This window comes from Apus apus, chromosome 26 (assembly GCF_020740795.1).
Source record: "Apus apus isolate bApuApu2 chromosome 26, bApuApu2.pri.cur, whole genome shotgun sequence".
In the NCBI taxonomy this organism is placed as follows: Eukaryota; Metazoa; Chordata; class Aves; order Apodiformes; family Apodidae; genus Apus; species Apus apus.
Window position 1 is genome coordinate 3120307 of NC_067307.1, and position 142993 is coordinate 3263299.

General features: G+C 48.2%; 1 long non-coding RNA gene across 1 annotated transcript; it reads left to right on the forward strand.

Annotated features, from left to right (window-relative positions):
• Window positions 1–11342: 11342 nt before the first annotated feature.
• LOC127394770 (uncharacterized) lies at window positions 11343–115693 on the forward strand. Its single transcript, XR_007891684.1, has 6 exons — window positions 11343–11437; window positions 59914–60088; window positions 108882–108988; window positions 109772–109952; window positions 111745–112368; window positions 115656–115693. It is a non-coding gene; the product is annotated as an uncharacterized LOC127394770 (long non-coding RNA).
• Window positions 115694–142993: the final 27300 nt, after the last annotated feature.

A 142993-nucleotide genomic window follows, 5' to 3' on the forward strand; every position in this document is an offset into this window, starting at 1 on the left:
CATTGTTCTTGCTGTCAGCTCCCCATTGAAAGGTGATTCCAGTAAGCAGCAACTGGCCTGATCTGTGAGCATTAGTCAGCAAGTGCGTGGATCAGATTTGCTACCAAGGAAAAGGAAAAGCAGGTCGGAGAGGGAAAAATCAGTGTTCAGCATCAAGACCATGTCAGAGTGTAAGTCTTACTCTTTGGGACGTGAGGGGCATGTTGTTAGTCTTGACTTCTCCTTCACACTGTAGAATAGACTCATTTTTGTCAGTGGTCTGGATGAACTGATCACACCCCTCTTCAGGACCCTCACCCAGACAGCTTGCAGGCTTCACTGCTGTGACAGGACTTGGCGCTGGCAAAACTGATGTTGAGACAGAATGAATCAGAATGAATCACTGCCAAAAAGTGGCCCTTGAGCCGGAGTAGGACTGCAGATCAGAATAGGGTGATGGGTGTGGAAGGGGCAGCTCTGGACTAGAATATTCATCAGTTAGTAAAGAGACAGAAAAGCAGATGTCCCAGTGATGCTGTTCCTGTTTCAGAAGGATTTCATAGACAACAGTGAAAGTTCAATTCTAGTTACGGCACATGGCTAAAAAAAAAAATAATCCCAAAATATTTGATGATGACTCTTCCTCTCCCCAGCTTTCCTCAGGCAGATACAGACTCTAAAGAAATGATAGGTTCTCCCAGCTCTGGGCAGCAGGTAGGCAGAAACCCTACTAATATGGTGCGAGTTATGATTCAAGCTCATCTATACTTGGCTTTTTACAGAGCACCAGAATTGCTCACAGTGTGAAAGTGTAGAGCAGATATGAGCCACAGAAATAGAGCAAATGATTAACACCAAGCACTCAGGCTGGAGCTGCAATTGCACCTGATTTTTATTTTGGTTTTTATTTTCTTTTCTTTTTTCCCCCAGCACATCTTGGCACTTTCTCCCCATTCCTTCATTTTCCCTCTCCCTCCACACAGCTAGAACTAGACCATTAGTGTGAATGATGCATGTCACTGCATGCTGATCTAGGACAGTGCTCAGTCTGCTCTTCAGAGCAAGTGCCTGGGAGCATTATTATACACTAGCCAAGATTCTCAGTGGTGATTTAAAGAGAATTTTGATTTTAAAGGTGCATCCTAAAAGCACCTGGTTTTCTAAAAATGTAAAAGCCACTCAGTCCTCACTATCTGCAAATCAGAAGCTCTCAAATTAGGTACATAAAAATAGAAGCATCCCATAGCACCAGTCTCTTCTGGAAATACTGTTAACACAGCCTGATTTTCTTCTAGTCTGCCATTCCTGCTTGCTACTCACTCTGTGAAGTGTCCAAGTATAAATTACTCCTGATGGGAGAACCAGACCCCTAGGATTGGTGCAAGTTGTGTTCACATTACTCTTTGCATGTCAATGTGTCAACCTGAAGTCACCACGTCCCCATGTGGAGGGGGTGCTCTCACAGCCCTGCTCTGCCAGGCACCAGAGCCTTGACTAGAGCTGCTCATGTCTTGCAGTCCTTGGGCTGAAGACCCAGGGCTGCTGTTGCACTTTAATCTGAACTCAGTTCCTGATGATCCTCTACGTATCTCTGTCCCAGGTGTCCAGTTTAAGTTCTCACACATCCCTGACCATTTCTGCATTGCCATGTCTCTGGTCTTGACCAGCTCCTTTAGCCCAGCTGTACTCTGAAGCTTTTAGATAGCTCAGCAAGTGTCAGTGCTGTTAAATACTTGAGCTGCTTTAGTAGTTTGAGTCTCCTCTGAGCCTTATGACTGCCACTTTCTTCATGGCATTCTTTGCAGAAAGGCTGATAACCATGGGGACTCTTCAGCTGCTCCATACATGACAAGACCAGAAATATTAAGTGTACTTTTTGCCTGAGAATTCAGTCATTAGAGTAATCTCTCTAAAGCTTGTAATGGCTACAGGTTGTTATGGGGAAAATGAAATTAATTTATCTGGACTAAAAGCCTTAGAAATACCAACCTGAGCAAAGTCACAGCTGCTCAGGGTCTTTCAGCATTTGTCCCTTCTTTTTGTTAATGCAGTTCAACAGGTTAAGCCTGAGCAACTGCATCTGACCCCACGGCTAGAGTAACATCTGTGGCTGTACTCTGTCATTTGCAGAATGGAATGGCTCTAATCTCTTGAGCACACTGCTCTGCAGTGACATTTCCAGGACATCCGCACTCCAAAAGGCATTCAGTAGCCTTGGATTAGAGTTTAAAATAGAAACATGTTTGCTTTTGTGTACAGCATGGGATTGCTAAGGAGAAATAGCAAAGGGAGCATGCAGTTGGATTGCGTGACCTACAGTAGTTGCATGGTTCAGAGGCTTTCATGCTGTGGGACCTGGTCTGCTTTTCAAATTACAGTGATACTCTGAGCAATTTATTCAGCTTAGACAGGGAAAGCTGTTACCTGCTCTTCCTAAGAAACTCTCTTTACCTCAGCAGAGAGTGCTAATTAACAGAGGTCTAAAGTAGAGCAGAACTAAGGCTGGTGCTTTTAAAAAACCGGGTGAACAAAGGTACTTGCAATCCAGTATAAAACCAGGGGAACGTAGCCTGGCTCTCACTGAGCAGCCTGGGACCTTGTAGGGAATGTGCTGGTGTTGCCCTTGCTGCAGCCTCCAGCCTGCTGAGCTCCTCTGTGCCGAGCAGCGGGGGGAAGCGAGGAGAGCGGGTCTGGTTGGGCCTACAGTGTGCCATGATTGTGTTGTGCTGTGTCATGGTCATGTTGTGCGGTGGTCGTGTCATGCCATGGTTGTGCTGTGTCATGGTTGAGCCATGTCATGTCTGTGCTCTCCATCCTTTGCCTTCGAGCTGAGGTGACAATGCCCCTCCTGGCTGTTTTGCAGGCTCAGCTGGTAGCAGCTCAGGCCCTTTCTACCCTTCTCTGTAATGCAAAGTAAAAGCCATTTAACTTGCATTTCTAAAGGTGCTTTCATAACTGTAAGCCTGTTAACTCTGGTTTTCTAACAAACAACAGCTGAAATTCTTTAGTTTGTTTGTTTTAGGTATGGTATTTTTTAAACACTGGCAGCAAGCTGTTGTTGTTCAGCTGTACGTTGGCAAATAGAAGCTGTCGCCTTTCACCTTGGGAGAGGCAGCGTCTGAGCAAGCAGTGAACTGCCTGGGGAGGGCAGGCTGAGACTAGGGTGTGCAGGGGAGCAGATCCAGGGCATCTGCCCAAAAGGCATTGTGTTTCCTAAAAGCTGTGGAATTGCCCAGGGCAGGGTGTTTGAGCATCATTCAGGCCTTCCTTTGGAGCCCTTCCTTCTGTAACTGGGATTCAAGGAGTGGGCTCTGCAGGTCCCGCCTCAGGACCCATGAGAGTTGGGTGCACAGCATCCTCCTTCCCCTGCCCTTCCTCCTCCTCCTTCCCCTCCTTCCAGCAGCCCACTGGTGCCCAGCACTGCTGTATGTGCTCTCTTATTCTGCTGTGCAGTGGCAGTTTTCTGCTGGTTTGTAGAGAGCATCCAACTGATTTATTGCTCCCAACATCTCTTAGTTTGTAATAAAGTTTTCAGCAGCTCTGCCGAGCCCGCTCCCCGCCCCCGCGCACACACACGTCCCTGCGCTTGCTTTGTTCTTCTCACACATAATGTCAACTCATAAACCTTTCATCAAGTCAACCAGGTGGAAAAAACCCATTACTGAAAGAAGTGTTCATTCAGGTTCAGGGGGAGGGGAGTTGGAGGGAAATGGAGAGGAAGGTGGAGGAGAAAGGAGAAAGGAAAAAAAAAAAAAAAAAGAAAAAAAGAAAAGGAAAGAAAGAAAAAAAAAAAGGGGGGTGGGGAAAGAGCTGTGTGTGCTGGTAGCTGCAGAGCCGGCTTTGCTGCACCCCAGGTGCCAGGCCCTGGAGGAGCCTGGCAGATCTGTCATCCCCATGACAGGAGATGGAAATCTGTGTACAGATTCAAAGAGGCAGCAACTTGGGCCTAATACCCACTGATGAAAGGGAGCTTCAACACAGCGGCCGCTGCCAGCTCCAGCAAAACCACTTGTGCTGTCATGTGGTAGAAAGGGCCCCCCCAGACACACACACAGTTCCTCCCACTCTCCTCAGCCTGATCCCTGCTTTCCCAATCCCTGTGTTCCTGACCTCTGTGTTCCCAACCCCTATGTTCCTGACCCCTGTGTTCCCCCTGGCTGAGGCCCATGTGCTGAAAGCCACTGCTGGCCACACCAAGCAGGAGACGTGCTGGTGGAGCAGGTGCTGAAGAAAGGTGGTGAGGAGATGTGTCTGGAGCACAGGGAGCAGGCTGGCATCTCCTGAGGGCAGCATCCAACTGAGGAGGCCCCACGCATGGTGCTCTCAAGGGGCCAGGGTCTGTGCTGGCAGGGACCTGTCAGCTGCTCCTGCTCTCAGGGACACCCCGGCACCCTGCTGGGCAGGCATCCCTGGGAACACAGCCCTGGAATGGGAGCAGGGCATGTGTCCTGGGCAAAGGTCTGTTCGGCTGTGCCGCAGTCTGCACACAGGGCAGGCGTGAATGTTCCCACCTCCCACCGAGTCACAACCACTCGGGATGCAAACTCTTCACAGGAGGTACTGCTGCTGGCAGAGTGCATTGATCCCTGTGGCCAGTAACGTTTGATTAATTTTGGATGGAATTTCAAAAAGGTCTGTAGGTGGAGTTCACTGAGAAATGGAATCTCCTTTACCTCAGGATCTTTGTGTTTGAGGCGCACATTTGGGTTTGATGGATTTATCTTTACACACAGACTTTGAATAAATTCTGCACTAAATTTTATTAAGTTTGTTAACAGTGTAGTCCAGAGTTACTGTTCTGGAGAAGGGGTACAAGGGCACTAGGGGATGGAAAAAGAATGGGAAGCAACAAAGGAGCACAGGGAGTGACATCTGTCGCTAGTATTTTAGAAGTTAAAAATTCAGCATAATCTACTGCCACCCTGTCCGCTATACTGAGTTCCAACAGTAACAGAATTGTCATGATTTCTAAATGAATTAATTCAAATTTCTTTTTGCATGATATGGCGTAAGAAAGGGGCCATCTGGTTTGTGTTCTAGGTGTCAGAACCACTCATACCAGCACAGTCTCATAGTGCAAGATGTAAGTTGACTGCACATATTAACGTCTCCTTACCCTCTGCCTCCCTGAGACCTGGTGCTGTTGTCCCATTATGGTGCTGCCATTTATACTGTCAATAGCAATAATAATAATGCTGCAATGTTTGGCATGCACATAGTACCTGCAATTACAACTGTGCCTGAGTGTTACTTGCCATTGCAAACATTTGCACTGGTTTCTGCACATGTATGAGGCTTAGGGACATTAAGTAGGATCATGCTGTGACTAAGTTAGGAGTGGCCAAGTACACAGAAGGTTGTCCAGCTTCCCCAAAATTAGTATCTAACTAGTGACCTAGTTTGTATACAAAGGTTATTGGCTTCCCCCAGACTACAGAAGTAATCATTAGCAGTGCAGCTGGGGAAAAGAATCAAGGTATGTGGAAACCTGCCCATTCCATTGGAGAATGACAGCTGGCTTGTTATGGTAAATATTTAAATACTGGCTATCAGACTTAGGATGCTGTGATAATAACTTAGATCATAGTAAAAAATATATTTAGAATGTCTGTAGGTGATAACATAGTACAGATTTACATTGTGTGATTTTCAGAGATGTAAGCAAACCTGAATATATTATTCCTCACAACACCCTAAACTAGTGTGGTACTTAGAATTCCTGAGGAAGTGCTAGGGGAAAAAAGGGATCAAGAAAATGAGTCTGACTTTTTGGGCTGTAGGCAAGGGCACCAGATTTCCATTCATTGTTATAGCAATTATTACTTTTTTTGTTTGCATTGCAGCTTGGTTCACTGTGATGTTTCCAGCAGTTTAGTTGAATGTATGAAATCCAAGTAGAATTGCTTTGCTAAGACTAGTCACCAAAGCCACAATTTCTGTTCTGATTGCTAGATGAAAGAGGCTCAGAAGAGTGGGGGCAAAGTCCTGAAGCAGAAAAGCCTCATCTAGTACAGATTTGCTCTGTTTATATTGCAAAGGCTCTGGCTCAAGTGAGGGTTTGGGGTTTTTTGCTTAGAAATATGTTTTTAGCATGAATTTGTCTTGAAATTAACTTTGGTGCATAGAATTTAAGCATGAGCTTAAATTTAAGGTCTTATTTAAGTGCTTTTCTACTTCATTTGCCAGCTAAGGATCTAGCTTGGGCTTTGAACATCTTTAGGGAGAAGAAACAGATTAATGAGATTAGAACATTTTTAAATCACTTTTGTACTTGTCTGGGCTGCATGATCTTTATAATACCTTGTCTCTATAGACTCTATAAAGTGTATTGGCTGGGTGCTAATAGACAGGGATGATGAAAATAAGGCTTGCTTGTGCCTTCTTTCAGATTTGGGGAACATACTCAATGGCCCATGGGTATGTTCAGTTTCATACATCAATGTGCATTTAATCTCTTTGTCTGCTTTATGAAATCCAGCATCCGAGCGCTTAACTCTCAATCTTATGGGCTTAATTTCCTTGCTGAGGTTTGCACCACATATTTTACAATCAGGCCAGTAAAATGAAAAATGTGGTCATAGAAGACAGTAAGGGGTGATCTGGGAACAGACAGGCTCTCACCCAGAACATTAAACTAGAGCAGGATCTGGACCGGTACCTTTTGGCAACCCCCTCCTAGTGTATCCACACTCCCCCCTAAATTTCATAAGCAAAAGGCAAATATATGCTCTTGAGCTTTGTAATTTTTTTCTTCCTAATTCAGAAATAAGCCGTCTCTACAGCCAGGGAATCAGTGGCCTGGTGAGCTCATATTTCACCTTCTGACACTGGGTCGTTTCCATTTACATGGTGATGTAATGGAAAGGAGCCCTGGGGGAGCAGCAGAATGTGGGGATTGTCAGCCTTAGGGAGCGAAGAGGCTTGTCAAGGGAAATTGTGCAATTGCAACAGACTGGAGTTTCCTGCAGCTGAAGTTCTCCAAAGTTAATCTGTTCCTCAAAGGCTTTATTTAGAGGAAGGTAGCAAGAAGCCCAAATCCCACAAAATATCAAAAGCTCTAGAATTTTTCTGCTCAGATTTTCATCAAGGCAGGTTTTCCTGAGAGTTTAATTGCATGTTCATCTCTTGCAGCCCTTGGCAGTTCAGGCTTTGAAAAGCCACGTGGGAAGAAGCAGAAGGAAAGTTAGGAGTGTGCAAAATCCTGCTGCTGGTTACTCCTTGTCAGCGTTCCCAACAGGTCCTCCCTCAGCCAGGAGCAGAGGGGCAGCAACGTGGAGACCTGACAGTGCAAGTATGTAGATGGGATGCCAAGAGGGGAGGGCAAAAGCACCAAGACAAAGCAAGTCTGGTTTATAAGTCATATGCATAGAGTGGAGGATAACTTTAATGCAGGATTTTCCAAAAATGCAGCCAGAGTAACTGACTTGTGCAGAACTTACACCTTGTCTGCAGGGTCTCCCATAGGGCAGGAAATGCAGACCCCAGTTACAGCTCAGTTTCATGCACTGAAATAGTGATTATCATTAAAAATAAATCACCATTGCTTTTCGTTTTATGAAATTATCACTTATATTAGGAGAAGCTTGAGCTGACTAAATCATTTTCTGCTGAGTGTCATGTTGGGGTTTAAAACATTTGACCAGTTAAAGAATGTGTTGTGCTGCAATGGGGAAAGAAAAGAGTGAAACGTGAGTCACACATGGGTTAGTGCAAGACATCCTGATACTCTCAGGTGCCTGAAGTCTATAAGAAATGAAATTAGCCCTTCTGAAGAAGGGTTGATTAATCCAAATATGCTCCAAACCACTCAATTTATCAGCTTAATCAGATGTGGGGGTCAGTTTTGACTCACTGGCCGAAAGAATGAGGAGAAGAAGTACAACTGCAAAAAACAAACTGGAATTCCTTGCTAAAAAGACATGAACTCAGATGACAGCCACAGCCTCATTCTTTTCCCTTTCTTTTACTTTATATCAGCTAGGTTGCTATTCAGAATTATTCGAGATAGAAGTTCAAAACAAATATATATATATTTTTAAAGCATTTCTGAAGTTGCATTCTGCATTGCAGTCGGGGTAGCTTAGGGGAAATGAGAGCTTGGACTCATAGGTTTTGAAAGCTTGGGTTTTACAATTCTGCAGATGGACTATTTGTTGAGTACAAGGCCTGATCTGGAAATGCATTTAAGACATGCATGACTTTGAGCATATAAATAGTTGCACAGAAGTCAATGGGACATAAATTTATGAATTTGCCTAAGTGCTTTGCTGGATCTTTGCCTAAGGAACTACTTACCATGAGTTTCAATAACAGAATCATAGCCTTGTTAATGAGCAAACCTCTGGACCAAGAGCACCAGTGAAATGTGAAATCCAGCTCCATGCTGTATCTGTGCTGCTCAGCTTGATTTCATCTCTACGTAAACTCATTCTGCTGTGCTGACATTTATGTCCCTTGCCTTTTCCAAAAAGTGATTTACAATTCCATTTTACACTTGTGAGTGCAAGAGGCCAGTGCACGATGGGAAGCAGCAGCCATAGCAACCTGGGAGTGGTGCAACTCAAGAGCTCAGTTCCAGAGGCAGGCACTAGAGCAGCTTTATTTTTTTTCTAGAAAAAGGTAGTTCCAGAACTGCACCAGTGAATTGTGGCTTTCACCTTCCACTTTGATGTTTTAAAGTTTTTTTTGGCAGCAGAGGAGACTGACCAGGAGAGAGAAACATGAATGACTGAGACCAATGTTGTCAGGTCTCTGTGTGCTTCATTACTGCTGGCAGGGAACAGGTCTTCTCTGGATGAGGAACAGAACACAACCAGAACAAAACTAGGGTCTATGCCTTCAGGGTATTACAGTGGAAATAAAAATAGGATCATGGCAAAGGGACAGGACTGTAAGACCTTTGATCCTCTATTGCAGGCAATTTTTGCATTAGGGTTTCTTTTAAAACAGAAACTATCAGCACCCTTGGGAGATCGTGGCACAAACAGTGAGTGTGAGGCAGAACACTCATTTGCTGAGTCTCACTTCAAGCTATTCAGCAGATTTGGGTATATTCAATAAATCCATGTCAGAATTCTTGCACTTAGAAAGAAAAGTGGTGTTACAAGTATTTTTATCTGATGTTCTGCACAGACATTTGTTCCAATCAAATATGAAATGCTGCTACCAAGACATAATAAAACTTCCCTAAAAATCTCCTTGTGTGACCCAGAAGTAGGCACTGCCACTCACCTGTCAGGAGGACCCCCTCTGTGTACTTTTAGCCGCACAGCACCCAGGGGTGGGAGCCCAGGGCTCACTGGCTGCTCAGGATGTGTCCTAGTGAGGCAGGAGCAGGGGTGAAGCTGGACAAACTCTTAAGGAGACATGGTAGACACTGAAGCAATATGTTGACCTAAGAATGTCAAGGAAGCAAATGCCTGGAAGGTTTAATTTATGGAGATTAGCATGTCAGATGTGTTTTGAGGAAACTGGGGTTGTTTTCCAAAGTAAACTCTAAAAATTTTCCAGGATTCTCAGATACTTTGCGGGTTAAAGGACCTTCATTCCTTCCTATTCTCACAGCATCCTCTGCTGTGGTTTACACACAACTGTGCTAACATGAGTCTGGAATATCTCAGCACATAATTATTTATCCTTCAATAAAACAAAGAAAACCATGTCTAAATCTGACTAATATCCCCTCCTCAGCTTGCCAAGTGGGGCCTTGTGTTTTCAGTATTGAAAACCAAGCCTGACTTGCTGCATATTTTGTGTTGCCATGGTTTATGTCCAAATGCAAGGATTTAATTCGGTCCGTCATCAAGCCCTGGTTTCCATATGACACCAAGACATCTCTTCCCTCTGCCTGCTGTTCAGACAGACGACAGAATAGAATTAAACATTCCAACTACCATGCTTAAAACACAGGAGCTTATGTTCCTTTGGCTTTGGAGATCAAGGGGTATAAATTGTCTTCACTGGAGCTATGAACATTTACACCGTTTGCCCCAGCTGAGGTACAGCCTCGGATGTCTTTATTTCACAGTACAATTCCAAGAAGATAGATACAGCAGGACTAACAAATAAGATAGACTCTTCTTCTGTGCCTAGCTATTATGAGTGATTATTATTGTGTTTGCTTCTGGAGCAGTTACTGACCAGCCCAACTTATGCCTCTGAAAGCCAGTAAAAAGAAACCCCCCCACATATTTCTCCTCTAACTGCAGCCTGCCCTGCATCCCAGCCAATTTCAGTTTAATGGTATCAGCATTTTTAAAAAGCTAGTCCAGTCTCTACCATACTGAGACTGGGAGAAGAAAAATGACCAGGTTCTTCTCAAAACACTGGCTGGGGCTTCAAAGGATCCTGGGGGAATCACACACACATCTTACTTTGAAATTTAAGCCCTGGATCTTGAAAGAATAGGTTTATTCCACAACTTCACACCCTGAAGGGATAGCTCATTGCTGTGATGTCATCTCTTTAGGGAATCTTTTCAGATTAAGTCAGTGCACAGTCCTAGGCCTTCTGGTGACCTCCATCTCAATCAGAGCTGTGGGCTGGTGGGTGTTTAAAATGCTCACAAGGAACAGCAGTTCCCTGCCTGTCCATCCATAGCGATCAGTCAATGTGCTGGAGATAGGGAGTTGCTTGTGAGTGTTGTAATGAGGCCGAGCTGAAAAATCCCAGTGGATAGGAAGAGGAGATACTCTATCCTCAGGAAGGAAAAAAGAGTCCAAGAGGATGATAGTAACAATCCAGCTGAGCCTGCAAGTCAGCACCGTTCCTGGATTTAGCCAGAAACTGGCAGGTTTTGAAGTGCTTGGGATTTTGCCCTGGATCTGCAGTCGCAGGAGTGGAGGCTGTCAAGATTTGCTGGGTGTGGTAGGGTGACTGCTGCTCATGCCAGTAGTCCAGGAGAGGGGAAATGAAACCTGCTGAGACTTGGGAATGAAACAAATTTGTATTAATTAGAAGCAAATGCTGTGTGTTGGCTAATGGGTCCAAAGCAGATGTTTGTCAAAATAGCCAAGAGATGGGTCATCTGAAAGCAGTAGTTATAAATAACAGGAGCTATGTTTCTTGTTATTTCATGTTTTCTCAGGTCAATACTATTTGTCCTCAGTGTGGGGAATACCCCCGAGTGAAACATGGTTGTGCTGCAGAGAGCCCTGTGCCATCCTGTCTGACCCAGAAATCCCTGGGCATGGCAGCCTGGGCATGGCACTGCAGGGGCAGCCATAGCCTGTGGAACAGACACGTGCAGGGGAGAAGGGTTTGCAGGTACAGGCTGGTAGCCTTGCCCCACTTGTGACCAAATCTCTCTCCAACGTTACAGCCACGCAGCTGCACGTGTGTGACTGGCACGGACACCTCTGCCAACCTCCATCCTGCACTGCAGCTCAGCAGGGCACGGGCAGTTCCCTTCCTTCAGTCCTGGATACATCAGAAGGTGATGAAGAAAGAGTTTTTCCAGGTAAGATTCTTGGTTTTAATATATGTTCACACATAAATTCAGGATGTCTTATTCATGTAACGTCCTTTAATAATTCAACTATGGTCTTCAGCTCAGGTGAATCTCAACTGTTCATTGTGAACTTGGAACAGCAGGTCCTGAGAGGCTCTTCCCATCACCAGGGCCACAGGAACATAAATACGTGCAGAGCCCAATTCACTGCTAGCAGAAATCCACATGATCCACACTTTTTAGGAAAATGTACTTGTTTGCTCTTGATGTGACCATGACCTGCTTATTTCTTCTTGTTCCACGATGTGTCACATCCCCCACACACACCCTGGCTGTTGTGCTGTTCCTGCACAGTGTGCTGCATGCTGTGTACACACATTGCTCAGTTGTCAGCATATCAGTCAGCACAGTTAAACAGAGAGATGGATTTACATTCCTTGCAATTCTGCCTTTATAAAAGGGTCATTATGAGGCAGCTCTTCAGCCTGGCACTTCACCTGCAATTCCCAGCCTTTCTGCAGGCAGGAGATGGGACAGATGGAAGGGTGGGCATCTAAATGGAGGGTTTCTTGTGTTGAACAGTCAACTAGCCTGTGTGTGGATAAATAGAAAGAAAAAGACACAAAACGACACAAAACTAGAGTAACAGTCAAACTTCCTTTTCCAGATGAAGTTCAAAACAATTATTTCCCAAAAAGACTTTAAGGAAGATACTTCATATCATACTGTTCTTTGTACTTAAATTTACTTGCAAATGGCATAGTAAGTAAACAGTTTTTACAAGGCAGAAATTAAAAATAGGGATGCGTTGTTCCTCTTGGGATGTATCCATGTGACTGTCTTCGTGTGTGTGTAGATACTAAGATATGTGGTTTGTATCCTGAAGATGGATATGCTAGAACAAAGCCCTTTATTTGAAACTAATTTGTGTAAATACGTGCATGTAAAGACACCCTGTTGTATGCACACATTTAGTCACAGATATATGTGCATATATAATAATATTTGTGTACACAAACACACACAGATTATGTACAGAAAATTAGGCATATGCCTGTCTCACCCTGAGATGGTGCATCCTCCAAGGAACATCAAACTTCTTTGTGTCAACAAACAGACCTCTCCAACCCAGGGAGATCCTAATGTAGATGCAGAGTGGAAAATAGAAATCTGTATACCTGTAAGGGCATTTACTCATTTATGCATCATTTCTACACCTCTTCCAGTTAGTCCCTCCCACCGTAATCTCTGTCCCTCCCAGGCAGCACTCCCTAGCCAGAATCCTACGATCTTTGCCCTCTTTTCCTTCCAATTAAATTTCAACTTTCTTCAGAGCTCTGGAAGAGTGACAAGGCAGTGCCAGAACTGTCTTTTAATACACAAAAGCATAAATAATGCCATCCATCAGAGCTGTCACTCAGAAAGATAGATTGCTACTTGTCCAGACACTGGAATGACACAAAAGTGAAAGTTAGAAACTGTCTCTTTTCTTTGCTTGCTTTCTTTTTCTTCTTCTGCTCTCTCTCTTTTTTTTTTTATTTGCTGGACTGCTTGATTCTGATTAATGGTGCTGTCAGGGAGGGATTCCGCTTGCCCGGATAATGAGTCAGGAATGTATTCCCTGTCACAAACACAGCAGATGTCAGGGGCAGAAGGGCCCGGGAATGCCAGAAACAATATACAGTTTCTTCCTAGTCCCCTGACAGGCCAATATGCTGCACAAGGTCTAATTTATGTAGACAAAATGCAGGCAAGGGGCTGTAGCAGCAGAGAAACTGTGCTGGGAAGTCTGAACTACAATGCAGCAGGGGAGAGAGCTGAAGGGAGGTAATGAACGCCAGCAGTGGGACTCAATAGCACTGCATCAAATGGCCTTAACAAGAATGGCCCAGGACCACTTTGACTCCATTAAAGTGCACTTTACATCATTATAGAGAGAAATCAAACAGGGCAGAGGGCTTCTGTTTCTTTTAATGGCTCGATTAGGTTATTCACTCATCGGGGTTTGCAGCTGTCATAGTAATGCAGCAACTGCCAGGAGAGGTACAATAGTCCTCGTGGCCATGTGGGGCCACAGGCCCTCCAACTGGAGTGCATCCACTGGCTCTGCACATTCCCCATGTGTGCACAACCTCTCATGCAAAAGCAGATTTAGAGGGGATTTGCCAGTCCTAGTGAAAGAATTTCAGTGATTTGTTTGGAGATGCCTTCGCTTTTGGGGTTGGCCACCTGGAAGCGCTGGAAAGGGGCCAGGTCTTTGCTCAGAGCTGAGCACCTGCCTTTGGCTATCTGGGACCCTGGCTTGGCATGCCAACAAGAGGAACCCACAGTCACTTCAGAGAATGCTGACCTTCCCTACACTGGAGAGAAACCCATAGCTTTTCAGTTAACAAATTCTCATATCATAAAACTGACTGACATATTGGGAAAATAAATTAGCATTTTGAAGTGCATGCAACTGCACTGGTCTGTTGCACTTTCTGGTCAGCATTCTGGGGCAGTCTGGTTTGCCAGTGCTTGTTCAGCATTTGGAGTAATGAGGTCCTGGTCCAGGAGGACTAACACTGAGGGCTGCGTGATGGTGTGTTTCAGTCCCATAAAGTTTCCCTGAAGGTGTTGCCAGGCTGCCTGTAGCTATCACAGAATGACTAGTGAATATATTAATGACAACAGAAGCATGACTTAGGGAAAGAGAAGTGTTTGATTCAGAGTCCTCTGATGTCTGCCAAAGTTTTTGTATTGACATCAGAGCCAGGCAGCAAACCCCCAAGCACTTGGGAAACACCCCTCTCTTGAAAGTGTCGCATCATCTGTCTAGCATCTGCTTAATGAAGTCATGATAAACTGAAAAATATCAAGTGAGAAAGATTTTGACACTGGTGGTGCCAGAGGCAGGTTTTTAAGGCCATGGCTAGCAGCACGTTGCAGAACCACATGTGGATTGGCAGCCCTGGGGGAAACAGCCTCTCTTCTGCCACATTGAGCTGGTAGCACAGTGGGGCCCTGGTCTGTAGGAGAACTCCTTCCCACTCATAATAATATAATAGCAGCTATTACCAGAACAGACTTAGTCACTTAAAAGGGATCAATTCCCATACTGGGTACATCAACCTCAATTTGGTTCTCAGACTTGTTACTGTGATCAGTCTTTTCAGTCCTGAAAGGTAGTCTTAAGGTTTTTGTAAGTTCTCATCGTTGAGCATTTAGCCTAAGTCCCAGTACAGCCATTTCACCCTCTGTCTATAACCAGGGTAAAAATAATGAATAAAAAGAAAACCATAGAAGGCATTTTGGTGCATTCAAAACACTTCCTGCTGTTCTCAGCAAACTTGAAGTCCAGCCACCTGTATTGCACTACAGCAGCTGTCCGTGGACTCCTCCACCAGAGCCTGCTTTGACTTTTTCTCCTTTTCAACCTAACCTGAACCCTGACCAGGGAAAGGACCCAGTAACTCCTTCCTGAGGAGCAGAAGCTCAGCTCTGACATGGTTTTGGCACTGGATGGTGAAGGACCTTGAGGTCATAGGATCTGGGGGAGTAGGGGGAGAGTGCACAGATCCAAAGAGGTGTAAAAATCAAGAATGACAGATGAAAATGAAGATAAGGTTCTGCTACCCAGAGTAGGCAGGAGCTGCTTTGAAGGGGAAAGTGTAGTCAGGGTGCTGGGGCTGGCAGATTTCATGCCCAAATTGGATAGGGTTAAATGGTTGGTTCTGAGTTTTCACCACAGAGCCACGTGTATGCAGCACATGCCTCCTGTGTGTGACATCTAGGCAGCTTGTTGAAAAGTGACACTGTTGTAGTGAAGTCTGTGCACACTGGTCACGGAGCTGTGCTAGCAGGATCAGGTTTGCCTCTGAAGGCATGATGGTGGTTTTACTTACACCAGGGTAAATCCAGCCATTGGGCCATATTTGATTTTGTTTTCAGCAGCAGCCGTCCAGAGCAGCTCTTCTGCAAGCGTGGTTGTTCAGCAGCACAGGTTACTGTCCCTGTATCAGCCTGTCCCAGTGCAGCAACTTAGGCTTTACCCAGGGTATGAGGGACATACTCAGTTGTACCCCATTGAAATCAAGGTAGTGTCTTCATATTTACCCAAGTGAAGTCTAAGTGAAATCTCCTTTTAATTTTTTGAGGCTCAGAAGTAAGTAAGAAGTTATCTCTAAATGTGCTTCTGAAACTGCATTTCCTGAAAAGGCTTGGAGACTTGTCCTCTCAAATCCCATGGTGAAGTCCAGTCACTCTACCCACAGTGAAGGTCCTTCTGATCTCTAAACCAGGAAAGCAGGAAAGGTTGCTTCCCAAGTCACCTGGCTTAACACAGCCTTGTCCACAAGACTGCTTGAAAAGACATTTTTTCTAAATTGATAAGGTCATGCTTTTCCCCCCCCCTAAAGCTGAACATGTTTTTTATTTAAGATAAATAGCTTTATGCCTGCTCAGAATGTCCCTAATCAGAACCAGCACCTAACAGCCTGGAAATAAAGGAAATAAAATTAAGGATTGCAATTGCTTTGGTTTTACAAGCCCAAGGCCTGGCGAGGTTTGCTTCAGGAAAGGGAAGGGGCTCATTTTTGCTGGTTCTGCTTGTGTTACACTGATCAAAGCAGCATATATTGTTAAGTAAGCACAAGTGTGGATGTAGAAAGTTAGCACATTAAAATAGCTGTGATTGACATCAGGTTGCAAGAGTCAGTAGTTGAAGGGAGTGCAGAGCACAGAGATGAGCCGTGGCAGGTCCTCAGAAGCTGCTGGCAAGGGCTGAGCAGGACAGGGTGCAGGGACTGAAGGAAGGGGCAGCTGGGTGCTCTGGGGTAGCTATGGAGCAGGACAGGAATGCAGGAAAACACTAAGCAGCAAAGCAAAATTAAATTTACCTCATGTGGCTGGTGCAGAAGTGCAGTCCCAAAGCCTTTTGCTTTAATTGCTCTTCTGTCCCCTTTGGTGATATCCCCCCTAACTGAAACCCTGTCAAGCATACCCCTCTTGTAATTCAGAGAGAGAGCTGGGCCTCACATCTTGGAGCTGGGGGAAAACAGGCTGGGATGAGCTCCTGGCACCTTCTGCACACTGTGAGCCCTGGGTGTAATGGAAATCCTGTGGCAGCAGTTGTGACATGGACGCTAATAACAATAGCAGAAACCCTTGCTGTGCTGGGCCGTGTATTCCCAGTGGTGCTTAGAAGAAGGAGTTGAACAGCACAGCCTGGACTGGGAGCTGTTGTGAAGAAGGGAGCATGCATGAGGTGGAAGAGGTAGAGATAGGGCTGTTCCACCAGTTATCTTCTTATGCCATCCTGTGTACTGAAAATGCAGCCCTGGGGAGCAGAGGTGAAGCGGTGGCTGTGGCACGGGCAGAGCTGCCTGTTTGCAGCAGCATTGCAAGGTAACCCCATCCATGGAGGCCAGGGAAGTCAGAACTTGGCTGATGCTGGAGCCTGGAGGGGACGCAGGGCTTTGGGAAGTCGTGGTTAGTGTCTGTAATCAGCAGAAGCCTCTCAGCCCACAAAAAGCATGCTGTGCCACCCCACAGCCACCTGCCGCAGCTGGGCAGAGGGCAGGAGCATGATGTTGGGAATGGAGAACGACCATGGTGGGGAAGGTGGACTGTCCTAGCCACCCTTCAGCCTGTGTTGCCCCCTCTGTCTGTCACCATTGGTAGGCAGCAGCTGAGCAGTAAGTGATTTAAGCTGTCACCTGCTGAACTTTGCAGAAGTTGCAGCCCAGAAGATTTATGCTTATCAAAGCCAGCACAGCGTTTTGTGTAACCTGAGTCCTTGTAAGACCAGGTCAAAACCTGGTCAGTGTTCAGGCATCTCCCTGATTTCCCATCCCCACAGCCCCAGGAGAAGGGGTTGGATTTCAAACGTACTCTGTGTGTCGTCCTTGAAAGACATAATACAAATAAGTGACACCCCAGGACCCGGCGTCTGTATCAAGGGGCAAAGGGAAGGGAGCAAAGCCCATCTGATCAAAGATGCCTCCAGCCGCCTCGCTGAGGCACGTTCCCTCAGGAGGGAGGCTGAAAAGACCAATTTTCACAGATCTCAGCACCAGGAAATAGGCATTTCATCATGAGTTGAGTCATGGAGAGGAGGATTCGGCCAGGCTGCTGCTGCTAAGGCAGAGACAAATGTAATTTATTACCCTGAGGCCTGCTGAGGCTTGGGGAACTCAGGAGGAACATGCAGCATTAAGGAGGCCTGGCCCCTTAGGAGGCTTTTTGGAGAGTGACTAATTGAGATGGGATATTCTCATCTGTCTGAGCACATTCAGTCCTTTCACACATTTGGATCGTAAAATAAACAGCGTGTAGGTGCTGGGAGAAGGGACAGCCTTGCAGTTGAAGTGCTGACCTGAAATTCAGGACGCCTGGGTTCACTCAACAGCTCTTGTAGGTGGCTGATACAATTCAGCAAGTCATTTAATCTTTCCCTCTATCAGTTCCCCACCTGCAAGATCTGATGACAGCAGCACAGTGCAGCCAGGTGCTGGGAAGTACCCGTGTTCTGTATACACCAGCCCAGTGAGCAGGAGGGAGGTGGCAGGGAGGCTCTGTCAGGACAGGGACCTGAAGGCCATGCCCATAGGCAGTTGTGTGTCAGCTGGGGACAGCAGCAGAGCACCAACAGCTCCCTGCTGTCTGCACTGCACCAACAGCACCTTTAGGATAGGTGCAGATGGATGATCAAGAGGTGACACTGTGGGTGTTTCATGGCACTAAAAATCCCTCACAGGCAGCTGATCTCACCAAAGAGTGCAATGAAGTGGTGTCAGCTCCTGTGTCTGTGGAATTTTCCTAGGGACTCTCCACCTCTGCACTCTCTTCCATGACCTTGCTCAGGCTGGTGTGTGTTTGGGATGAACAGGGCAAGGAGGTTTTGCTCAGGGAAGACTGTGTGAGCTTGCAGGAGTGATTTCACATTTATGTACGGTAGTTAAGGCAGGACTACAGCTGGGTGTCCTGGGACTGCACTGCTGGGGAGTCACTAATATTTCTGAAATGTATTTAAGAATGTTTAGGTGAATGGGGGCCTTTTGTAGCTGTTCAAGGTATTGGGTGTTGTTCGTGTGTGTAGTGATTAACTGATAGAATGAAAAGCTGAAGCCCACCACTTCCATATGTGCAAGTGTGTGTGTGTGTGTAGCAGGGCCAGGCAAATGACTAATGCAAACCTGAGGAGAGACAGCAGAGCATATTGTAAAGATCAACCCTATTTCAGCTTATGTTCAAATCGGAAATGCCAGAGATTGTTTCATAGTCTTCTGCAATGTTCATTATAAAAGTCCCCAGATGGCAGATGGCTATTAGCTCACTGTGACCTATATAAATGTCAAACGTAAAGCTATTGCCCCAGTGAAAATCTCAAAATAAATAACAACAGGAGGGATGCTGTTCTGCTGCCTCCAGGATTTATGGATTATGGATTCATGCTAATTCATCCCAAAGCTGGCAAAAGAATGAATCTTGTCCTTTTGGAGGAATTCACTTAGCACCTGCTTACAGATGAACTCCGGTCCCCCATGCTTGATTCTTTCCTGATCTTTTCTCAGCTCTGTCCCCCTCCAGTTCCATGCAGTATCCCCTGGAGGCACAGCTGGTTGCTGGGAAGAACAGGGCATGTGTGGGGTGGTATTGATCAACAGGAGACAATGCCAGTGTCACTCACTGCTGACAGTGGAGACTTGCCATTGTTTGCCCAAATTGTTTAACAGCAATTTGAGCAGTGATTTCAGATTGTTTTCTTTGCCCTTATTGATCACCGTGGCACCTGTCAATCAGAAACAGTGTGATTTCTCCCTGGGTTTCTAGGTAGTGCTTGTATGTCTGTAAAAGTCAACCTGTGCTCATAAGCACAGTCCACCTGCTTCCATTGGATTGTAAGCAAGAAGGGCTGGAGGAAGGGGGCCTTTGTTTGCTCAGTTGTTCAGTTGTGATGTTCTCATAAATAATAAAAAGATTAATAACACACACCACAAGTAATTGTGGTTTCTGTAGCAAAACTTCCCAAGTCCTACTTCCTACTATCAGAAAAGCATGATGGAACAGATGCACTTTGTAGAAAGCCCAGAAAATTATCTGCTGTTCCTCACTTGGGTCTCACTGGCAGCACCATCATCTGGGGTAGCTGGAGCTGCTGTGAAACAGAGGAACAGCCCCAGGTCCTGCTGCAGCAGCAGCAAGGGGACAGTTGGATCCCACATTCCTGTCTTGAGGCCTGAGGGCAGTGAATTGAGGGCACTGTCCTGGGCAGCTCAGGTGCCTGGAGCAGCTCCCAGTGACCTGAAGTGGCACAGAAACAACTCATGCAGCCCATGAGCTCCTGAGTGTGCTTAGGGCCTGTCTAGGTGGGGAGCCATGAGGAGTCACTAATTGTATGAGATTGCAAACAGAAGTTCAAGGCTATTAAACCCTCATGTGGTTCCTCTGCTTCAGAATAACATGTCTGAGTTTGCTGCAGTTCCATCTGACCACAGAACTTTGATGTATGCACATTAACTTCATACTTTGGCTTCATTTTTCTCAACTTTCCTCAACGTTCCCTGTAGACAAGACCTTTGGAAGGAAAGGAATTGCATTCCTGAGCTTCAAGGATCTGTCGCAAATGGCCATTTCAGGATGATGGGCTAGACAAGCTGGCAATCCCCGTTTAGTATGTTCATTTATATTTATGTTTCTACACTGTTCAGATGCCTCAGATGGCATCAAGGACACACAGAGTTCAGCAGTGAGCAAACATAGAAGCAGGTTGTTTTAAATATTAAATTGTGGAATTTTAAAGAGTTGCTTTTTTTCCCTCAAAAACAGTTTTTGCAAAACAAGTTGTTGCTGCTGTCAAAATTCTTTAAGTTTCACCAACACAAATTATGTTTTGTTCTTTTAAAATATTGCTTGGTGAAAAACACAAATGAGCAGATTTTAGAAATATTTCATCTCCATAAAAGCCAGTTTTGGTAAACAAATACAAGTGAATATTTTATTAATGTTTTTGATAAATATATGAACAAGTGGTGATATTGTGCAGTGAATGAATCAGCTTATTAAAAAATTAAGAGGAAAGTAGGAATGTGGGTCATTTTTATCCATGCAGGAACAACTTCATCTGTGTTTTTCTCACAAATAGGAGATTGCATTTTTGAACTGTTGCAATAATAAGCATTCTCAAGACTCATACACTCACTTTCATTTCTTAGCACACTGATTTATATTGGCTGAAAGCTTGTAAGTCTCTGAATCTGAGAATCTCTCTTAAAAAATAACACACCTAGAGATGGACTGCTGGTCAGTGGTGATATCAAAATGAAGAAAGGGGTATATGTGATATATACAGAGTGTATGTTGTAGGAGAGGCAACACTGATGAGGCTGCTGCAACATCCTCCCAAAGCCAAGTGAGGCCTTGGAGCACTTCATAGTAAATCCATGGCTGAAATCTGTCGTGTAGTTAATGACCAGAGCTCTAAAAATGTGCACTAAGCATCACATTAAAGTGACAGTACTAAGTACTTCATACTAAATGCAGCTCTTCCTGATATAAATTAGGAGTAATGAAAACTATCCCAAAATAGAACTGTACAGCAGTTGTGACCAGAGTGCACTGGAGTGACCATGCGTGTGGCCAGAAGGGACAGTCCCGTGTCCCCATGGGTCAGCCAGGCCAGGCTGGCCGGGGCTGTGTTCAGCCCCACAGGCAGCAGAGCCCTCTGAGGGCTGCATGGCCACCTCCAGCCATGGTGGCTCCTGGAGTGGCAAGGGAAAATGCTCTCTGGCTGTTGGTGACAGATGCTGTCATTTTTATGGTAATCCGAGTAACTTAATCTTGGTGACTTCTTGCTGCTTTAACCCTCCTGTTCCACGTGGCCACTCCTCAGAACAGAGGGTCGTGTTTCCTCTGGGTATAAAATGAGATTACTCCTCCAAAGTCCATGAAACTGTGTTCATTGGCAGGAACTGACACACCATCCTAGCACAGAAAAACGTTCCAAAAAAGGTAACATTTCTTAGATACATTTTTATTTTGTAGTAGGCTACATCTTTGCTGTGGAAAGCACGCAGTGAGGAAACTTCCCATTTGATCCATTCCCACTGTTCCGCAGCATCAGATCAACAGGCTCCTGAAATTGCACTTGAAAATGAATTTCCCACCGTGCTTTTGCCCACAGCTGACAGGTGACAGATTGCTGCATGGGTTGTATATATATTGTTTGTGCCCTAACGTGAAATGGAGGTCTTTCAGCAACGTCTTTTTGTTTTTCTTTCCTTTCATTAAGCCTGCAATTCCACTGTGACAAAAATTCCAGCCATCGGCTGGTGCCATGCACAGGCACCAAAGTGATGTTGAGGCCACAACTCCAGCATTGGCACAGTTGTGCCCAAGCTCATCAGCTGGGCAAGAAGGGCTAATAACAAGCTCAGGGCCCTCACTGTGTATCTGCAGTGCTCTTGGGTTCAAGGCTGATGTCTCTGACTGGCATTTCGGGGTCATTGCTGGAGAGTGAAGTTCTGCTGAAAGGAGAGACAAAGAGATTCTCTTCATCCTCTTATGTCACACTGATCTTTGGTCAGAAGAAAAAATAGGTGAAAGGTAGCAATGATAAGGAACAAACTATTTGGTTCTTGTGGAGTTTGGACCCCAGTGGTTGATTTGCTGCCCTGTGCTGGCAGTGCTGGGACTCAGGAGACTCCTCAAGGGATGCAGAACTGCGAGGAATAGTGGCAGAATGAGGCTTGTTGTTATGCCAGGCCTGCAGAGAGAGAAAAAGACAGCTTGGCTGAAAGCAGATCTTTTCTCAGAGGCCCGGCTCCAGCTGCCCATGGAAGCCAAGTAAATCTGTGCAGGATGGTGGTATTTGAGGAGCTGCCATCACAGAAGATGAGGGTGTGGGTTGAAACCCCAGCACCCCTTGTCACAGCATGGCAGAGTTGGGGTTAACAAGACTTAGAAGCAGAAACAAAGAAGGCTTTCCTCCTTCATTCTTTGGCATGCCTGTTTCTTGCCTCTCTGCGTATTTGCATGACCATAAATTCAGAGCTCTGGAGGATACTTTCAGCCAAAGCCTACATGTGCAGGATACCCTAATGTAAACTGCACATGTCGGGAGAAGTTGTTAAATGGAACCAGCAGATGATAATGTGCCCAGCGTTGCTGCTAACATCACTTGATTTCCTCCCACCATAGATGAAACAAGACCTCTTCTCAATCGATTCTAACTTTCTGACAGGCCTATAAATTAAAATGAAGAAGAGAATGTTTTTTGGCTACCAGAGCTCCACTGGAGACCAAGGAGCTGGCCCTGTTTCGGAGCTCAGCCCTGGTGCTGAGCAGGCTCAGGCATCTTGAGGCACAAGCGTTTCACACTCCTGCACTCGGCCTCACAGACAGTGAGACACATTGGAAAATGTCTGGCACAGCCAGCACATCTGCCACCTTTCCCAGTCTCCTTCCCACTGCTTTTCCATTGCAAATAGCTGTTCCCCCTTTCTGTGTGGATTCAGCAACCATGGGAGCTGCCGTGTTTCCTCCTTGCTTGAGAATGTGCAGCTGTTAAAGCCACGTGGTGCACAGAGCAAATCCGTTTGGTGAGGGGCTCTTGCACTCAGCTGCAGCAAGAGTCAGGACTGAAGTGGACAGAAAACTCCCATCTCTCCCAGTCAAAATAACTGGAGTTGTTTCTGTATCAGGAAAATAATCTGGATGCTTCTCTTGCAGTGAAATCCTAGTGGACACTGTTACCCACTCTCAGGCAAAATCCAAAGTTGAGGGAAAAGGGTTATTTTTTACCATATTGACAATTTTAGATGTATTGAGCTGTTAGTATTTGGTTGGGTTGAAAGACTAATATTGTACATCAAGTAGCAAAGATGACTGGGAGATTTTCTTAGGAAACAACTGTGCAATGTCATAACACTCTTGGCAAATACCTTTTGGTACGGAGCGAGCACAAGGCTCCTGCACAGAGGGAAAACCATCTTCAGTATCTCTTCCTGCTATCAGCTCCTACACAGAATCCCAGCCTGAAAAAAAATCAGTTTCTTTCTGATAGCCCTGAGTACAAATATTAACATTGGCTTCAACGTCAATGAAATTCACCCTTGGACAATGATTTCAGAGGTAGCCAATGATTTCCTTCCTCAGTGCTTAGCCAGGAAGTTTATTTACTTTTCTGTACATGAATCAAAGGGAAATCAAATATTTATCTAAATAACATTAGTATGTAGCAGTCTAACACCAAACAGTAATCAAACGTGTATGACTCAAAAGGAGATTGTCTGTTTACCTAAATAATGTCAGTATGTAGCAGACTGACACTAGCCAGCAACCGAATGCAAAAACATATGATCAGGGGTTGTTTTTGTTTATAACTTGAAGTGGTCAGGAAGAGGTTGCCAGGTGGGCTGTGTGATTCTCATCTTTGTGGAGTTCTTTTGTTTCTTTAACATCCTGCTATGAAGTTTCTTCATCCTTTTGCTGAGGCACTGGGTGCAGGTCACTGTAGAAGGCCAGATGATGGACATGATCCACCCTGGAAGTTGCTTCTTTTCTCCAGTTTAGAAAGGAGCTACTTTTTAAAATTGTTTATAACTGCAATTGACAAAAATGAGTTTTTGTTTTGAAGCTCATCTGCTTGGAATCTATTTATCCATCATTTACTTGCCAAGTCTCTTGTCAAATTAAGAGGTTTTCCCTGTGAGCTCCCAGGGTATTGCAGGCACCTCAGGCAGCCCAGGCTGAAGCAAAAAGCTCTGCTAGAGGTGTCTGAGATGTCACGAACTGTTGCTGAGAAAAGACAGAACCCTAAACTCCAGACTAGCAAAGTAAAGCAGGGGCAGTATTTGACTGTCCATGCAGTTTCAGCATCCAGTTTGCCTTGGGGTTAATTTTGTTTAATTTCCTTTGCCATTTCTGGCTTTAAAAGTTAATCTGTGTACTTACCATTTTGTTATCGTTTGTCACAAAAGCTTCTGAATTACTCTTTAATTGGGTCAAATGTTGTCTGGGGGGTGGAAAGAATTTCCAGTCCCAATCATGGCAAGACAATTACATTAAATCCTCGGGGTGAGGAAGGCTCTTGCTGTTGTCTGCAGCTGTGCAGCTGCAGGAGCTCAGAGTCCAGCCACGGGGAGAAATCAGCAATGGGTTTTACACCGGGGGCCTAAAGTGCAGCTTTGCAATCCCCTTGGCAGGGTGCTGGTGCACTGGGCACACAAACCCCCTCTGCAAATGCTAAATAGGATTCCCTGACACTTTCCCACAAGGAGACAGTATACGTGGCATGCAATGTAGCAGCACCTTTTGTAGGGAGGTATAAAAACTTTAGGGAACAGTTATCCTAATAAAGAGAGGATTAGTTAAGAGGATGCTCTGTCCTCCTGAAATCAAGTTCTTACCTGGCAAAGACTGGAAGGAAGAATTCCTGGAAATGCAGCATGATTTAGATCGTGTCCTTTCCCAAGGGAGCTTGGGTGCTTGCTTCTAACACAATGAGCACCAGGACTCTCATGGGGCAAGAAATCCTTCCACTTTCTTCCTTCTTGCTGGAGTGGGCCCTTTTCATTCCACACTGCCAGTTCCCAGTGATTGAAATTTGAAAGCATGTAGCTGTTAATCTGGGAGTGATTAAAGAGCCTCATTTCTTGGAAGAGTCAGTACTCATCATCTGCCGTGCTGAATGAGCCTCTAACATCCCCTGATCCCATTATATTGTGATTAATTGTGCCAGTTTGAGTCAATAATTCATTTGTTAAAAATAGGCCTGCAAAGTATCATTTGTCTCAGGGGAGATATCAGAATAAAAAAAAATCATTTGATACTTCTCATTAAATTAGTGTTGGGAGTTCTATTGAAGGGTTCTGTTCATGAAACATTTATTGCAGGCTTATTTGATAAGAAGTTGTATTTGTCTAAAATTATGTCTGCTAACAGATGTAAGGGCCTGCATTTTTCCATTGTTAATGAAAGTATGAAGAGTCTAAATAAGTGTATGACTGGGGAGAGAATCTGTGCTGACAATAAGGGGAATTTCTGAGCATGTGTTTTGCACAACAGGCGGAAATGATGCCCTCATCTTTCACCACAAAGTGGGGTGCTCTTCTGCCCACTCCCTCTCCAGTGTGACAGGGTGGTAATGGGAGGTTCTGTGCCTGCAATGAAAGATGGATGTGCCCCAAAGTCTCATATGTGTAAATGGTTATAAATGTTGCATTCATATTCATCGAGCCATTAAAAATGTTTCAGCTGTAAACGGTTCTAAAAGGAATATATAGGGAATAGTAGCTAGTCTGCTAATGATAATGGCCATAACTGACAAAGACACATGCTTAATATCTTCATCTCTCTAGTCAGCCATACTTTGTGTCTCAGTAATAATCCTGAAGGTGTGCAGAAGGGTGTATGCAATGTGAGAGCTCATCAAAGCTCTGCAGAGCATCCCTGCAGGGGACAGTCTGGGCTGAAGGGCTGGGCAGCCTCTGAGGGCTGGGTCACTGCTTTGAACCTGGGTCATCCCTTTGAACCCAGGTCACCCAGGGCCAAACCCCCTCACTCAGTAATAGCTGTTCAGTGGCCTGCACGACTGAAGCCAAAGGTGGTTTCAATTGCTCTGACCTATCCCTGTCTTCCCCACTGGACCACAAACCAAGTGGTGTAGGGCTCCTGTGCTCCCTGGTGCTGGAGAAGGCAGGAGGAGAAGTGGGTGACACTTTACCCTTACAGGGTGTGCAGCAGATACCAGCCTGGACTGGGATCCCATCCTGGCAGATCTCTGCCAGGACTGCCCAGATCCAGGCTCATGCCTGCCTGTGCTCTCCCTGGCACAAGGCAGGGCCCTGCTTGTCTCCTGCACTTCTGTGTCCTGAAGCAAGATCCAGCCTCCACAACAGTAGGATAATTTTAACACAGGCTTGGCATCCCTGGATGAATTTCCTGCAGTGCCCCCAGTGCTGCTGGCCCAGCCATGGCAGCATGTGCTGCCCAGGCACTCCTCACCAGTGCTGTCACAGCCACTGGCTTTTCTAGAGGCTCTGGAAGAAATAAAACCTTTTGGGGTCCCTTACCAGGCGAGTTGCTAGAGTGAGTTGGGGTTACAGTTGGGTGCACAGTTTTCTTTCTCCTTCTGTCCTTTCTCCTTACACTATTTCTTGATCTTTTTTTTTGCTTAGCAGTGATTTATAGCAAAGACTCATCACAATTACTAACTCCAACCCCAGGTTCTCATTACTCATCACCCAGAGCACTGAAGGCCTCTACTGGGAAAGGTCTCGGGCACATCCCCACGGGGGCTGGTGCAGGTGTGTGCCCTGTGCTCACCCTGCCTCCGTTGCAAAGTGCAGGCTCTCCCAGAAGCTGCTCTGCTGTTCCTTCTGGGGCTCAACCCCAGCAGCAGCAATGTCAGGCAGGACAGAGCCTTTTTTGGTTTATGGTACAGAGTGCCAGTGAGCAAAAGCCTGCTTCAGCACAGGTTACACTGCCACATGGGGTGTTTTAAATGCTTTCACTCATTCGTTGAGGCCAGCTGAACTTGGCCCATAATTTGTTTCAAGTAATGAAATGAAGGATGAGGAGTACGTGCTGGGGAAGGAGACACTGGAGAAGACAAGGAAACCCTGCACTGCTGAAGAATTGTGCATGTTAAACTCAAGCTAGGTTTGGAAACCCAGTCCAGTCCAATGCCAGGGTCTGTTCCAGAATTTATACTAAAAAAAAAAAATCCCTACAAACCACAAGTCTCTCTGCAAAACTAGGCTCTGTGTTTCTTGCTTGTGTCTTTGAGATATTTTATAGCTCTTGCATCACATTACCTGGTGATCTGCCCATCAGCCATGTACAATCCTTCCATTGTTTGAAAGCCTCCTTGTTTGACAGCAAGTTCTATTAATGTGATGTGCTTGGCCAAAAATGTGTCACTGCTGAGAAAGGGTGAGCGAAAAGAGCCTTTGATGTCTGAGTGACAAGTTTCATGTGTCTGCGTGGGGTAGGGAGAACATGAGCTGGAGCAGCGGGAGGTGCGGGCGCTGCTTGGTGTCTGTGGACACTGTCAGTGCTCCTGGCAGCAGGATATCCATTTTGCCCTATTTCTGACATAATTCAGGGTTTACAACCTCAGCTTTTTAATGCGCTCGTGCTACCTCTGCTGGTGTCCATAGAGGAGCAGGATGGATCTTGTCTGTGCTTCGCACAGCTCGGTCCGGGAAGTCGATGAAGCTGAATCAAGGACAGTTCCTGTTTGATGGAGCTGTAAGTCTCCCCATAACAACAGTGCAGGTTGTGTCTATCTCTGACAGATGGCTCAAGGAAGGTAGGGAAGTGCTGTCATTTTCTCACACTTTGGCAACATTTTTGTAGCTTCTCCTGTCAATAAAATCTCATTTGAATTGACCTGAATTGACAGATATCTATTGACCTGAACAAGAGATGGATCCAGTCAATAAGCTCTCACGCCTCGGGGCATAAGCTAGTCACTAACTCAGAAGAGGTTAGAAGAAAATATCCCTGATGTGTTGATTATTCCATAAGCTTGTCCACTAGGAGGATTTATGGACATTCAGTTGCTCACAAATGCAGCATACAGGGCTGTAGGGACCATTAACCTGTTCTAGTCCAACAGTTCTGAGATTCTGCAGCTCTGAGTCTCTTTGTAAGAACTGTAGTAGAAAGATTTGAGTGTTGGTGCTGCTTAAAAGCATGGAAAGAAGAATAATTTTGTTGTTGAATCTTAATCTGGATCCCAGAACCTGAGATCTCCACCTCCCCTGTCCTTACAGGACCCTCTGTGCAGCCTGACAATGAGCACTCATGCAGACCTTCTGGTGGTTTGTGCTCAGGACATGCAGGTGTTTGTGTCTCTGATGGCTGAGCTGCTCATGCTCTCTCTGGATCTTCAGCACCTGTGACTTTGTCCCTTGGCTCTCAGGGTAGATCAGTGCTGCAGTAGTTTATGCAGTTCATTCTCTCTGTTTTAAGCAAAGGTGCATTAATTTGAAACAATTGCAATATTAATACAGCACTTCCGTCTTCTTGGCCTTAATAACTTCCTAATTTTTCTAATGACTGTCAATCACGATCCTGTAGGGTGAATAGTCATTACTATAGCTGGAGAAGGACCATGGCATGGAAAGGTCTGATCAGTTCCCAGGGACAACACTCAAAGCTCCAGTTCAAGGCCAGAAGTCATTTATTCTCATGTTTCTCAACTTTACAAAGAATAACTAGGGGAGTTATCATGGTAAGCAGACACTTTGTGGGTTAACTCTTCACGTTAACAGTCACAAACTGATGCTATCAAAAATCCAAAGAATCTACAGCCCCATGGTGTAAGAAAAGTTGCTAGTTTACAGAGAATTGAGGACACCATCCCCTGTCCCATTAGGTGTGAAGGAGAACCAGGTCTCTGCTGCATGGCCAGTGAGCTTCCCAAGCTCTCATGCATTGCACACTGACCAGTGACCACAAGGGCCAACACTGCAGTTCCACATCAGGGTAGGATTGCTCTGCAAGGAAGGCCAGTGGAAAGGGCCCCTGGTCCTGGTCTGCCTTTCCTGCCCTAAACCCAGAATTATGGGCCACATCAGCAGAATTGCTGTCAAAATAGCACAAAGGGAGAATGAGACACTTGGAGGTTACAGACTGAAATTTGGGGCTACATTTTGCTGGAGATCTGCTTCTGTTTTTCTCTGAGGGCTTCAGTGAAACTTGAGCCACAGGATATGTTTTCTGCTGTCTGGCTGCACTACTGGAGGGCAGAGTTTGACAGCACATGGAGCCAGGCTTCCCCCAGGTTCCCAAAGCATTGCATCCCTGCTTTGTTAAAGGCTGTCCCATTCGTAACTGCCAGGGAGCTGAGAACAACTGAAACTCCTGCCACAACTGTGTATCCTTCATGCTTTGAAATCCAGTCCTATGGCCCATGGGATGGGGGGGAGGAAAACACCCTTGTCTTGGTTTTACTGGTTTTTTCTGATTCCAAGCTCAAACAGAAGAGGGAAAGGTCACAGTTTTAATTCATCAGCAGTTTATGTAAAAGTGTTTGTACATTTAAATCACAGCAGAAGGTGTGTCCCAGCTGGGCCAGGAATAAAGCAATTGTGCAGCCCCCAGCAGTGCCAGGGACTGCCTGCTCTGACCCACCAGCAAACACAGGCAGCCCTGCCCTGCCTGTGCTACTGGCACTGGAGTCATCCCACTCGGAAAGCTGGTTTTGTGACTCCTTGTGTTGTGTGCCCTGGAGCACCTGAGGGTAGGAGGAGCAAACTGCTTGGTTTCAAAAGGTACTGGCTGCAAAATAGGCTTGGTCTTGTGGTCCCACCTTTGTGCTGTGTTTGCTGTCTGGAAGTGTTATTGGGGCTGTTTGAGAGTCCTGCACTGGCCCCTCAGGGCTTGAGAACTCAGCTGGATGGGCAGGAGTGTTCAGCAGGAGGAACAGGCTTCAGCCAGGAGGTCATTATCAAAGTTAGGTCTTAACCACCCCCAGGATCTGAACTACAGAAACTCCCCGATCAGGCATGTCCCTCAGACCCTGCAGACTGTTGGCACTGGATGCAGGACCCAGGGGGCCGTGGTGGCCCAGAGCCTGCCCCAAGCTTGGGTAGAGGCCCTGGGTGAGCAGTGACATCAGCAGCCTCTCCTGGGTGACTTTTGGAAAAGCTGGAGTTGGTGACATGTGAACGCTGGTGTGTGAGATGCAGGGTTAACCTCTCGCATTCCCCACAGCCAGTGGTTAGGGACAACTTTTACTTGCAGTTGTGGGTTGGATTTGAGCTGATTTGCTAGAGGTCAGAAGCTGTCACTGCTGTCCCTTTAAGCCAGCCTCTGTCCCTCTGTTCCCAGCCGTGGTGAGGCTGCCTGTCAGCAGGGAGCATAAAACAGATTGTGACACAGGGCAGTGATTTTTTTAACAATCCTATTATGAAAGACAGAGTGCTCCCATTTCCTTTGCAGCTTTTATCAAGACTTAAATTGCTGCCAAGGGAGAAAGGAGGGGGGAAAAAACCCCTCACTGCTTTTATTTTATTTTTAATTTTTTTAAGAAAAGGTTTGGCTTAGTTACTACATTCCTCCCCAAGTCTCCTCCAAGTAGAGATCCAACAGTATCCCTATTAAATTATATAGAGCGAGTCCAGTCCTTGGCTGTCAGCGGGACCCATCAGTCCTAATTTATCGCCCCAGGAAACACAGTACAATTATGGTAATAAATAATAATAGGATTCAGTACATGACAACATGAATGATGGAGCCTCTCAGAACTCATTTACATTGCTTTGTGTTGCAATCACCCTGCTTCTAATGTAATGCCAAGCAAATGAGCCTTTTTGAATATTGTGCAATCTATTGCAAGTCAACTGGCACAAAACTCACTCAATAAATCATGTTCAAACACATGCCTCTAATGACAGGTAAATCAACAATGAAGTAATTGCATTTAATGTATTGAAATACTGGACAAAAACAGTGACCTCAAAGTGACTTTTTACAGAAGGTTTGATATAGTTGCAATGGCAAATGGGCCTTTTTTTGTCAGGCACTTCTTGCTCAGATGCACGTGTGAGGATTAATGGTACTTTCCCTCGCACACCTTGAAGCACGGGTTGCTTTCTGTCCCAGCCTGAGCCTGGGGCTGGCAGCTCTGGCTGCTGGAGCCTGCTGAGACAACCAGGTCTGGGCACTCCATCCTGGGCCAGGTTACCTGCTCTCTGAGGATCACTATCCTTGATGATCAGTGATGCAGTTGGTTCTCTGGTGCTGCAGTGGTGGGACTCCATCCCAGGCAGCTCAGCTCTGCCTGCCTGCGGGGCTGGGTTCTGCTCTGCTGCTTCTCATGGACTTGTTCAGTTTCTCCAGTTTCCGTGTTCTATTTATTTCAATAGAAAAGGAAAAAGGCAGGTTGGACTGTGGAGCAAAGGCTTCCGTGGTACCTCTGTCAGTCTCTCGTGTGGTTTCATACGTGGTGGGGTGTGGTTTTGTTGGGTTTGGGTTTGGGTTTTGCTTTATTTTCTGGCTGGCTGAAAGATGGAGGATTATGTGATTTTGGATTCTGCTTAAACCAGAAGATAGTTTTTGCTCTGGTGGCAAGACCATCATTGGACTTAGTTTTCTGATTCTTAACGAGATGTTTCAGGAAAGAACTTCAGCCTGATTCCCCAGTGCCTCATGCAGACATTTACACCTCTTCAGACCTTGTTGGGACTGTTTTCTACCATGCTCTGCCTAGGGAAATGTGAGGGAATTTTCTGCTTCTCTGCAAGGTTGTAACTGACTGTAAGGATCATGTCAGAGATCAGTCAGGCTCTAAGGGTGTTTGTCCATGTGCAACTAGAAGTACTCTGATGAAATAATGCTGTCTCAGAGGACAGCTCCAGAAAGCAATCAGTGCTGTAGCAGAGGTGTTTCTGGGCTTGCTGCCCTTCCCACACCACATTCCCTTCTCACATCCAGCAGCTGACCTGGAGACTGCAACAGATCCTGAACTTCCCAGGTCTGGTTCTCCAGCTGCCCCCCATGAACAAGCTGTGGGGCCAGGTGGCCAGGCCAGACTGCAGGTGATGAGTGTGCAAGCAACAGGGCCAACAGGAGGAGCAAAAGTGGTCTTAGCGGAACAGTTCCTCAGTTGTTGTTGCCCCATAAAAACATGGTATCAGCAGAGGAAAGTTTTGAGATGATATCTGAAGGCTAACGAAGAAATAACTTTGCAGATTTTGGCTCTGACTTTATTCCCTTACCCCTTCCCTTGCAAGGGAATTTGGCAAGTGTCAAAGGTCTCCTTGGATTTTCCAGGCAGTGGAAAGGTTTTACATATCCCCAGGCTTGACTGTCTCTGCTGATAGCTCCCATATGATATAAACTGATTAGCAAAATGTCTAGAGTCAGGACAAAAAGAACTATTAACAAAGAAAAAAAGAAAAGAACAAGAAATTTCTGCAATTTTAGCAAATTGTTACCAGTTGTACTTACCATCCAGTTTGTTCCTTGGCAGTAGGAATGTCAGGATGCAATCACCCCCTTTTCCTAGACACAAGGACTCTAGGATCTCAGTTATAAATACTTCCAGTGTTGATCTAGTTGTGTGGGGCTTTGTTTTGTTTTCTCCAACTGTTCGGCTGGGTTCCTGTCACCCCTCGCAGCACGGCAGGTGTTTGGAACCAAGGCTTTCTGCAGCCATTGCTGGCTGCCCAGAGAAGCAAAGCCCCCACACTGGGGTAGGCTGCAATCAGAAGGGTGTGGGGGTAGTTATTTTGTTTGGGGTTTTCTTAGATGGGGCTTCAGGCTGGGAGTCTGAGCTAAAGATGTAGTCTAAACTTGTAGAAGTATTGACCTCAATTTCTTGCTGGTTTTAAGGGCTACCACTGAGAAAATCTGAGTTTTTTAGACATAGTAGTGTGACTATCAGTCTAGGTAAAGCAAGCAGCTGCAGACCAGATCTGGACCTCTGAAGTAACAGAGGATCAAGAGTTGGATCCTGATTGTGGTCCAAGGTTTTGCCTGGTATTTTATAAAACTGTATTTTTCTCTGCTACATAGGCCAGTGAGTGCACACGTGAGCACGTCGGTGCTGTTCCACGCCTGCTCACACACGCACACGGCAGCTGGGGAGCGGTGAGCAGATCCTGTTCACTGGCACAGACAGATCCTCTTTCCCAGCTCTCCCCCTCCTGCTGCCTTCCCCAAGCCCCCCAGTGTGAATTAATGTCAGCAGTTTGGCGGCAGGAAATAGACTCACTCCCCTTGTCATTTTATTACGCAGCTCCCAAGAGCCAATAATCAGGCTCTGGCTGTGAAAAGGCCCCAGCTCAGGCAGCTTGATTAATGACTGGGGGTCACTGCGCAGCACCTTTCCCACTGGATCTCTGAAGCACACATACAGCCCAGCTGGAAATGAACAAGAGTCTGAAAGTGAGGAATAAAGAGTCGGAACAATCAGGAACTGAAAACAGCTCCAGCCGAGACAAAAGGGAGGAAATGCTGCTCTTGCAGGCGTCCTGCATCCAAGAGCTGGGTTTTTTGGTTGGGTTTTTTTTCCCCTTGCAGTGAATTCAGTGGAGTTGCTGCATTAACTGCTCTGGATACAGGGAAGGGTGCAGCCCACAAGGATTTGGGAGATTCGGGATTTTGGCATAGGATTTGGGAAGTGTGAAAGCTGCTTTTCCTTTGCTGTCCCTCTACCAGCCGTTCTGCCCACTCCTGCTGCTGAAAGGAACTCTGTGCAGCCCCAGAAGTGAAGTCAGGGGCTTATGAAATACTGGGAAACAGGGAGGACTAAAATGAAATTGTGAAAGGAATGAATGCTGTGAGCAGTTGTCTCTTCTGTACCTCCAGACTCAGGTCCAGCCCACGCTGCCCTCCCTGGCTTCTGGGAAAGGACAGGGTGGGATGCTTGGATCCACAGCTCATTTTCCAGGAGCAGAGAGACATTCCTCCAAGGTCCCACTGTCACCTTGGAGAAAGGCTTCCCCCTGCAGTGCTTCCATAGCAGTGGCTGTTCAAGCCAAGGTGGTCAGATAGTGGTGCTCAGGAGGGGCTCCATCTGGTAAATAACCTTTTGGGGTGGACCCAAGGTTGGGGCTTTTTACTCTCTTGCTTTCACAAACTTCATCCTCCTTTGTTAGCTCTAGTGACTTCGAGCAGCTCTGCTCACAGTGAGGGTGTCTCTTGCATTGCATTAAAGTCTTTGCAAGAGATGTGAAATGTTGTCGTTGCCCTACTTTGCAGCATGAGGAGATACAGTGGAAGTGGGAGGAATCAGTCCAATAGCACTCAAGAAACTGGCAATAAAGAAGGCATGTCAGTCACTTGTAGGAACAGAGGGAGATTTTGGATGTAATTCACCTCAAATTTCAGTTGATTCTGCACAAGTGAGTAGTGATTTTTGATTCACTGCAGACATGAAAAAATGCTGATTTTGCTGGCTGAGTCAGCTCTAGGAATCTGATTTGGGTATGGCAAGTTTTATTCTTTGGCTGTTAAAATAACAGAAGGATGTTCATCAGAAGAAAAGGTGAAATTTTGCCCTTGACTGAACTGACTGTTCTATTTTGTGGGGATGTAACTTCCCCCTGTGATAGGCACCTCTGTGTATAAAAAGCTGGCTTTCAGCTCGCACAGGAGAGGAAAGGAGACTTGCACTGATACAGGTAAAGTTTCCAAGACCTTATGGACCAGTAACAGTAGTTCTGCTCCTATGAGCTAACGTTGTTGACACTCCCTCCCCTTCCCCAAGTGCTGCCTGTCCCAGCTCTCTGTGCTGCAGTGCTTGGTCCAGCCAGCTTTAGGTGACTCCAGCAGTGTGGTTTGCACTGCTCCCCCTGAGAGAGCCTTGTGCAGCCTGGCAGAGCTCCCCGGTAGGAAACATTTCCTGGTAATCAAACTTCAATTTTCCTTTGCTCACTTTCATCCATTGCTAATTAGCTATATAGCCCCTTGGCCCATTTCTCCTCAGTGAAATGGCCTTAGAAGCCTCCTTCCAGCATCTCAGTTTCCCATTTCCTTGCCAGTTGCCCATCCCTGTGTCTCCCCATCACTCACCATTTCCCTGGGTATGCTGGGCCCGTGTGTCCTTGGTGTTATCCAGCTGGGACAAAACACGTCCTGATTTCCAAAGCCAGCACCCATGGAGCACAGAGGTCAGGCTCAGAATTTGCTGGAGCTTCAAAGAACTCGGGTCAAGATCCAGCAAACTCAATACCCAAGGAAATTAGGTTGCTAGGATCCCAAGATTGTTTATTATGCTCTCAACTTTAATTAGCTGTAAGTAACATCATGTCAGTGTTCTGCCACAAATGCTAAAGCTGTCAAGGCAATTTTACTGAGTCTGGCAGCTTAAATCAGAAACAAGAAAGTCAACATGTCAATAATGAATCTAGACATGATGGATATATTAAAGGGGAAACCTAAAAGTTCTGGACTTCATTATACAGACTTCAGCTCTGAAAATGTATGCCAGAGAAATCTGCACCTCATTGGAAAAACCCCTTGGAGATATTGTTCTCAATTATGGGGCACTTCTCCTCACCTTTATGCAGTTGGTTTCTGCAGGATATACCTTACAAAATAAATTAAGAAGGGCAAGGGTGGAAATAACCCATTCAGGTTCAGTTTCCACAAGTGATTCTATGGTGAATCTAAGGGTGGGACTGCTACTCCACTGTAAGAAGGAACTTTTAAACCCCCAAGGAAAATGCAACCACCCGTAACATCAGGCATGTTCAGAGACAGGAGGAATTGCTCCTGGTGCACAAAGCTCCTTTCCCCCATTCTGACATGGGAAGGAGCTTTAGGGTGAGCCTGGGCTCCAGTCCCCCCCATTTAAGCTTCCTTAGCATAACTAGCACAAGCACCACAACTGGAAATCAGGCCTTTTCCTATCTCCTCCAGCCCTGGTGCCCAGGTTGGTTCTCTACTGTCCCTGAGCCAGAACTGTTCTGTGTTTTGGTGAGGCTCATTTTTTTGTGCTTTTTTTCACTCTGTGACTGTCCTGCTTTTTTTGAAGCTTCCTTAGAAAGGGACTCACACAACTTGCCTTGCTCTGCCCTCCCTCCCTTGCTCTCAGCACACTCAGAAGAGGTGTCTTTATTTTTCTGTACTGGTTGTTGGGTGTGAGGCTGCAGTGGGGAGTCACGAGGAGATGACTGAGCTGTGGCTGCAGGGGATGTGTGTGGGAGAGAGGGAAAGTGCAGGAACTAACTTCCTTTATATTTCATTAGTTAATAGTTGTTTATTTTCTGACATGTTCCATTTTAAGTGTATTTTGGCTTGTGTATTATACATACGTCTATTAAAATTAAGCAGATTTGCCACAGTCTGACAATGTTAATACTGCTCTGAAAATATAAACAGATGTTTGAGGAGCTCTCAGGTTGTGGGTTAACCACAGCTGGTGTGTGTGTGTCAGGGAGCCTGTGCTCCCCAGTACCTGGTGGGAAAGTGTCCGTGCGTCTTTAGGTGAGGCTGTCCACAGAGGAGCAGGGAATGTCTTATTTTACACGAGTAGTGGTAACAGTTGATTCAATGTTTGTTTTAAAATCTGGAAGTGTATAATTCTGTAGAAGAACAGGACTAAAGAAATCTGCAGCTTTTAGTAAAGCTGACCTGGCCTCAGTTCAGGAAAATCCGTGTGCACCTGCCAAGCTGTGAGGAGCTGGATGACCTGTTTGTTGAATAATGACCATAACTCCTTTCCACACCACGTGCTGGTGTCAGGCACCTGAGCTCAGGGCTCTCCGAGCAGACCAGTGCTGTGTGGCTGCTGCCACCTTGGGCAGGGGGACAAGGGATAGGCCCAGACTGGTTACAGGAGCAGAGGTGGCAGTGTAAGAAACCAGTGAGGCTGCTCCCCTGATGACACGACTCCTGGAGGCTCACTGATGCTTTAAACTCCGTTCACAAGTCCTCTTCCCATGCAGCTGCAAACCAAGGTGCACACCTCTGTGTGTTACCTAGCACAGGCTCAGTGGCTTTTCATCAGCCTTCTGTGGACTCTTGGTTTATTTTGTTCCAGTTCCAAACTGGTAACCACACTTCATTAAGCTTTCTGGACCTCATTACAGAGCTGCCTGTTGTACCTTCCCATCACTAGGTCTCTTTTCACATACTTTACATTTCCAAGATCTGTTTTGCTTTTTGATCTTTCATTGGAACACTGTGCCATTGTGTCATGGTGGATTTCTGCTCTTGCTCACTGCGTTTGGTTTGGGGTTTGGTCTGAGGTTCTCTTTCTATGGCCTGTTTACCATCACTTATTTCCAGCACATTAATGCTGTGTCACTGCAGAGAACTGCTTGTTTCTGCTGGGATTTGCTGGGATCTACTGGCCAACTTGGCTGTGTGTGCATGGGGACATGAATTTAGTGCTGCATGGGGAGACTGGTTGAGACCCTCGAGGTGACATAGCTCCAGCCTGACTTCAGCAGGCACCAGTTTTGTGAGGCTCAGTGTTGTCTTGTACAGGCTCAGTGGCTTGTGTTGTACTCCATGTGTGGTGCAGGCCTGGGCTGTCCCTTGCTCCACACTGTTCTCCATGTGTGGCACAGAATTGCTGCTTGTGGTGCAACCAGCTCTTGCTCTGTTAGCCCTGCCCTGCCAGACCTCTCTGCTGCCTTGCCGAGGCTGCTCAGCCTGACCTTGCAGCTGCTTTTCCTGAAGTTTAGCAGTACTCTAAGGCCATCATGGAATAAAAAATTTGGCCCCTTTGCTCAAGCTTTCTTTCTCTTCCACGTTTGTCTCTCCCAGATGTTGTTGGTCATTTCCGGGTAGTAATTAATAACAGTAAATCAGTGGGGTCCATCAGGGCTGGCTATTTCCTGCCACCACTTGGATTAGAGGGCTCTGTTTTTCTCCAGATTTTCCAACTGTTGGTCAAGGGAAGCTGTCATTTGGGGACTGCTGGTTAATAATAAACCCCCACATTTCCTCCCTGGGAAAGTAACATCTTCACATCTGCTTTTGGGTGGAAACATCTGTTCTATCCAAGCCTTGTCTGTCTTGAGAAGAGACAGGCATTCTGGGAAAGTGTTCCAGCTGGGCGGGTCTTTCCCCCCCAAAAAAAAATCTTTCTGACATGGATATGCACCAAGCAGCCAGCAGGATCCAAACATTTGCCAGGCATTTGTCTCTTACACAAAACTGTGTGAGCAACCCAGGGAAAATCGTGAAAGATGCAGTAAGGCTGGGGAAAAAAAGAAAAGGAAAGGAAAGGAAAGGAAAGGAAAGGAAAGGAAAGGAAAGGAAAGGAAAGGAAAGGAAAGGAAAGGAAAGGAAAGGAAAGGAAAGGAAAGGAAAGGAAAGGAAAGGAAAGGAAAGGAAAGAAAAGAAAAGAAAAGAAAAGAAAAGAAAAGAAAAGAAAAGAAAAGAAAAGAAAAGAGGAGGCTGCTTCTTAAGGATGCAGGTATTTAAGAAAGGTCCAAAGCAATTAGAGCTAATGGAGGCTTCCCTCAGCCTGTAACACAGAGTGATAATGAGTCCTGTTCTGTAAGTGAGTTTCTGTTAACACAGAAGCAAAATGAGGCAAGGAAGGAGAAACTCCACGATGCTTCTGAGCAAACCCAACTTCCGTAAAGAAATGGCTGTCAGATGGTAATGGCAGACATTGTGGAGCTGCTGTGCACAGGCAGGTGACTGCAGCAAGTGTTTTGCTTTATCTTAGGAGCAGCCAGTGACTTTCTCATGGCACCATTCCTGAGGCAGCTCTAGAGCACATTATGCACTGCAGGAAGGGGGAGTGATGCTCCATCTAAGCCTGGTGGCTGTACCACCCCTCAAGACACTAGCAACCCATTTATTTGAAATGCATAAATCAGAAGTAATTCTCTCTACTTCAGCGGTTTGACCCCATATCCTGAAGTAGTCACAACAGAATTTGCCCCTGAAGCATCTAACCAAAGAATAAAAATTGCCATTGCCAGTGTTTGCCACCTGCTGTGAACTTCAGGTTCTTCAGGAAAAGCAATGTGGTTGCCCTGTGGTTGTAGAGAGTCCACCCTAGTGGAGTCTCCAGCAAAGCCAAAGCTCTGTGTGCCACACCAATGCAGCCAGGCAAGGTTTGACAGTGATTTTGCCACAGCTGCATCTTCACTCTTTATCTTCTCAGTCCAGAAACAGCACCTCTGGTGAGATGAGACAAGGAGCCCTACTAGCTGGCTGGGGCCCAGCTCACTGTCTGTCAGGTTCTGCTCTGCCTGTGCTCCCACTTCTGGTGTCACTTCACACCCACTTCTACTTCCAAGCTCCTCTTTTACAACTTAGGTTGGAAATCTCACTTGCACGTGCTACTGTCCCATTTGGGAGGCTTTCAGGTCACGACTAGAGCTATCAGGACTGTGCAGAGCTTCTCCCTGCGGCCTGATGCTCTGCCCAGATCTTGCATTCCTTATCATCCTGGGAGGCCCTTGGGCTGTCAGCAGCAAAGCCCATCTGTCCTTTCTCTCACTGGTGTCAGGGCAAGCCAGGGTGATGGTGGAGGAGAGGAACCTTTGGTGAGCCAAGACACTGTCCCTGGCTGCTGCTATCTGGTCCTCTTACCCTGCTTGGAGCAGGAAGAAGCCAGTGGTGAAAGCAGGCAGTTACAGAGGTTTTCAGTAAGCCTCAGGCTCCCCATCCTAGCCCATGGGTGCTTCCTGTGTTGCTTGAACATTTGTTCCTTGTCGCTTGAGGGGACGAGCACAGTGTGCATCCAAGCCAACAGTGCTCCAGCAGTGAGAGTGTGAGGAGAGATGCTGAACAGCTCAGGGAAGGACTGCAACCCTCAGAGTGATGAAGCAGAGAACCACAGCAGTGTGGCTGCAGAGGATCTAGGCCAAGTATTTATTTTTTTGTGGTCACTGTCACCCCTAAAAAAGCCAGCAGCAGGCTTGTCTGTGCCCCCAGTGCCACCCTGACTGCCTGGCCCGATCCTGAGTCTGTGTCAGCTCTGCCTTTGCTGGGAGAAATGTCACTGGAAGCTCCATGCCCTGAAGCCTGGTGCAAAGTGTGAGAAGTCAGCAGAAGCCCCGCCAGGTGATTGCCTGACTCTTTATTTTCTTTTGTTGCCTTTTTTTTTTCCTGTTTGGATTGCAGAGGATTCTGGGTGACAGTTTTTGTGCAAAGAAGAAAGAGCATAAATTGGGCAAGACTGGCTGTGTTTTCCACCCCTCCTCATGCATATACTTGCTGGATCTGGCCCAGCTGATGCTGGTCAAAAAGTCCTGCCAGCACAGATCCAGGGTCAGAGCAGAGGTGCTGCTGTACTTGTAATTATCAGGGGCTGGGGATGATGGGAAAGGAGAGCAGGGAGTAGCTGCTGTGCTGGGTCAGCCACGCAACAGCAGCAGAGCAAGTGATTGCCCAGGACAGCAAAATAGCAAAGCAGTGTCTGACTCATGGCAGGGATTTTTGTTTGTACCACGTTTCACTTGAGCTGGCAGCCTGTGCTGCTCTTAGGATGTAAGACACAAAAGTAACGAGGGCAGGTAAAGATAATCACTTACCCTGAGAGGAGGGAGGGATGTACAGGATTTTAAGAAATGAATCCTGAAAGCTGTTGGGGAGAAACACCCTTGGTGCATCTCTGCAAGGTATACAATTCTCTCACTTTTTTCCTTTGCGTATCGCAGGATGTTCCCCAACCACAGCAGATTAAAATTGGTATAATCACCTGCCCTGCAGACCAAGGGAAGCTTAGGCATGTCATGATGATCTGTGTTGCAGCCATCCTGTGTCTCAGAGGCTCTGCTGGAGGAGCAGAGCTTGAGCACCTTTCGCCCTGGTCCTCCTTCATTCCCAGCTCAAGCCATCACGGGGGTGCTGTGAAAAGGCTCACAGACTGTTGCTGTTGGTCAGGTTATCTTTGAGGCTGCAGAAAACTCAGAGGTTTTGGTGACATTCTGTGCTTGGCATCAGTGTAAAGCCCTTTCTGGGAGCTCTAAAGGCCACTCTGACCCTTGCAGGTTTTGTACATAATTTCTTTGAAATTTTTGCAATCAGATGAATTGTTCTTCCAGCATGGAGCTCTGGGATTCCATTTGTAGCCAGCCCCTCTGGTGGGACCTACCACTGCTTATGGAGCAGCAAAGCTGAGGGAGCTGACCCCTGTGCTGGCCTGCACCGCAGGAGGTGGAGGGGGTAGCAGAATTGCCCTCCTGACCTCATCCTGTCCAGGGAACAGGTTCTTCCTATGTGCACGGCCAGGAGCTGTAGATCTCACCACCTGCTGCCTCCTCCAGGGCAGCCCAGCAGGGCCTGGGCAGAGTGACCCAACTGTGCCACTCTTCACCCCTGTCCCTGCTCATGGCTTCCAGAGGGTGCTTGAGGGTCCCGTGGAGCCCAGCCTGGTGGTGGGGGATGCAGCTGGGTGGGTGCCACAGCAGCGAGCACTGCCCCAGCCCAAGCTGCTGCCAGGGCTGCAAACCTCCTTGAGGTGGAAGACGGAAGAAGTGGTTTTGCCAGCTGGAGAGGATTTATGACTGCAGCAGCACTTTCCTCCTGCACTCTCCCCTCCTGTGCTCAGGCAGGATTAGTCAAGCCACGCGCACCCACTGCCAGGCCTTGTATGGATGAATTCCCACATTAGAGAGGATTTGTCTCCCTCGCTGCCCCTCCAGCGTCCTGCTGCCTCCAGCCCCGCTCTCGTGTTCAGAGGAGCCAGCCCCGTGCTGGAGCCTGTCGTGGGCCCAGCTCTCCCAGCCATGTGCTGTGCCCCATGAGCTGGCTGGTGCCATTTATTAGCAGGAGCAGAAAAGTGCTTGCCTCATCACCCAGAGCAGCTGGAGACAGAAAGGTTTTCAAAGGCATGTGACTGACCTCTACCTCAGCTGCTGGGGGCCTGGGTATTGCCGACTCAGTGGAAATTTTTTCTTCTTCTCTCCGTCTCTCTCTCCCTCTCTCGTTCCTTTCTGCAGTGTCCTGACCTTGTGAGGCCTTGGTCTCCCCCCTATCCATCTCCCAGCGTTCAGTCTCTCCTGTGAACTCATGCTGGGAGATTAATTGCCACTATCGCCCCTAATCCATCACACTTCTGAAAGATTGTTTTGACATCTAGTTAATTTTTGGCTGATGATTTATCAAATTCTTATTACCGTGCTCTGAAGGGGCTCATTTATTGTGTTGATTCATGGTAATGATAAAGGGGAACCTTTTTGAATTTTAACTACATTCCCTCATGTTCTTCCCAGCACAGCTAAAGAGGAAAAAGGGAAAAAATATAGCTGGGGACTCTTAATTCAGAGAGTGAAAAGGGGGGGAGGGGGGAACCCTCTATCCTCCGTTATTTGTTTGAGAGCCAAAAGTCCTAGAAGAGGTTAATATATATTAAGACATATTTTTAGAGTTCTGGTCTGGACTGTGTTTCAAGAGCATCCCCCCAAGGCTCTTTAAAACATTTATTGCCCTGTAATATTACCTAAATGTCTACTACCATTTTATTCAAATAGAAGTTAATGCTAAATGATGTCAGTCATGTACCAGTGGAAATGTAAAACATGTCTCTCTGCCAGTCCATATGGCAATTCCAGCTTTTAAAAGTACACAGAGAATTTTCTGCAACCCTTTATGTCATTCCCCCATCTTTGTTCCCACCTATTTTTAATTTGCTGCGCAGTTTTTAATAAGCCCAGATGGTAAAAGGAAACACAGTAAATGGCCATTCTCCCTCTTTCTTTCCAGGCAGCTCGGGGGGTTAGAGCCCTTACATGGAGGGAAAGAACCATAGCAGGGAATGTATGTGGGTTTGGGGAAGGGAGATGCCCAGCTGTTGCAGTGGGCAGCAAGACCAGGAGCTGCAGTGATCCTAGCAGGATGTGTGCTAACATGGGATTCGTGCAGTTCAGGGCTGAGGACAGACACAGAAAGGGTCACTTGGAAGACACTCCATGGCCCCAGCAAATACCCATTTCTACTTGCCTTGGAGTAGCCTCCTGCAGAGCCCAGCTGAAGTGTTGGAGATTCAAGAGGGGAAGGATGCTCTTGTCTTAAAGCCCCGAGAGCCTGAGGCTTAGCTCCTGGTCCTGCTCTGGCCTTTCCCTTGTGACCACAAGCAGTGATGTCTGCTCTTTGTGCTTTCCTTCCCTACTCCTGAGCAGCAGCAATCATCTTGCCTGCCATCCATCTGTCTTCACTATTACGCTTGCAAGTTCCTTGGGGTGGAGACTGTCTGTACAGACACACTGGCTGACAACAGTCCTGGGCACTAATCCAGGATAACTGAAACAATGAACGAGAGATAAGGAAAGTAAAATCAAAATAGCAGGGAGAGAGCAGCCAGTCCCTTTTTATCAATTCAGTTTGCAACTTCAGCAGATCATTTTATTTAACCTTTAGGGACCCTGCAGGATTCATTACCAAAGCACAGAATTCATCACAGCAGAGGCAGTGAGCATCCAGCTAAGGGCTGAGGGAAGGGAGGTGGCTGATCTGCTTGTCATCAGGTTTAGCTGCAGGCCAGGGCTGTGCTGTGTGTGGCAGGGCAGGCTTGCTGGGCTCTGCCATCAATTTCCTGAGACAAATCAGTTTAGAGCTCTTGGGTATGTTGCTTTATCAGTCTGGGTATCTTTCTTACCAACAAATGAATAGAGTAGTTTCCATCAGAAAGTGGTATCGCTAGATGTGAAAATACAACAAAATGCCATAAAAATACCTGTGTTTCTATTTTCCTTAAAGAAATTCCTGGAAGTTTAAAAAACAAATAAAAAAATCCCTCCAGGTTAGGCCCAGTGATGTAGCTGCAATAGCCTTCCCAAACAGGCAGGGGCCTCTGACCAGAGTTTTAACAGTCCTTCCCAGTCATCCTGAGAGAAAGCAAAATACTGTTCCAGCTCTGCCCAGAGAGGCACATTTTCCTTCCCTCTTTCTCCGTCCTGGTGTGCACTGAGCAAGCCCTAGCCCTGTTCTGTGCAGGTCAGCAGGTGCTCTGGCTTCCATCAGTCCTGGGGAGCTTGGCTGGGTGGCTGTGACTGTCATTTAAGGTCCCTTCCAACCCCAGCCATTCTGTGAATCTGATTCTGGAACGTGTTTGACAGCCCTGTGTGCTGGGCTTTGCAGCCAAGTTCGAATGCTGCTCTGAAAACCAAGTCTGATCCATTTCTGAAGGACATGGTGGGGTTCTGTTTTAATTTGTTTCCATTTTTGTAGAGCTACTGCCATTTATTAATTTTGCTCCCATGTGCATATTTTACATTTAATGCACATGTGGGATTTTTCAGGCTTTCTGCTTTGCTTCCTCAGTGTTCCTGCCTCTGCCTGGGAGAGGAGGGTGGTGGCTGAGTATCAGAGGGAGGGAAGGACAGGTGGAGGGAGAGTTGCTGAAGAGGAGATGGGGATTCCAGTGCAAAGGTGGAGTGTCTTACTGGGGGGACCAGACAGCCACTCTGTGAATCTGTTTATCACCTATTTGCATGCAGCGAGGAATCAGGGCTGCCACCAGACCGTGGTATGAGTTTGGAGTTGTCCTGTTGCCCTTGACTGGAAACTGCTGACGGCCAGGGGCTCTTTCACAGCCCATCCTAGCTCTGGGGACAGTTTCTGGCAGAGGCCAGATGGGTACCTTGCAGCAGTAGCTGCTGCACCCACAACAGGTTATGGGAGACATGCGGGTGCTGCAGGGCCAGCACTGGAGCCAGGAGTCACACACCTCCTCATGGGACACCAGGTCTGCTGGCCCAGTCCCATGAGCTCTGCAAGCCTGAGCAAGGCTGAGACTTGCCCCAAAAGGGCCTTACTGTGCTCTCAGAAGCACTTGTGTAAATCAGGAGTCGTCATGTCCCAACTAGGAGCAGGATCCTGACTGGTGCAGAGCAGAATCAGTCCCATAACAACCAGTGCCACTGCAGTGCTGGAGCGAGCCTGAAGCTCATGAGAGATTGTTCGTTTACATCACTCCCTCTCCTTATCTTTTATTTTCTCATTCTCTCTTTTTCTCCTCCCCTCTCTCCCCCTTCCTCCCTCCCCCTCGCACTCCTCTCCTTTTCCATCCCCCTAAATGAGGTCACCCTGACGGACTGAAGGACGGGGGGACAGGAGAGGTCAGGCATTAGCACTGCTCGAGCTGCGCTGCTGCTGCAGCCAGCCAGCCATCCATCACGGCCTCCACCACTCCATTAGGCCCCGCATGAAATATGCCCTGCTCGGGCTCGCAGGGCCATACATCTCCCAGTCTAGACACCTTCCTGTTGTGTGAAGATCAATGCCGCGCGGTCATGCATCATGTGTCATCCAGTAGCCCTCACTCTAATAATCGTGTCTATTCTCTAGTCTGCAGTATAAATTATGGGCACTGGGAAAGTACTATATTATTCAGCAACCTTGGTCACTAATGGATTATTGGTTTATTGGCTGATAATGTGAGCTCCTTTTTTGGCTGGTTCCTGCCTTTATTTATTTATCTTTTTTCATTATTATTACTTTGAGTGAGAACTGATTTGGATTCTTATCCACAGGCTTTCACCCTTTCAAAGCAATTACAATAATAAAGCCCTTTGACCACGGGCCTATTGCCCTGGCTCTCGCTTAACAGAGATGGCTTTTGCTAAAATAAAGCCAGATATCTGTCTCTTTACCAGCTTTGGTCTGCTCTTCCTGTCTTCTTTTAGCTGCTGAGCCCTTTTCCCGGGATAGGGCCTCAAGCCAGGGGCTAGGAGTAAAGACCCCAGGATCTTTATCACCCTGCTGATCGTGCAATAAACCGGTTTCTGGAAGAGAACTAATGCAGAGAGCCTTCTCTGCCAGATGCTGCAGTCCTTCCTCCCAGGCTCAGGCACTTTCCCATTTGGAGAATAAAAGCAATCCCATAGGGTGAAGCCAAGGGTCCCACCAGCTCCATGTCCTGTCTCTGATGGCAGCCCAGGCAGATGCTCAGGGAAGTGGGAACATGCCGCGTGCCCTCCAGCTCCCCGCACTCAGCAGCCACGATATTGAGGTCATTTTTCCCAGTTGCACCAGTAGCTTCTTGCATTGCACCTGATCGTACCCTGTGTGGCACCCAGTTGCCGACGGGGCTCTCAGATGGCAGGGGAGGAAGAAACCCCCCGAGGAGAAGGCAGATGGAGAACGGGCAGCGAGGGGCCGGGAGCGCGGCCCAGCCCGGCTGGCGCAGGCAGCATTAATTGCCTGTAAAGACGCCGCATGTTGCTGAGCTGTGGCTTCCTCACGTGTCAGCTGCTAATTTGTTGCTGTTTGTTTGTACATGACAGTAATGTGTTTACCTCATTAGGGGATGTCAAAGTTCCCCAAATCTGTAGCTGGGAGATTACGGATTTCCTTTGCTGCTACACGGAGGAAGCGCAGCAGACAGAGCAAGGTTTTGGCAGTGGGACTGAGGCAAAGCAAAGCGGAGGATGGTTTAACCCTTCAGAGCACTTGCTCCATCAGAAAAAGCACCCCCTTCCTGGGGAAGGGTACACTGCTGTTTGTTCCCACATCCAGAGCCTATGTATCACACTGTGGCAGTTAAATACCCTTGGATACCATAGCAAGGACCGTGATGTAAAACCTGTAAAACCTCTTAAAGCAAGGACATGAGAAAGAATGGGCATATAAAGGCAGGGGATTAGAAAACAACCACTATACATCACACTCGGCTGCTCGAACCACAACCAGGCCCACATGCAGCTGCTCGTTGAACAGTGTCTTCCCATTAATTATGATTAAACTACCCTACAGTTAGTTCTTCCTTCATTTGTAAAATGCTCCTGTTTTCCAACCAGTTCTAATCTTGGCTGTAATTATCCTGACGGTAGAGGAGTCCCTGCAGGGAGCCTTTTCTTCTCTCTCTGCTGTATTTGAATCTAGAGAGGATTGGTAGCTCTGTAGCTGTGTGCTGTGGTTCTGCCACTCCAAGGAGGTGCAGGTGGGCTTGACCACCTCCAGTGGTGCAGGCACCAGCTGAGGCTCTGGATCGCCAGCAGCTCAGCCTCCCCTGCACAGCGGCGTTCACACCAATCTGAGGTACAGGATGGCTCTGAGAATTAATTAGTTAAATCTTGCAGATTATTCTGAAAGTGCTAGTGGTTACTGCTGCCTGTAGTTTCTGCCAATGCGTCACATTTACCACCTTCCATGTGAAGGAGTTCCTAGGATGCTGTCCAAACTGACAAGAGGAGCAGGAAATGCCTCCTGCGAGGGCAGAAGGAAGGTGTTAGGAAATTAAAGGAGCAGTTCAAGAGCTGCAGCTTTTTCTTTCACTGGAAGAGAAGGTATTAGTCATGTCCCCCTCACCAAGACAAGCCAGGCTGTGCTTTCCCAGGCCCTGGCACGCTGCAAAAGCCCAGCAGGTACCTGGGCTGTCCCCCTGCCTGCAGTGCAGCTCCAGCCCCAGAGCAGCCTGAGGGCTGGGGATGAGAGGGGGGCTGCTTTCTGGGCTGGGGTCAGCACACGCTGGGAATTCCTCAGCAGCTGGTATCTCTGACAGACAGAAGGAATATCTCAGGGAAGATCTCAGCAATCAGCTTGACGGGGGTGGCTGGTTCCACTTCCATGAGACAGAACTGCGGCACCACACTTGACTCTGCTGATCAGATAGGAGCTGCATTACAAGGCAATATTGTGGTTTCCCTTAATGTCCTGCCAAACTGCATTTATCTTCTCATTCCTTCCCCACCCTCCCTGAGAAACCCTGCTCAGGTCACAGCGTGGAGAGAAAGCCTTCCTTGTGAGGAGGAGGATGGAGACATAATGCAGAATTGGGGTTGATAAGCATGTTTTATATTAGTCAGGAATGAGGCAGAATAACTTAATTAGAGGTACTCTAGCTGGTTCACTGTACGGAGGTCTTGACCTACAAGGATGCATGTAAGAACACTAAAAGGCTGAAGCAGTGGTTGTAAAATCCTGGAAGGCTTCTGACTAGTATTTCCAAAAACATCAAAAATGTGGCTTACAAAATGTAGTCTTTTGAATATGTAAATCCTTAGTGAGGAGCAGGGCAGTGTGACTGAGTTGGCTGAGTATTGTGTTCGAGTGTTGGAACAACATTTTCATTCCAGCTCTGCTGACAGAGGATTCTCCAGCAGCTCACAGCTGGGGAGCTGGGCTAGGTGAGTAGTGCAAGATGGAGCGGAAGACTCTTAGGCTCATCCTTGCTGGTGACATGAGAAAGGAGAGCTTCCATCAGCTTGTGAGCTAGAGAAATAGTTGTGCTCAGGACTTGGCACTGCAAGGAACAGCCCTGTGCAGGCAAAGGACATGAGAGGAATAGCTGAGACTCTCTTTTTTATCTCTTAAAATCAGTGAGGAATTGCAGCAATTTGTTCAAGTGCCTAAGTACTGCTAGGAAGGTCTGCTCACAGTCATCCTGAATCATCTTGGTGTAGAGGAGAAACTAAGTAAACAGCAACAGCCACATCAGACCCTGAGCAGCACCAGCCAAAAAATATTGCTGTGGCAGTTCCAAATGCCATCAAGCATATGGCTAGTGAGGGCACTTTGTCATCTCTGCCTAGCAGGACTGAAATACTGTGCCGTCAGCTTCCATCTGCATCTCTGTCAATGGAGGAAGGCTTCCATCATACCACCTCTAGGTACCAAGGGGAGAAAGGTCCTCCTTCTCTCTAAAAATTGGTTAAAAAGCTGGGCTGTGATTTTGATCAAATCATTAAGCTGCAATTAGTAACAGCAGGTTTATCATGCACTTGCAGCCAGAAAGTGTTGTGACCATGGAGAGGTGGACTTGGCTCTGAAGGATTACACACAGGCTTATGCTGATTTTACTTATACATAAAATCAGGTACAAACACGCTCATACATCTGGATATGTGGAGGCACAAACACAGAGTCATCATTAGCACTGGATTCCTTTATATAGCTGCATGGATGCTAATAACTTTTGTCAGGCATATTCCTGGGTATACATCGTGCCAGTACAGGAGTGTGTGGAGAGGGGAAAAAGCCAAGAAAAGGAGATACATTGACACGTCCCAGCTTTCCTCTGTCTGCTGCTCCAGAGATCTCTTTCTCTTGAAATTACTTCTTGCCACAGTGATGTAGGGCTTGCAGGGCTTCTTGGGATCCTCTGCCCATCTTCAGGAGGCCATGGTCAGAGAGAGAGAAAAAGAGGGAACCCCAAAATTCCTAAGCATGTTTTTTCATTCGGTTGATCCCCAGCCAAGGCCCTCCACCTGCAGAAATCCTCAACTATCACTTTTCTACTGCTCTGGCTGATAACGAAGATAATTGTTTCATCCACTTTGTCAAGCTGAAATGAAAAGAGGGCAAAGCAAAATGATGCCATCATAAATCATCAGGCTGAGACAGCAAAAAAAGGACAAGATAGTGACTTCATTAAGGGTTATGTATTGTGTCATTAAGTTGGCAGGGGTCACCTTTCATGTCACGCAGCAGCCCCATGATGCATTGCTGGCTCCTCTTTCCAATAAAATTAAATGTAGATGTAAAACTGATTAGGCCATGTTTGCTTCAGCCCAAGGCAAGGAACTGCACGGGCAATAATTGATACAGGAGCGCGGCTGATTTGTAATGGCAGCGATTTCTCTTCCTGGTCATTTCTTTGCTGACCTTGCCCATTAAAATAAGCCCAGCTGCCTTGAAAAGAGAGAGGCTCATTCCACCCCTTCCCTCCCCCTGCCCGAGCCGCTTGCCTGGAATTCATTTCCTCTCTTGCTTTCCTGGGGCTTTCTCCTCAGCCGTACTGCAGGCTGATGGCCGCAGGCTGCCTCTGGCTCGGTGTGAGAGCAGGGAGAGCTCTTGTGTCTTCTTGGTGTTGGTGACATCTGCTGTCCTGGCTTTGCCCCCCTTGCTGACAGCAGATCATTGCCTGCCTGGAGCATCTTCTCCCCTTTCCATGTCATGCCACAGGGCAGGCCAGGTTCTCCTGAGAGCTTGGTGATCTAGAAGTCCCAGGCTATTGGGGTGTTTTGTGGGAAGATCTTGTTAGGGCTATCAAAACATCTTACAGACAGGATGGTGTTAGCTTCTGAAGGCCTGAAATATGAGACCCAAGTGTCTTCTGATGGCACCAAAGAGCAGTTCTGCAGTGCCCTGCCGTCCCTCCTTGCTGTGTGCCGTGCCCTGGGTGTGCTGCACAGCTCAGGACCAGGGGATGTCAGACTGGGGAGACAGGAGGGGGAATGTGGGCTGCTGTAAATTCTTGTTAAAGGTTATTGCAGAGCACAGGGCTGCTTCCTTCTGAGATGGGTGCATTTGAGTCACCCCTGTGCTGGGTAGCAATAGTGTGTAAATATGTCCCCTCTGAAACTCTTGTGCAGTGTCTCAGAGATGTTGGGATTCTGGAGAGGTGCAGAGACCAGTGCTGACTCCATCACGCAGCTGGTTGGTCTTTGGATGCCCTTTATTTCTCCTTTCCTTCTCCTGCAGCATCTATCTAATAACATGGGCCCACAAAGGTGCTCTGTGTTTCAGAGAAGGTCTCCCTGGTGCACCATATATTTTTTTGCCCGAGTAACCTCAGCAGATTTACACTCCTGCTGTTTACAGCACTTTCCCAGGTAAGGCGAGAGAATATGAGATGAGGCCAGGGATGAAAGTGAAGGCGGTCGCTGGGATTTTAACTTCTGCTTGCACTTCCCTTCAGGGAGTTTGAAAGAGGGAAAAATATGATGCTCCCCAAAACACAGTGCCAGATTTGGAAAAGTGTTCAGGGTAGGTGGCTTTCTGGGGGATTATTTATCCACTTAGAGCTAAATATGTGTTTACATAATCTGATGGAGTGGAATTCCGACTTGAAACAACTGTTCCTCATTCTTAGTGCCTTTTGGCCAAGACTTTCTTAAGTGGCTTCTGGCTTTGGGGCACTGCCTAAGGGCCTGAGTTTCTGACCACAGTCACTGAACTTTGCTGGAAAACTGAGTGGCTGCTGATATGCCTCAAGGTAGAAGACTGAGAGAGAGGGTGGTCACAGAGGGACTCCTGGAGCAGGATAACCCTTAGCCTGTGAGGCCATGTCCTCAGCTGCGTAAAGCCGGGTGGGCCTGACCCAGAGCACAGAGAAGTGTGTGAGTTTTCAAGAGCTGGGCCTCTCCAGACATCTCCAAGAGATGCCAGAGCTTTCCCTGCTTCTGTTTCCTTCACACTCAGATAGGTCAGGGAACGTCACAGCTATCAGGCGATTGGATTGATTGAACCCGGTGCTCGCAGTAATGGCCCTGGAAGAAAGCAGAGTAAATAACCAACGTTGGGTCCCTTTTGCAATGAAAAGCTGTTAGAGAGACAGAACCAGTAAAACAAACACAATTCCATGTGTCAATCCGAGATATATGGACTAAAAATACATATAGGGAGAGAGCAAACGTGCACAAGAGAGAGAATGCAAAAGCCTTATAAATGGCAAAGTCAAAACCACTCATTTCCCATGCAGTAACTAATATGATGTGGAACAAAGAGCTGGGACCTTCTCACCATAAACAACCAATGAAAGTACAAACATTTTCTGGGGCGCAGATGGCTGATGCTTTGATTTTATTTTTCTTTTCTATACATTTGACAGCTAAATTCAGTCATTTGTGAACAACGTGGCCATAAAAATGAGTAATAATGATTGGAGGTATCTTACTTTTGTTTTAATGGGCTCCAGAGTGATTCTGAGGAGCTGCTCCAACCCTTGGGGGGAGAGAGGGTAAGATGCTATGGCCAGATCCTCAGTTGCTGTTCACAGCTGAGGAACTGCGCCAGTTTACACCAGTTGTGGATGGGGCCTGCAGGTTTCTGCAGTCCTGGCTGCAAACTCTAAATTAATGCTGTCCTCAGCTGCACTGTTTGAGATGTGATTGCAAAACCCTGTTGCTGACACAGCCAGCTCTCAGTGTAACATTCCCCAGAACAGGCAGAGGGGTGGGCTCCAGAGATTTTATCGGCTTCTCAACTTTTTTCCCTCATTAATTATTGCGGTTATGTCAAACTTGAGCAGAGGATTTTTTCAGCAACCAGAGTTAGGCACTCCTTGCCAACCTTAATTATTGGTATGAAACTCTTACTGAGAGGTTTTCAGAGAGGTAAAACTACATCTACAGGGAGAAACTGCCAGTAACTGGAAGGGGCTCCAGCTGTCTCTGCAACAGAGTTTCAGTCTGTTTTCTTCCACAGACTCGCTATAAAACCTGGGTAAATCCAACAAATTCCCTGTACTTCACTTTCCCTTCTTGTAGAAGCTACTTACATTACCTGCATGAGCTGCTTTGAGATCCTCAGATTAAAGACACACAAGGTGATGTTGCTTGTTTTCAGATCTTTTACACACCCAGCAAAATATGTGTGCGTCTGTTTTCACACACACCTCGTTATTGTTGGGGATACTAATTCTGGACATAGAGGAGCTGAGTGGCAACAGCAACGTGGGATCTAAATATAGGGTCCATAGAAATACAAACTCCATTCTCAGCAATGTAAATTTTAATGAGGTTATGTGTAATCCTTCTGTTGACATGACTGTCAGGGTAGCACAAAAGAATGAGGTTGGTTCTGTATCCATATAGCTGAACATTTTGGCCTCACACTCAGGAATCTCCCCAAAATCACCTGGCCAAGTGCTCTATGTGGAGGAGAGTGGATCCAAGGGATGACTTTGTCTGCTGTGGAAGGATTAGTTGGTTCAGAACTTGTATAGGGACACATTCTAAAACAGATAGGCCAGGGCTGCACAGCAGCTATTCAGTGACATGGGATTAGGTGGTATTTCAAACTAGAGCTGGCTCTGCCAGGGAGATTTACCAGGCTGGAAAAGTGAGTAAAGCACCACGAACAGGAGTTTCAGCTGCCTTGCTGGAGATGGAAATTGAATGCTTTGCAACGAGGGAAAGAAACCCAGCCATACAAAGAGTGTCAGAAGTCCAGTAGTGAGGACTGAGCTGCTCCCAGGCTCGGAGCAGGCTCTGCCAGGATGGGTGCCTAGTCCTGCCCCTCACTCCACGTTTTGGCTGGGGCCTTTGCTTCATGCAACAGGAGGGTCTTGTGCTGCATCCTCAGACAGGATCTCTGCCCCCCTCAGAGTGTTCAAAGCTACCAGAGCCCATGGCTCCCCAGCGGTAAGGCCTTGACCCACACTGCTGCCATCCTTCCCACTGGCCTCAGGGAGCCAGGCCAGGGCTTTGTACAGTCCTTGCAGAAAGCTCTCTCCACCACTAAGTGCTCCTTCGACTGAGCCAGGCACACTGATGCACAGAATTATGTTCCATCCACACCTCTGACCTTCCAGCATTTAGAAAAGACATCTTCGTAGATGAATACAAGCCCGGAGGGAGGCCAGAAACAGTGAGAAAGAGCAAAGTACATTTCTGCCACGTTCTCACTAGTGTTCTCTTTGTGGTCCCTCCTGCCGGTCATACTCTTTAACTGCCATTTGTAACAGAGCCAGAAGACAAGGAGAAGAAAAAATGGGGGGCTTATTAAGTAGATCAAATGTTAAGGCAACATTATATGCTACACTATGTTCTGCAAGCTGGTGAGGATGAGGTATTATTTGAGTGGTAGCAAGAGATGGCTTTGATGAGTTCAATTACTGCCTTTTTCCATGGGCCTGTAAGATCCAGGTCTCTGTGGTTCAGGAGAGGTTGTTGCAACAGGCTTTTCTACCATCCTTCCCTAGGCAAGTGAAATGAAAGACAAATGCTCCATCTCTGAGTCTTGATAAGATTTTCCTAGTCCAGAAAGGCTGTCAGCTCCTCTTCTCTGCCTCTTTGGGATGTGAGAATCTTCAGGTGCTATGACATGATGGGATGTGACATTTTTGCTAGCAGCACATTCCTCTCGTTTACTGCCCAGCTGTAACCTAACTGCAGTTAGAGAAATATCTCCAACATCCCCTGCTTCCCAGCTGGGCTGCACTGCCCTTCTCCCCCCATCTCCCTGCACGCCCTCCTGACTGACCTTACAGGATGTTTGGAGTGATGGGCTCTGCTGAAGATGCCCTTCCTGAAGGCAGTTTGGCCACATGCTGCTGGGAGCTGGGCAGAGCTTGACAGTCCCTACCTTGTGTGCTCAGCACACCCAGGTTTTCTTCCCAGCCCTCTCCTTTGCATCTCTTTCCTTCTCACACTTACGGCATCTGGGTGTTTGTCTGCACCATATTCTGGGTATTTAACTGTAAAGGTGCCAGGGAGCACTAGGCACCAGCTTATCAAAAAGCAGGAGGGAAAGATTAAGTGATCTGTGCTCCCCATGTCAGGAGGTAGATATCCCCACAGAGAGGTCCACTGGATGCCACAACTCCTCCATTTACTTCTCTCCAGTTCATGCCACAGAGTCAGGCTGGTGAGCTCTGATCCCGGAGTGATTTTTCTTAATGTCTTTATATAGATGAGTTAACTCAAAACCCTTCCAACATAAGCATGTTTTTCTGTTCCTTCATCCTGACCTTGGCATTTTCTTTCTCCACTCCAAGTTCTCTGCTGTCCTCTGGCCAGCTTTGCCTCTCATTTGTCAATGTTATTATTGAATTTTCAAATGCCAGTAGTGCACATAAATCAATGGCTGGCTTCTCCCCAGTGGCATATCCCTGCCACATGTGGTCATTCATTTTTTTTAATAAGTCCTCCTCTCCTTTCACCCATTTATAAAAATGCATCTTGTTCGCCTGCTGCCGTCCATCATCCAGTGAGTCCAGCTATTTGTTGCCCCTGAGTGCTTATTCATCAACGTTTTCAAAAGCAAAATCACTCTTCGCCTCCTGCTCTTATTGTGCCATCAATCTCGACTGGGGATCAATAAAACTCGCTTTTGCAATTTTTCCCCCCATCGTCCTGTGCTGGCTTTCCCCAAGTCTAGCCTTTGTATTTACATTTTTAACTGATCATCAGAAGTAGGACAATGACAGTGTCAAGGAGCAGGATGCTTTCATTTGCTGCCAGAGTGGCAATAACTGGCCCAGCATCACTCATCTCACTTGGGGACCCCGGGAATTGAATACTAATCTCTTTCTCTTTTTGCTTTGGCCCCAGGAGTTGTAAATGGGGAGAAGATGACCCCTGGCCACACAGTTCTTGCCGACATTATCTCTGGGGACTAGAACTGGGTGAATATTTTTCTTCTAAACACCATTTGAATGAAAAATAGCTTTTCACTGAGAACTGAAATTTCCATTGAAAAGTCTTTTTTGTTGTTGTTTTTCAATAACAACAAACAAACCAAAAAAACTCCTTTTAAAAAAACTATCCTCTTTCAAATGTGCACTTAAAGGGCTGGCATTTATTTCTGAAACTGTTGGCAAGAAAACAGACTATTTTATTTTCTGATCAGAAATGTTTTCCAAAGCTGAATATTTTCACGACTTTTGAAAAAGCTCAAAGTTTCAGTTATCAGTTTTATCTTGTCTTCAAAATTCTAAAAAAAAACCCTCTCTGAAGCTGGAAAGACTTCCAGCAAAACCAATCAGCTTCTAAAATTCTCCAAGTTATCCTGTGCAAATAATGGGACTTTCTGAGTTGCTGTAGTTGTACAGCCCACATGGAGCACAGAGGGACTTAGGACTCAGGCTCAGGCATCACAGAGTGGTGGAGGCTGGAAGAGGCTTCTGGGGGTCACCTTGTCCAAGCCCCTGCTCAAGCAAGGCCACCTAGAGCTGGTTGCACAGCCTCTGTCCACGTGGCTTTTGAGTGTCACCAAGGAGGGACACTCCAGAACCTCTGAGGACAACCTGTGCCAGTGCTGTCCAGGGTACCATGAGCTGCCTTTATTGCAGGAGCTCATAGCTGGTTCAGCCCGGTGTCCACCAGGACTCCCAGGTCCTTTCCTGCCAGGCTGCTTGCCACCTGGGTGTCCCTTGCCCTATCCTGGTGCATGGGGTTGTTCCTCCCTAGGTGCAGAACTTTGCATTTCCAGCCCATTTCTTCCTGGGGCAGTGGAGCCTGGCCTTGGTAGCCTAATGACAGCGGCAAAGCGCCGGCCCCAGAGTTTCCCAACAGTAGAACCTGAGTAAAGGAGAGAGGCAGCAGATGGAAACGTGTGCCAAGGCAATAAATTCAGGCCACAATCACTAACATTTTGTGGTTTGACACTTAATTGATTAACTAATTTGAGGCAACAAGATTTAGTGTAGCTGTAGATTAGCGTCGAAGGGATAATTAGGGCTGAGCTCCCGGTTCCAAGTGGGGTGTGAGCCGCAGTTCCCAGCCGGCAGGGCCAGGGGGGAGGCTCTGGCAGCCCCTGGCCAGGGTTCCTGGAAGAGCTGCTCAGCACCCAGGGATTGCAATGGAAAGGTCAGGCACTGACTTATCAGCATAGACAAAATCCCTTCCTATAATGTATGTGTTTATTCTCAAATTAAATATATTAATGTATTATTTGTTCTTCAAATGTCATTCAATAGATAGTAGGCTTAGGTTTCCTGGCAGACCTTTGAAGCTTAAAGAGTAATGTAATAATAGTACATTAATCCATAAGCTACACAGTCTTCTCCCAGCAGACCCCAAACTCCAGGACTGGCTCTGAAGCACTGAATTTGCTGCATCTGTTTCTAGGAATTTCTGTCTAACAGTAGTGGACTTGTTGGAGTCTTCTCTGCCATTTCCAGCATGAAATGCTGCTTTTCTCCCCCCCATCTGTTCAGCATTAAGATTTGGGCACCTGTAAGTGGTGGTTTTGGGGCAAAGGCAGGTGTCCATTCCTCTAAAGCTGCACATCTCAGCTCAGCTAACACAGGGGTGGGCTAAAGGCACTGAATCCTGTTCTCTGTGTCCCTGCTGAGAGCAGGTCTTTGGAGCCAAAGTTTGGTTTGGGCCAAGCCCCAGTTTAAACTAGAGGAAATGCTACATTTGGACTTTTCCCCAGGCTGAATTCTTGGCACAAGCAAACCATCTTGGAAAAAAAAGTCTTGAAAGAATGTCTCCATCTTTTTCTCCAAATCATCCATCCATCTATCTGTTTGTCTGTCTAGAGATGATAGCTTGATAGCTATCTAAATGCCAAACCTGATGTTTTGGAGAGCTTGGAATCCATCTCTGAACTGTTCTGATTTTAATTCTGCAAGTCTTAATACTTGATTGACAAATACAGCTAAACAATCCATCACAGTTGCCTTATCTAAAAAATGTAACCTTTTTTCTGTTTATGGAACATGCACATGTGGAACATGTTTTTCTTTTACTGTCTATTTATTCCAGTTTATTCAGTGCACTTTTATTTTTTATTTTGTACTGGTTTTGCTGGCTGTTCCCACCTCCACTTGACACACCTTTCACCTCTGATTCCTGGAAGACACGGCTTGCCTGCAAGCAAACTGTGACTGGGGGTGAAAGCAGGTGTGAGAAAAGAGATTTTGGAAATAGCCCAGCTGAAGGAAAGGTTGCACCTTCTGCCCACATCTCCCTGAGCAGCAGAGCCTGCCTGTGGGGCCAGGCACCAACCACACCAAAGGCGTGTTTGAAAGCCTGAGTACAGCCAAGGCACCAGGGTTGGAGAAGCTGAGCCCCTCATCCTCAGGGGGTTGTAGTGGTTTCTATTTCTGCCATTCCGCTCGTCTTCTACCCTGCTAAGATAAATGGGAATCTGCTGTTGTTTCAAGCAACCTTGGTGCTCTGCCAAGACTGCAAAAATATCCAGCAAAAATGGATGTTGAGATATGCTCTCCACTGTGGATGTTAACACTGACAGTTTTGGCAATTATTAAATTATAGTTATTGCTATAATGATAGTAAAAGTAATGTTTGTTAATTGCTAAGGCAAATTAACAGCTTTGGCAATTTCACTTTTGGGGAGAAGCTTTAACAGGCTGGTGATGCTGAAAGAGTTATTGGCACCACAGGGAGGAGAGCTGGGAGGGATCCATGAAATTTCCCTCCACTGCAACCCTGTTTTCATCCCAATCCCACCCAAAACAACTCCTCTGCTCCTTAGAGGAGGGCTTCAGCTCTGCTTGCAAATGGCAACTCTGAAAATAAATAACTGCATAAAGGAGTGAGTTGGGCAGGAGGGAAATTCCTCCCTCCTCAGCTTCCCAGAACTTCGCTTTCCCTCCCCTGGTGCAGGGAGGCAGAGCAGAGCCAGGGCTGGTGGCAGGCAGGAGCCTCCCCGGGAGGGAAGGAGGCAGCATTCCCCTCTGGGAGCAGGGGAGGCTTTCCTGGTGTAACCCTGGATCACAGAGCCATAAAGGTCACTGAGGGAACATGCTGGGATCCTTTTCTTCAGCTCTTGTAATGGTATTAGCAATGACTGTTTCTTACTCAATCATACTCCCAAAGGATTTTCAATAAACTTTTTATGTGCCATAACTGTTACATTAAATAAAGCTGAAAGTATTGAGTAAACTGACTGTAAATCACTTTAGATGCCTTGGAATTACATTAAGTGTGAGAATTATGGATCTTTTGCTGCTTGCAGAAACAGAGAGACGACAGAGCCAGAAATTTTTATGCTGCCAACCCTTTGGAAGGTTTTTTTAATTATTTTTTTACACCGTACAACAGGCTTCTCCTCCTGTAAATGGCTTGTTCAGGGACATGTTGGGACCAAGTACCATCCCTGTGGTGTAGGATCCTATGGTGCTGGTGGATATTTTCCCTTCCTATCAAGCTGGGTTGGTTTTCTCAGCCTGGAAATTGTAATGAGATGCTGGAGTAGGGTTACTGTTAGCAGGGCTGAACAGGCTGCGAGTTTTATTGCATCAAGAGTGATTTTCTGTCGGTAGCCTGACAGCCAATACTTCATCAATACAAATATATGTTTTGATATAAATAAATGCTGAGGAAAGATCTTCTGTCTGTACTCTTTAGGCACCCCAGAGTTAGCTTAAGTGTATGTTACATTTAATACCCTACCGAGAGACACAGAATTTAATAACGGCAGCCGCAAGTGTCTGTGTTCTGCAGTGCACTGCAGCGCAGATGAACTTCTCTCCTCCTTCCCCGTGGTTCCCCTGACACACAATGTCCCTCTTATGTTTCACCATCAATTACTGGGACCTAAGTCAAGCTCTGGAACGTGCACCAGATACTTTGGACCAAAGGTGGAACTGAAGAGAGAGAGCAGTCAGCCAAGTCTCAGCAGCTTCTCCTTGGCCGGACCTGGATCTCCCTTGCTCCTGCTGTCAGGGGACACTGGCTGTGATCTCTGAAGGTGAGAAGGCCTTGTTGAGGAGATTTCTCCACTGCTCTGTGGTTTGGACACCACTGGAGGTGTGACAAGGACCTGGAGGAGAGCAGCCCCTCAGGAGCTCTGTCCCACCAGCCCAGGCTGCAGCAGTGTGGGGGACAAAGGACACTTTGTCCACCCCAGCAGTTCTGAGCACCCCCTGGGTTTGGGGGCAGCAAATGCAGCTCCTCTGGTGAGAAACAAAGCCGGAAGGAAGTTGACTGGGCCATCAACTCAGCAGAGGCTGGACCAAGAACTTGAACTCTACTGACACTGCATTTATGGATAAGGACTATGGGAAAGCTCTGGAATTCTGCAGGTCTTCCAGATTTTGTAACAGCCTTCACTTTCCCCCAGCAATGTTTCCCCCATTGCTGGGCCTGGTGGTGAGAACATAAATATGAACCCAGGGGCTCAACCTTGTCGAGAAAAAGGTGCTTTTCCTGGCTTGGGACTGTGTTATGCAGCAGAGGAGCAGGTTTGTGCTCAAGGAGCTGAAGCACATGGCAACTTGGAGGCTCCTGCACGCCAGCATCCTGAGGAGGAAACAGTTAGAAAAAGGCTCCCAGTGGGAAAACCTTCTGTTTTGCTGATCTTGTAAATCAGCTGAATTCAGCATGTCACAAGCACGTCTTACAATACACAAGACAATGCCCAGATTTTTGTAGTGCAAAAGCATATTAACCTTTGTGTACTCTTGCAGGGCTGGACAAAAGCTGTCTGTTAGGAGCTGCAGGGCTCTCTGTAATTGCTTGCCATGTGGGTAAATGATCCGGAGCTGTGTGAAGATAAGAAGAAATTGCTAAAGGCAAATCACCTGGGTTTTATTATGCTTGCCCTAAAAATAATTAGCATGGCCTGTGAAATCGTACTGTGAGGGGGTTTGTTTTAGCAGGAAACAGTAACCTATATATTGTAGCCCTCTTTCTGGAGGGCTGATCTTTGTAGTTGTGTTGATGTGTCTTTTTTTTTTTTTCCTTCTTTTTTATTTTCCTTTTTAACTACAGTGAAATACAAATGAACAAGCTCCTACTGCTCTGAACAGCAACAAGGTGACTGGTTGCTAGCCTGTAAAATCTGGTGTTGTCCCTCCTGGAGTCAGAGTTTGACCTTAAGAAAATTCCTGCCAGTTTCTCCGAGGGAACATGTCCCTGTGCTGCTGCAGAAGCCTGTTTGCCACAGGTAATGCTTTTTACTTGGGATTATGGGTTGTGTGTTTGCCACCAGGCATAAAAATTCACCATCTCTTCTGAAATGAAACAGCTTTGCATGGGAGCAAAGTGGTGTTTTTTTCCATTTGCTGGATCTATCTGGGACCACAAAAATATCAAGGTCAGAACAGAGAGCAGGAAATAAAGCAGCAGCTGCATATAAAATTATAGGCTTGCTGTTTTAAGTGCTAGCTACCCACTATTTGGTGTGACTTGCAGGTGAGCTGAACTTCTGAAAAGTGTTTGTGCACAAATAGTGTTGGCAACCCCAGGCATGGAAAGCCCTGAGTCAGCTTTCTTAATATCATGTGTTTTGACTTAAATAATGTAGTACTACAGAAGTGGTGCTGTGGGGCTGCCTTCCCTTGAAGCCTTTAGAGATATTTCTTTAAGCTTTGTTCTGCCAGTTTCTTCTCTGTGAAGTTCCTCAGTTTCTTTTTACCTGAGTGCATTGGAGGTGTGTGTGGCTGCAGCTTCCCAGGCTCTCCTGCAGCCCAGGCAGGGAGAGGGTTCTCCCCAGTCTGCTGTGGTTCCTTGGGTCATTCTCCAGAAAGAGAACCTCTCCCACCACCAGCAGCCTGTACCAGCACAGCTTCATTTCCCAGTGTTTGCTGTAATCCTGGTGTAATTTTGAGAAGATGCTTTTTTTATGGCTCAGCTGACAATCTGTCTGGTTTTGCTGTGTGTGTCCTGTGCAGGAGAGGTAGGGAAGAACGGCTGCTGCCTTGGGAGAGGTGGTTCACAAAGGTTCTGCTGTATCCCTCCTTGCAGGCTGAATGTTTAAGTAGAGACCTTTTGTGCTCTTAAGCAACTTTCCCAGCTAAAATGTAATAATGCTCAGAGTCCTGGGAACTGCAACTTGATATTTCTTTGTGATGCCATGTGCAGACATTGAGGCTGGTTTTCCCTTCTGGTCATGTGTTGGAAGGCTGGATAGTCCAAGTACTGTTCCTCACTTGATTCTTCTTAGCACTGAAGGTGAAGGAAATAAAAGCCCACATGGATGTGTTCTCTCAGTGGCTCTCCACAACAGCATTTAGTGGTTTTCACACGGGGTGGTTAGTACCACTTTGCAATGTGACAACCATTTTTTCTTTGTTTTGTTTGCTTTTGCTGAGCTGTGGCAGTGAGCACCCAGCTGGCTGTCAGGCAGCATCAGCTTCTTCTGGGAGGGAAGTTCATCCCTAAAGCAAACATGAAGTGCAAGGATCTCTGTGCTGGTGCTGGAGGATTCATGTCAGAGTTGTGCCTAAGCCTTGTGTTCGTTTTACCAGCTGCAAGTTGGCTGACTCCTGTGGCCCAGGGCTCCAGTCCCTGACACTGAAGCTCTGGTACCTCAAAGGCAGCTGGAAACCCCAGCAGTTGCTGCTATGCTTTTGGGGAGGAACAGACTGATCTGAGGACTCATGTCAGGGCTGAGATGGTAGATTGTGACCCAGGATGTTCACTGGTGTCACACTGGCTTTGTGAGAACAGAGTCTTGCTTGCAGGAGTCTTCAAATTCCCCATGAGTCCCTGGCAGTGTTAGTGGCAGGGCGGTGGCTCTGGAGCATGGGGGGTCCCTGCCCTTCATCCTGAGCAATCACAAAAAGCTTCTGAGGAGCAGGGGACACGTGTCTGTTGCCAGCACTGGGTGTGAACAGGTGTAACTGTAATGATATTTGTATTCTCTGGTTTATTCCCACTGAGCTGTGTGCCATTCCTGGCCTTGGCCTTGCTCTGCAGAGGGCAGCAGGATCTCTGAGGTAGGTGCCCTGGTGGCTCCTGGCAACTGAGACATGTTGGTAGGCTCAAGAGGGCTGGTGTGGGGACCTTGTCCAAAGGACAGCACCCCCCATGACCACCGGACTCAAATGGGTGGCTGTTCTTGTGCCTTGGGTGCTCTTTGCTGAGGCAGGCATCTCTAACTTCTGTGTCAGCTGCAGTCTGGTTGCCTAATCAGGCTATGCGGGTGCGGTGTGAATTACTGGGGTTGTTGGGTGCTCAGAAGTCTTAAATGTCTGCTGGCTTGTAAGGCTGTGGACTCCTGCTGCAGGTGGCACTTGTTCTCCCCCAGAGTAACATGGGCTCCTCTGTTGGGCTGCTTCCTACTGACAGGATGGGTTAAGGAAATGAAACTGAATCCATCATTTCTTCTCCAAAACAATGTGAAATCATATTTATTTGGGTGTTCTTAATTGTGTATTAAATTTGTAGTTAAACCAGAGCAACCAGTGACCACACTTGGCTCTGAAATGGCCAGTCCTCCCTCTGACCCCACGGGGGTGCTTCCCGTGGAGTGAACGTGAGAGGCTCTACCTGAGCTTAAAAAGCTCCATCTCATAGGGAAGACACCCACTGCAGACAGCTTCTTCCTAGGAATCCTCTGTTTGCTTTGTCCAGCTGCTTTCTGAGCTTCCTTTTAAAGGTCATGGAGAGTCATAAAAACCCCTTTTCCCAATTTAACAGTTTAAAACAATAGATTCCTCTCTGCATTCACTCAGGCTGGGTTTATTAGACTAAGAGGTGAATTCCTGTAGCAGTTGGTCATCACAGCAGTATTAGCTTGAAAAACAGAAATACGGCTACTCTGATTTGTTTGTGTTTAGAATAAAATACAAAAAGTCTCCTAACCACAGAGAAAAGCAGGCAGCAGCCCACGAGGCATGAACTTGGGCTGTTGTTTCACATTTGCCTAATCCCAGAGTAACCTGAAATAAAGCCTTTGCCTGGGTCTGGGGCAGAACATACTCTTCTCAGCAAATGTTGAGGGAGAGACTGCAATAAACACCCAATATGATGATTTAACCTTAAATCCCCACTCCTTAGTTCCACAAAATCAGGCAAAAGAAAAGCCCAAATCTCTTCTGCTGAACTCCTGACCATCAGTTCTGAGTCTTTCTGCAGTGGAAGCTCAGTGTTGTCACTCTTCCTGAGTGGGATGCAGTGAGGATTGTGCATAACTGGGCATCTCCTTGTCCATCCCGTGCCAGCCCATGTGCTGGGGAGATGCTGCCACGTGGTGAGAAAATACTTAGTGCCATTGACTTGAGTCAGATTTACTCCAAAACTGAGAAGTTTCGGAGATGCAATTTCTGACACAGAGATGAAGGGTTGATGTGGAGCTGGGAGGCTTCCTCTCACCTAAGTTCCCCTGTGCTATTCAATGCATCTCTGAGCTCCAAAGTTTCAGAAACAATACTAGCCTAGGAACTAGCAGGGAAATCCCTTTCCTTGCTGATCATGTGTTCTTCTACAGTAAAACATTGTGTGAAAGGCATTGAATTATAGAAACCACAACAGAGCTTCATCCTTGCAGCCCTCAGTGACTTGGAGGCACTAGAGACAATGTGATGCAGCAGGATTGTAGTTTCCACACTCTGGATTTGTATTATTAAATACCAGAATAAATAATCATTTCCAACCCACATCATTTGTCAGCTCTTGAGTTATGGCTGCTTTGGTAACTCAGACACCCTCTCCTTCTGCCAAGTTCCCATGCTCTTTGTTTTGAATGTGTAATTTTATGTGTTTGGACTTAAATAACTTCTGCTGTTTCTCCTGTGCTAGAACCTGCCAGAGCCCTTCTGGGGAGACACAGAGGCACTTCCAAACAGGACAGAAAGGAAGGGGGGACTTTTCTTGAGAAACACATTGTTCATTTCTTTCTTTAAAGAGTTGGAAAGTTGTGCTGAAATTGAATCAACTTTGCTGTTAACTTTGGTTGTGCATCTTGAAAATCTCTTTCCCCTGAAATCCCGGTGGCTTTCTGGAGTTTAGCACCCACAGGCCATGGTTACATAGCAGCTGTGGACAGAAGAGGTGACCGGATGCTAGAGGGCCACACAGAAACTCCAAAACACATTATGCATCTGATTTCCATTTACAACCAGCTCATGCTGAGTGCCTGCATCACCTCGATGCTTTTGCAAAATCCCTCTACAAGTCTGGAAGGTTTGAGTGCCAGTGTCTGTCTAGACATGCAGGAGTTTGGCAACATCACTTGATTAAGTTCATTGTATAAATGGATGCAAAAAAAAAGTAGTCTCAAAAGACTTGAACATTCTGTCAGTGCTCAAGGCAGGTCTCTAGGAGTCTCTGCTAGATACTGAGCTAGCATAAATCAGCACCTTCTCTACCTGCAGCTCTGCTGGGTCATACCAGGGGGGACCTGAAACAATGTCTGCTCTGCTTAGAGCAGGGCCTGGAAGGGCTGGATGAGAAGTGATTTCCCTCATGCCCTTTGAGACTAGTGTGGTTTGTCTCACAAGTGGAGTGAGTTTGGCATGTCTTAACTAGCATTCATCAGTTCCTAAACACATGACAGAAAGGTCATGGACATGTGGAGATAACAAGGGATGCTATGAATTAAGAGTAACAAAAAAACCCAGTATTTAGGGCTGGCTGGAGACTTAAATGTTTAAAAATCAGACTTGGGGAAAAGTAGAAGTGATATTTCCTTTTGACCTTTCAGAAGCACTCTGAAAGACTCCAGACTGCACAGAGGCTGGAAGGGCCTTGGGGGCTGCTTGTGCTGACAGACCCTGGTCTGGGGGTGTCACCTTGCTGGGAGACCTTGGAGCCAGGCTGGAGAGCTGGCAGGCTCTGCTCAGCCCCTGCCTGCTGCTGTGCCAGCTCTGCTCAGGGAGCAGTGCAGTGTGCCAGGCTGGCATGTTCCTGCCGAGGAGTGGTGATGTCTGGGAAACCTTCAAGCTGGTTTGATGGCCGAGCTGCACAGTGGAGATGGTGCTGCTGGTGGCAGAGCAGCAGGGCAAGGCTGGGTGCTGGGGCAGAACTGGAGGGCAACCTGGTCCAGATGGATTTTGTCTCAGGAGAGCTGGAGAAATGCTGCTCTTGCTGAGTAGCAATTTGCGGGGTGTCTATCCAGCCTGGGCACAGGAGGTGTGCCTGGGTGAGGTGCTTTGCTGCCTCACTTCAATGCCGCCATCCTGGAGTCCTGATTTTGAACAGCTCTTCCAAAGGCTGAATGCTAAATAAGAGGGCCAGCTGTAGTTAGGTTTACAAAGTAACTCAGTCCTTAAAATGAGCTCAGCCTGTGGGCATGTCTTGGAAATTGAGCACTTGGGCTGTCTAGCAGGAGGTGTTGAAAGTCCTGGATCCTCTGGAGAACAAATGCTGTCCCACTGGAGCAGCTCATGTGTGAGGGAGCACAGCAGACAAAGGCCATCTCCCAGCCACAGGAGGGGCTGTAGGAACCTTTGCTGCTTCTGTGTGAAGTCTGGTGTAAAACAACTATTGCTCTGGATGAGAAATGAGAAAAAAAAAAAAAAAATTGTCGACTTTTCTGTTGGTCAGGGGGTTTTGGAGGTTTTGCAGGCTTTATCTGAACCTTTTGCATTGACTGGGGCTCTTTTTGTTGTTTCTTAATACACAGGGTCACGCTACTACCCTTTCTGGCAGTACATTCATTCCTTGTCTGTCTTCTCCTCATCTGTTACTTTCCTTAGAACTTAATAATATTTTAGGCCTGTAGCTCTGCCCACCTCCTACATTTCAAATATTGAAGTTAATCCTAACTTCCCAAAAGTTGCAGAAGTCCCAGTAGGTTTACCCCTCCCTGCCCCAAGCATGACCAAGTAAAGCCTCTCCTTTTTCAGGGAACAAGAGTGAGGGGAAGGTTTTTTGGTGCCTAAAAGAGTTGCATATTAAGTTTTCTGCTCTGGAAAGCCTGACATGGCTCTGGTGACAGTGGTGAGAGATGTGCTGCATCCCAAACTGGATGCTGAAGTTAGACAACTTCCCACCACAGCCCTGGAGGGGCTGTTCATCCTGGCCTTAGTCTCTGCTTGGGGTAAGCAGTCTCCTTTGGGCATCCAAAGCTTCTATTATTTGCTGTTATTGTTTAAGTACCTATTTATTGGGAAAACACTGAAGACAGATGGATAATGGAAAGGTTAAGCAGCAAATTGCTGTGCTGCTGCCTGGTCAGAGAACACGGGGCACAGCCTTCCCAACCTGTAATGCAAGTCCTAATGGGCAAGGGAAATTATTTTCCTTTCCACTAAAGGGCAATTTTCTGATCAGCTCTCACTTTGAAGCATGTAGAGAAGAGAGAGCAAAAGGAGAGAAATATATATTTATATATGTATAAAAAAAAGCAGAAAGGGAGGAAGAAAGAAAGAAACACTTAGGCTTTAATGGAAGCTCATTTTTGTAAAGTACCCTCATGGCCCCTGTGGGCCCTGAGAATTAAATGCTGTCATTCATAGCTTGAAAGCGGAGCCATCCAGTTTGCAGACACCTGTCATAATTAAACTAATGGCTCTGAAAATGTGCCTTGATATTAAATCTATCTTCCACCGAGGAGCAGGGCTGATTAAAACCGCTGCCTGACAGTTAATGATGAACCTCTCGCTTGCTGAGCTCCGTAACTGGAACAGACCGGTTCATCCCTCCCTTCCCTGGTCGAGCCCTTTCCCGTATCCCTCCCTCCTTCCACCCTGAGCTGTGTGGCTTCTCCCCAGGGCCTGTCCTGCTGCTGGTGGGAGATGGAGAGTCCTAAAGCTCTTGGTGAGTTCCTGGGATGGTCGATGTTTGGCTCAGGCTTGGGCTGTGTTTGGCTCAGGCTTGGGCTGTGACTCCGGCACAGCCGGTGGCAGGACAGCAGGCATCTGCAGGGCTTCTGGATCTGCAAGGCTTGACTTGCCGTAGTCCTTGTGCTACTGTAGAGCTGATGATGATGGGGAAAATGCTGAATCACATTTTTCTGCCCAGAAACTATGTCCTGTCTGAGGCTGTGCATCTGGGAGAGCTCAGAGAGCTCTCTTTCCACTGCTGCTACTAGGTAGTTGGAATCAAAATGTGAATCTTTCTTGCTCTGGTGTTCATCAGCTGCTCCTGCTTGTTCCCCTGAAGATGTCAGAACCAGCTTCTCCTGACATCACAGCTAGTTGCCAGGACAGTGGGTTTGCTGTTGCAAAACCAGGATTATGATTAAACAGAGAGAAAAAAAGAGTCCTTAAGGAATAAAATTGGTGTTTACTTGGAGATGTTTGCAATAACTGTGGTTCCTCTAAATATAGATCTCTGAACAGACTGGTCCAGCCACTTCTCTGAAACCCACCAAGCTAGTTGTCTCTTCCTCTTCCACTTGCTGCTGCCCTCGCCAAGGACAAAAAGCAGAAAGCCATGAGGATTGAAGTTCCCCTTCCTCCCCGGGTGGTGGGCTCTGACACTCAAACCACAGCAGTGAGCTGGGTGGGATGCCCAGATAGGCACAGAAATCCTCAAGTGCATGCAGAGCTAATCAGACACAGCCCCAGTAATTAGTGTGACACAAACTCTGCAAAGTTCAGATAAGCATCAGCAGTTCCAAGTAGCATTTATTATTATTTGCTGGGTCTCTTAGTCTCTAGGTACTCCAGTCCCCCAGCTCCACAGTGGAGATGATAAAGCTTCCATGTCTGCTTTGTTTTAATTGAGAATGAGCTCCATGGAGCAGGGTCTGTCTCCCTCTGCGTACAGTGCCTGGCACCAGGACCTGTGTTTGGGCCACTGCTCTGTGGCCACTGTACACATAACTAACTGTCCATGGGTGAGGATGCTGCTGAAATGGTGAGGGCTCCTTTGGTAAACATAGAGAAGAAGACCCACTTGTTGGAGCTGCTTGATGCCAGGAGCCTGCTCTCCACCCTGACACCCAGCCAGGCTCCTCTCTGACTGTCATTAGCTTTCTTACCCAGCTCCAATGCCATCCACTGCCACAGCAGTAATTACCAGGAGATTAGGCAGCATTAAGCACTCTTTAATTTGACACATTGCAATGATCTCCATTCAGCCTTTCTGCTCGAATAACTCTCCATAAATATTTTGTGAGGCTACCAAAATAAACAGAGGCTGGGCTGTTTGCACAGCTGAGATCTTTGCAGCTCTTTGAGAACCCAGGTAGCAAAGCCCAGGGTGGCACCAGTGTGGGTGGCAACTGAGGGGTCAGTTGGGCATGTGAGAGCATCAGGGAGTGGGAAAATATCCCTGTATAGTGAAAGTAAAAATAATGATAATATATGACTTGCACCAATGGTGATTTAATAGGAAACATTTTTTAAACAACAACCCAATAAAGAGAGATGGGTATTTATGTAAGAAGTGGCTGCATTAGAAGAAATAATAATTATGCTGGAGTTGTGTTCTCTTTTTTTTTTTCTTGGTGTGCTATTAGCCCAGGCATTATTCATTAAGTAATGCAATGGAAAACCACTGTTAATACAGCAATAAATCCCACAGGGCCCCATTGCTTCTGAGATAGGATCATTTGGTAATTACAGTGCATTAGAAGTTCAATATTCTTTCATTTTTTCCCCTTGGCTCCTTTCCTGAATGAGTGGTGGGCTGTGAAGGCCCATGCTGGGAGGACTTACTGTAAACACCCCTGTGCTGCTCCACGTGGGGCTCCTGCAGCTGCCCCTGGCACCTGATGGGCAGAGCACAGGGGAGCTGGGGGGTCCTGGTGTCTCCTGAGGGGTCAGCCTGTCTGCTGAGTGGAAGAGCAGCCCAGGACAGTGATGCTTTGAGGGTGGTTCCTTGGTTGTCTGCAGGAGATGGTGGGAATCTGAGCTCTCAGGCTTGTGTCCTGCTCTGTGGGCAGTGTCTGCTCTTCCTGCATGAGGAACAAAGGTTTGGGGGTGAAGGAGAGGGGGCTTGGCCAGAGCAGGGATGAGCCAGGGATAGAGCAGGAGAATGATCTTGGCAGGTTATTGACAAGAACTAGTCAAAAACACTTGCAGCTTCAGGAACATGTTGCAGAGCCCCATGACCAGAGTCAGGAGGGCACTGCCCATCTCCACTCCCCAGGAGGCCCTGCTCACCCTCACCCCGGGAGCTGCTGGGGGTGATGCTGCTGCCTTGCAGAGGGACCTTGTGGCCTCCCTGAGGAGCTGCTGCTCAACAACAGGCAAATCTACTGGCTGCTTCTCAGCCACATCTTCCCTGCGTGCTCTGTAAACTGGCTGCATTTATGGTGCCAATAGTGGCTGGAGTGGTCCCTGCTCCTGGCACAGCCCTTGGCAGCGTGGCCTGTGCCCAGCGCCCTGCACGGGGGGAGCTGTCAATGGACCTGCTGATAGATACTGGGGACTCTTGATCAGCACAGGCGTTTAGGGGTCACTGGTCGATGGGAACTCTCATCAGGAGATGTAGGAAATGAGTGCTTTCAAATACAGGCAGCAAAGTGAGACTCCCCAAGGGAGAATGAGACAACTCAATTTTCCCTGTCCTGTTGCTTTGTCGATTTGCCCAAGTCTGGTGAAGATGGTGGCTGCAGGAGCAATGGGGAGCAGAGGGAACAAGGCATGCAAGTGTTTGCCTGAAAACACCTCAGATGCTGAAAACCAACCAGCCACAGGGCAACCACAGGCCAGTGCTGGGCTGGGGCAGGGAGACCAGCAGGCTCGGGGCTCAAGGCTGGATCTGTGCTGGTGGATCCCAACTACACCCCTGTGTGCTTCACTTAAACGTAGTGAGCTGATGGTCAGGATGTTGAGTCCCAGGGTGTTCTGAGCCCTCAAACAGTTAGTTTCTCTTTGCTGGCCCACCAAGAGCTCCCCTCATGTTTCTTCTGCTCTCTCTCACTTGGGCTTTGAAGGACCCACTCCAAGCTCTGATCCTGGACCATGCTGGAATGTGGGAATCCCCATCCCTGTCTGTGCTGCAGGCAAGAAGGGTTTGCTGCTGTTGCTCAGTTTCTGTGGATACAGTAGGAGAGCTGCTGACAGCAGGAGCCAGACCGAGCTGGGGATGGTGGGTAGCAGGAACTTCTAACAGTCTGTGCTCCAAGATCTTTAATTCTGATTTGGTTCATGATGTCTTACAAAGTTTTATTTTGAAACAGAAGACAAGTCCATGCATGTTTCCATCTGGAAACAGCAGTGTGAAGCCACCCTGCAGACTGTAGAAGCTCTTGCTGGGCTTGTCATTTGCTTTGAGGCCAGTTCATCCATTGGATTTGGTGCAGCCTCTGCAGCCTGGCCAGGCAAGGGTGAGATGCAGCACAGGGGAGTCCCTTACACCCCATGCTTGTGTTGTGGTGGCACTGCCATCAGGTCACACAAGTGTTGTTTACCATCTCACGTGGCAGTATTCCAGCTTCCAGCACACAGTTATGGTACCTGATGGGGGAAACTGCAGCTACTCAGTGTTACTCCCAGTAACTCAGTGGTCTGAGGTTTTCCTGAAGTGCCACTGGGTTGCATGCATTGTAAAAAAAAAAAAGTCATCTTCCCTGTACCTTGCCCCTTGGCATTATTTTTCATCTTGTGGTGGTGTTTTCCCCTTTCCAGTCAGTTGCCCAGCTCCACATACCTCTCTGACTTGCTTGATTGTGGTATTTTTTCAGGGTTTGGGGTTTTATTTTTCTCCTGTTCTCAATTGCTCAGGGCCAGTGCTTGAAATTAAACTGTCTCTCTACGTGATGCAAATCAGATAAGAGAAAGCAAATGAGCCCCATGTGTTCATCTGCAGAATCCCATTCTGCTAAAACTCGTTCCGTTTCATTCTGATCTTAGACAGATGTAAATCAAGAGGAACTTATTTTAAACCAATGTCAGCGGGAGAGAGCTCAGTAGAAATAACAAAGCCACCAGGCCTGGGTGTTTATCCCTCTTCAAGGTAGGATAAACTTTTAGCCCAAGTAAAATGTTGTGCGGGCTGTGGGGCAGCTTCCAGGAGCACATTTGCACCAGGGACAGGGGTGTGATGCAAGCCAGGAGGAAAGGGATGCAAGGCACTCAGGAATTTAAGGAAGGGGATACACCAAGCATTAAAAAATGCAACTGTGGGCAGATTTCAGAACTGTGGCTCAGAGCTCAGCAAATACATGTCATCCAAGGCAGTGTGGGAGGCCTCTTGCCACCTTTGCCATGGAGGACTGGCTGCCAGCCTGTGGCTCTGCCAGCCCCACTGGGCTGAGCCCAGCTCTTGGCACAAAGTAGGGCCCAAGGACAGGACCCAGACAGGTCCTCACTGCTGGAAATGTTGGCCTGTCCTAGCTTAGGGAGGCCAGATCACAGGCCAACTCTAAAAAGGGAAACTGGGGAGTAGAACCTCGTTATGGAGCAATGAAAATGAAAGCTGCAGCCAGCACTAGCCAGTGAGCTGTGTGGTGAGGTCCCATCCTGCCCCAGGGGTTTGGTGGACATGAACACTTGGGCATCCTGCAGGCATGGAGATGTGGTCATGGCAGCGTTCCACAGCACGAGTGCACCAGCACAAAGGAGAAGGAAAAAAATTGCAAGTAAATAAAAAGAAGTCCATTTGCAAATATTGTAAGGAATGCATGTTCTCCTACGTGCTGCTATTAAGTCCGTTCGTATCTTATCAGCAAACATCATGTCAGCTTGGAGAGGTTCCTACTTATTTCTTTTTCCCTGTGAAATGTTTTTCAATGCCTGAGCGAATCAAAATGAATGTAAATTAGGTTTATTAAGTCAACCCCACACGGTGCTGTATTGTCAGTGTTTGTAGGCTGTGACAGGTTAGCTATTGCAGTCTGAAAGGAATGTCACCAGCACAGCAGTCCTCAGAAGTAACTTTTTAAAAGAATAATAATAATAACACAAAAACCACCAACACCTCAGGACTATCTGTGATTTTCTGAGAAGTTGTTTTTCAGAAGGGGGGGTGTCTAGAGGGCATTTCCAGGCAGCCCCTGGAGTTGGCAGAGGCAATGTGCTCTGTGTGTGCAGTCTGTGCTGGGGCCAGAGCTGGGCTCCCAAGTTATTTCCTCTCTTCTCCTTGGCTGTGTACACCACCAGTCACCCTGACATCTGGGAGATAACCCTTTGGAAATATAACCTGGTTGGGCTGTCTCACCAGTCTTGCTGCCCTTCAGTGAGATGGTCTCATTATTTTTATTAAATTACTTCAGCCTTGGCTGTGCTGCAAAAAATAACTAGTAAGGGTAGCATTAATTTGGTTATTTATTTAGATTTAAAAGAACAGAGACACTCATCTAAGGCTCTAGGTGCCTTAACATTGTTAATTGTACAATAAATATAATTCAGTTACAAACTCTGCTTCATTAATATCCTCATTTCCATAGGCACTCAGCCAGCAAGCCACCACCCTGCTGTCATCTAGCAGCTCATTCTCCAGCCTCTCTAAACATTCCCCAGTCTTTCACAGCTTATTTGACAAGCCACTAAATCCAGGTACTTTCTGACCAAGTAGAAAATAGCCTTCAGGAGCATGGAGGCCTCATGGGAAATACCCAGGGATCTGCGCCTGGAATTCCACCTGAATGATCTTGCCAAGAATGGCTGGTCACAACAGTATGGGGAGAGGTGGCACCTGAGGGGAGGTTGGTCCCGAGTCATGGGGTCCTTTGGTGGGACCGGGGATCTCCGGCTTGTCTTCTGCTGCTCTTACCTCATGAACCCCTCACTACATGGGCTGGAAGACTCTAATCTTGACTCCTAAACATCTGAAAATGGCCTTTTTTAGAAACGTGCAGTTTTTTTGCCATCTGCAGCTAAGTTGGCAGGAGTCGGAGGTACTTTCTGAGTAAACTGTTCCTACACTGTTTCTCTTATCCCTGTAGACTGGATTCTCCATAGTTAGATAATCCTCTCTTTATTTTGCAGGAAGATCCTTTCCCTTAGATCAGCAAGGAGAGTGGGATGTTTTACCCAGCTTTTAAGATGTATAGGTGAGACTTATGAGTCAGTCTGGACGTGTGCCACTGTGGTCGTTCCTTAGCTGTCTGTATAAACTGAAAAATAGTAGCAGAAATGAAGACACCTTTGTTCTTGAAGGCAGCAGGCAGAATCCTACCCTCCCCTCTCTGGGTTTCCAGAAGCACTGGCCTAAAATTGATCTCACCCACAACACTTAATATACTTTGGTTAGCTTAGTGTTAGATCAGAAATGCTCTGAGGATGTCACACAAGCTAGACAAAATTATTTGTCCCCAGGAGGTATCGATCTGTGCAAGGTGCTTCACAGTCCATCTGCAGGGAGAGGAGTTGCAGCCTGACAGAACCTGCTCTGCTTTTGCATATTTATTCCTCCTTTAAGTCATTTCCAAACCACTAAACCATTTTACAAGGACGAAGGAAAACATCAATTACAATTACAGTGAAAAACTCTTTCAAGGCAGAGCCTGGTAGACAGAAAATTTAGCCATCCATTTGTAGTTTTTTTTTCACCAGGTGCGTTGGAATATTATGGTCTGTTTCCTCCCCACCCATCATCTCTTTCCCCATCCCACCATGTCTCCAAGATCTTGCTGTTTCCTGGCAGCAGGTGGAGTGAAGGAGGCTGAAACCTCCTGACCCATCTTGGATGCTCACTGGGCACATCCCCAGCCCCACATTAGGTACCATCAGATTCAAACCTTAACAGAAAATGTATTTTCTGGGAAATGTGTGAAATGGCTTGCACACCAATACCTGTATATCCCTGTCCAGCCTGTATTACTCAGAAAGAAAAAGCCCGAGTGTTTCTTTTTTCCCCTTATATTGAAAAGGGCAGCAGCTAGAACTTGTATAAAATACAGTTAAATAATTTAATATGCCTAAAAAATGGAATTAACAATTTTTATCATACTTATAGGAAATGTTTTATCACTGTGCAAGATTAAATGAAAAACTCAGATGATGCCACTTCAGCTCTCTTTAAAAAAAGCCAAAAGAGCCATCCCTCAGCCCCCGTCAGGTTTTGTTACTTAATGGGCACTTGTGAGTTGTTGCTGCTTCCAGCATTTCCCTGAGCAAGGGGGGCTGGAAGGGGTGGATTTGGAGGCAGGTGCCTTGTCTGTGATCTGATGCGAGTGTTTGAGACTTCAGGGGAGGACGTGGAAGGTGGTTGGAATTTGGGTTGTGTCGCTTTTGGACGTGACCCACTTGCCATGTGTGGCCGCAGCAGCAGGACTCGGTGCTGGCCCTTGGCAAGCAGAGCCAGCGTTGCTGTGTGCATCCACCACGGCACTCAGTGGACTGCAGTCTGGGTAGAGCAAATTAAATTAGCTACTAATTGGTTAATTGGTGAGGGGTTCTGTAAAGCAGCTAGGAGCAAATTAAGCAGGAAGGAGAGAAGTGCACATTTGTGAGCTGTGATTGCTCTCTCCTAGGGCTGCCAGTCAGTAACGTCACGGGCTGGAAAGCAAACAGGGAGAAGTGGCTCCTGCCTGTGCCAAGGGCTGGGCCACCTGCCTGGGGACCTGGGTGGGCATCACCCTCAGTGCTGGGCCTGGGGAGCCCTGGCTCACCATGAGCCCCTGAGATGTGCGGGAAACCAAGGGTGTGTGGAGCATTCCAGCATGCTGGAAAATCCCTGTGCTTCACTGGTGAGCTGGGTGGCAGTGATGCAAGGAGGCCTGGCCATGACAGCCCAGCAGGCACCCATCTGTGTCCACACACAGAGGTGTACAGCCTGCCCTGTGTCCTCACACCTGTCCATGTGCCACCTGTGTCTGGCTGGGGACAAAGGCTGCCTCTGTAGGGATGGGACTGCACGGAGGCTGCCAGGACACAGGGCTTGTGTTTGGCAGTACTTGTGTCCTGGCGCAGCCCTGGAGCAACACTGGCTGTGCTGAGCTGTGTCCTGCCCATGGGGCAGCCACTCTGGGGCTGCACCCGAGTGGGGCCTCCCAGTGTCACCCACCTCCTTCCCCATCACCCATCTCCTTCCCCGTGTCCGCTCGCACTCTCGAGCCTGGTGGCATCCCCAGATGGTGCCCCCAGATGGAGCTCTAGTCAGCAAGCTTCAGCCTCCAAAAGATGAGGATTTACTGTTCATCTTCCTTGTCAAAAACAGAATGGGGAGGGGGAAGGAGAAGCCTTTCAGAAGTAAATACCAGGACTTCTACCTGCAAAACCCCACCTCCCTGCCCTGTTTCAGCAGAAGTGCCCTGGCTGGGGGCAAGGCCAGCAGGGCAGGCAGGGTTGTCCAAGAGCAGAGGTGGGTTTGGGTTTGCCAGCCTCGTGCATTTGCCTTTAAGTTCCAGCCAGATGCCACACTAACTTGCATGACTTCTTGTCTGTAACCAGCACATAATGCAGCTCGAATGATGTAACTCAATGTGATGCCAAAATTTATAGGAAAAGACACTGCTTTCTGAGGTCAGGCTGGTATCTGATTGAAGCTGGCAGAGGGAGCATCAGTGTTGCTGCAGACCTGTACTGTGGCTCTCCAGCAAATCACATTACTCTGAAAGACTTTGGCGGGCCCCTCATCTAGACAGCTCTTCAAAAGGGGGGACATCAATTAGGCTGGAGTGCATCAAACCCACGCAGGGCTTTTTGGGATCTGACTCAGACAAACTCCTAAAAGCACTTTCAATAAGAGATTATATTTTTTTTTGTGGTGGTGTGTTGTGTTGTGGGGTGGTTTTTTTCCCTTTTAAATGAGCAGAAGGATTCTAGATAAACTCGATAAGGGCTGGAATCAAAACAGGATCCTAGAGCCAAAACTGGAGTGACAGCTATTCCGGGTAGCGAAAACGATGACAGATTCTGAGCAGACAGAAAGGAACATGATAAAACAAGCAGGGCTCTCATCCCTCCCTGTGTGTTGCCACAGCACGTACAGGTCCTTTCTTGGCTGAGGGACTGTGGTTGTGCCAGGCACTGGGAAAGACACACCAAGAGCCAGTCCTGGAGGGAGCAGGGAGCTCAGCATCTCCCTAGACAGGTGAGCTACAGAGCTGGGGAAAGGCTGCACAGTGGGGACTGTTAAGAGTTCATCCAAGTTCTGCACCAGGTTGCTGCTTCTGGTGCAAAATGACTCCTGAGATGACATGGGGAAAGTCATTAAGCCAAACAAGTCTGGTTTTGGAGAAAAAGATCAGAAGTCTCTAATGGGAGTGAAAAATTTCCTGAGAATGGGGACATTGAGGCACTGGAAGAGTAAAAGCCCCATTCTCAAAGCTGAGCATAGCTTTGCCTCTCTGACTGCCCTGCTCACAGCTGGGTTCTCAGCAGACAGGTATTGCCTCTGGTCTTCTTGGGAGTTAAGAACTTCAAAAATCTGGTTGCAAGGTACTTGCCCAAGGCAAGCAGCACTGCAGGATGGCAGCAGATGCAGAAGTTTCAGAGATTCTAGATTTCAGAGCCCTTGTCTAGTGCTTGCCCTCATCCTCCATTCCCCTAGAAGCTGTCACCACTTAGCAGCAGGGCCTTCCAGAAGGGAGATGAGGCTTGAGTTAAGCAAAGCCTTTGGGTGAGCTTCTAGGTACTGCTTAGGGCAATGTGATCAGGAGCTAAAAATTGCTCTCTGGAAGAAAAGTGTGTGCTGTGGTCTGAGCTTCAGTCAGTCTCTGAAAGCAGCAGTGGAGCCTCCCAGCTTGATGCACCTTTAGCTCTTGAAGCCATTTGCAAAATGTTACCTTTAAATAACTGCTCATTTCTAAGCAGTGGTTAAAGTCTCACCAAAGAGTTTAAAATAGTAATTTATGGCAATAATATGCCAGGACATGAAATAAAGCTGCTGATGGCAACATAAATAATGTATAGAATAATAAAAAGGGCTGCTGTTGTTGCAGTCCTGCGGTCAGGTCGCAGCGTGGAGCGTGTCCCAGCCGGAGCGCTGGTGGCTGTCGGCAGGGCAGGAGAAGCAGGAAGGAGTGAGAAGCCTTGTGAAGGTTTTCCAATCACTCCAGCCACCATCTCTAATTCTTTTCTTAAAGTATAAAATCATTCTTCCTCTGATCTCACTTGTGGTCAGAGCTCAGTACAGGCCCATCAGTCACGGCGGTGATTTGGTTCAGCAGGTGTTGGTTGTGCAATCGTTCATTTCGGGCTAATCTGCGCGCGGCTGTCAGGGGTTATGGAGTATTTATTGAGTTTGTGTCAGGTCCAGATGACCAATAGCCAGCAGTGCTGGATCCCCATTGACACTGATGATATTGCTGAATTAAACTAGGTGATGTATACAGAACTTGCTTAGAGCTAGTAATGAAGCTGGGAACCATTTGAAACACAGTACAGAGCGCCCCAGTGCTCGGGGCTTTGCTCTCTACCTTTTAAATAAAAAATTATTATTATTTTCTTTTAATGCCAAAGGAGCAGCCATGAATCGAGCTCCCCTGAAATATTTAGAGAGAAAAATAGAGTAGCCCAATGGAAATGAAAATCATCTTTATATTCTGCAGATTTACTGCCTGCTAGTTGGCCAGTGACTGAGGAATTTCTCAGCTGCTCTTTAGAAAGGCATCATGGGGGAAAGAGAAGGAGGGAGGACGATGAACTGATTATTGATTATGCTTCAAGGACCTGATCCTTTAAAAGGCTTTGCTGAGCACCTTCAAATCTCATTGACTTCAGCTCAGCACAAGACAGGATCTGGGTGTATTTGTGTCTGGGCTGTTCTGTTGTGTGTGTTGCTCTGTGAATTGCACTTTACAGAGGCTGCATCTCCCAGTACCCAGGAGCTCAGTCATCCTCCCTGGGAGACAGAATCTTAGGAGAGAAACTGAGGTGTGAGGGAAAAGGCAGGATGAGCCCAGGGTGACAGTCCCTGTTGCTGGCAGTAGTGGCATTGCTCTGCTCCTTCTTGTGGAGGCTGGAAGGGTGTCCTGCCACAACCCTGGAGGCTGAAGACCTCTGAGCAACCACAGCTTTCCCGGGAAACTCTCCTTCTGCTGTGAGGATGGAGACAGGTTCCAGGGTGGTGATTAGACCATGTTGCTACTGAATTATTCTGCACAGAGCATCAGAGTTAATTTGGGGGACAATCAGCTTGTCTGAGGCTGTCACTGCTGCTGGCTGAAACCTGCAGTGCTGGAGAGAGAGCAATCAGAGCTGTGACCTTGGCAAGGACTGGGGTTAGATTACAGGCATGATTAAATGCCACAGAGAAGGCTCTGAAGCTGCTATTTGAATACCTGTTTACATGTAGGATAATAGATGGGCACCCGCTGCCTGCAAGGCTGTAATTCACCCTGGGGACTCTGGGGCTGGGCTGACACCATAAAGCAGGGAGGCAGAGTGCAGGGTGCTGGCAGAGCAGCACCGAGGCCCTGCCACTGATTTACAGCCACAGGCTCACTCTTTGGCTATCTAATCTATTGTATTTTTATTGCAGACACTGCACAGAGAAATTATTATTGTAAAAATTTGTTTAAAGGAGCTCTGTAAACTCACTTTGATCTGACAATTTCACCTTAAAATCCTTCTGTTTCTCTGGCTGGAGAAGAGGATGTTTGGCATCTAAATTACCTGTGGGTACAACTCCTTCCAAGTTGGCAGTGCAATGGCAGGAGAGAGTTGTCACTTAGGGTTTGGCTTTGGGGTGTGTGTCTCAGGGTAGAGAGAAGCAAGGGACAGAGCTGAGTAACCCCCTGTGCCCTGGGGAGCCCTGGGGGATGTGGTCACCCTGTCAGGCTCAGACTGGGCTCGTGTCATGCCCAACTCCAGCCCAGCCTGTGCCTGCCCTGGCACCCCTTGCTGGGCCAGCAAAGGGCCCTGGCTCTCCTGTAAGCACTTGAACCCACACCAGCAATCTCTGAGTCCCCCAGAAACCTTCCTGCCCACTCACAAGGGAAGGTGGCACAGCTGCTGGCCCTCTGAGCAAGCTGGTATGAATAAAATGCACTGCAGAAGGGGAAGGTTTGGCAGAGATGGGGAGGAGGGGTTCTGGGAAGGAGGCAGGAGCTAGCTGAGCTGTAGAGCAGTTCACCTCTCTTTTCCTCTATCAAAAGAATAGGTGTTAATGACTTCTCTGAGCTGCTGCTCCTCTTGATGAAAAATCTTTTTGCAGTCTTTTGTGAAAAGCATGGTTTAAGATTGGGACTGAAAGCTCAATTTGATTAAAGAGAGTCAAGTGCAAATTAGGAGGCGTTTGATGCTTAGTCTCACTGCTTCTTATACCAGGGCCCTAGATGAAAATATTTCAATTACTATTTACTCTTCTTTAGTGTCTTCCATCAAGGGACTGTCAGGAACAGTCCCAGCCCCGCTCAGGCACTCGCTGCTGTCCCTGTGCTTCAGCCTCCACTGGTGACCTTGGCCAGGGCACATCTCAGCTCACCGTGGTAAACAGGAGATAATATTTCTCTGTTTCCTGCAGTGCAATGTGAGAATAAATCAAGTGAAAACGGGAGGCTGTTCAGAGAGGTCTGGGAGCCAATGCCCTCCTGAGGTTTGTCTCCAGACCCGCTCTCATTGCACTCCCCTGCACAGCCTGCTTTCGTGCTCCATGCTGCTCATTGGTGTCCAACTTGCCTCTGAAGGTGCTATTGTGCTGTTGTCAGAGTCCTGACAATCTCTAACTGCTTTTTATGCAGGTGTCCCCAGGACTCTGCAACAAATAACTGGTGTTGTTTTATACAAATGGTCAGTGCCTGTCTCCCACCTTACAGTTTGCCATCCATTGTTGCATGATTGGCATCCAGACCTGAAAACTCCTGATTACCTGCATGCTTTCCCCTTGCTGAAAACCATGAGGATTCTCCTTAGCTTGTGACTAATTGTCCAAAGCCATTTGACACAGGGATAATCTATAAATGCTTCATCTATCCGTGTCTGTGGCAAGCAAGGAAAAAGGTGGTTTAGAAGATCAATCATCTCAAATCATCACAAAAGGCATTGGCACCCAGGTCCCTGCCCATCCTCGGCTGAGAAAATGATGCTTCTGAGAGATTAAGGCTTGAGAAGAGCTATTCTGTGTCTCCATAGCTTTTTGATCCTAAGATAGATTACCCAGAGAGCACTAACTGCTCCCTGCCTGTGCTAAACAAAGATAATAGCATTTGGAGTCACCTCCACGTAATGATGCAGCCACCAAATAAATTATCCTTTCTCCCTTCCCAGCACAGAGCAGGGAGGGTGGCTTGGGCACCATGATGGCTGAGAGGGGAGGGGGGAGGCTAGGACTTGTACCCTGCTCTCTTGGGACTGCCTCAAAAAAAGCAAGTTCCTAAACAGCTGAAGAAACATAATGCTCCATATACTCTCTATAAACAAGCAGTTAGAGAAATCCAGGCTGGAAAACACTTGGTGGAATAAGGTCAAGCTTCTCATATGAATCAAATTAGTGGCCGCTCAACTAGCACCACAGTACATTAGGCTGAAGGGACTGGGGAAATGCAGCTATTTTCAAGGTTATGCCTTTGTTTCCTCTGAGCTGCTCACTGCCAGGGGATCTTGGCCTCTCCAAGTCACTCTGGGGGGACATTTTCTGTCCCCTTTCCAACATCTGTTCTGAAGGTGATAGAGACAATCCCAGTTTGCTGTAAGGGAGATGGTGTTACAAACCAGCATCGGGTCTTTCAGGTACCCTTTCTATTACTGGCTTGGGAAAGCTCCTTGGAAATAGCAAGGAAACAGTAGAGGAGATGAAACCCTGAAGGAACTAGACAGGAACTGCAGGAGGAAATTGCCTGGAGTGGTTCCCATTGTTCTGGGTTGGAAGTGTGGCACAGGAAGCTGACCATGGTGGAGCCCAGGCAAATGTGCTCACACCTGGGCTGCTGCATCCCCGGTAGGGGCTGTGGGATCCCTCTGCTCCCTGTGACACCCCTCAGATGTGGTTTTGTGTCCTGAAAACCTTCCCCAGCCCAGCCATGCTCTGTGAAGGAGGCAGGGATCTGTTCAGCCATGCCCTGTGGTTGTGTTCCCAAGATGTCTCCTGCCAGGTGTCGGGGGCAGGCAGGGTCCCAGCTGGCATCCTGCTCTGCCTGGCTCAGGCAGCAGGGCCTGGTGTTCACTGCTCACAGTAGCAGCAAGACTGAGCATTGCTCTGCATGCAGGGAGAGTTTCTTGAAACTGAAGTGTTCAATTTTACTCCACTGAGCATCCAGTATAATCCATTGAAAGGGCACTGTCCTTCAGGCCTTTCAGCGGGGCTGACAGCTGCCCACTGATTAATTGACAGGTTAAAAAGATTGATTCCACATGTCAGAGCTGTAACCCTGCCAGAACAATACGGCTGTCAATTGGGCTGTAAAACAGACGCTTACATTAACAGCCCTGACAGCAGCAGCACATGAACACATGCACCTGCCTTTATGGAGAGCCTAAACACACAGCCGGGCAAAGATTAATCATCTTGAAAGCAATGTTGTAGGATCAAATAAATGTTTCTGCAGTGGAGAAGTGGTGCAGGGCCGACTTGGCATGTAGTCCAACTGCAGATGGTGCCCACAGGCAGCCATGGAGGGCACGGGGACCTTAGGGTCTTGCAGTTGTCTTCAATGCTTGACTTATTACCTTGGCCGTGTGTCCTCCCTTTCTCAGCCTCCTCAAAGCCTCGCACAGACACACGGGGCAGAGCTGCCCCCAGCCTTGCTTGGCCTCCCCTCACGTGGGCACAAAGCAAGACACTGAAGCAAATCGCCTCTTCCTTTCTCTCTCGCTTCCCTTATCAGCAAAATGTAACTCGTTAATATCTATCATGCAGGGCTGTTTCCAAAGATCCTCAGCTGGAGCACCCTTCAGTAATCTAGAAGACTATTTATTTTTCTGACATCCTTTGAAGCTGGGCAAATGGCAGCGAGTTAGGCATGGTCACAGGCTCTGGGGGTTGGGGCTGGGTGAAGGCAGGAGTGGGGCTGAGTCTCCATCCGAGGGTGAATGATCCCAGCCCAGAGCACCCCAGGATGGGAAATGCTGACACTGGCCTGTGTGCTCCCCACCCAGTATGCTGAGGAATGAAAAAACCCTCTGCAATCTCAAGAGATAAGGAGAGGTTGAGTCACAAGTGAGCTCGGCTTTGCCAGAAGACGTTTCAAAGCTTTTATGGTGAGATTCAATACAGATATACAGAGATCAATTATCTTAAAAGCAGCAAGGAGGTTCAGCAAATATTTCCAGCTTTAAACAGGTTTATTTCCATCTGCACTTATCTGTGCTATTTAAACTCCATTGCTTGCAGTTAATCTTTTGTAATGCAGCATAAGAGGGCTTATTTACTTTCTAATGACATCAATTGGCCATAAATATTAGACATCTAAGGTTTGCTGAGGCTGTAGGGACAGTTTTCCATTCCTACTTGACATTTGACTATTTGCAGTGCTTCCTTTCTGTTTGTTCTTGTGTGACTCACTTATCGGCTGTCATAGGCCCCTGTTCGATTTATTTAAATGGAATGAATAAGTACATTAGGCAAAGCTGTCAGGAGGAGAGAGAATGGGAACTCAGGGGGATGAGTGATAAGTCAACAAGCTGCAAGGGAGATTCTTAGCAGAGCTGCACAAATCAAAGTGCTAAATAGAAGGAACAAAGACAGCAGGGTGACACGGTTCTGGTATGAGTGAAACGATAGATCTCAGAGTAAACAGGACCTGCTGCCCGTGATCTGTAGGACACAGAGACATCTGCTCTGCACAGCAGATCCCGGGGCAGGCACTGCCCCCAGCCACAGCCCTGCAGCGTTTGAGCAGTTCTGATAGTTCTAAGAGTTATTAGAGGATCAAAGACTCCAGACTATTATCTGCCATTAAGGTGGGAGTTGTGCAAATACCCAGATATCTCTGTACTTGGGAAGATAGTTTTTCTTTTTAATTTTCTTCATTGCTTGGTACTCAGCTGGACTAATTAATTGTGGAAAGCTCATATCACAGCTCTACTGGAACTATTTGCATTGAATATATTAGTGAGGAACTGAAAGGGAGAAAGATACCTCGAGTTATTTTGTAATTTGGAGATCATGGAAGCTATTTGCTTTGTGGGAGAGTGACAAAGTTTAAAGGCATCTTTTTCAGGGGAACCATTGTGGCTGGCTGGTCACTAGTCCTGGTGCTGCAACAAACTGGTTCTGAAGGAACCTTTCAGGTGCACCACGAGGGTCGTGCTCCTTCTGCATCCTCTGTCCTTGAACGCTGTGTCCAATTAATCACAGCAAGTCTTAAATTTCTCCGTTTCTTGGTGAGTCTGATTCAACACCAATAGTTTATCTCAGGGAAGGGATTGCAGAGCTCCATTCCTGTTCATACTTCAATCTTCCTCTCCTCCAACAACGTGCTTTTGTTTTTCACCTCCTGACCTTTGAACCCCCCGAAAAACCGTAATTGGCTGAACACAGTAAATCAGAGCTGACAGTAGTTGAATAGCAGCTGATCAAAATCATTTGTTTTCAAACTCAGCCAGCTGCAGACTCTTGCCTACATGACTTTTGTGGCATTCCCTGCATTGCTCTCGCTCTCTCCCCCTTTCTTTTAAAGGAATTGCATCACATTTTTCTCATTCTTTGAACATGAGATCTTCTTCTCATCACTCTTCCCATTCCCCACAGAACACCAGTCTCCATTTTACAAGCCCAGCTTTGTTTATCTCCACAGCCACTTGTGACATTCCCCAAAGCAGTGGAGCACTCTCCGTTTTTGGTGCACAGGCCACATCTGCTTTGGTTTTGTTTGTGTTTGTATTGCTTGTATTTTCCCAAAAGAAATGCATGGAGGGAGGGAAAAGCGTTTAAACTCCTAATTCCACGTGGCCTGCCTGTTAATCACACCACAGCCAAACCAGGTCATGGAAGTCAGAAAATAGTTTTTAAATGCTGTGAAGGAGCAATGACCAGCTGTGAGCAGGCAGGTGTGGCAGAACTGAAATGTGTTGCCTGCCTTTTGAGGATGGGCACCCTTGGAAAGGGGCTGCATGTCCTGGAGAGGCAGAGCTGTGCAGGACAGCATCAGGACACCAGGAGGTGGCACAGAGGAGAAGCTCAGGGGCAGGCTCTGGGAGGTGACAGGTCACTGAGGTGACATGGGGGGAGACAGCAGAGGGCTGGGTGACAGGCTGTGGTGAGTCCTCCCTGGGGTGGCTGCAATGAGCTCTTCCCCAGCATCAGGCCACAAGCCACCCCCTGAAAAAATGCATCCTGGCCCAGAGTGCTGTTCCCCAGGCTTAGGCATCTACAGCCATATGCATCGAATTAAAACCAAATGCAAAATATAAATCTCCCTGCCATTCCTAGGAAAGGTTTCACATGACAACCACATTCCTGTGACACTTTCCATCTTATGTTTTACCGCACAGACTAACAGCTGTTTCCAAAACAAACCCTGCTGATGAACAGACAAAATCTTGGCTATTTGGACAAACTTGTTATTGCACCAGGGCTGTGCGTGAGTGGACAATCCATGTCTGGGCTTCCATCGTGACTGGCAGTGCTCAGTGTGCATGCAGAGCTCACGTGCAGGCCTGGGGCCTCACTAGGGCTCTGCCATCACTCTCTTTTTCTTCTTTTTTCTTTTTTTTTCCCACCCACATAAACATATCCTGAAGCCAAGTAGTGTATGGTTTTAAAGAGGTAATTTGTCTTGTAGAATAGGTCTTGTTCTACCTTAAACTTTTCCAAGCTGAAAGAGAAATGTGGGTCAGTACTTAATTAAGACTTCTGAAGGTTCTTTATTACTGTTGCCATTTTTGCTTGCATGTACTTGGCGTTGGCAAGTCCTTGGCAGTGGGAATTGTACAAGCATATCCCAAAGGAGAGGCCCAGCCCTGGATGAGTTTACAATCCTAAGTAATGAAGCCAATCTGAGATGAGGAGTCATCCGGCTGGGTCCATGGTCAGTGAGGCTGCACACCTTGGGGCAGTTGTGCACACCACATTCCACAGACACTGCTACTTCCAGGACCTGTCTGGGAATGATCCCATCCCACACTCTGCCTGCCTTCCCACTCATGCCACAGCTTCCCCAGGGGAGGGTCTGCTCCAGGTGTCCTTAGGTACCAGCTCCTGGACACCCACAGCCACCCTGCCCAGGCAGAGAAGCAGCATGAGTTGCAGGAGTGATTACTTCCCTGGGAGGATGTTTACCTTCCCCAGCCGCCTTTTCGTTACATTTAAACAGAAATGTTTCCTATTCTAAACAGTTTACATTTCTGATTCCAGAGGTATCCAGCTTGCCAAAGCCACCAATATTTGTCTCACTTAAAATGCATTGATATGCTAATGCAGACAGACTCTCCTGTACCACACACAACTGTATGGAAATTATTTGTTTCTTGCTAGATTTACAAAATATGACCATCAAACATCCTTTGGATTTATCTACATTAATCAAAATCTCTCTGCTGCTTAGTGCTCGTGTGATGTGGACATTCCTGGTAACAAACCAGATGCACACACCTCTGGATTATCTGTCCAGACTTGACAAGCCAGTGTCACATCTGGAAGAGGAGGAGAGGGGAGGAAGGAAATGTAATTTCAAGGATACAGTTCTGAGTATGGCTGGACAGCATTTCTCCCTTTTTTATTGCCTTTGGGATCATCTTACAACATTCTCTGTCCAAAGATTTCAGAGCACTTCACAGATATTACCTGATTACAATCTGCAGAGGTATGAAGTGCTTTTCCCAAGGTCAATCAGCCTCTCCTGGCAGTTTGTATAATCACTGCCATTTCCAGCCCACAGAGCCATTCCCTGTATAAAAGACTTCTCTCCTTTTCTTGGGGGAAGAGGTGGTGCTCTCTCTGTCTCTAGACCTTTCCTGCAGAGGGGAAGGGAAGCAGCAGCTGGAGAGCTCAGAGGCTCCTAGGGTCCCCCCAGTCTGGAATCCTGCCCTGGGCTGCTGAGGTCCAGGGATTTTATCTCAGGTCTCCAGTGCCCGCTTTGTCCTCTCTGTTCTCTCTGCCCCTCTTCACACCTTATTCAGTTCCACACAATTCCCATTTCCTCTCTGCTGTCAAGGGGGTTGGAACACACCAGCAGGCCTGTGCTTTGTTAGGCAGTGCGTACAAGCAGTAATGAAACCTGATTAAAAGGATGTACCTGGAATGCTTTTCTGGTGAAAACTGATGATTCAATGGCATAAAAATGTTCCACGCTAACGTGCAGGTTTTGTTTAACTTTTTCTTGAAAACTATGAAAATGTTTTGCTTTTTAAATCCCCAAATATTTTCTTTTGGCTTTACCATTTTGTGTTAAGTTCATATTGTAACTGATACACAATAAAAGGATTAATTGTTTTTGTTATAACATAGTAACAGACACTGGCTTTCTGTCTAGATTTGGGACAATTATTCCTCTTCAAAACCTCAGAACTTCTCATGCAATGGAAACTCCATTTTTCAGCCAGCATTAATAGTAACACCATTGCACCAATATTAATCTTGAAAGGAGGCTAGAAAAAAATCAAATCACTTGCGTCTGAGATTTAAAGAACAGTGTCATCCCTAAACCACCTTTCTTCCTTTCAAGTTTTCAAGACTGAAAACTGACACTGGAAGGGAGAAAATTTAGGCTCACAGCAGACAAGCTGGACAACTTGCCAAATGATCCAGGGCCCAATAAAGTTCAGCCTTATTCTTCTGGAAAATAATGATGGAAAATTCATTGAAGTATCACATGTAGCTTTGCTGGGGTGGAGGAGGGAAGGGGCAAATTTAATTCAGACCCAGAACTCCCCTCAAACGGATGCTGAATGTAAACTTTAGCTGCATTTCTGTCAGACTTAATGGATTTCACTTATGGGAACTATAATAAACAGCTCATTACGGAGTCAGCTGCGGGAGCATTTTGAGCCCAATAGGGTCATTTGTTTTCCAAGGCAGATTTAGTCTAAAGAGGGTGGATGGAATAATCCAGTGTTTGAAGTGTCTATATCAATACTTGAGGAACAGTGACAAAGGGGTATTTTGAGTCTCTAGCAAAGGCCACTCTTGGACTAAGGCAGGGTGTGGAGCTCCAGAGCCTGACTGGGCTGTGACTCCAGGTAGGTGGTGGGTCTCTGCTGGACACAGGGAGGCCAGTTCTCACAGAAGAGATTCCAAGAAAGCTGTCACTAAAAACCCCAGGTCCTGGAGTCCTTCTATTGCATTAAAAAATCTCTTCTTTTCTCTGTGTGTGAGGAAGTTTCCACCCTTCACGCTTCAAGGAAAATTATGAGTCCCAAAAGCCAATGAAAGCAACAACAAAAAGACACTTTTCTTTGTTTCCCATGGCTTTAAGTCACTACCCAGTCTGGGGAAGAGGGCTGCCTGGCTGGGCAAAGGCAGCTGAATTTGGGCAGCTTGGCCGGTGGTGCCCCTTGCCCGCAGGACTGCTGCCAGGGCTCGTGGGGAGGGAAGGTTCACTGGCAGGAGACCAGGGACAAAAAAGCAGGTGAGCAGTGTTGATACCTTCAGTGTCACTGGTGGATAAGGGAAGTATTGAGAGCCCAAGTGCCTCCACCATGGTGGGGCAAAGGCCCTTTCCCCATCCTGGGGAGACACAGGGCACGGCCAGTGCTGCCAGGAGAGGGGAGCGACCACTGCTGCTCTGTGCTCTAATGAACTTCTTGAAAGACTGAATTTATAAGTCAATAAACATCTGTGGAGTAGAGGGCTTGGGATCCAAGTGCACCCTCTGGAGCAGATCTTCCCCTGCTCCACATCTGGTGGGGGGCTGGGAGGGGAGCAGGCATCTGTGGCCGAGGCAGCGGCTGCCTTTGTGCCGCCATAAATCTCTTCCTCCCCCGCACCATTAATCTGAGCCATCCCCTCGCCGGGATGAAGCCAGAGGACAGTGGTTTCAAACAGTATGACTGTCAAATTGCTCAGCACGCAATAAATCACACACAGCATCTTCTCTTTCATGTCTGCTCCGGCTGGGGGACTTGCAGACACTTCTTAAACACTTCCATACCCACAGAGATGCTCTCGGCCTGGCCCGCGCGCAGGGAAACTTTCTGCTTCGACAGAGCAGGAGGTAAATCATTCACAGAGGGAGAGAGGGGAGACTGGCTTGTAAGCAGGAAAGGGGCTTGAAGAGGCATGTGCAAGTGCTGGGTTCTGATTGGCACGGGGTGAATTGTGCATGTGTACACACGTGTGCAGCCTCTTGCTCTCTCATACAGACACAGAGCAAACCCACACACTGATGCCTCGTGTTAGCACAAGTGCATACACAGCATTTATGTGCTTATTCCTGAAAGCTGAAAGCCTGGTTTTGTTCCCCAGAGTAGGAAAAAAATACACTGGTTTGAGGAGCAGAAATGGGTATAGAGGATACCTGTGCCAAAGTGTGTGATTGCTCGGCTGAAACACAAAATACTTGGGGTTGTTTTCATCCTTGTTGATATTTTGGATTTTGCGAAATAGAAAGAAAATGCTGCCCTCCACGATAGTGACAGATCCTTGTGTTGGATCTGCCAGGTTTCACCTGGTGGCTTCTTCTTGCTGGTGTCCTCCAGCTCCTGCAGTTGATATTTAGCCACGTTTAGGAATGGTAAGGGACATGCTGGTAGAGCTACAGAGGATTGTTTCTTCAATTTTTCCTGTTAATAGTACTAAGAAAAATAAAAATCACTGTAAATTCTGCCTAGAAACCAGACTGGTTAATAAGCCTGAAATAAACCTCAAGGTTACAGCTTGGAAATGCCATTGTAGTTGTTGTTGTTGTTGGGAACAGTTTGAAAGCCTCTCTTTTCTTTGCAGGAAAGTGATCTGCAGTGTGATGACCCTTAAAACTTACCAGTTCTAGGAGATGACAAAAGAATTGAGTACTCAGGGAAAAATAATTAGCTGCAATAAGAATAGCCATTCTTCATTATAGATTAGTTTATTTTTGAGTTTTATTCTTGAAGATGCTATTGATGTTTAACCAGCTTTTTTGAGATCAGGCTCATAATTTCTCATCTCTTAATTATTATACCATTTGTTAAGCCAATAAATGTTATTTATCAAAACTAACTAGGCAGTGGGATAGATACAGGTCACAGTTACAGCCTTTCCAAGGTGGTAGCTGTCCTGTGGCCACATGCCTGGGGAGTCTCCCAGCAGTGTCTGAGAGAAGAAATAAGCCAAATTCCACTCTCCTGGTGGGAGCCAACTCCCTGCGATGTCCCTGGGGTGCTGCTGGGGCAGGGAGGATGCAGCACCCTGCCCTGGCTGTGCCAAGAGAAAGGGTGAACGAGCCTTCCCTGCCCCCTGGCCAGCTGCCTGTAGTGTCCTGTGCTGACTGACTGCCTAGATCTGTGTCTGATTCTGCATCAGTTTTACAGCATTCCCTCCTTTTGAGAAACACTTGGAGTAATGATGCTTTACTTTGCTGTGAGACTCAAAGCAATTTTAAATATTAATTAAGTCTCTCAGCTCCCTTCTAAAATGGCTGGTTGCTGTTTGTGTTGAACAGATAAAAATGAAGCAATGTTGACAAGAGCAGCATGGTGCATTGGTGCTAGAGGCAGGAACAGAGCTGGGCTTGGAGCTGAGGCCAGCAGTTCTTCCTAGCTCTGAGCTGGGAGTGCCACACAGTGGTCCTGTGCTCCCACCAGCCTGGGCCTGTGGCTGGTCTCAGCAAAGCAGCAGCTCCCTTCCCCTGCTTCCCAGCTCCAGGATTTTAGAAGCAGGGACTTGATTCAGATGAGATTTCTAAACTCCTACTACATCATCATTTGGAGAGGCAGCCCCAAGCTGGGGCTGAGCCCCTCTGGAGAGCCAGCCCCTGGCTGGGAACTGCAAGGTGGGATCCCGAGCCCAGAGCCCACTAGAGGAGGACAAAGGGAGAAACCAAGAGGGGAACAAGAGGCCGAGCTCTGTGCTCTGGCTCAGGAAGTGGCGTTGAGGGCCCGGCTGGTGTGATGGGAGCTCCAGAGTCTGATGTTCGAGGGCTCTCTTGGGCAGAATATATTTACCTCCTTTGTAGCTGGCTGTAGCTCACATCCCTGCAAAGCACTCTGCCAATACAGCAGTTGCTGATGTATAGCTACAGCCATTTTCCCTGTTTCCCTTACTCTGTCTCCGTATAGAATAATATGCGATTAATTGATTTTCTGTCGCTCTTTTAGTACGGAAAATTAATTTTGGAGCAACCTTGTTTTCTCAGGGTATGAATTCTCTACATGCAGAGTAATTCCACTCCTACATTATTCATGAGAGAAAATAGTGATGGAGTGTGTAACTGAGGCAGCCCCAAGGCCACAAACTGATAGTCTGCGTTACTGATACAACAATATTCCACTGATGCTTCTAAATAATTCACGCCTACAACTCAATTTGGCACCAGGCACGCGGCTCAGGATGTGACTGGTGTGGAGGGGAGGAGAGGAACCTTGGCAGGACACTCGGCTTCCCAGCCAGAGCACAGGACAGAGCCACCAGCCAGGGCCCGGTGCCACCAGGCAGTGCCTGGCCAGTCCCTGGGGACCTGGGCCACCGTGCAGAGGGACCCAGTGGCTGGTGTTCCTGTTGGCACCAGTGGGGTTTCCAGGGCCTTGCTAGTTTACTTGTGGAAGTACTGGCTCCAGGGTGTTACAGCAGCATAGCGAGTGTGGGCAGGCCCAGGCTAGTCCTCAAGCCTCCCCTTGGGTGGCAAAGCCATGCTGAGCTGGCCGGGGCTTCAGGGCCTGGTTCAGGGCTGCAGAGAGGGTTAAAGGCCTGAAGAGCACTTTTCATGTGAGTGGAAAATGGCAGAGGCCTTCCCTTCCTTCCCTCCTTCCCTGCCTCTGGCAGCGGCTGTGCCGAGCGGGTCCAGATGACGATGGAGTGAGGGGGATCTTTGTCCTGGCACTGGGCTCCTTTTAGATTAATGACTTGTGATGAGATGCCTAAGTCACATATTGGGATTTTTCAACATTGAACTGTACCTGGCACCCTGCAGCCATTTATCACAGGGCTGCAGATGGAAGGCAGCAGCAGCAGGACTTGCAGAGGGCCAAGAAACACAGCTTCCCAGCCAGCCTGCTGGTGGGGTGGGGGAGATTTCTCGTGCGTGTGCTTGCCTGAGTTTTTTTAATCTAAAATGATAAATCTGATTTCTTCAGGATATTGGAACAGCTGCCGCTGACCTGGCTATTTATCTGACAGATCTTCAGGGTGTACGATAACAGCTCTTAGAGGATGGATGTGGTGTTATAAGCTGTCCAGGCACAGAGTATGATTAATGGACTTCACAGAGATAAACAGATGGGGGGGAGAGCTCATGATCTAAGAAAATCCTGTCCCTGGACTGGGAAACTATTGGTGAGCTGGAACAAGACCAGGAGCTGAAGCTGTCCTGGAGATGGATGCTCTGTGGGTGCCAAGCCACCCACCTTGGCCTCCTCACCCGCTCCCACCCCCTGGCCAGGCTGGGTGCAGCTGTCAGGGCTGGTGCTGCTCAGTGCTGGGGCTGTTCACAGCTAACAGTACCCCTGCACACTGAGATGGAGGCAACAGTCCTGCAGCACCTCACTGCCTCCAGCAGCCACTGCACTCGGACACTTCCCAGCTGCCCTGCTGGGTCCCCAGCCCTCTGGTCTGCTCTTTTGGCCAGGCGTGCTGCTGCCAAACCCTCTGCAGAAAGGAAGCACCATAGTGCTCCTCCTTTGGTTCACGGTCCGTGCTGTCCCCTTCTCCGTAACTCCTGCGTACCTTAAGGTCAGTTCTTTCCAGAGCTCCCCACACGGGCACTCCTCAGCCCACCTCTGCAGGGAAAAACTAGCTTGGTAAAAGTAGAAAAAATCCATCTCCTTTATATTAGCTGGCATGGAATCTTGCAAGGAATTTATGCATCCAGCTAAGATGACATTAATTTCCTTGTCTGTTCATTTTTGATGTGGTTGAAAAGCCTCCCCCCTCCCCAGCCTCTTTCTTCTGGCTGTCCCTGCAGACCTGTGGTTGGGTTCCTGCTACTCGCTTGTTCCCGGCGCATTTCAGGCCTGCAGCTGGGAGCCAGGAGCAGAGCCCTGCTTCCTTTGGGATATCAAAGGGAACTGGCTGAATAGCTCTGATGGGAACACCATGTAAAAGGGAGGGACCAAAAGGAATCAAAACTGCATTAGTGCAGAAATTCTTACTGAAAGGGATGGATCAAATAAACACTGAGATTAATTAATCACTAATGGCATGGACTAAAGGTGACCCTTCAGCACTTACAGACTGAAGACAGCAGGGTCAGGATTGAAGAGCATTAATCTTGCATTAGCATAACTCCATCCTTGCCAGAAGGGAGGAAGAAATCCCTTTGGTTCATGCAGAGGAAGCTGAAGCTTATTGCTTCCTGCCAGGTCCAGGGCTGCATTTTTATGAAACACCTGCAATGAAAAAAAGAACATAAACCTGAGAAAATTAAACAGGCATCCCAGGAGGAGGCTGCAGCCCTGTGCCCAGGCACAGCTCTGGGGCTGCTGCAGGGCAGGCCCCATGGCCACGCTCCACGCAGCCCCACGAGGGTTTGTCGGTGGTTATTAATAACCTGGATCAATTGCAGCCAGCAACTGGTAAAGGGGCTGTGAAATCCTTCCTCTGTACTGCTGGAGTTGGTGTGTGTGTGTGTGTGTGTAATGTTAGCAATACAAGCCACCAGAGAGCAGCTATAAAAGGTGCTTTCTTTTGCCTCCAAATTTTGCTCTGTGGTTGCTCTGTAGCATGCACCAGATGCAGCAGCAATAGCGCAAGGCCTGTAACCTCTTTCCAAATGGTAATAAATCCCCCAAGACCCTAACACACTTGTAATTTACAGCTCTGCTAAAATGAACATTATTTCAAGCTAAGCGTATTCTCAGAGGTGCAGGAGGAATGTGGCAGCTTTCCTGCTGACAGCGGAGTTTCTTTTTTAAATGTCATGCATTCACTTTCATTACTTCCAAATAATTGCTCAGAAGATCAGCAGCCGGACGAATGAGAGCGTTTTGTCCTGCTCTTCGTCGACTCCATCATCATAAAAGGCAGCTGCAGGGACCTGCTCTTGGGCAGGGCAAGAACCCACTGTCCATTCAGTTCCTCAGACCCACCAAACAGACCCAGTGAGCTTCAGGAGCAGCCCCACTGCCCTGCTGCTCTCCTCTTCCATAGACCCTTGACACCAGGGAGGTTGGGCAAGCTCTGGCTGTCCCAGAGTGCCAGGCAGGCCGTGTCTCACCTAAGTAAGTCATCTGTCTTCTAGGTTTTTTCAGTGAAATTAAATTTCCTTACCATTTGGGGGGGTTTGCTGTATTGCTGAAGATTTTTCATGAACCATGCTTCGTAGGCAGCAAGGGCTTTGCTAAGAAGAGTCATGTAGCCCTGGGCTGGGCTGCTGAAATGCCACAGGGAAGCCCTTCCTGCTGCTTTGCTGCATGCTCTCCATCTGGGAGGACCCTGGGAGAAGCGGGATGAGGGGAAGCCCCAGCAGCCACCCCTTCCTCCTGCTCTTCCCTCTTCATTTCTGGCAAGAACTGTCCAGAGCCACTGGCCTGTGGAGGCAGCCCCACATTTTGCAGATCAGGTCCAAGACAAACTCCAGATCCTGACTGTGAAAGCTCTGTGGCCTGTAATGAAAGCCCTCAAGGAAAACTGTAAATATAGGAGCTATTGGCAAAATTTGATCTGGCCTTGGGCTGGAGCTCCCTCTCCCACAGTGGGAGGTTTGATCCCTGGCATTGGTGCAGGCCTGTGTTTCAGTCTGTCTTAACTGGAAAACAAGATCTTTTTAATTTAGACATGGTTTTCTTCCTCCGCTAGAAAGAGAAAAGGAGGGGGAGGAAGACGGAAACAAAAAGCTGTAATGAAAATCGCTGGAGGATGAGAAGTATGAAGAAGAAGTAGTAATGAGCAAAAAGCCAGGGCCACTGTTAATTATTCTGCAGCTTCTAGTCCAAGGCCTTATATCATTTGAGAGCTCAGATCATTAGTAGAAAATGATGTTCTTTCCTGGAGAGGAATTTCTGAGTGACTTTTTGGCCAGCACTGGTGGCTGTATGAGCAGCCCTGGAGTCTGAAAACCCTCGCCTGACATTGCACACCAAATGTGGCCCAGGCAGGGCTCCCTCAGGCAGCCAGTCTGGTCCTTTCTGATTTAGAAGGTTGGTGCTTTTCTAAGAACATAGATTCCTGTTGGAAAGCCGTATTTCTGCTAGAAAATAAGCTGGATTGGATGAAAACACAAGGATTTTAATTGGTAAAGCAAAATGTTTTGAGTTTCACTACTTTGGGTTTCTAAAGGGAGAGGGAGGGAAAGGAATTCCTGGTTTTAAGTTGCTTCTCTAAAACTTAAAAAATGCCTATGGAGCGCTTTCCAGAGTCTGAGAAAACACTGTTTTGTCTCCTTGAGAAACCAGCCCCAGGGCAACCAGCTTCACCTTCTACTTCACTTTGTGTGTTTAGCTGTGCTCACCTCACCCAGGCCTCTTGTCTTTGGGGCAGGACCGACAGCAGGGAGCCCCTCTCTCTGTGCCCAGAGCACTCCTGAGCTGCCAGAGGGATGAGTCTCTCAGGCCGTTGCCCCTCTGCTGGGCTGGTTTGATAGAGGGTCTGTACCTGGGGCCATGTTGTTCCTGATGTGTCCTGCCCCCTCTTGACCCACTGTGCCTTCAGCAGGGTTAAATAAAGCCATGGGAGATGAAGGGATAATCCATCACTCCCTGTTGGTGCTGAAACTCATCCAAGACACCCCAGTGGGTTGAAGAAGATCCTGTTGTTGACCCCCCATGCCTGAGGTGCAGAGCCACAGTGTCCCTCTGCCAGAGCCCCCGAAAGCCTGCACAGGAGGCAGCAGCAGAGCCATTGCTGGGGCCAGGCTGCTGGTTGTGTCTCAGGGTGTAAAGCAGCCAGGGCACAAGGGTGGGAGTCCTGGGATTCCAGAGGAGTGGGGCAGGGGGAGCCAGGGCAGAGCAGCCCGGTCAGGGGCGGGCAGAGCATCGTGCTTCAGGGCCTCCTGTCCTCTGCATAAATGCAATTTCCCTGAATGTCAGAGGAAAGCATTACAGATAACACACTGTGTGTGTCTCTGACCCAGTAAGTGCTGAAATCACAGATCTCATTATTCTGACATGATAGAATTTTTTCCCTCCCCGCTGCAACCCTGCTGCTGTTGTTTTCCAGACTGCAGACATAATTGCCGAAGGTGCAAAGCCTCCGCAGACAAATACGTCTTGCCTACTTCCCTAAATCTAGCAAAATGCCAGTTCTGTGTGTGCATAAGAAAACACTTTTAGATGAGGCTCCTGAGCAGCACATATTTCCATAGGGTGCCAGTCACAGGCAGGCTCACCTTTAGGGACGTGCAAGACAGTGGAGCAGGGAGACGCACTGAGTTCCCAGACTGTTCCCAGACTCGGGGTTTCAAGGTGCCACTTGCCAGCCAGCACATGCCACCAGGGGTGACACAGCTGAGGAGAGGAGCCCCTTAGAGAGCAGCCCTGGGTGCATTTGATCTCAAGCACAGGGCTCACAGGTGACCAGTCTTACTTGAGTGGGACAGTGAGGGACCCTTTCTGTCTGACAGGGGCTTGTTGCAGCAACTTTTGGGCTCTGTACAAGATACAGGGCACAGAGCTAGCAGTGATGTGGGCAGCACCAGAGCAGCTCAGTCTGTGCAGAGCTGCGTCTTAGCTAATGAGCTCTGTTAACAAGCAGGTTTTATTAGCTTGGACACTGTCATGGAGGGAGGCTGCTTGCAGGGGCTCTGCGAGACCCGGCAGATCCAGCTCCTCCCCACACAGGTCTCTGCTTCCTGCTGCCACCCAGACTTGCAGAAGTCCTGCTCAGAAGCAGGGGCCCACAGGGGACACCACAGCTTCTGGAAACCTAACCACTCAAGTGTTGAATAAAGGCCATCTTTTTAATATAGTAAGTTTAGTTAAAAAGAAATATTCCCTCTAATCTCTTGCCTTTGCAATATTTCTTCCTATACTTTTCCTTTTAGGTGGGTCAGATGAAAAGATCTGGTTTGAGCCCGAGTTTGAGATGTGACTCTTCTCACAGGTCAGATCCAGGAGGAAGGAGTAGGCCCCTCTTCAGGGTTACCATGGTCCTCTCCACAGGACCATCTTGCCTGGCCAGAGGACATTTTCTCACTCTTATTTCATCTTTCTGTCTCTGTGTCTATTTCACCTCGTTCATTAAATTATGTTCCTTAGCAAACGTTCTTTAATCAACTTTACGAATCCACCTTATTGGCAATAACCCTAAATGGTTTTAATTGCAGCATCATTAGTTCAGCCATGCAGTAATTAAGCATGGCTTTAAATGGAGGGGATAGGGAGGAAGAGTTACCAAGTTTGCTGTTGAGGAGCGGAAAGCAAGGACAGGCAGCCGAGGACCTTGGGCTGCAGCAGGGCGGCTGCTCCAGGGCAGAAATGCCATTTGGAGGATCTGCCAGGTGTGCAGTCCCAGCTGAGCCAGTCTTGCATCTTCCTTGGCTTAGGGACCTTCAAAGCACCTGCACAGTGTGCAGAGCTCAGCAGATGGGAGGAAAGAGGAGAAGGGTGAATGTTACACCTTGAATTTTGAGTGGTTTTGTGATGCTGCTGCATTTGTACCCCTTTACTGTTACTTTTCTTCAGATATTTTTGAAGTGGCTTATCTGTCCCTTTTATCTTTAAAGTTCCTTTTTCAGCTTGAGCTGGTTTGAGCTGGAAGGAAATGTTTCTTTAGAATGAGATAGGTAGGTAGACAGATAGATAAACAGATAGACAGACGGATGGATGGATGGAGTGAGGGGATGTGATCTCCTGGTTTCAATGGTGACAGACCCTGGGAAGGCCACCAGCACAGGCTGCATAGTCACTCACTGGTGGTAGAACTGCATGAGGCAAAATGAACCCAGATGATGTCCCATGATTTACAGCCAGGTAAAATTCCTCATCCTCACCCATAAAATGGCAGCAATGACATTTCTTACTCGGGGTGGTGTCAGGCACAAAGCTGGTCTTTCGTGGCAGGGCAATCACAAGTGACTGTTTCACAGGACAGAGGAGGTGACACTTCCCATCATTGCACTGGCTGGTGGCACCACTAGGATCTTCTTGTGAACCAGGGGCTCAGGTCATGGCTCGTCTGCCTCTGACCTCCAGCAGATACCCAGTAACACTGGGAGGATGATCTTTTTATCTGGCTGCCACATCTCATTCTGTTTGCTGCCACAGCCCAGGGGAGGCTTTTATCCCTGCATCTCCCTGAGGTATGATGGCCTTTGATAGCCTGACCGAAACACAGACGGTGCTTTGCCTGCTGAGTCCTCCAGCCTTGCACAGGGCCTGAACACCAGCAGAGCTTCCATGAAGGAGTTTCTCTCTGGCTCCCTGGGAGGTTTTAGCAGTCTAGTCTCTGTCCAAACAATCATTATTAAAGCTGTGTTCAAACAGATTTGTGTGGTGGGGGGTCCTAGGCAGCAGCAGATGGGGGGGGCAGCAGGATGTGTTGGGGAGGATTTAAATCAGGATTTCCCTCTTCACCCAAGTGCTGATGAGCAGTACAAGCTCTCAGGCACGCTCAGGATCTCTTAACCTCTACCATGCGTGATAGTTTCATTCCGATTGGGAAAGTCAGGGCCTCCATCCACCTGCCAGCTCAGATCTGGTGGGGTCTAGATGGACCCCAGACCCTTGGCATAGCCTTTGCCTGTCCTCACACTGCCCTGACTTTGAAGTGTGTTAATGTTACAGCTGGAAACTGAGGCATTGAGCAATCTAGACCCAGGTCTTTCAGTATTCAGGCACTCAGTAACTGCTCAAAGCAGGTTTGGATGGAGATGAGTGTGGGAGTGCTGGTACATGTGGGTGCAGCTGCTCAGGTATGCTGTCCTGGGCTTTCACAGCCCCAGGCTGTTCAGATGCTGTCCCTGTGGGAAGCCCAGCAGGCCCCTCTCCTCCGGTGGGAATGAGAGTGGGTCAGGCATCCAGGAGGTCCTTGCTTGCCCTGTGTTTGTAGGACCCCACTCCAGCAGGATCTGCAGACCCTGCCTCTGTGCCCAAAGGGTTCTCTGTCCTGGCTGGGTGATGGCAAACGTGTCCCTGTGCAAACCTCAGACTTAAATCCTCCTTGGTCAGAAAAACTCAGAGTGCAGATAGTAACGTTTGTAACAGGGGTCCCCGCATGGCTGCAGAGGGAAGAGACTGCTTGTCTCTCCTTCACCCTGCACCTAGCCTGGCTTCCCCTGGCACCCTCCATGGGGGAGTGGGTAGGAAAGCTCTTCTGCAGAAATGCACTTTGCAGGTTGGCCTGTTACTGTGCACAATGGAAATCTGGTGGCTGCATCCGTTGCTTAACAGCCTTCCCCTTGTGCTATAACCTCTCATTATTTTTTAATGTTGTTGTAACTTTATGGCTTAATCAGTATTTGCAATTTGTTAGTAGTCCAGGCTGCAATAAAATTGTTTTCCAGGTACTGAAACATCCTATCAAGTTTCGTAAAGCAGTGGTTCTTAGTTTATCACACTCATAAAAAGCACTGGCAACTTGACAGATATAATAACTTTTTTTATCAAGTGTCTAATTTGAGAGGAAATTAAGCCATACATTACATCCCGATCGGAGCTGAAATTGGAAAAAGACCCAGCCACCCCTCTCCCCACCCTGGTGACTTTTCTTTCTCATCCCAGCCTCTTCTGTACAAAAAGAGACTTCTTAAAGCCAGCCCTGCTTCTGCATTGGCTCTGCAGCATCCTCAGGTTGTGTGTATTTTTACAGGGCACTGCACACTTAATAAAAAATAATTTATGTGGCCTGCATTGATGTCACAGCAGTGAAACAATCCCTTTCCTTGCTGCAGCAGAGCAGTGATTTATACCAGTGCCTGGAAAAGCTTCCTCGAAATGCAGCGCAGATGCTCCAGGCCACTGGAACAGCCACTATATCCAGTTTACTTACAGGCCAAGATTTTTAAATCAGGCACATGATTCTGGGTGCTTCCCTTTATGGCATCCATCTCAGGGTGCCCAGAGGGGCTGGGACTTCACTGGCAAAAGCAGAGCTGCTCCTTTGCAGGCCTTTGAATAACTGCAGTTTTGTCCTCAGAATTCTGGTCAGTCTGATGTGATGCCCCTGATCCCAAACGTGTCTGCTCGGAGGAGCATTATGAACTGAGCCTTGTCTGCTTTGTAGTTGTCCCTAAAGGCCCTTCCCCTAAGAGGCTCGTGCTGTGAGCTGATCTGTGCTTCAGAACATGTTTCCAGTCCCCTCCATCCCCTGTCCTGCCCATCTCTCCCACTCCTCTGCCATGGCAATCGAGGGAGAGAGCACAGGCTGTCCGCAGGCAGGCGCTTTCTGGATCATTATTTTGGTGTTTAATTCCAGTACTGCTTTTCCCCCATTCCCATAAGTGGTAACAAAATGCCAATAAACAACTGAGCAACTAGCACAGCTCACCCAGAGCTCACTTCTTAAACTCTGGCTCCCAAGGCCATGCTCAGGTCTCCCACTATCTCCTCAGCCCCCAGCACTGCAGCATTCCAACGCCTGCTGAGGCCAGAAGGAATTTGTGCTGGAAGCCTGGAGTAAAAGTCAGGCTCTGACTACAAGCCACACACTGTATTTGTTTAAATTTTCATGCTAGAGAATGTCTGTGACACAGGAGACAGGTTTATGGAGAGCGAAAAAAAAAATGTTGACAAATGGCCCAGTAATCAACTGGAACATGCAATAAATCATGGGAGTGCCAATAACACTTCCAGGACGAGTTGCGAAAGGTCATTACGATGCCACCATGTATCATGCAGCGCCAAACAAAGCAAACAGAACATGTTGGGAATAGGATTATGGGAGAAGCATCTGTCAGTTCTAATTAAGAATTAACTGTGGATCCTATATAAAAAGATGTGTGGTTTATTCGTATCTCCCTCCTTTTCCCACTTAGCTCTCCATTTTTCCCTCTCCAAAATAAAACTCAATTACTTAAAGAAAAACCCCTCTGTCATTTAATCTATTCAACAGCAGCAAAAATAACCTGATGTGACAAAAGAGTGAAGGCTGGAGGGGAGAGCTGGGATTCTCTCTGGCTTCTGCAGCCTCTGTAGTGTGTGGGAGGGTGGCTCAGAGCCTGCCTCAGTTGCCTGAAGTCCCACAAGTCCTTTGGCATCTCCCAAGGAGGCATCTGCAATGGTTGCAGAAGGTGGAAAATGTACAAACTGAAACACTGCAGCCTCCCCTTGGTGTGGATGAGGGGTGAAAATGGAGAGAGCTTGGAGGTTGAGATGCTGAGAAGTCTTTGGCTACTGAGGGAAGGAAATGGAAGCTAAATAAGTGACAATAAAATGAAGTAGAAGAGTTAAAGAGAGAGGAAACCCAAGGAAGAGGCACAGGGCAACCAAGTGACATGCCCTCAGAGGGGACAAGGGCTCCCTGAGCCCACTGCCTGCCATGTCCCCCTGTAGAGCAGGGGCTGCTCAGAGCAGCTCAGACCCACCCCTGCAGGTCTCTGGGGTTTCCTCCCCTCCAGCCATTTCTCCATGTTACAGCCCCAGGTCTTCCCCTGGCTCTGGAGCTGCTCGCCTGAGCAGCCAGCCAGGTGAGCAGCCCCTTCCCTCTGCTGCTGCCAGTGACCCTCCCTGCAGAGCATCTCAGAAATCCCCCAGCACCTCCTTCCTTTCACCTCATCTCCCCACTCCTCCTTCAGGCTCCCCTTTCTCTCTCTCCCCATTAATCCCAGTTGCATTTTATCACGTGAGCCCAATCCCAGGGCTCCTGCTGGGAGGGATACACACGCATCGTGCTTTGCTTTATTATTATTTTTTCCATTCTTCTCATCTATATTTCCAGGCCTCTTTTCTGCTTAAGTTTGCATTTCTTCTTTTTCTTTTTCCTTTTTTGCTTTTCCTTTCTGCTGACTGAGACAAGACCGTGTCCTACTTCAACATCCCAGGATTTGTTACAAATTCAAGGTGCAGGTTTATGGCCACGGTTGTCCCGTTTATGGTACAGTTCTTCTTATGGGTTCTAATAAACTTTGTAGCTCCAGGGTGCTCTTAAATCCTGATATGAAAGATAGGGAAGAATCATTATTTAGTCCAACTAAATATAAGATGCTTCACCCTTGAAGGCTGAGGATAATGTTTCTTTCACAGGTGTGGAAAGGCCCATAATTCCTGTGTACAGCAAGTGCAGCTGCAGGAAAAAATAATCGATTCTCCCCATGGAAATATGTGTGCTCCCCCCATGTGGGGTGGGGGAAGCAATGCCAGCTGGGCCAGGCACGGCTTGGGAGGGATCCTTTAGCTCTGGGAAGTAACACAAAAACTCAGTGGAAGTTGCAGTTAACTGAAAGGGTTGTGGTGGGTCAGAAAGTGGGCAGTGAGGTCTGTCCCCCTGGCAGAACCCACTCAGGTCTTGGCTCCCCTGGGAGGTTGAGGGTGTCCCACGGTGCTGTGTCGAGGTAGTAGTGTCCTGCCTGTGTGACAAAGGACCAGATGGAGGTTCCATGGTGTGTGTGCAGCTGCAGCTGCAAACAGCCCTCCTGCTTCCAGAAGGGTTGGGGTGTTTTCAGCAAAAAATGTAGAGGACAAGCTCAATGGTAAAGGGAACAAATAGCTGTGGGCTGGCAGAGTGGCAAGTGCTGCAGTTCTGTGGTCCACCCGTCTCTCTTAGCTCCTGCATGACCTTGGGCAAGTGGACTTGCCTCTAGGGCCAGCCCTGCTCAGTGTGGGGCAGCAGCTCCAGCCCATGGGCTCCTGCTGAGCTCTGGAAACTCGGCCCTTGTTGTGGGCTTGCTCTGAGCAAGCTGAGTGTTGGAGAACTGTACTTGTGTCTGAGGGGCTGTGGGGCTGTGTGCACAAAGAGGACAAAGCAGCATTATTTATGTCAGGGAACATCTTTTCAGTATTTTCCCCTTCCCTCAACTTTACCTAATGCTGTCTGGTTCCTCTCTTGTCTCTGGGGAGGAGAAAGGAGGTCCAAGTCAGTGAAAAGGACTAAACAATTTTCTTGTTTTTTTGCTCCCAATGTGCGTTTTCCCTGTATGATTTCTGCAGAGCAGCAGGAAAACACAAGTGGTGTTTGAGGGAGCCTGGGACCCTCTGTTCCCAGCAGAGCTTACAACCAGAGGGATCAACTGGTCCCATTTTGTTTCAGAAGTTGCCATACAGCAACCAAATATTTTGTTATGAAAAAACATCAGACAATGACATAATTGCATTGTTGCTTAGTACACTGCCCTCCAAACCAGTCCCCTAATTACTATTTCTCTACAAACAGCTTGTTTTCTATTAAATTTCTGGGTTTGTTCTTGAGTAAAATGATAGGTTGTTTGTAGGGGATAGAAAAGCAAATTGATGGAAGCTGCAAATGAACTTTCAATTAACCACAACACCTCTAAAGCCAGCGCTATTTATTATTATGGTGTGATGAGAGAAGGGTGAAATGGATTTAAAGTTGTAACCTTGCAACTGCTGAGGGTTCATTAAAATTAAAATCCTGTGTGAAGTGTAAGCGATGCCCTGTCAGCTGGCAGAGCTGCCTCCTTCTGCTCTCTCCACGGTAATCGTGGAGGCTCTGGCTGGAGAAGGTGCCTCTTATTAAAATCCTTGGGTCAGAGCTGCAAAGAAACAAATCCAACCACAGGGGTGGTTGCAAAGCCCTGCCAGGCACCTCAGTGTTGCTTTTCCTTCACGTTCAAAGCAGCCAGATGTGTACATGTGTGTACAGATCCATGTGCTTCTCTTTGGGTTAGCATGTACTTGTGTGTACAGATCCATGTGCATCTCTTTGGGTTAGCATGTACACGTGTCCATAGGCTGTGCTTCCCTTTGTGCACATACATGGGTACAGGGGCAGACCAACCTAGGGAGGAGCTTTCTGGGAGGATTTGGGGACTGTTACTGAAGAATCCTATGGAGTTTTGAGGGAGGAACCTGCAGAGGGACAATCACAGCACTGCTAGAGCATGTCTTGGGTCTTGCTTGTGGTCTTGCTGCAAGAGTCAGCCCTGAGGCTCATGCAGGAGGGATGTGGGAGGGGAATGTTAGCCCGTGATCTGTGTTGATGGTATGACTGTTGGCCCCGAGCCCATAACTCGCCCGTCTCTTGAACGGGCACCAAACAGTACTCAGAGCATCACTCCAGCTTCACCAGCCTTTTTTTTCCCCTTTATTTATATATCATCTGTGGTTGCAATTATTTTTACTCGTGAATGAAAGATGTGGTGTCATTTCTGGCCTGGACCCGCCCGGCGGGCTGGTCCCTCCCGCAGGAAGCGCCCAGCAAACCCAGCGGCACTTCCACAAACACAGAGACTCTCCGTGAGGTCGTGGCAACAACGAGTCACCCACCAACCAACTGACTGAAATAGCAACCTGCCAGGAAAGTTTCCTTTCCTGTCACTGATCCCTTGAACTGATTACTCATATTTTCTGTGGTTCCTGCAGGCCTCCAGTCTGGTCAGCCCCAACTGTCCCAGCCTTGAATAGATCCACTCTAAGCAGCTGAACACAAGCAGGCAGAGCTGTCACTAAAATACCAATATGAATGTGCTCACAAGTATAAGTTGTTTTTAAAACCATTGAAAAAGCCGCAGTGTAAGACAGCAGCTTGTTTGCTTATTCAGTCTGATGCAAATTTCAACAGGGTGTGTTTCCCTCAACTCTAGGTGTCCTTGGCACTCACAAAAGGTACCTGCAGTGCAGATTAACAGAGTGGAGGGTGCGAGGCAGGGCCTGGAGAGCCTGCACCCTCCTGCACCCTCAGGTTGCAGAGGCAGCCCTTGCCCCTGCGCCTGGAGCACTGAGATCTTCCCAAAACGTGTCCTTTTCGCAGCCTCCTTGCAGTTAACACCGAGCGGGCTCCTCCTCAGCAGATGTTCAAGACTCAGCACTCAGGCTCACATGGAGGAACTTCCAAAACAAACCATCTGGAAAAGAAAACAGCAAACTATTTGCAAGCGATTTCCCTCCTCTGCCGCGCCCCCCCCGCCCGCCATCCAGGTCACGGGGAAGGATTTGAGAGGACAGGGAGCCAAGTGGCAAAGGCGGGAGCGGAAGGAGCGCGGCAGTGAAGCCCCGTTCCCAGCCAGGCTGCAGCTGTTGGGGAAGGACAAGGAAGGCAGCCTGGCATGGTTGGGGCCAGCCAGGCTCCAGCAGCTGCTGGAGCACCCTGCAAGCTCTTCTGGTGGTGGGAAGGGAGGTGCTGGGGGCAGCAGGAGCCAGGAGAACACGTGGAGCTGGAGCTTCTCTCTTGTTGCTTTTTACCCCACTTTGAAGAGGGGCCAGGTAGAGTTAGGTTAATGGTTGGACTTGATGATCTTACAGGTCCTCTCCAACCAGAACAATTCTGTGATTCTGAAGGGCTGGTGGCAGCTTGGGAAAAGAGTCTGTTCCTTCTCACATCCCTTTGGAGACCTGGCCAAGTCCTGTGCAATGAGCAATGTGCACCTTGGTGTCCCCGCTGACAAAGGGACAAGTCCTTGTCTACTGTCTTGTGTCTTGTCTACTGCTCTCGCTTGGAGTTGGAACAGGAAATTGCTGTAGGACCAAGATGGGACCTGCTCCTCACACCCTTTATAGCATCCACAAGATCAGCAGCATTTATTCTGCCCCTTCGCAGGTTTTTAATTCCTGGTGCTTTACACCAGTGGCTAAATCTCCCCTCTAACCCTAACACCAGGGTGGATCTGCAGGCTGAGGGTGAGTGCGTGTGTCCCTGTTGCCACGTCAGACAAGAGGATTCATTTATCCCTGCACTAAGTGCTCCTGTTCTTAGAGTCTCTTACACCCTTGTCACTAGGTATGAGCAGCTTCCACCAGGCACAGGGCCTGGCTCACCAACCTTTCTTGTACGCTTTCCTGGTCCCTCTGCATCCTCCCTGATGATGGTGTGGTATGTGCTGGCTCTTCCCTGCCTTCCTACCCGTTTCCCTCTGTAACTTCTCAACACCCTCTTCTAGCTTTGGGAAAAGCTGAGTTTGAACAGAGAGCTTTGGACACGTTCTGCATGTGGGATTATTACAGTTGCTTCTGATAGTGATAAAAGTGCATTAGTTTTTGTAAGAACGTTGCCTCTGGTGGGCAGGTGGCAGCCCGTTGCCGAGCCGGCTGCGCTCCCAGTGCTGCGCTGCGGTTGGATTTTCTGCTTGAGGGAGGAAGATTTACGGCAACAATTGAGGCAGGAGATGTGCACTGCTCCAGGAGCACAGCGTAGTGTGGCTGCCAAGGGCACATTTGTGTGTCAGAGCTGCAGTGGCAAATCCGTGTGAGCATCACAATGCAGTGTGCGCATGTGGCACGTGTGTTCACAGCTGGCTTTGACATACAAGTGCCAGGTATCCCTTTACCTTTTTGGGGATCATTCTGCTCCTCTGAGGTCTCTCCTTCCCCGTCTTCCTGGAGAGCTTTCTGCACAGCCCAGGAAATTGGGTAGTGAAAGCCGAGTCATACATTCCTGCTTTATGTTTCCAAAGAAGCAAGTGTGACTGTCAGGTTTACAAAAGATTGTTTATGTTCAGTGGCGTGAAATGGGGAGCGAGTGTGCGGAGCAGAGCGGGGGAAAGGCTGCCCTGCCCAGGCTGACAGCGCCGCATTCATCCTCCACGCTACAGCAGACAAAGCGCTGGTGCTGCCTGACAGGGGCCATAAATCACCACTGGGAGATGCTGTACCTACAGCTTATACCATTCCAGATGACAAACACACAATAATCCACACAGCACAGCACTTTTTCTCCCCTCTCTCCCTCCGACTCGACTCGCTGGTGTTCAAGTGACGACAAGAGGCAGGGAGGAAACCTGCAAAGCCTGGAAGGCTCCTGCAGGGACTGTGCAGGGATGGAGCAGGGGTGGTCACAGGGTAAAGCCACAGCTCAACCAGCCAGCAGCTCGTGAGGACCAAGAGCAACAGGCACCAGTTTGCCAAAGGGAGGAGATGCCAGGCAAGGGCAAATCCTCCTATGCTGGCAAGGCTCCAGTTAGAAAGCCAAGGATTTTCACTTTCCACTGCCCCAGAAAGGTGGACGGGACTGGCACCCATGGCAGCCCACTGGGACAGCCCTAGTGAGGCTTGTGGGGGTCACTCTCTGTGCAACCTGAGCAAACCCTGCTAGTGCATGTGCTGCTGACACCAGGCCTGTGGGCACTGGGAGAGGTGGGCTCAGCTTCTGGGCTTTTTGGAGCCCCGTTGGTGCCTCTCCCAATGGAAGCCTCCCTGGCTGGTTCCCCAGGTGGTGGATGAAGGAGTTGGGCTTGTTTGGTGTGCTCAGGTGCCATGGTGGGAGCTGGACGGCTCCTCCAGCCTGATTCCGAGTCAGGCCCAGCTTCCTTTGGACTTGAATGTGAAAACATGTTCTTTGGAGGAGGCAAGGAGGCAAATGTGCTGCCACCACCCTAGACTGTACTTTGAGAGGGAAGGGAAAGCAGAGAGGTCTATCTGGTTGGACAACTCCTAAGTCAATGTATCCTAATTAACAAAAGATCTAATTCATCAAAGTGACAGCAACTCTATTTATATCCCGTCCTCCTATAGGGGCTGCTGGGGGTTCAGGGTTGGAGTTTTTTCTCCCTTTCCTTTTTTGACAGATTTATCTTTCCCACACACATTTTTGTTTTCCCTTTCTGGGGGAGAAGGACTGATAGTGAAGCTTTCCTTGGGAATGTGGCCACTTAATTGACATTTTCTGCATCAGCCCCAAAACAGGGATATGTGGGGAGAGCTGGGAAAGAGGGATTATCTTAGTGAGGTGCAGCTTTGATTCAAAGGGGGAAGAAACCACTGGAAGGTGAATACCAGGTGCTGCACAGTAGAGGGGTATGCAGCAAAATTTGGTCAAATCCTGTGAGTTGGGGCTATGCTTTGAAAATGCCCCCGGCAGGAACCATGGTCATGCAGGGATCTTGGCTTTCATTTGGAAAAGCAAACCCTGAGAGCCTGACAACATGGCTGGATGACACCTTAAATCTTGAAGTGCATAAAAAGAAATCCAACTGTTTTGTTTTGTTGTAATATCTGAAACCTCATGGTTTGGGGGCTGGGAGAGCAGGATGCTGAATTGCCATATAAATACAAGGGCCATGTCATTTCCAAATTGCTCCGCTGTTCTCAGCGGGCTGGCTCTTGGGAAGAGTGAGGTTTGGACATGATATAGTAACACAAAAATAGTAATAATAGTAATGAATCCGCATCCAGCCACTCCTCCCTGCTGCAAGCACAGGAGCATAAAATCCAAGATGCAAAACACAAGCCCTGTCTCTTGGGAAGAAGGAAGCTCAGAAGGCTTAAAAATGACCAAACGCAACCAAACCCAGCCCAACCACACCAGGGCAGCTTTGTCTCCCAGGTCTGGCCACGCTCACAGCACACCAGCAAACAACAGATGAAAAGGCTATAAAGTGGAGCTGTTGTCTGAAGGCTGTACCAGCACATATATCGTGGTACCTGCTTCTCCTGAGCCTCAACTTCTGATGAACCAACGGGCTTCAGAGCGCATTTATATGCAAAGGCGTATAATATGTCCCCTGTATCTAATTATCTGTCAACCTGAGGCAGTTTGTTTTCCAAATCGGCCTCTCGGCTGTGACTTTATGAGGTCGTAAAGAAAACGGTGCCACTCTCGCACTGGAGCACCGGGAGAGCCTGGATCAACAAATTACCATCTTTAATGGGAGCTCCTCGCCCAAGCTCACGCCCTCCAGTGTGCCCTGGCACGGCCAGCCCTGAGTACCCAGCTAGATGGGGCAGGGTCTGACCAACCCCTGCACTGCCCACACTGCCCGCTCACCCTCCTCTGACCCCAGAGGACACGCTGCAGTTTGCCAGGAGCTGGTGGTGAACTCCAGCCGGTCGGCTCCGAGAGCAGCACCAGCGAAAGCCCAGCCACAGATTCTTCTGCCCACGCTGCTCCTGTGATTAATGATAGAAAGGAATTAAAAAGAAGGAGAAAAAAAAGAGCACAGGAGAAGGGAGGGGAGCGGGTCAACAGCTGAGTGCAAGGCAAGTCGCTAGACAGGGAGTAATTAAGATACTTGGGTAAATATGATTAATAAGCTCAAACTGGCAGGGTGTGCAGTAAACAAGGGCTAACCAGATGGTACCCTTTCCTTTCTGACAATGCTGCAAGCTTTGTAAAAATAGGAAGGAAGGCTCTGGATCCTCCCAGTGCTCTCGCTAGGGGAGGAGGGAGGATTCAGCACCGAGCCAGGGTGGTGAATCACCTGATCGGAATGAGAGACATTTCCCCCTTCATCACATCCCTGTCCTTCCAGGGGAAAACAAACTGTTCCTGGGGTGGCACCACAGGCCTGACCCTGCGCCTTGCTCATGGTGCTGAGCTTTGCCTGAGCCTGGCTGCCTCCCCTTGGTGCTGTGCAGGCAGCAGGGACAGCCCTTGTCCTGGTCTCTTGGCATCTGATTTCCAGCTGTAACAGCTCAGTTGGAGAAGTCCTGCCCAGAGCTGCACGAGAAGAGCTGGTGCAGGGCTCTGGCAAGAGCCTGTGCCTCCCTTCAGCTGCAGCCCAGGGCTCATTCCCAGCAAGAGCTGGTCCAGAATTTCCCCACAAACCGCTTCTCTGTCAGGAGATGCCATTTCACCAAAGGTGAAACATTTGCGGAAACCCACCAGTTTTGATGAAATTGCATTTGGAAAGAAAAATCAAAGGAGAAAATCATTTCGATAAGGCCAAAGCATTTCAGTTTGACCTTTTAGGAATTAAATGGCAAAGGGTTTTTTTCCATTTCAAAGAGCGTTTTGTTTCGATGTCCTCTCTATATATATATATCTGTAAGAATTATTGAAACCAGAATTAAATGTTGTGATTATCCCAACACGTGATGATATATTCCCCCCAGTGCAGTATTGCAAGAAATTAAGTCCAAATATCCTTCTGCTTTGAAAGGGGGAAGGGAAATCTTGTCCAGTGCCCAAAGCAGCAGGGATGCTCGTGTTTCTCCTTGGCCTGTGCCAGCAGATGGGAGCTGGCCCTGCCTGAAGGCAGGTGCTGAGTGTGGCTGAAAGTCTGAGTCCATAGAGATGTTTGTGCAACCCCTGTGATGCCCTGAGCTGGGCATTTCACCACCTAAGCTCATACGCATCAGAGCAACAGGACAGTGTGTTCAGGGTCTCAGAGCTATCGATTTTCATTTGACTAATTACTGTCCAGAACTTTGAAAAGCAAACATTTGCTGAGTAGCCCCAGGTATTAATGATAAATGAAATCAGCACTTAGCTTCTGGCTTCCTCAGGACAAGGATTCTCTTTTTTTCCCAGCTGTAAAGTTCCCAGTGATAATGAGCGCAGTAAATGTTTTATCTTTGCAGGGAGACAGGCAGAACAACGTGCTCAGGAGGAGATCTCTGGATCACGAAGATGTCACCCGAGGAGCAGGTTGCCACCAGTTTCTGCTCAGCACCCATTTTCACTGCACGTAAGTTGTCTCATTATTGTTCTCAAACCCTCCTGGGCAGCGAGGCTGTTCCACAGCCCCCGAGTGTCACTTCTGATCCCTCTGGGACTCCCCTTCCCTTCTTGAATGGTGCCGTGTGGCCTTGTGGCATCCACAGGGCAGGGGCTGGCTTTGCCCATCCCGTGTTTGACCCAGCAGAGCCTAGCCTGGCGAGGGCCTGGGGTGCTTCCCCCTGTGAAAAATGAAGTGAGATTTTGTTGGGAGGCTTGGAGGTACAGCGAGGCTGCAGGAATAGCCGGTAGCTCTGAAGAGGTGGGGTAGAGATTAAAGATAAAGGAGAAATTTCAGCTCATTGGCAGGGCACATATTTTTTCAATATAAAAGCAAATGGGGGAACCCTTAAATAAATGGACTCTATGAAAACGTCCTTTTGTATTACTGCCTCACCTTTTCAGGGGGAAAACACCAAGGTTTGTTTTCATGGCTCCTGAATAAAAATATCATTGCTGCTTCCTAATTCGCCAGAACCAACAAGCAGTCCATAGCTATTTGGAATCCACAGCCCCCTCTGTACCTGGACTGCAGGAGCAGCTGCCACGTAATTACAAGTGCTCGTCACAAGTGCGGAGAAACAAGTTGTGGCATTTAGGAAAGGTCTGCAAAAATGGGTGTCAGACCTTAACTAATAGTGATTGTCCTTCCATTCTGCTGTAATTTACATTTAATTCACACATTTCATTTCCATTTAAAATATGATTACAGTGTTTTGAAGCACATCTCACCTGTCCCCTCTGATTACGGCAGGGTGACAATAACGCGGAGCAGCAGGAGCGAGGACTGGCTGCCCTGGGCTTGTCTACAGGCTGGGAAACACATGCTGCTGTGCTCCAAGCTGGAGAAAGGAACAGAGAGGACTTCCAAAAACATCACCTGAGCAGGGATGGAGGGACAGATGGACACACAGCTCTGCCTCACCTTTCTGCAGGTAGTTCTTACTGCAGGGTTTTAAGCACTGACAAACACAGAGAATCAAAAGTGCCAACAGAGGGAACTGGGGTGCAGAGAAGATGACCTTATAGGCTCTGTTTTTCCATGTTTTTTCAGGGAATACCTGGGCTTGTCATTGTTCCTAGTATGGCATACAGGCACACAAGTTTGGGAGAAAAAGCAGGTTCTGGGAGTGTAATGCAGCCCTCTGTGAAACAGGGCCAGAGCCTGTCCAAGGAGGCATCCTCATCCTCATCGCCCAGCAAACCCCCAGAGCACTGGGCTCACACTGTCGCTGTCTCCACTTCTACATCCTGGGCACAATTTCCCTCTCCTTGTCCCGCCCAGCTGCCCCCACCCTGTGGGTCCTGTCAGGCAGAGGACACTGTGAAGCTGCTCTCTCCCTCAAGGAACAAATCCAGTGGGAATCAGTTTTCTGGACACTGAAATCCCTCCCATGGACCTGAAGCTCCCCACGCCTGCGCGAGCACAGCACAAGGCGCTGAAGACACTGCCCAGAAACAGGAACTGCCAAAAACACTTCCAGGGCCACCCCCTCACTCTCAGGACTCAGCAGAGGAAAAGTTTCCCTCCTCCAGCAGAGGTCTTTAGGAAGATTTTTTTAAACACAAAACCTCTTGCCTAGCAAATGAATCAGGCCAGCCCTCCCCACCACGTCCTCACCCCGCGTCTCCCCCGCGCTGCGCCCGCCCCTGGAGCACCGAGAAGGCCTGGACGTGCTGATTAATATCTGCTACGTGTAGGGGAAAACAACAACCCCGTAAACAGTATTATTAACCCATGGGCTGGCAATAAATCAGTGTGAGAAGGTGACCTCAGCAATGCTGGAGTAATCCTGTGTGTCAGGGTAAATTTATGAGGCCAATTTTATTGGCCTGTATGACCCAGGCTCCTTGGAGATGTCTCAGTAACAAATCCAATCCATATCATTTATTAGCTTTGCACAGTGTCAGCTCTAAGCATGGGAGGGATCCCATTAAAACCTATTGCTCCCTCTGCAAAAGATGGGCACAAATAAGCTGTTGGATAATTGTTGGCTGTGGAGAGGCCCCCGATTGAGATGTGGCTGGTTGTAGATCTGCTCTCAGGTCCATAAACTTGGCAGGGCTAGAAGTGCTGGGGTTGGGGTTTGTGCCATGAGCCCCTTGCTGGTGGCTACTCTCTAGGAGTCACAGGAAGAGAGGTGCTGGCCCCTGGGGAGTTCCTCACTGAGTCCCCCAGACTGCCCAGCACTGGATGAGGACTGGGTGGCCCTGGGGCTGCTGCTCTGCAGGGCCAGGCAGGATGCCAAGACCAGGGGGTTGCTGTGGGAGGTGCAGGGATCTGGTGTCACCTTGGTGACAGGAGCCATCACACCTGAGCACCAGCACCTCCAGGTCTGATCCCTGTTGGCTCACCAGAGTTGGGTGGAGGCAGTTTGAGCCTGTTTGACTGTCCCTGTCATCATAAGGTTTACGGATGGTTAATTTATTCTTTATAGCACAGTCATTGATGGCTGTTAAATCACAAATGAGAGCCAATAAAGGGTGAATTGCAGCTGAAATTACACTGTTTATATGACAGCAGAGTGCTGGCTAAAAGATTCATATGCCGCTGATGAAGTACGTTATAAATTTTAATTACCATAGTTTGTACAAATGACATGTTTGAAATGCTATTGAGTAATGTGACCCTGATAATGAAACTATAAAATAAATCATTAACTTTCTGAATGAGCTTTTTTATTTCCATGCTACATGAAGTAAACTTTCCAATTTATTCCATGGCAGCCACCTTCTGAAAAAAAAGTGTGGAAAGAAGAGCCAAAAACCACCCTTTCCACTCTGAGGGACACTGACCAGCAAATGGAAGGAGGGATGAGCAGCACCATGTGGGAAAGGATGTCAGAAGACTGGCCAAAACCAGCCAAAGCCCCAACCTGTTTGTGGTTTCACCCTGGTTAATACAGGATGATGCCTTGTTCCTGTAGCCACAGCCAAGGGAGCACAGAGATAAGAGCAGGGCTTGAGAACGGATCCGAAGAGCCATAAAAATCACAAGCACAGAAGAGAGAAAATCTCCATTAGAGCATAATTACAACTCAGTTGCTGCCCAGGGGCTTTGCAGCCCGAGTCGCTGGAGATGGCCCTGCTCTCTCCTGGGAGCTCCCTGGATCTGCTGGAGCTTTGAAGCAAGAGTGAAGGAGTCTGAGCCAACTGCTCGACACGGAAGCAGAGATAATTCCCTGGATGAGGGTGATGAGAGGAGTTTCAGCCCAACAAGGGATTTCTGGGGAGCCTGCCTGGGGAAGGAAGCACAGAGCAGGCAGTTCCCGACCCAGCATCCTTCGGTCCAGCTCTGCTCGCTCAGCAGGAGATCCTTCTTAGACCCTTCTGGAAAGACACCGATACCAGGTTGTTACCTTCTTCTGTTGCCATTTATAATCCTGCCCAGTGTCAGGGGTCAAGTTGGGCAAAGTGGGTTTGCCAGAGGGGTGGCCAGCATGGGTGTCCCCATGGCACAGTGGCCCCTTGCAGAGGCCATGGCCACCCCAGCACCTCTCACTGCAGATCTCACTGGACCTTTTTACCTCCCCAGAAGTGTTTGGAGTTGGAGGGCATTTAAGGCCTGCTTTTGTCTTATCAGCCAGACTGAAAATATTTCCAAGCAGGCTGCTCATGCCGCACTACTTACCATTAAAAGAAAGGACCACATTATTGCTGTTATAAACCATTGATTAAGGTTTATAATAGCAATAATCCCCTCGAAATTCATTGTTACTGCAGTTAATGACCAGTTTATTAGAGCGTTAACCATCCTTGGCAATGGGCTGAGTCGTTTAATGCTGGTAACGACCAATTTCTCAAGGGTTATTGCTTAAATAACAATCCTTTGTTAGATATATGTTCAACTACCAGATACTGCTCCAGCTGGAACCTTCTCCTGTGAAATAATTGTTAATTATTTCCCTCAAGTTTTGCCACCATGCCTCAAAGTTTTAGATGGAAAGGGTTGTTGAGGGTGCAGTGTCAGAGATGCTGAGAGCTGAGACTGGGCAAAGCAAAGGGAAGCAGCCAGAGGTGTGTGAACCATCACCCAGGGGGATATGGCTGTAGGAGTTGTGTTTTATGAGGTTTTTTCCTCTCCTCTTCTGTCACCCGTGACTGTCCCAGCCCCAGGCATATCCACCCCAGCACCCATGGTGCTTTGCAGAGACACCAGCTCAAGTGGGAAGCAGGAAAGGTTGCAGGGATGAGCCCTGGGCTGCTGGCAGTGCAGTGGAGCCACCCAGGGAGGGCGAGACACACCACAGCTCTCCCTCCTTCCTTCCCTCCCTCTCTCTCTCTCCTTCTCTTACATTAATATGATCTGAATGTTCCGTGGCATTAACGATGTCCTATTGTGTCACATTAGTATCACCCTTCTAACAACATTCACTTTGTCTGACATGATATGAAAGGTGCAGATACAATTACCCTTTAATTGTGTCATATTAGCAAAAACAAACACTGATACAGTGCAGGGCTGTCACAAAGCCATGGCACATCCCTGGGAACAGGATCTGACTCTTGCCCAGAGAGTGCCCAGGAGCTCACTCTCTTCAAGACAAGTGTGTTTCTTGGGCAAACACAGGAGATGAGTAGGAAGGGGGATTTATTTCCCCAGGATCTTTCCCTGTCTCTGCAGCCAGTGCTGCTGGTGTCTTGGGGAACCCCCTGGGCACAGCTCCCTCCCTGGCCCCCACCCCTCATGTCTGGCAGCCATCAGCAAGGATAAAACGAGCTGAACTGTCAGGATCCACTCCTCTCAAATGCCCAGTCTCTAGCTGGTTTTATCAAGCTTTCTAATGGTTTTGCTATGAAAAGAAGTATCCCTGCATCATCCCCAGAAAATTCAATTTCTGTAGCAAATTAAATTTTAAGCTTTCCTGATACTTGTTAAGAAACACAAAATCTAAATTAGGGGTATTAGGTAAAACCTGAGCAGTGCTAGGTTTGGGTTTGGTATTCCTCTCCCTCCTTTTGCTCTTTGTTCCTAAGTTTCTGGGGTCTTTGAGGTGTCACTGAAAAAAAAACCCAACAACCTCCAAACTCTGGGAGAAGTTTTATGTCCCGATTTGATCAGTGAGATGCTGATCTTCTACCCCAGTGTTTCAGGCTCCTCCAGCCCCTGAGGAGGCAGGAATCTGCCTAAAATAAATTATAAAGTGGAAAAATACAAAATGTAAAAACTTGGGATCAGTCAAAACTGCTGGCTGGTGCCAGGCAGCTCTGAAACAGGGCTGGGAGAGGCAGGAGGTGGCCGAGTCTTGCCGGCTGCTTTGCCACGGCCTTGGTCCAGCCAAGCTGGGCCTGTCTCTGGTCCCTGTCACAACTGCTGTGAGGATTGGTGTGAGCATCCGTGTTATTTTAGAGATAATGTGAGCAGAGTGGAGCATGTCACAGGATAATGGTCTCCTGCTGCTAGGCTGTTCTTGGCATTTATCAAAAAATGACACCAGAGGGAATATGCTCAAGGGAACCGAGGTGTCGATTCGATGACTGCTATTTCGTGATAAAAGTTAACAGAAATAAAAATGAATCAGTCACAAAACAGCTTATTTATAGCTGTGCCCAGCCCGGAAGGGGATCCTTGGGAAAGGCAGGGCCATGGTGCTGGCATTGCTATGCCAAGAGCTGTGGCCCTCTGGCTGTGCCACCACCCAGCAGGTCCAGATTGGTACCATCCCCACCACTCTTGAATGTCTGATGGGATACTGGTGGGAGCAGGGAAAAAGGGCAGAACATGGGGAAAAAAAATCAAAAGGGCAGCCTTTGGTGTAACGGCTAAAACTGTCTGATATTGTGCCTGGTATTAAGTTAAATAGCCTGGCTAAAACCATCTCATCCTTGCCCTGAGTTAACATGCAGCTATTTAAGGGAAGGAAACTGGGTGGGATTTGGGTTTCCCCTCCTGCACCCTAAAGCTAAAGGCTTCCACTTTATCAAGGGGAACAAATTAATCGGCAAGTTGTTGCTGGGGCCAAGTTCTGGTGCGTTTCCAGCAGGACAGTCTGTTTTTGTTATCTCAGCTGTGGGCAGGGAGGAGGAGGAGGAGGGCAGGAGAAGGCCGCTGCAGCACCTGGGCTCACTGGCCCTATGTGTAATAGGAAACAACAGGGGCCACAGGGGACGCGTCGCTCTTTTCCACCTACATGTTATTCCAGCCATAAATCCGAGTGACAAGCTTGAACTTTTCTCAATTGACATGTTTACAAGGGAAGTCCGCATTTGACAGGAAAATTAAGCATATCAATCACTTAACGAGCTCGTTAATGAATGGCGCTCAGATCTCTCTGATTTTGTGCCTGGTAGCACAATTTATTGATCAAGTGTGCTTTCGGCTGGGGCCAGATGTTGCTGTGCCTTGATCCTCAAAGCAGGGACGGCCCTGGCCAGGGTTTAGCGAGAGGTCATTTTCTCCACCAGACCCCAGGTTCCCTTTTCTGTCTTCTGTTTTCTCTTTCTTTCTCTCCCTTTTCCCCCACCAGAACAAAGAGAGCAGATGCAGGCTCGGGGCCCCTCACACCCACTCAGACATATGGAAGCGATCTCCTCTGTCTTTGTAATTACACAGGAGCTTGCTTTTCAATGGCTCTGGGTTTTATTGCACAGAAACCAACTTATTCCTACATAAAACACTTTTACTGCTTCTCCTCCAGGGGCTCCGTGGTGAGGACCTGTCAGGTGTGTGGGTGAGCAGGACCCTGCAGCCGGGACAGCCCCGGGACCCCTGGGCAGGAGCTGGCAGCATCAGGAACGGCGTGGGAGGCAGCAGGAGAAAGGCTGAGGTGAGGACCAGTGGTGGGAAGATGGGAGCCAGGTCCCCCAGTATAAACTAATAGCTTTGTCAAAGGAGTGGAGAGCACAAAAGAATCCTCAAACTTCAATGAGACCCATAAGTAAACCCTGCCTATATTTGCCTTCCCGGCCCTGGATGTGCCCAAATTCCCACCTGGGAACTGTGTTGTTAGAGCCCCATTTGTCTGAACATCTCAAGGACGTTTGTGAGGTTGCAGTGGAATGGAGGATGCTCATACCTATCTATCTGTTGCTGACTTAGGAGGATCAAATCCCTAGAAGTATTTAAAATCCATGTAGATGTGATTCTTAGGACATGGTTTAGTGGTGGACATGGCAGTGCTGGACTTGGTGGTCTTAAAGGTTTTTTCCAACCAAAATTATTCTGTGAGCCTATGATTCCGTGACCATGGCGATGGCACTGAGAATGCTCACACCTCTTTCTCCTTTGCTAACCATGGCAACATGGTGGAGGACACTTACACCTATTCCTCTGTTGGTGACAGGAGCCCAGATTCCTCACATTTCTGCTGGGAGAATGTCCAAGTCCCATGTCCTGGCTGCAGCCCAGCAGCCACTGAGGGATGTTTGCTGGAGGTACCGCCCACGTGCAGCCCTGGGCTGGCAGTAATAGTACAGTGTGCTTTGGATGTGCTCATGTAGTAAACTGTGCTTTGGATGTGCTGTCAGGTTGTTTTCAGGAGGACCTGGTAAAACAATGGAAGAGTTACTCTGCAATCTAATGGAGTAAAAAAAAAAATAGCCTGTAGTGAATCATGAATAGTCCAAAATGCAAAGATGACAATTTAAGTGTTTAAAATGTACTCAAGGTAATTCCAAACAAATTTTAAAGCCATTTCAGACTATAAAACCCCTCAGCTAAATCATTGGTTATATGGTGGCAGTGCTTATGTTGCAAAATATTCCTAGCATGAAAGGGGAAGTTTAAAAAATTGCCAGTTAGTCCTTATAAATTACTTATTAGTATTGCAGAGCTGGAGGAGCCTTCCAAGCAAAGGCCGTGCTGTTTGGTCACTTCTTGCCCAGCTCCATGAAGAGCACTTGGGGCTGGATTTGATTTGTTGGGCTCTGTGAAGACATTGATGTTCTTCCAAAGTGTTGCATCAGCACTGATGTCATGGCACAGCTCTGCCTTTATCCCTCCTGCTCCTCCCAGAGCCTCCCGGACATTTTAAGGAAGCCAAAGTCTCGGGCTGTCGCTGCCACGCTCCTCCCCAGTAGCTCGCAGTCCCCCCAGTGTGGGGGTTGCCCCCCACAGGGAGCTGTAGCTGCTGGGAAGGGTGGGCTTGGGTGCTGCACCCCAGCAAGGGACTGGGGGAGCCCCTCTCCCCATGGCTGCCCGCAGGGGGGCTGGCTCTTGGCTCACCAAATGTGATTTATTCTGGGCCACGGCTGCAGCCTCCGCCTGCCAGAGCAGTCGCCGGCGTCTCGCGGCTGCGTTGCCGCAGAGCAAATCCTTTCGCTGGGTGTCCGTGTTTCACACCCTGCCAATGGATTGAACCCACCGGGAAGCTGTGAAGTGCATGCAAAGAGAAGGAAAGTTTATTCCCTTCCCTGTGCTTCTGGGCTCCCAACTTTTTCTCCCTTGTGTTTGTGCCCTGATTTGAGAAGGCGACACAATCTCGCTCGCTTCTCTCGCTCTTTTCCTTTCACCAAACAGATGTAACTATTTATTCCTTATGTCCCAGTTTTCCTGTAATTTCATAAAGTGCAAATTTGCTGTCCTGCTCCCAAATGCCGAGTCGGTGGTTTGTCATAACAGTCATCAGTAACTGTCGCTTTCTGCCTGGGGCTTAATTAACCCACTCTCTCATTAGCATGTCCATGCAGTTGTAAGGAATGAAAGCCTGATTATTTTCTACAACAGTCGCAGCCAATTACTGCACCGAAATGGAACCACATTAATCAAATCTTTAGTACAGTGGCAAATTCAGAGATATCAGATTGCAAAAGACTGCAAACCTAATATGTCACTGTCAGCGGAGCTACGCAGGCATTTAGCGAATTGCATTAAATAGATGGCTTCGCTGAAACCGCATGAATTTAATATGTGATGGGATCTGGAAGCTATTAGTGTGACATGGCAAAGCACTGGGAGCTTGGCAGCTCTGGACTTTATCCATGAACTCAGGAAACTCGTGTAAAAACTTGTGTGTCTGTGCAGCAAAATGTCTCGTCCCTTTAAGGAAAAGGCATGAGGTGAAAACGTGAGCAAAACTAGGGATGGTCCCAAACCAGTTTGCGGCGTCATTGCTGCTGGTTTGCACTGGAGCAGAGCTCAGGGCTGGAGGGGAAGGAGGGACACAAGACGTGTCCGTGTGCAGGGACTGCTCTGTTCCCTCTCCCATGGCCCTGCTGTGTCTGCCTGGTGCCAGCCAGAGGTGTCAGCTCTGGCTTGGCTGATGCCTTGAGCTCTCCCTGCTTTACCCCTCCTGCTGCAGAAGTTCCCAGTGGAAATTCCTCCTCTTCCTCTTTCCTGGCAACATCTTGGGGTGTCTTTGCTTCAAAAGCTGCACAGCTGAGGGTTCCAGTGCTGTTACAGCAACAACAAGTCGGCCTCAGCTCAAGCATGAGCAAAGAGGCATTTTCCATCTCTGCTCAGAGGCATTTTCCATCTCTGTTCCAAGTGAGCCCATAAATTCCTTTACTTTCCTCTGGTTTCAGCACCTTCCCCAGCCCTGGCTGGCAGGTCTCAGCAGTGATGGTGTGTGGGAGTGATGAGGGGACAGGCACAGCTCAAAGCCCTGTCCAGGCACAACCTGGATGTCCAGCTCCTTGTGCACCCCCTTGAGCCAAACCACCTCCTTTTCCCACCAGGCTGGTGGCAGTGCCAGAGAAGAGGCAGCTGCTCCCATGGCAGCTTCCCCGGGGTGGCTTTCACCCTCGAGCACGGCCAGGCCTGGCGCAGCAGGTGGCTGGGGAGCCACCACCCTGGGGAAGGGGAGAGACCCAGGGTGGGTTTCAAAGCCACATTCAAGGGCTCTGTTTGTAAATCTTCCCATGTTCCCAAGCAGCGGCTGTGGGGAAATTCACACTGAGTCTGCGTTGCTGCAAAGCTTGACGGGAAACCAAGATTTATGCCCTCTTTAGTCTGCTGAATCCTTCATTTGCCAGGCTCAAATCACAGCAGCCTCCAGGGGTGTCACAGTCCCAGGGAAGCCGACACCTCTGGGACCGTGACACCCCTGGGGACAGGACAAACCTGGTGCAGAGACTTGCCAGCACCCCCAGCCCCACGTGCCACCAGCCTGAGCCCCCTTTGCCCACCCCAGCAGCGCTGACAGCCGTGACTGATGAGCCTCAGCAGTCAGGGGCTGCTCCCGCACAAACTGCCTCATCAGCAGCTCGCTGCTCCCATCCCTTAATCTGCTCACAGAAGGTGCACTCTGGTACATTTGTACGTTTCCTCTCCCAGTAACCTAATCTACCATCTAGTTTATGCATACATGCTCTGAGGGTTTTTTTATATATATATATATATATTTTTTTTTTTTTTTTTTTTTTTTCTGAGCAATCAATCTGTGCAGCTCGGAGCTGCAACTGAATTTAAATACCAGGGTTTTCATTATCTGCAACACAGGAAAAAGAAAGAGGGGAGAGGGACACTGGAAATAGAGGGAAATAAATTCCAATCTCTTGAACAATATATTTGAAGGTGTGCATATTTCTGCAACCATATAATGCCTAGTGTATTATATAAAATCTTTTTCTACAAGAGGAATATATTTGGAAAGTAGATTGCAGAGTCCCTTTGCCTGCATTTTTGCTGTCCTGCCCTGTCTGGTGATGCTTTGGAGCAGCCTAGAACTAGTTCACAGGATTTGCACTGCATTGCACTTTATGGACCCCCTGAAGAGCCCTGGATCCTGCTCTGCAGGTGGATACAGATGAAAGATCTCCCCCCCAGGAGCCAGATCTGAGGCCTGAGGAGGGACAGAAGCAGAGAGGAGGGCGCAGGAGCAGTTAATCCTGCAATAGATCTTCTCTGGTGTAAGTGGCACCAGGGTGTCACGTGTCCCATCCCACCCTCAGAGCTGTGTCTCACTGGGGACATGGGGACCCTCTGCCCAGCTCAGCACCCACAAGGGCTTTACACTGTCTCACTTGCTAATACATCCACGTGCTAAGCAAACATCTCCCTGCCTCCCAGCAAACCCCTGGTTTAGTGATACTGAGTTTTCAGCCGCAGTTTTTCAGTATAGCTGGTGGGATGCTGGGTTTGGAGAAGATTATTTGGACTTAAAAGGATTTGTGGTTTGTTCTGCATTTAGGCAGCATCTATTCCAGCAGGCCCTCAGTGATGCTGGGGGCAAGAGGCTGTTCCCAACAGCCCAAATCAGGAAGCTGGAAGGTTCTTAATATCCAGCACCCACCTAGAGCAGGGCCTAGACCCCAGGAAGGTCCACACCAGGCTGGCTCACACGTGCAGGGGGTCACAGCACCTACAGATTGCCAAATTTTTACATTTCAAATCCTTGGGCAAATAATGTGTGGGGAGCATCTTTCCATAGCCCCGAAGCAGTGTCTTGTGCTGCTCTTGTTTGGCTTTAAACACTCACTTTCCTCCCTTGAGGTGCTACAAGAGAGTTGAATGGATTTGCTGCAGCAGGAGCTCTAGAGGGTGAAACCTCTTTTGCATTATTTAGATTTCCAGTGTTGAAAAATCAAGGATTGCACAAAAAGGGCTCTGAGCTCAGGCAAGCTTGGGTTGAAGTTTCAGGGGAGCCTTGCCCAGAGTCAAGGCAAAAAGCCCAGTTCTGCAAAATCTGGTGCCCGTGTGTGCTTGGCTCCCACATGTGAGTGTGTGAACCTGGGGCTGGACCTGCCCTGGCTGCAGCTCCCTGTGGATGGGGACAGGGGACAGGTGGCCATGGCAGCCACTGTGTCCTGCAGGAAGGTGGCTTGGCTCATGGTGAGGCTCCTCTTGTGCATTAAATACAGGCAGGGCAAGGCAGCCTGCTCAGCCACATCAGTCGTATGATGTTCTGACTCTGTGTGTTATCAAACAGCTCTGAGCAGCAGCACTGGCCACTCAGTCCCCCCAGTGCCCACAGAGAGCCCAGGGAAATTCAAATTCCACCTAACAACTGTCCCTAATTTGTCTTTTCTCCTCCATTTCCCCTCCTCTAAAGGGGTGTTTAGCAGTGAGATAGAGAGAAGGTGCCTGAAGGGCAGCAAATGGGGGGCAATCACCTTGCAGACCCTCACATTCCTTCCTGGATTCTTCCACACAGGATGTTTCTTTTCCTCCTTTTTCCTTTTTTTCTATACTTTTTGGTCCTCCCAGGGAGGATCATGCAGAGACTGATGGTTTTATTTTACATGAATCACTGACGATCTAACAAATTAATTACCTGCTCACTTCTTCCCTCCTGAGTGAGGTCAGGGAGACATGGGGGGGCAGCTCCAACCCCCTGTTCCGTGGCATCATAGCTCCTGCTTTAAAGACCAGAGACAAATGTCAGAATTGCCAGTTTAGGTTAAAATCAGATTTAAATATCTCTTACTAAACACAGAGGCACACAAACTCACTATGTCATCTTTAATGGTTCAGAACAAAGCCTAGAAAAATAGTGTCCCAGCACACAGGGATTTTATAACCTTTGATATATAGCTTTCATTATTAGCAATAATTTCTGTAACTGCATCCGGATTCACAGGAACACATATTGAATAATAATTCTGCGTTTTCTGATGTGCTGCCGGGTCCCTGCAGGTCCCTGCCCCTGTGGAGCCTTCGCCCAGCCCGGGCAGCACTGCCCAGCCCTTCATCCTCCTCTGCTGCCTTTTACAAAAACAGGCTTTTTTTGTTGTTGTTGTTCCTCTACTTTTTGGGTTTTTGGCCAACACCCACTTCTCCCTCCCCCACCCTTTTGTCGTGATATTAGTATCTAATTACCCAGACAACTCTCTTCACCTAAGTCATCAGCAGGCCCAATTACTTCTCAGCGTGCACAGCCCCCCATGTGTGCAGACACCAGAAAGCCCTCAGCAATCAAAAGGCCTTCGCTAACCTCCGCCTTTTTTCACAGTCAGGCTTCAAGTTCACATGTGAATTTATGCCAGTTTTGACATTAGCAGGAAAAATTAACAGTTCTCACAAGGAAAAAAAAAAAAAAAAGAAAGAAACTTGCACAAAAGAGGTTTTGTGTTTCAAGCAGAATAAATTATAGTGTGATGTTATTAAAACACTTAGTTGTTAAGTTGCCAAGAAAATCCAGTATATTCACACGGACTCGAGGACCTGTCTCCATGCAAAGTAATTAAATTAGATTTATGGGCTGCATTACATCAGTGTTTGATAGTTCATTTTTCCTTTCTTCATATTTTGTCCTGCTTTATTAGAGCATGTGACAGATGGTAAAAATAGTGTGAAGTTTCTTGGCCCTGTGCTAAATCCCCCTTCGGTAGTATATCTCTCTTCTGTCAGTTCTCCCCAGCGATGATAAATTAACCTCTCCTCTTCTATCCCAAGTGTGGCAGTAAAGCACTCTTTGACACAGCACTATCACTTTATCTTAATCTGTGCTGTTCTAGGGGTGGGGTGGGGAAGGAAGCAAAGGGAGATGATGCAATCGCTACCAGGGGCTTAAAAAAAAGATTTATTGTGTCAAAAAAAAAAAAAAAAAACGAAGGCCAGAAAGAGAAGAGTGCTGATGTATCAAATCTGCTCTGGTGTGGGTGTGTGTGTTTGCAGCACACACGTGTGGGTCTGCCCAGCAGGTTGGAGGGATAAGGCTCTTTTTTGATGTGCATCCAGAGCCCTCAGGTTCCCCAGTGCCCACCACTGCCCCGTTCCTCCAGCTGATTGATGGACAGAGGCTCTTCTCCTTCAGCAAGCTGGGGTCATTTATCTCCTGGTCGCCTGCTTGCTGCTCCTGCAGCAGGGCAGAGTGTGGCCACCAGCCCTGTCCTGCCCATGGCCCCGCAGCCCGGGAGCAAGTTGTCCCCCATGACCCCTTCCAAAGCTCCACTTGGGGTTCCTGTTTCTTGGGACCAGGTTCCTGCTCTCTGGGTGGGAGCTTTGCAGAGTGAACTCAGAAAGGTCCTGTGGGCTTCTAGAGCACCAGGGTAGTAATTAAGTGAAATTAACTCACAGGTTTCCTTCTGCTGAGACAGAGCCTGAGCCACAAGTATTTTTAGTCAGTCTAGCAGGCAGGGCAGAGACGGTGAGTGAAGGTGAAAATAGAAAACAAGAGGTGTCAGAGGGAGAAAACTCTTTCCCGGGAAGTCCCTGGTGTCCCTCTGATCTTGAGGTGTTGCGTTAGTCACCCCAGAGATGACAATACCTGACATGGAGGTATAACAGGAGTAATGTCCCTAAATTTCACATGCTGAGGTGACCAGACCAACCCTCAGGACCTCTGTGTTGTGCCCCCCCACCATCCTGCTGGTGCTGAGCTCAGCCCCCCAGCCCAGGGCCTGCAGGCTGCTCCAGGAGTCAGAGACCTGAGGATGTCCTAATACAGGAAGAATCTAGGGACTGACCATGTATGGGTCGCTCCTTGCTTGCTGAGGATTAAGGCTGCCTCTCAGACACGTGGCACGTTGCGTATGGACGGACACCTTAGCGATGGCCAAGAATAGCACAGAAACCCCCCTTGTGCATCCCCCAGCTGCACAAACTGGAGCTACAGCTGGTGTCTGGCCTGGGCCGTGTGCTCCCCAGTCCTGGATGGGATCACCCAGTGGGACAATTCCATACTGGGTGTTTTGTGAAGCACCAAGTCAGCCCACTCTCCCTTCTGATGCTGTGTCCCTCACTCCCTCCATTGAAAAGCCAGTTCCTGCCCATACAGGGACCATTAACTGTGTGTCTCTCTTTCCTCCTCAGCCAGATTTCAACTTGAAGGAATCAACTGAAACATTCAGTCACCTGGACTGTGACAAGGACCACGGCACTTTGGTCATGGGTGAGACTGTCCCTGCTCCAAGGACCCTCGTGCAGCCCAGGCCAGAGAGGTGAGTGCCAGAGCTGCTGCACCAGCACAAAGCAGGAGGGACCCGTGTTCCTGCCAGTCTGGAAGAGCTGGGAGAGCAGGGCAGGCCCAGAGCACATGGCTCCCAGGACACCCCTCCTGTAACTCCCAGACACTCCTTGATGCAGATCCCTGGGGGGCTGCAGGCCAGATGCCAACCTCAGCAGCTGCTGGAGGTCAGTATGGTCTGTTAGAGCAAGACCTTGAAGCCCAGCTATAGAATTTTAAATTTGTAGATCAATAAGCAGATAATACTAACAATGGTGTCGATGCAACCTAAACCCCTTAAGAGAAGCTGTTGTGTAGTGGGTGCAGCAATTCTTAGCTCACAGAATAACTGAGAAATGGGGAAAACAGGACAACTCTGAGCCTTTAGTGAAAGACACCCCAAATCCTGAGCTTCCTCCAAGCCCTCCAGGGCCTGCCCAGATCCAGGGCCAGCCTGGCTGTGTCACTGAGTTTGGAACTCCAGGACAGAGCTGGAGGCCTTTCTGGTTAAAAAAAGAAAAAAAAGAGAAAACTTTTTTTAACTGTTGTAAATAAAAGCTGAAGCTCCTGCAGCACTTCTAGACCAGCCCCAAACCAGTTGGTGCTTAAAAGGCAGAGAGTGATGACTTTGTTGTTGTCATCAGCACAAACGTATTAAAATAGCAGCTGGCACCCACGTCCCCCATCAGGATCCGGACTAATAAGGAGCAGAGAGACCCTGCCAGGGAGTTGACAGAGCAAACAGGGCACGGATGGTGGTGACAGTGGGATTAACCTTGTCCCCACCCTGCTGCTGGGGGGTCAGCACTACCCACCCCCTGTGGTGCAGGCACCTGGCTGGGGGGGTTGGACTGAAAAAAAAACCCTCCTGAAACTAGACCCTCAGCTGTGCCTGCTGCTCTCCTGGGAAAGACCCAGTGACAGGGGTAGCAGTGGCTGACATTGCCCTGTGTCAAGGGGGTCACAGCCATGGGTGGCATTGCCCTGTGTCAAAGGGGGGTTATAGCAATGGGTGGCATTGCACTACATCGTGGGGGGGTCATAATGATGAGTGGCATTGCCTTGCATCATGGGAGGTCACAGTGATGGGTGGCATTGTACTGTGTCATAGGGTGGTCATAGTGTGAGTGACATTGCCATGGGTGGCATGGCCTTGTGTCAGGGGGGGTCATAGTGATGTGTGACATTGCCCTGCGTCATGGGGGGGTCATAGTGATGTGTGACATTGCCCTGCATCGTGGGGAGGGGTCATAGTGATGTGTGACATTGCCCTGAGTTGTGGGGGGGTCACAGCCATGGGTGGCATTGCCCTGCGTCGTGGGGGGGTCGTAGTGATGTGTGACATTGCCCTGCGTCGTGGGGGGGCACATGGGTGGCATTGCCCTGCAGCACTCAGGGTGTGACCTCAGGCAGAATACCAGCCTGCAGACATGTCCATCTGTGCATGTTGCTGCTCTCCTGGCCAGCAGCAGAGGCAGGGGCTGGCTTAGGGTGTGGGGTGCTCTGTGCTCCCCTGGGTGCTGCCAAGCACAGGGACCCTCTGCCCCCCACTCTGCGCTGCTCGGGTCTGCAGGTCTGAGCACACTAAGTAGCCAATCACACTGCATTACGAGCCCAAGTAATGCTTATCATTAAACCTGTAATTTATTTCTTCTGTATTTCATAAAATGTGAAATATTACCACTCGTCGGGTGCCCAGAGAGAACGGGGATGCTCCATTAAGTTCAACACTGCTCCTCCATAAGATGCAGTAATTATATGCAGCTTTTTTTACTGCTAAGTTCCTACTTGCAGATGCTAACAAAAGAAATAAGCTTTTAATCCAAACATAATTAATATGAATTACCTCCACAGTACGCCCTGGCTTTGCACCATTAAACTTAATTTTTGTTTTGCATGATAATTGTGTTATCATTACCATTTATAGGAGAACTCGGGGACCTTCACTTTGTTTTCAGCCAAGACCAAAGGCACTAGGAATGGCTGCAGAGTCCGGGGGAATTACTGGCCTTGAGTGGCCTTGGGTCTGTCCTTGCTGTGCACAACCCTGTTGGGCTGGTTACAAAGTTCCCTTGTGCCATCCCTGCAGGCAGATTCTGGGATCCATGTTCCAAACCCTCCATCTCCACCTGGGCTCTGCAGGGGGTGGGTGCCCTGGCACTGCCCCTACCAATCCCCAGCTTGGCTGGGCCACCCACACTTCCATGGGCACAGAGAAAATGCTCCTGATGAGCTCTTGGTGCGTGTCCATTCGTGGTGCTGGGGCAGGATAGGAGGACAGGCAGGGCCCTTCTGGGAACCCTCCATGGACAGGGGATAAAATTCCCATCCTTGGCACACAGCAAGAGCTGGTACTTGGAGCTCAGACCAGGATGCTGAAGCCTCCCCAGGCTCACCCCAAAAACACAGGGGCTGAGCCCCAAGCACCACATTCAACAAGCAGAATCAGTGACCCCAGAAGCAAAGCAGGTCTGTGCCCTGCAGCCCACGGGGCCACCCTGAAGTCCCAGTGTTAATTAACTGCCCAGCCCTGTGTGATGAGTTTGTGCAGTTACATTTCAGAAGGAGGGAGATGAAATCAAAGTCCCGTAATTATTTATTGAAATTACAGCCCCTGTCGAGGACTGAATTACTGCAGACTCCATTAGCTGGCTCGCTGTGTATGGGAGAGAGGGAATGAGAAAATGATGGATGGGAAAGACAGAGAGAATTTTTAAAAATAAAAGGGAAAGAAATGAGAGAAAGAAGGGGCGAAGAGGGGGGAGAAAAGGACCTTTCCCTGACCCATTTTCCCCCTCCCAAGCAGTTCCCAAGCCACAGTGCCCAGAGGCTGGTGGGGTCTACAGGCACAAATCCTGCCACTCCTCAGCACAGCACCAGTGAGCTGGGGGAGAGGGAAATTGCTCTGGGAAAAACAGAAGTCCCCTGCAGACCAGCCCCTCTGCTGAGGGCAGCCAGAGGCTCCTCCAAGGGCAACCTGGTCTTGGTGGCAATTCTGGATTTGGGGCTTTAAACCCCATTAGACAGGGCAGGTCTGGGGAGGGGGCTGGCTGCTTTGCTGCTGAGGCCTGGGGGACAGTGAGGGATTGAAGGAGGAAGGGGGCAGCTGGTGTTCACCAATAACTGGCCAAGAGCAGAGATAACCAAATGCAAAGGAATTACACCACTGAGCCCGAGGAAGGGGTGGCTGTCGCTGTTAAAAGTTTTCTCTGCAGTTGTCTGTAATCAGCACTTTGAATGATTGCATAAATATATTAATTACACTAATTAATTTCCCCAGGAAAGAGGCTTCAGTAGCTGGAGACAGCAGGTGTCTGAAGGAGAGCAGGAGCATCATTTTGCAGGCAGCGCATTCTTGGCAAATTCCTTAATTAGGGCTGCTCTCTGACACTGCATTTTGGTCCAGGGATGAGAAACTCTCAGTGCAAAACATTTTTGGAAGCACAGGGAGATCTACCAGGAGCCTCATCAATGGCTCCTCTGGTGCCTGAGCCCACCCAGTCTGGTGCCACATGAGGCCAGGCCGGAGTGAGACCCACACCAGGGCACAGGGTGGGCACCTGCCACTGTGCCAATGGCCCCTGAGGATGAACACCTCAGGGAACAGTGCCTGGGGGTGCCCTGAGCTCCCCAGTGCCTGTGTCCCTGACGTGGAGGTGTTAGGAGTGGACTAGACCAGTCCCTGGCAGCCAAATGGCCCGGCCTGGGGAAAGCCCAGTGAATGTCCCTTCATGGCTTTGGTCCCCACAGTGTTGCAAAGTCACTGTCATTCTGCAAAGCCCCCTACAGAGTTACCTGACCCTGGCTATGGGCAACAACCTCCAGCTCCCTGCCCTCCTCCCTTGCCTTGTTTGCTTTCTGCTCTGCGCCAGCTTCTCAAAGGCCATTTTTAGATGGAGCGAGTGATGCACAAGCTGCTGTGCCCCTCATCCCCTTCCCAACCTGCCTCCTGATAATAATGAGCCCAGACACTTTTATTATCATTATTAATTAGCACTTTCAAGCAATGGAATTAAATCAATATGGTGGACTGAAACTAATTTTAACAAGCCATTGAGATCAATCATCAGGACTTTTATCTACATAAATGCCACTAAACTCAGCTCGTTAGTGTAACATTAGCTGGAAAAGTGGGGGGGGAAAGAGAGGGGAGACTGGCGGGGTTTTAATTAGGAAGACATAAACCATGCCACAATTTTTCTTCTTTGATTTGCTTTTAATCTCGTCCATGAGCTCTCCTGGTGCCCTGGCTGATTATCACTCTCTTCACCTCCTCTCAGGAAGCAAAGGCAGCAGGAAGGAGAGTAGGGGGAGCTGGAGAGGGCAAAGCCAAGAAGAGGTGCTTGGCCTGAGTGGCTGGTCTGGGGTGCTGCTAGAGGCAGGGGGGTCTGGGGGGCAGCTGCAGTATCCTCAGCCCTGAGCAGCTTCCCATGGCATTTCACCAGCCTGTTCTTGCTGCTGTGGGGGGAGAAGGGGAATGGGAGAAGGATGCCATTGATCACCAGAGCACCCTGCTAATGGGCACCTCTGAGCTTTGCTAGGATCAAAGCAGTCAAAAATAAAGAGGAACGAACATTCCTTTAGTTCCAGACACAATCTGGGCTTGGACCAAGGATAACATAAACCCTCCAGAACTGCAGGTTTGAATCAGATGTCATATATTTCAGTTTCTTCTGCAAAACAGACTGCTTCAAATGTTTCCTTCTTTCGAGGAAGCCACATCTCTCCACCATAGACTGATGGTTGTTTTCCTCTTCCAATAAGCTCTAGGTAGGAAATAAATCCAGGCCCTCTGGGATGGCAAGTGGGTTTCTGGCTTTGTAAAGCGACATTTTGTTCATCTTATGTCTTCCTGGGCTGGCCTGTCCCTGCCAGTTCCTGATCTGAGGTGTTGTGGGAGACCTTAAGCCTCCCAAGCTCAGCTCTGCCTCCCGCCTCCCTCTGGCACTGCTCAAGCCTGGCTGCTTCTGCCATGATCAAAGTCACTGCCACTCAACGGCCCCTGCTGCAGCCGTTTGTGTGTGTGTGTGTGGGCTGGGAACACAGGCCAGGCTTAAAAACCTCTTAAACCTCTCATTAACTGAGCTCGAGGAAGCGGGCGGGCTCCAGCGGGGCTGGGCTGGTTTACTCCACATGAGGATAGGTCCCTGGTGTCATCTTTCCTGCTGCCTCTGCCAAACCTTCCCGTGAAATATGACAGATGCACTAGAAAATATTTCCTTTTTGTTTGCTGGATGGGTAATAACTTGCCTTTGAGACAGTCTTTATAGTCAGCACAAAAGTAATTTACCTACATGCAGCGCAACCAGATTGCAATAAATCTGCGGCTCTGCCATCCCGCTGACGGCCGGGCCAGCCCGTGCTCCTGGACACCAGCACCAGGGACACCACGTCCCTGCCTGTCCCCTCCTGCCGCTGCTCCCGGCCCAGCCTTGCCAGCTCTGAACCAGATTTCATGTTTGCAAGCCCAAAACATAAATAAATGGGCTGGAGAGCATGGCCATGGCAGCGGGGCCCTAAATCACCAAGCCTTGCCTGTCAGCCAATTTCTCTGCAGAAAGCTCTTAGCAGTTAATTTCTGGCTAATTTATTATCCTTCGGCTTAGCCCTACAGCACCATTAGCAGCACACTGACACAACTGAATGAAATATTGTCTAATTTATTATCTTATTACTCCTCTGGAACAGGATCAATTAATTACCCATTAAAGTATTTCAGTTGCAGAGATTTATTAGGGGACTCGGCGTTTTAACAGATGATTAGTTATATATGTTTGTTTGCCTGAGGAGCACAGACTAGCAAATGACTGGAGGGGAAGGGGAAAGACACCGAGTCGGGAGGTAGCTAATGGATCTTTTCTTGACTCTCTGAAAATGGAGCAGTCAATGACAAGAATTATCGACTCATTCACTTGCGGTTTTGAGATAACCGTATGTACAGGGAGAGAGAGAGGGGGCGAAGGGAAAGGGGAGAAAAAAAGCCTCACTCAACTGCTTTTTCCATTCAATAAATTTGCTTCAGAATATATTGGATTGGGGTTTGATGGCTATTTCGTGTTTTGCAGAGTGCTGACACTGGTATGATTCAGTAATTATTGTTTCTTTTAAGTTATTGCTGTAATTTTGCTTTCTAAGATCCCAATCAATTCCCGCCTCTCAAGGGCACGCTTGAAAAGCGATATTTGAAAACAGCCCTCTGATAGATTGTGCCGTTAGACAGTGGCTGAGACAAATAGCCTAATCTGGCACAAATTAGCTTGGCTTCCACAGATAGTTTTATACAGCAATGTAAATTATATTGTCAGGGCCAGTCACTTTCCTGCTCAGAGTGCAGCTAACAAGAAGCCATGGAGACATTACCGGTGCTGCCGCTGGCTCCCGGGGCTGCTGCAAAGCCATTTGCTGTGCTGAGGAGTCCTCACGGAGGAACCCCCCTCCCCCCTGCTCCCAGACCCACCACCCCGCCTCTCCCGGGGCATCCCGGGATAACAGTGCACTGCACCAGGGAGCTAGGGTGGGAAAGGAGCCGGGGCTGAGGGGGGGTGCTGGCCATTGCCTCGCACAGCCCCGATCAATACTTTCTTATTTGCTCTCCAGTTATTGGGGCTGGGATAAGCCCCAAGTGGAGCTGACGGGAATGATAATGTCGTGACACCCCTTAGGTGTCTGCCTGGGGACATGCCACAGCAGAACTGCTGGCTGTGATGCTCTCCTCTGCCCCTGCCTGGAGCCAGGACCCCTCAGACAACCACCAAGGAGGCTGGTTCTTCTCTCACGTGGGAAGTTCCACCTCCACTTTGCCTTCTCCTTGCTGGAAGCAGCCCTGGAGCTGATTGCCTGGCCAGAGGGCCAGATGCAGCTGCAGGCACCAGGGAGCAGTGGAGGGCACAGCCTGCAGCAGCCACCGTGCTGGAAAGCCAGCTCAGATGTCTCCTTCCTGCAAACCCAGCATGAAGGGTTGCATGAAGCATGAACCCCTTGTAGATCCTCCTCACGTGAGCCTGTGGGCAGCCACAGGAGCAGACGAAGCCAATTTTCCCCTCTGGCAATAGAAACTGCTTCTAGATCTTACTGGCTCTTCAGCTTGAGATTGAGTGACATGAAGATGGGCTAAAGCAAGAGGGGAAAGCAGGTAAGCAAATCGAAATGGAGGGAGAAGGCAAGTAATCTGGAACTGCTGTCACTGCAGAAGAGCCGCATCAGGTGCAAACAGGCCGAAAAGCATCACAAAAAGAAGTATTTTTATGCAACTGTTACCTAACCCATGGAATTCATCACTGCAAGATACCACAGATGACCTGAGCAGCATGAAAATGGGATGTTTAGACAACATAGTGGGTACAGAGCCATTTAATGAGACAGGCTCAATTTAAATCAAGTTATAAGGAATCCAAATCTTGTTTTAAGGCATAAGCAAATCACAAGCTAGTGGAGACTGGAGGCTCTGCACACTGCAGCCACACAGTCCCCAGGCCATGCTCCCAGGGCTCCTCACCTCTTGCCCCCAAGGTGGGATCCTGGAGTTTGAAATCCTTCCTGGATTTCAGATGGAAAGGCAGGCAGAAGGCAGCAAGCTGCATGGCTGGTGAGGCAGAGGGACTCACCTGCCCAGACACTTGGTCTGTCTGAGGAGATCCTTGGCCTGGGATCACACATGCAGCAGCAGCTCCACAAACTGCCTAAGCTCACCTAAAGCAGTTGTCTCATTCCATAATAGAGAGATAGTTGTGTCAGGAGTGAATTTGTGACTTCAGGGAAAGAGAAAAGCAAGGAACAGCTCTTGCCAGGCTCTGCGGGAGCAGATGGAGGATGCACTTGGCCACGGTGAGAGCCCCAGGCCCTTCTTAACCTTGCAAATGGCTCCTGTACCAGGAGGGACTCGTTGGTTCAGGCTTGGAGGGCTCTGTCTCCTGAGGAAAAGCTTCTTAATTTTCACTTCACCCTTTTCAGACCAGCAGTTTCACACAGGGACTTGGAGGTGGAGTTCACTACTGCAGTGACGAAGCTCAGACAGAGCAGGGATGCAGCCACTGTGCCCATCCAGTTGGCACTTACCTAATAATACTGGAATAGCACTTACTTGGAAATACAGTCCAAGGGATGCAGAGGAATTCATGAAAAATTAGGCACATGGGAATGAAAGTGGCTTCAGAGACCTTTTAGCTCTGCTAAGCTGGTCTGAATTTCCACCAAATTCACTTGAAAAAAGCCATGGTCTCCTCAGTCACCAGCATAATGAGTTTGTGCATTCTCAGGCCACTTCCCACTGGGAGAGGGCCTTGCTGTAGGAGATACAGCAGTATCTGTGGTGGCACGTTCTCCAGAAATGATCTGAGCCCAGCAGAGGAATGACAAAAATGGTCTGGACAACTCAAGGAGACAGTGGTTTAGGAGGACAAATCAGCTTCCGTGGGAGGAACAGGGGGTGTAGGACAACCCCAACTCGCATCACCCCAGAGTCCCCAGTGACTGGAGAACCCCCAGGGCAAGCCACTTTCTATCTCATTTGCTGACTCTGTGTCTCAGTCTGCTCCCTCCCCTCAAATTTGCAGACAAAGCCAGAAAGAAGCACGGTTTTAATCTAGCATAGGGGCTGGTTAGTCATCAGCACTTGCTTTCAAGTGGTGCCAGCATGGTGGTGTGATGAGTGAGCCCCAGGAGCAGCCTGGCATTAACTCATGCCCCAAAGGACGTTCCAGCGGTTTGGGTGCTGCATTCCTCCAGCTCTCCTGAAAACACCCATGTTTTCGTGTCAGAACCTGCCTCGTAGGCACTCAGGAGCAGCACCCCTGGCTGGGAACCCTGCTCCCAACTGCTGTGAGTTTTACAACATCAGTAGCAAACAGCTCTGCGGGGTGGGGGGGGTTCATCTTGCTTGACTTCAGCTGTCACCAGGAGACATCTCCATCTGCGCTCCTCACCCCGGGCACTGTTTCAAGGGAGGAAAACAAGTGTTTGTGGGGCTTTGTCTGCCCTATTTCAGACACCTCTGATGGGGCTGACTCAGAGCCTGCAAGTGTTGCTTTTCTCTGTGGGTTTCTTAGGGAGCCTGGAGGGCTGAGGGTAGGTTGGCACTGTTGGCGACCACATTTGGTCAGCCTCAGATGCCACGTCCTTGGAGATTGCTGTGAGGGAGGGATGTGAATTCAGCAGCAACAACCTCTGTGCTTCCAGCTGCAACACAGTGTGGCTGGTTCCCAGGGGTATTTGCTCTGGAAAGGTGCTGGGCAGGGGCTCAGCTGCCCACAGCCCATGTCCTGTTGATCTCTGTAGTGCTCGGGGAGCTCAGAGCAGGTCACCTTCTCATCTCCTCCTTGAGCTCACAAAAATCAATGCTCTAATTTGCCAGAGCGCAACAAAACAACTGTGATGACTGGGACAGAAATAGGATCATTTTCCTGAAGGCTCTGCACTAAAAATGGTGCTGGTTGCTGTGACAGAGCTTCCCTCTGGCAGGCCACGATGCTCCTGCAGGGCTGGGGGTGATGTGACGGGCACAGACCGAGGTGGGCAGTGGGCTGAGCCTCCACACCCAGCCCTGGACACATTCTTCTCCTGGGAAGACTGCTGTGGGCTCAGGCAGGGGAGCATCCCAGGCTGTGGAATTGAGACACATCACAGAGAGAGTTGCCCAAGGTTGGCCAAGAGCTGTGGCTGAGCCAGGGCTGAGCCCAGAGCTGTTCCCAGCCCCTGCTGCCTGCGCTGCAAAGCTGCTGGTTCTCTCTGCTGGTGCAGTTCTCATTCCTCTTCCAGGAGCTGAGTAATGGCTTTGGAAAGATGACACTGCACTGATTTAGGGGCTTGACCTTGGGAATGCTCCTGAAAAGCTGCGGTTTCCTGAGCACAGCTTCACATGGCCTTTTATGAACACTTTACAGGTTACAGGTATATTTGGGGATCTAGCAACCGGGTAGAAAAAATAAAACAACACATGCAAGAGAGAAAGAAGAGATGAAAAAGAAATAATCCCTTTTATATCTCCAGGCTGCCTTCAGCAACAGCATTCCTAAATAGGAGAGGTTAAATATATTGCTGCCATTACACTCTACAAGGAACACATTCCATAAAAACGAAGGTGCCGTAAATTATACAAATATGATGCTAACAAGCCAGGAAATGCACTGCTAATGAGGTCAGCGATAGAACTCCCGCAGTGCTGCAAATCATGTGCCAATCCGGCGCAGGAGGCACCGGAGCAGCCCTGGGTCAGCATTTTCTGAGAGCATTTGTAACCCGCTGCTCGGCGAGTAGTTATACAGGTAGATAAAAATCCTCCTCCTCTTCTTGTTTATGTGTCAAATAACCAAGGCACCAGACAATCAGGCTTTGCATTCATGTACCCTGCTATTATGCCTATTGTTGTGTGGCGCAGAGTGGAGAATTAGTCACTCCAATGTGCAAATATTGGTTACAGTTTGGAAGCTCACATGCTTTTGTGTTCCTATCAGACTCGCTCCTAGAGGAATTATACACTCTGGCACCAGGGTTTTTTTCTCTTTCCGTGTACAAGCTGCATTTGCTAAAGCTCTTAAAAGAAAGCAAAAAAAAAAAATCAAATAAACATGTTGGCAGCAGCTGAGTTACTCGCTCGTTCAGCCTCCCTCCCCTGTTAGGCAGCCGGACAATAAACACGTTGAAATGTGGCATTTAGGGACCAAAACAAGAAACCTGCCCAGAATCTGTGCACTTGAAAAACAAACTCAAACCCCTTTGGGCTGTTTCATCCCAGAATTGGAGGTGAAGCCCCTGAGCAGCGAGCCTGGCTGGGAGCAGGAGGGACTTGGAGACTGGGGTGGACACCTAGGACTGCCCCCTCACCAGAGCTGTGCTCTCCATCCATCAGCACAAGTCCTTGAGGGGATTTTGCAGTTTCTGCCAGGAGGTCCCACCACAGACCCCCTGTTCCTGCAGGGAGCAGGAATGGTGCCAGCTCAGCACCAAAGGCTGATGTCCCAAAAGCCAGATGGAGCCAAGGGCAGCGGTGCTGCCTGGGCTGGGGTGGGAGATGCTGGTGAGGAGGTTGGGTGCTCAGAGCAGATAAGTGCTGATGGTCCCTGAGCTGTGGGCCCAGCTCAGGCAACATATGAAATATGCATTTCTGCCTTTTCATTTCCATATGGTTTTTATGGGTCCTCCAAGCAGAAACAAGAGCAAAAGCCTCATTCAGAAGCCTCCCAGCTTGGCAGATTTATTATCAAATTAAGGAAGGAGGAAGCACATCAGCTGTCTGGCCCAGGTAGAGAGGATTATCTCTGCTTGAGAGGAACCAGACAAAGCCATGGCTTGATCTCAGAAAGGCTTCCCATCACGTCCAATAAAGACTGTGAAGTTTGGAGTGTCTAAGATGAGCCCTGTGGCAAAATGGCCTTTTTGTGCTGACAGTGGATGTGGCTGCTTGGCCACCACCGAGCCACCCACGGCGAGGTCCCTGCCCAGGGCTCCTCGGGCTTGTCCCAGCCCAGAGCTCTGCTCTTGTTGTTTCTTCTCATGCAAATAACTGTTGCGAGCAGAAATGCATTTCTATATTTAATAAGCTGGATATTTACGTTAACTAAATAGCAGCTAATTATGAAAACATACTTAAGAGTCTGAGCAATTAAGCAATAAAATATTACATAGTTATCAAGCCTCCAATACACATGTCCTTAATAATCAAAATATGAATATGCAGCTACTCTTCTATTATACAGCAACTCTGCTATTATACAGTGTCCTATTACTGCCAAATTAAATGCATAGTTAGGCGAATTTAGGACACTTAATTTAATGTGTTCCCAAGAGTTCACTATGGCAGATTCTGCAAGACGGGCCTCTATCTAGGTAGTGCAGGATTCCTGGAATTGCTCTTTACTCCAAAGCACATGGCTTCATTTGCTCACAGACACAGTTAACCTGTTCATGGCAGCAAATGGATGGGGAACCAGCCAGTCCCCAGGGCTGTGCTCTGAGCTACCAGTAAAAGCTACCATTGAGAAGGAAAGAATGAAATGCAATGTGCTTTTTAATGGTTTGCACTGGAAAGGAGGTAAAGAGACGTGCAGCAGAGCTGGAGCTGAAGGTGAGTGGGAAGGAAGCAAGTAGGGAAGATAGTGGGCAGACACCCATACTGTCCCAAACGTGTAGGTTTTATTTAACCAATTGCCAGGCTCACAGTCCAGAGATTGAACTGACAGATGTCTATCAACTCAAACTGTGTTTTTTCCCCATATAAAAACTGTCAGGTTGTACCTTGACACTCACTTATGGCAGGGGGAGAGGGTGGTAAATGCACATGGAAATTGCTACTATATAAAAACGTGGGAAATAATTCCCCTTGGGAAAGGCTGGTTTTGGGGTGTGCTGTGCTTCCTGTGCTGCTGCAACAGTGGGGAGAAGAGGCAAACATTAGTTCCTCTGTTGTTGTGAGGCTCTTTTAGATCCTGAATCTCTGCCTTCAAAATGTGGCCCTTACCCCTGTGCTGCTTCTATCAAAATAACCGTCTTCAAAATGCCCGTAGTTGTTTGGGGAACAGCTGATATTTACTGTCCAATGGTTAAAGCCGTCCAGGGCTGGGCTGTTCATGAGGCTTGCAGAGCGAGCAGTGGGGACACAAACTGGGGTCTGGGTGGTGAACTGGTATATACATATATATATATACATACTGGCCTCTTGGTGAGTACAGCTGGTGCTTCTGGAGCTGTGTCTGAGTCCCAGCTGCCTCCAGGTGACCTGTGGTTTGCTGGACTCAGTTTCCCCATCAGCAACATGGCTTTCCTGCCGGAGATCTGATGAAGGAGTGAAGCCCTAGGGATGTGCAGTCTGGGTTGGTTTTTTTTATGGCAATGATTCCTGCTTCTGAGCTGCTGGTATGGGTCTGGAAAACCATGAAATGCCTTTTTCTTCCTGCTCCCTGACCGGCACAGACCCCTAAGGAGGAGGAACGTGTTGCACAGCAGAGCTGGCACGAGGTGGGGTGGGGTCTTCCAGAGCCTGGGAAGGTGCAACCAAAAAGCCAAAGTGCCCTTCTCCGCGTGCCCTGCCCCGCAGAGGAGCTGCCTGCCCGCCGCTGCTCCTGGTTGTGTTTTTAGGGCCTTATCTGCCATATGGCTTCCAGTTGGGATGATTTATGGGGTGAGGAAAGCACACTGATAAATGTAACGGCTGGGCCCCGCGCAGACTGGGGGTATCAGCAGCCCCATCCAGACAGCCCTAATGGAAAGTGCCGGCACCGCAGCGCAGGGCGTTATTTATGACTGTCTGTGATGCCACTGCTGGAAATTTATCATCACTTCTGCCAGGCAGGCTGGAGCTGCAGCACGGCCGGGAGGAAGGGGAGCAAGGAGGGGAGAGGACAGAGCTGACACCCCTCGGGGGACACGTGGGGAAGCAGGAGCAGAGAGATGGTGGGAGTGAGCCCAGGGACACTGCCCTGGGGGTCCCAAGACTCACTGGCCCTGGTGCTGTGAGCAGCTGGCAGGACTGAGGGGACACTGAGGCCCAAGGTCACCTGGGAGATCCATGGGGAAAAGCAGCCCCAAGAAGGGAGCCTGCAAAGCCAAACCCCCAATGGCTGCTGCAGGCTGGAAGTGTGGGGGATAAATCAGGGAGTCGGGGGGAGGGGGTGGGGGAGATGTGAGATGCTGGTCTCCCCTCTTCAGCCAATGCTACATTTGCTGAAGGAATGAAAAAAAATAATAAATTTTTAAAAAATTAAAAGGGAGCAGCTATAAAATCTAGATACTAATAAAATGTTCCAGGAAGATGAATTTTTCCGATATAATGGTGATCCCTGATACTGAAATGTTCCACAAATACGTTTTCATAGCCCCACTCAGTATTATTTGTAGATCTTTTTGCAACCCTTGTCAACAAATTCCTGATAAAAAGGAGACACTTTGCTGTGTGCTAAAGCTATGAATTTAAGAAGTGTCAACTGGTCCTTATTTATGGCGCAATCTTTGGCTTTCTCATTTTACTGATGTGGTTTGGTGCAGACTTGCTTCTTCACTCACAGGCTCTCCCTCCTTGCTCCCCAGTTTGGGATATTAATACTGCAGCTGTCTGGGGGACAGCGCTGACTTTCTCAAGGTGCAGAGAAGTTATGCTCTGCAGACAAATCTCTCTGAGTAGGAAAATCCATCAAGGGGAGGGGGCAGGCACTGCCTTGGCAAACATGGAAATTCTCCCAGTGTTGTTAGGCTATGCTGGTGTTTGCTCAGGCTGCCCTGAGGATGGTGACAGCTGTGGAGACCTGGGGACAATGGGTGAGGAAGCGGCTGGTTAAACAGAAATGTAATCCCTGTGGAATGGGATGAAGGGAGCAGGAAGGGGAGAGTTGGGAGGGGAGACCTGCAGGGCTCCCTCCCCGTGCAAGCCAGGGGCTGTGTGCTCACTGCTTGCTCCCTCCCTTCCACACACGGGCTGGCAAGGGTGAAATGGTCAAATCCTGCCTGGAAATATGGGCTTTACCCAAGGGAGGCATGTTGTAGAGGACAGGAACGCACTGTGTGGGCAAGATGTTAAGTAGTGAGTGGAGAGGAGAAGGTAAGAGGCCTTCCTAAAGTGAGGAGAGCATCTCTGACAGCACACAGTGGACAATGAAGTCATCAGACTCATTTCTCTGCAAAGTTTGGCCAGAAATGCAGTTCAAAGGCTGCGTTTGGTGTCCAGCTGACCAATTAATGCTGGTTTGCCTTTGGGAGAGCTGTCTTTCCTCCTTAGAACTCACAGCTGGGCACCTAACTTTCTAGCTTTCCCTTAGAAGTTCTTGCTCAGGGTTGACTGAAGTTCCTCTGGTGAGGCCAGAGCATTGAGCGATGGTCCTGTGACTCACAGCTTGGCCTCAGGCTCACCCTCCTGCAAACCCCCATCCAGGACTAATAAAGGAGGCTGTGTAAAGCCGGGGGTTTTGGGAAAATCTTTTCCGGTACAAATCCATGTACAAATCAACAACAGATTATTCAGAGTTGGTGCTCGGAGGGGTGGTGACAGTAGTTACTGAAACACTGCTATAGGAAGTGCTGCTCTGCAAGCTGGCGTGCAGAAAGCTGCAGCACAGAGAGGCTGGGTCACTGGGTTCTGTGTTCTCCCAAACACCAGCTGCTCTTTCCTACACCCCTTGCTCTTCCCGAAAGGAGACAAGTCTTCCGATGGTCCCTGGGCTGGGGGTTCCTGCAGCAGGGCTGTGCCAGGCCAGGGGGGCTGCAGCATCCTGGGCACCTGGGGCTGGGACACTGCTCTCCATTGCACTGCAGCCAGCCTTCCCACTCCTACAAATGAACTGGGAGCACTGGGATTCCCAAGGACAAAGGACCAGTAAGCATGGCCTGATTTCTTCTACACTTGCAGAGACGCTTGGGCTCCTTGGGGACAATTAGCTCCCAGTTTACAGATCCTGTTTTAACTGTGGCACATGTTCATAATTTAAGGTCTTTACAATGGCACTTGGTTAACACCGGAGCCTGCTCCCTGCTGCCCATACCTTTTGTTTGGGTGATTTACTGTTCCTCTGTGCCCCTCTGCCCACTGAAATTCATAACAGCTTTCACACAGCAATAGAAAGCTCATAATTATAGCTATGTCTGGTAGTGCCATTGGAGCTACAGGGCCTGCTGGCACTTTCATTTAACAGGAATCCAGCTCCCAGCTGGAATGAAATTTGCCCTGCTGACGGGGTCTTTTTATTAGTTTGTTTGAGCCCTTATTAAAAAAATACTCCAGTTCTTGGCAGCAATGGTCTGATACACTCCACCCTGAAGTCTCCTGTGCTCAAGCTCAGAGTTTTCAAAGGAGTTTTGGGAGTTGGGCTCAGCAGCACCCGAGTACTTCACCCCAGCCAGAAAGTGTTGCCCTTGGGCTGTTGCTGCCCAGGACAGCAATACCCATTGTTTGTTTTTTATAAGAAAGGTTTCTTTTTAATTATTCAAAGTCACCCAGGCAAATGTGCAGGGAATCAGGTATGACTCAATAAAAGCAGTGCTGTTGAGGTGCCTGGTGATCTACAGACCCTGCTATCCACTGCAGCTTTGGTTTTTTTCCTTTTAACTCCCATTTGTGTTTCTCAAAAGTGTCGTTTACCTTCTTGCAGTGAAATGTCATGTTGAAGTGACAGAGGTGGTGGGGACCAGTGCTGCTGGATGTGGCTGCAGGGACACTTGCTTGTGAGAAGGGATTATCCTTGGCCCTCATCAGCTCCTGCACAGGGTTGCTGTAAACCACAGCAGAGCAGGGTCCTGCCAAATGTATAAGCAGGACGAGCAGAGAGCACCCAGGGAGGGATACAAGAAGAAGGACAGAAAGGAAAGATGGGTGGAAATGCAGACAAGGTGTTCACACGGTGGATGAGAGAAGTAATGTTTGGGGAAAGAGGCACCAAAGAGTCTGTCCACCATGTTTTCAGCCCCTCTGTTGTTGCTGCAGCCAGTCGTGGCAGGAGGCTTGGCCCAGGCACCCTCTTTTGCAAGCATGTCAGGTTCACCATAAGCCCTGAGCCATCAGGCCAGGGGACGTGAGGAATCCAGTTACAGGGAAGGATATGGAACCATGAGGTGACTTCCAAAAATAGAGAGAAAGACCAAAATAGTGGGTGATGGATCTCAGAGGCAGAAAGCAGACCAGGCATGGCAGCAGGGGGACGCATGCTTCAGAGTGCCAGCCATGCTGGGGGCTCCAAATACAGCATATGAGGGGACAGCAGCTCCACTCGTGTTCCACATCCAGTTTCAAGGTGTAAATTCTCGTCAAGAAACTGGCTGAAAGGAGAAGCATGTCATCTGATCTCTGCAGAACGGATTTACAAGAAGGGATCACTCAGGCATGGTGGGATCACCGTCACTAAGTCCAGAGAATATTCCCAGTAGCAGGTGACAGGAGGGAGCATCTTCCCTGCGTGCTGGCTCTGCAAATCCTAGAGGGATTTTAACAGCGTGAGACAAGTTTCCTGAAAGCTTCAATGGCAAAAGGGTATTGGGGAAGAAGATCTCAGGAGTTTCTCAGTGCAGTTTGGTATTTGTGGGTAAAATGAAGTGACAATACCAGGTCTGGGCTGGCTGCGGGGGGGGGGTCGCAGCTGCCAGGTCACCCCTTCCCTGCTCCTGTGCCAAGTCCTGGTGCCACTGGTGGTAAAACAGGGCTCCTTGTGCAGACAAGTTTTTCTTGCATAGCTTCCTCATCAGACCTTTTGTTGAAGCTCAGTCCTAAATTATACTCCAGGATGCTCCAGATACATCATTTGTAATAGTTTTGGGACAGGACCTTTTATTCATACTACCCAAATTTTCAGATACTCTTTAGCCAAAATACTTTGTATTTAAGAACTTGATCCTCTGAAATGGTGTTCTCAGCATTGTCTGTGTATGATGAGGAAAAGCAGAAACTAATAGTTCTGTGAATTCCTCTTTTGGTTGGAAGTGCTGGGTCTTTGTTAGTACTTGCAGTTGAAGGGAATTGCTCTGTGTTAGAGGGTCTCCAGCATGTATTTATTTACCTCTGAAGGGTTTTATTACTTCCACACACACACATTCTTTACTGATTTGAACATCCTGAGAGCAAAGCTATGCGTGTGCCAGTGCTCTGCAAACTAAAGGGCTGGTTCTTGCAAGGTTTTCCTGGCTCCAGGGTCAGCTCACAAAAAGAAGGTCATTCGAAAGACAAGTGATGTTTAGAAACTGATAACCACCTGGTTCTGCTAAAAGGGATTTGATTTCCCCGTCTAAAAGGAGATCTTTGATTAGTGACTGATGGGGCAACTTCAAAAGCTCATGGGGTCTGGCTGAGATAAGCATTCAAACCTGGGATGCTCCTTCCCAAAGCCTCTTTGATCTGGAATTAAAGCTAGAAATCTTGCAGGCTTTATGGGGAGATTTCCAGTGTTTTTAATGACGTCCCAGGCACAATGGGCTCCTCCTGGCTTCTCCTCTCCAGCCAGCAGTAAACCCTGGGATTTGGTTTTAGCTGTGGTTTTTGAGGATGAGAAGGCCTCCAGCTCCCTGTGGCATCTTCTTGCTGCAGGTTTGGGAAGGGACACCCTCTCCCAGCTCCCTGGCCAGCCAGGGTTTGCTCGGGGTCTCTTTGTGCTCCCTCTGCAGTTGGGATTCCCAGAAGCTCCGGGCTCAGAGCTGGGTCTGTGCTCGTCTCCACTCCCAGCAAAGGCTGTCACAGGGGGCTGCTAGTCCCAGCCTTGGTTTCCAGGCATAAAACCTGTCACACCTGGAAGTAATTAGAATGAATTTTTACTAATTCATAGCTAATTGCACAATTATTCTTCTATGAACGATTCAGCTCTCGAAAGACACTTCAACATATGAAATAAGTTTCTCGAAATCTGCCTCGGAGAAATAGCACGAAAACATGAGGCTGGATCCAAAACATTATTTTCTTCTCAAATTAAGTAATTCTTTCCGAAGATATTTCAAACTGCTCGGAGCTGACAGGGATGGCTTTTCTGGTTGTTTCTGAAGGGCAGAGCTTGGGGGGGAGCTGTGTGAGCCACATTCCCAGGGTGCACAAGCCCAGGAGCTGCTTTTCCCATCGTGTGGCAGGGCTGGGCTGGCAGCAGGGGCTCAGGGCTGGCTGTGCCCCCTGTACCAGAGCTCCCAGGGCACTGCTCATCCCCCTACTCTCAGCGGGGTCCTGGGAAGGCAGGTTCTGGCAGTGCAGGGTGGTGCCATGGTGCAGGACCCCCAGGCTCATGCAGTGCTGGCATGCAAACCCCCTCCAAGCTGCTCGACGCCGTGTCTCTATCTCCTGCGCGCTTGCAAATGATGTTTACTATTTAATAAGATGTGATGAGACTGTTCTGATACTTCAAAAACAGCTGACAGTTTTGTTAGAGATAATCAAGGAACTTTTGGACAATTACGGTGAAGGCTTTGACAACAAGAAAACGCATAAACCTTGTAACTGTAACTAGCACCAAAGTCAAAGATTCTCCTCTGGAAACAACTTGAATATTCATTTTATCCATTAAGCATCACTTTTTTGTTTATTTAATTTTATTCCATGCTTTTTTATGTCACTTTGCTTCCTTCATGCCCAGGAGAGCTCTTTTCTTGTTACAAGATGTGACTCCTCTCACCTTCTTGAACTTCCCCTGCTCCCAACAGGTTTTTGGTGCTGTCTGTCTGCTGTGCCAGTGTCCCCAGTCCTGTGGGAATGGGGGAGAACACAACGTGGTTCCCATTTTGGAGATTTCTCATGAGACCAAGAAACTGAGAGGCACGGGGGTTTCTTC